The 114,732-nt window shown below is 44.3% G+C and overlaps 3 protein-coding genes across 3 annotated transcripts; 2 read left to right on the top strand and 1 right to left on the bottom strand.

Moving 5' to 3' along the window:
* The first annotated feature begins 1,125 nt into the window (after positions 1-1,125).
* On the top strand, positions 1,126-10,796 carry LOC308146386 (protein mono-ADP-ribosyltransferase PARP12). Its single transcript, XM_080518167.1, has 12 exons — positions 1,126-1,442; positions 3,024-3,156; positions 3,439-4,090; positions 4,194-4,244; positions 4,585-4,711; positions 4,948-5,113; positions 6,527-6,647; positions 6,840-6,936; positions 7,049-7,121; positions 8,128-8,255; positions 8,488-8,639; positions 8,857-10,796. Exons 1-12 carry the CDS (start codon positions 1,165-1,167, stop codon positions 9,489-9,491), a joined length of 2,613 nt encoding a protein of 870 aa, XP_080374293.1. The 5' UTR covers positions 1,126-1,164; the 3' UTR covers positions 9,492-10,796.
* A 15,735-nt stretch (positions 10,797-26,531) lies between these two features.
* syn3 (synapsin III) lies at positions 26,532-108,749 on the top strand (the record flags this gene model as incomplete). Its single annotated transcript, XM_080518165.1, has 13 exons — positions 26,532-26,998; positions 34,892-34,949; positions 44,859-44,950; positions 56,486-56,642; positions 57,544-57,633; positions 95,378-95,440; positions 99,374-99,516; positions 100,765-100,839; positions 100,926-101,028; positions 106,980-107,111; positions 107,791-107,809; positions 108,038-108,194; positions 108,626-108,749. 13 exons carry the CDS (start codon positions 26,532-26,534, stop codon positions 108,747-108,749), a joined length of 1,680 nt encoding a protein of 559 aa, XP_080374291.1.
* LOC308146385 (metalloproteinase inhibitor 3) lies at positions 57,757-75,732 on the bottom strand. Its single transcript, XM_080518166.1, has 5 exons — positions 75,429-75,732; positions 67,117-67,199; positions 64,715-64,826; positions 61,967-62,088; positions 57,757-59,917 (listed from the first exon to the last, which is right to left on the bottom strand). Exons 1-5 carry the CDS (start codon positions 75,556-75,558, stop codon positions 59,720-59,722), a joined length of 645 nt encoding a protein of 214 aa, XP_080374292.1. The 5' UTR covers positions 75,559-75,732; the 3' UTR covers positions 57,757-59,719.
* Positions 108,750-114,732: the final 5,983 nt, after the last annotated feature.

Raw genomic sequence — 114,732 nt, 5'->3', positions numbered from 1 at the left:
AGGAGTGTTAGCAGCTGTGTTGTAAAGCTTGGAGATGGCGGTCCACACTAAAAAACATGATGCAGAGTAACATCAACTTAAAGCAATTAATGGTAGCTGGTCTGAAGGGAATTTACAGTCTCACACATCTACCCTGAAAAGTACAAGTAATAGGGTTTGAGAATTGAATACAAGGCAAATATATGGATGATGTAATGTACAATCATGTGTGAAGTGTTATCCAATCGAAGTGAATGCGTTTCTTGTAAGTGTGAGTGACCTTCAAAGCATCACACTGAAATACTTCCTCCTTATTGGATGCAATAGAAAAATAAATCAGGAACTTCTTTCATTGAGACTTTTCAATACAAATTAAATATTAATAAAAAAATATTTAATTTCATACAAAATAGTAACTACTACGAGTTACCATGATGAATTTTTAAACTAATGAAATGACACAAATTGAAAAGATGTTGACAATATGAAAATAAACTTTATTATCTGTGCATCCATCCATCCATCCATCCATATTATTATTATTGTTATTATTATTGTATTTAGAGCAATAAATGAAAAAAACTGACACAATTTAGCTTTTTTATATTAAATGATAATGAGGATGATGATGATAATAATAATAATAATAATAAAGAAGCAGAAATAGAAATAAAATATTTAAAAAAAATTATAGTTCATAGTACAACAGCCAGCAAGTTTAATCAAATGCATATGCAACGAGCCAATTTTATAAATATTAAAAGACAAAAGAATGTAACTTAAAATATACTATTTATTTTGATTATTTGATTCGTTTGTGCATGTTTTTTTAATTGTTTTAGATTTGTGTTCATCTAATGATTTATTTTATTTATAGTCTTTGTTCATTGTTTATTGTTTGAGTTAATAGGTTATTCTCGTTTATTGTTTACAATCATAACAAACAAGGAACTTTTTTTTTTCTTCTTTCCTTGAAACGCCTGCATGAACGGCCCTCTGACGTCCCCTGGTGGCCATTCAAAGCATCGCAGCGTCCTCCGTCCAAGAAAAGTTAAGTTTCGGTTTCCAGTCGTCATTTAATCATCGTGGCAGTTTCCTTTTCCTCTGAAACGGGTCCTCGGGCGGACGTCTTGTTCCAGGAGCAGTTGGAAAGAAGGAGACGCAGGAAAAGAGCTCAGCGGGACGATGGAGGACGATATCTTGAAGATAGTCTGCGCTAATCAGGGGGCGGTGGGCTACGATGACCTGAGGTACAACCTGTGTCCGGGAGACCCCTCCAGGCTGCCCGAGCTGCTCGCTGACGGGGACAAGCTCGTCCTGTGCACCGTGAACCAGGAGAAGAGGGTGGTGGCGAGGTGCAGGCTGTTTCTGTGCAGGGTGAAGGACTGCCCGGGGGGCTGCCGGGGGCTCCACCTGTGCCGGGGCTTCCTCCTCAGCGCGTCGTGTCCATACACTCGGCAGAGGTAAATACCGAGGCAGCCACGGTGACCCTGAACGCACCACGGCACAGTGTCAGTTTTAGCAACGTTCATTAAAAAAAAGCAGCTTAAAAATACATTAGGAATTTTAAGCTCATGACACTGAACTAATATGTAGTTTGTTTATGAATGTGGTTCAAATTGAACTTGGTTTTCTTGAGATGAATCCGATTTAAAGGCCTCTTGTCCTGTGCTGCCTTCAGGGAGCATTTAGAAAGACGGAAATTTAATAAGCCCACTAATATAATCAACATAGACAATGTACACAAGTTTTCTATTTGTAGTTCATTAATTTTGTGTTAAAACGGAGCAAAATGCAAATCAACTGTGTAAATGATTAGTTTATTTTAGTGCTCGTAGAATCAAAAGTTGCTTGAGTCTGTCTGAAACAAATTATAAACCTCTGTAAAGATATCAACACTTACACACAAATACATTAATTTGTGTCTAAAAGCAAGTGTTCTAAACCAGCGTGGCTAGATTTTGATTTACAGAAAAATATAGTAGTTGAAGTTTACCCAAAATTCTATACAATTTAAATACATAGTAAGTATAGCTCCTACTTAAAGATTTAAATGTTATATACAAATAACATTCTATAGGCTATCCAGAGGTTAGTCAACATGGTTTATTGTGCCTGTAATAAACTTTCTCACACCACAAACAGCATACAAACAAATGGAATAAAATATTGGTCGAAGTAATGCCTCTGAAAAAAGGATACAGCTTTTCTTATCTGTATCTGTTTGTTATTGGAAAACTTGGAAATGCTGCAAAGACAGTTACCTGAAAATCTTGTATCTTTTCAGACCTGCTTTGTTGCATGAAAAGAAGCCATGGACGCTTGCTTTGGTTTCAGTCTTAATCTCATTTCATCATATGAGGCCAAGCTGACAACATTTAAGAACACAAGTCCGTGTCACATTTCGCCAAGTCCCAAGTTCATGAGCAACCACCAAAAGCCACTCAGCCACTTCTGTGAACCGGTTGAAGAACAATACCATGCTAAATTTGATCAGCTTGTCAATAACTATAGGATCAACGATACTGATCATCCTAAATATCTTGACCATATTTTCTTTTGTACTTTAATGCCCAGCATGTTTGAGTGTAACTTTAGATAAGTATGGTTGGTCAAATAAGCATTTCTTTCAGCTGATGTGTTTGCGCAACCATCTGAAGTTTGGAGAAGTTGAATTTCTCAACACTTTTCCCAACAGATTATTTTTAACCCTGGATTTTGTTCGGGCGCAGTGTGTGAACACAATAAAGAACAAGTGTTCATGTCGAAGTGCCTCCTGGGAAAAAAACATTGGAAACTTGACAATTTCATGGATTTCTGGGGTTTCTGGGGTTTCTTGGATGGGATGTGATAAGAGGAGTGTTGACCTTTGCTCAGCCAGATTATTTGTGGACACTGTTCAGTTTTTGCTCAAGGTCAGAAAAAGTTCTGACATTTCCTCTCAGTGCGGCAAACTGGTGCAAGAGGATGTTGTTTGCTTGTTATTTTATAAAAAAAAAAAAAATTATGGATCTAACCTGTGTGTATTGTTTTGTTAACATGAGACAGTGCAACTTCTCCCACGACCTGGACTCTGACCACAACCAGAAGATGCTGAAAGCGCATGGTCTGCAGGGTCTGAGCAGAGTGGAGCTGTGCACGCTGCTGCTGCAGAGCGACAACACGCTGCTGCCTCAAGTGAGTCGGACACACCGTGGCTCTAAAGGCCATGGTGGTGGTTATGATCTCACCGCGTGCATTTCTTCCAGAGAAGAAGTCACAGAATCAGGAAGTGGAGCATTTAGAACCTGATTTTTTTTTTTTACACTGGGGCTGTCTATTGGCAGTGATGTGATAATGTAACATGAGGTCTTGTGATATTGAAAAGGAAACACAAGCTCTGTATGAAATCTGTTTGGTTTTTTCCCTGAATCCAGATCATAACAATCTTCTCCCCCTGTGCTATACTCGCTCTGCCAGGTGTGTCATGATTACAACAACGGCACCGGCCCGTTCGGACGGTGTCAGGGTGGCGACGGTTGCCCGAGGCTGCATATCTGTGAGCGCTACCTCAGCAGTGAATGCGATTGCCCCAAAGTCCACGCCTTCACATACCCACAGCCGCTGAAACTCCTGCGTGAGAGAGGCATACCCGACGTCCTGTTTGGCTCCTTAAAGTCTACGTACGCAAATAAAGCAGTCTTGTGGCTCATGGACAAGCTCTCGGGCAGGATAGGCCAAAAAATCCAAAAGTCCGGGGATGGAGACAGAGGCAGAGGTGGCAACAGAGGCAATAGGGGCAACAGGGGAGGCAGAGGCGGCTTCCCTCTGAGCCGAACTGCATCCTTGAAGGACATCCTCACCAGTACCGACCTCTTGGATCTGAGCGGCGGATCAAACGACTTTCGAGGCATCGCCGTCGACAACAGCGACACGAGAAGCGAGAGCGGCGAGGCGTATCGTTCGTACAATGCTTCAGCAGGCGCCAGAGGACGAGGCGGCAACAGAGGCGGCAGCAGAGGCAACTTCCACCGCCCGCAGAGGTCCGAGTATGGCAACGATCCTTTTGGAGACGGCGGTGCCGCCGGTGGCGACGGAGCGAACAGAAGGCCGAGACAAAGACCTGCCAGAGGTCTGTTTCCACTGAAGCATTTGAAAATTTGTTGGTCCACAAAAAAAAAAAGCTAATTGTGCCTATCTTTTTTTTTTTTTGTTTCTTTCTTTCTTTCTTTTAGACAAAACTGAGATTTGCATGTACTTTATTAAAGGACACTGTCGACACGAAGGTGAGTGTTTTGCAACCATTCCTGAGTTGTGTCCCGTTTACACGGCAATGTTTCAAGTGAAAACACATCGTATTTTGTGTTTAACAGTGTAGTTTTTATGTTGTGCCACTAGTGGGTGCTGTTTTTCTCATGAAATTACAGACACGTGCACAGAGAACAATACGCTATAATCATTCACACACACTCGTATCGACAAACGACCAAGTTGGATCGTTATTCTGGGTGACTCAACGATAAAACCACCAAGTCCTGGGAGAATATCTCCCGGCAGTCATGACACTCTGGGTTAGGGTTCCAATCAAGTCGTCAAACAGTAATCAAAAGTTTTCACCTTTCACAGATCGGTGTTTTAAAGCTCACGACAAGATGCCGTACAGATGGGAAGTCAACGAGGGCGACAAGTGGGCACCGTTGCCCGACAATGAGACCATTGAGAAGGACTACTGCGACCCCAAGAACTTGTACAGGTACCAACTTTACCTGGGTTACTGTTTGTTGGAGATAATATGCTGCAAGAGTCTCCTCCAATTGGATAAAAAAAAAAAAAAAAGGGCAACTCGTCCCCTCAACCAGGCTTAAAAGTCATAACATGTCACTGATCTGACAGTACAGACAGTTTTTACATGTAAATTTGACCTGAAGCTTCTCACCGGAGCTGAATTGTGTGATTAGAAAATGTTCCCGCCTTCTTTGACTTCTGCAGCAGCAGCAGCCCTCCCGTGCACTTCGACACGATGACCTGCGGATGCAAGACAGTGCGACGCCTCTCCACCATCAACTCTTTGACCGAACCCGCCTTCATCCACACCACCGAGTGGCTCTGGTACTGGCAGGACGAGTCTGGGAAGTGGAACCTGTACGCTTCAGATGTGAGCGATCGCCGCCAAACTGCTGCTTCAAACTTAAAATTGCGGAGGGAATCTTGGCCGGATTTTGAGAACAAAGTCAGCCAATCCACTTCTAAAGGAGTTTAAAATGAAAACGCAGCAGAACGTTTCCAGTCAGTCATTTTTTCCCCCCGTTCACACCACAACAAAGTCAGAGCGTTTTCGAAAAGTTCCACCTTTGGGAGCCGTTTTTAAAAAGTTGCATTTTCGGTGACTCAGTTCACCGTTATCTCGTAACGAATCCCCAAAACGCAACGAAAGGTTTGTGTTTTCACGTGATAACGTGGCGTAAACAGGGCCTAAGTCTTGAATAGCACAGCCTCTAAGTGTCTTGAAGCTCAGTTGCAGCCAATCAGGGGGCTCAACCGCTCTCAGCAGCGCCACGTCACCAACCTGGATCCAAAGTACAAATGCTTTTAATGGGATCAATCAGGGAGGGGTGAGCGAGCCGTGAGATGTGCACTCTGACTCGGTTAGATAAGCTTGCGGAGCTGAGTTTAGCTCCAAAAAAGGCCACGCACCTCAGTTTCAGTGACATTTTGGAGGCGTACCGTGACTTTAAATCCGTTGTGTTTAAGATCATTGCTGAGGAGAGAAAGAAGGGCCATCCAACATGCAGGGAAATGACATCGTTGTGCTGGTCTGCGCTACGTTCTGCGGTCTATGTCGAACTTTAGTTTGGAAAGTTACATTCTGCCCACTCACGGTTTACCGAACCTCCCCTGAACTGTAAATACACGTGTTTACATAACGCCCCTATTTTCTCTTTTATCCATTTCTTGCCTGTTTATTGCGTAATCTGCTTAGCATACAGCTCATCACTACAGGTTTAATCTGATCTTTCATGGCTGCGCGCTCGTGCGTGCACACACACACACACACACACATACACACACACACACATACACACACACACACACACACACACACACACACACACACACACACACACACACACACACAGCCCGTTCAGCTCCGAGGAGAGATTAGCTGGTGTGCTGATTGTAGCTCGATTTCCCACCAAATTTGACTTTGTCACGCATGTGTTGGACTGTTTAATTTAGAAAAAGTTTGAAGGCTCGGATTTGATTTGGAACTTTTTGAACCCTCCTCCACAGTTTTTCTTTTCCCCCTCACATTTACACGACACGAAATCTCAAAGCAACGTGCGAGTACATAGTGCTGTTTTTTTTGTTTGTTTTTTTTCACTTTCTAGTCGGGAGTTATTTTCAAACTGTTACATTTTCACTGGCTTCGGTAACCGTTGTCATGTCAACAAACACCCGAAATACAGCAAAATGTTTCTGTTTTCATTTGAAAACATTGTTTAAATGGGCCTTAAAAAAAAGTGTTGAGATTGAAAGCAGACTCGTCTCCCCCCCCCCTGTGCTGCAGACTGCGGGACAGCGAAGCGCCGACGCAGACAGTGTAAAGCTGGAGCAGAAGTTTCTGGACAGCGACAAAGACGTGGTGGAGTTCACTGCTGGATCACAGTCGTACTCGCTCAGCTTCCAGGGTAAACCAAGACGCGTCCGACTTCGCTCCTCTACGTCCTTGGCGGGACAGGGGTGTCAAACGCATTTTAGTTCGGGGGAGACAATCAGTCCAGTTTAATCTAAACTTAAATTTGAACTTAAAAGTTTTTCTCTGTGGCGAAGAGTAAATTAGATTGCTTTTTTTTTTTCAATGGACTGACTTTTCCCCTCAGATATGATGCAAACAAACAAGCGCTACGGCACCAAGAAGGGTGTCTGCCGGCGGCCCCGGTTCGTCTCCGCCGAGGAAGTCAGAACAAAGAAATTCAGGTACGGAACCGAAAGTGACGTAAAGATTATCCTTTTAACTCACCGAACTTTAAATATCTCAAATATCCATCACAGTTAAAAACAAGTTCGCCTTGACTGTGTCTCTCTCCAGAAGGCCTCCATTAAGTTCTGCGGCGGTACCAGGCCACTGGGACAAGACGCAGCTCCCCGAGACCGGATTCACGGTATAGAAAAGACGACGTTCAGTCAAATTTCAGGATGAATTGATGAACTGTTTACTCTGGTTCCTAAAGGATACTTCATTATCAATCCATCGGAGGGAAAAGTATGAGTGCTCATCTTTAAATGCCGTTAAGCCTGATTCGTACTTTATACACAAACGACATGCAAAGACTATTATGCGTCGCATGTAGCATTGCGGGTGTGTGAGCCCTGAAACTCTTGGGGCGTGGCTTTTGGTCTCCTGTACCTGCAGGCAACGGTTCTGACGTATGGCGTCATGTTGTACTTGCCCAGTCGCATCATGGATGTTTTTGATAGGCTGTGCAGTATCGGCGCCGATATCCGATGCTAGTCTCGGTATCTGTACATTCCTAATCCAACGCCTTGTCATCTGAGATGGAATGAAATTGGTGCAATGAGCAACAAAAAAAAAAAAGGCAAGAATGTACCATGGCCTCTTGCCATATTCCTTCATGTTATACTGTATTATATTATAATCCATTGCTCATGGTTTACTCTTCTACACTGTTTATTTTCTCCATTTCTTTTCCACTTGTGCTTCTTGGGAGTCTTGAGTATGTTAGTTTTTCCATTAAGAAGAATTCTTCTATGACTTTCAGCCACTGATCCTTTGTTGTTGGTGTTTTCTTTCCCCAATTTCTCCCGATTGCTCCAGTGCTTGTGACATCTCACCAGATGTTTGCCAGATGGGGCTACTCCTTTGGGAATTTTGTTTGCTTTAATAAAGCCATATCCTACCTTTTGTGCATTTTGGAAACAGGATGTTCACGTTCAGCATGCACATATCTTCACAATACTTAAAAAAAAAAAAAAAAACTAATGCAAAGTTTTAATGTATATCTTTGAATAAATGATACAATAAATCACTTGGAAATCACTGTACTAAATGGCGATTCTCATGTTTCCTTCAAGGGGGGGGTGGGGGGGGGGGGTACACTCTCTAATGTAGTTGTGAGTCTGAAATGTTGACGTTTCTGCATGTTCCAGAGAGTCCGGCTGCAGAAAACCTCAGAGGAATTCAAGGAGGTCAAAGACCTTTTCAGTCAAACCTTGCCGGGTTTCGTTGTCAAAGTTGAACGGATTCAGAACAAAGCTCTCTGGGAAGCCTTTCACCTGTACGTATGATTTCCCTGCACTCGTCAACTTCGCCTCCACGTGAATTGTGATTCGCCCTGTTGGCCCGCTTCGCTTCTGGAAGTGTGAACTGGATGAAAGCAAAACCCCATTTAAACCAATTATTTTCACAAGTTTGCTTTGATACTAATAGTCAAACAAAATAATCAAGTCTTCTCAAACTGGCCTCATGAGTTGATCCGTGTCGTCTTGATTTGCTCGTGTGAATGGAAGGCAGAGGAATCAGATGAAGTTGAAGAACGGCGGGCGCAACGTGACGGAAAAGAAGCTCTTTCACGGCACCGACTCCAAATACGTGCCCGCCATCTGCCTCAACAACTTCGACTGGAGGATCTGCGGAACTCACGGAACGGCGTACGGCAAAGGTGAGCGTGAAAACGCATCGCTTCGGTTTCAGGAAGGTTTCGCGTCTCCACGGAAACATGTTTCTGATCTTGTAGCGATTTAAAGATATTGGGTGCGACATCTTCGATAGAGGGGAAAAACTAAAGTTGCCGTGAGCCGATGGGTCTCGATTGGTCGCGTCGCAGCTTCCTTCCAACGTTTTCTCAAGAGAGAATCTCTTTCTGTTCCCAAACGCAGGGAGCTACTTTGCCCGGGATGCTCGATACTCGCACAGCTACACCGACGGCGCCGACACCAGGAGCATGTTCCTCTCGCGAGTCCTGGTGGGCCACTACACCAGAGGGTCCTCCAGCGACGTGCGGCCTCCTTCCAAGGATGGCGGCGACGTCAACTTCTACGACAGCTGCGTGGACGACGTCATCAATCCGTCGATATTTGTCGTGTTTGAGAAGCACCAGATCTACCCAGAGTACCTGCTGCAATACAAGAAATCACAGTCGCATGATTTATTTGCGCCGGCGCCGGCTCCGGCACCGAAGCCAACCGTCACATCGATGCCAACTATCAAACCGAAACCAACTATCAAACCGAAAACACCTGTCACATCGAGGCCGACCGTGGCACAAAATTTCGCACAACCCACTACAACATCGGTGCGCTACAGCCCACCCTCATACCACCTCGGCACAACCTCTCCTTCATCTCCGCGCGTGCCGTCATCTTACCACTTGGCCACACCCTCTTGGTCGTCGTCTTCTTCTTCCGGTGCGTACCAGCCCTACACGTCTCCTAGCCCAGCCACAACATACAGGCCACAACGCTCAGCAAGCGCAAGTAAAGAAAAATCCAAAGATTCCTGTGTGATTGTTTGACAAATGACAAAAACGACGGCGCAGGTCCCTCTTCGAGTTGACGTTAATACCTCGATGGAGCTCTTGCAAAACAAAAAAGGGGAGAGATTAAACTGAGGGAGATCCGTGATGCGTATTCCGCTGATATACCTTAACAGAACACAGATAATATGCCTCTATGCACTAAGATTTTTATACACGGCTCCACTGGACATGTCATTTCTCTAACCTTCCTCTGACGTGACCTAAAGTCTCATTCAATTTCCTAAAATCAAAGCTTTTTGCTCAAATGCTGTCAGAAGGATTAAAGACTGAATTTCTATTATTTGTTTTCAAATATAAAGAATGTAAAAGCCAACATGGGTGAATATTTAGGGGGACTCGTTTCAGGTATCTTCTCATAAGCACACAACATTTTTTTTAATACGTATATCTTGAATCTGCTTCTGCAGACGTACTACTGGGCGGTTCTCAGTATCTCGCTCGGGATCATTTTATGTTTCACCCACAGTTAGTTGGTCAAACTGGGGACACGTAACACTGCATGAAGAAATACGTCAGAGTACAAATCTTAGGACTGACATGACATGACTGCATGTTGGGATCCAGGGGATCCCACTTCTGCAAACGTTAAACAAAAACGAGTACATTAGCGTGTGTCACCACCGGATGCCTTTTGTTTGGAAAATCGAGGTGAATTGTGGGTTCTTCTGATTGTTTGACTTCACATTTAAGTAGAGTAAAATAGTCTCTCTGATGTTTAACATTAAAACACACGGTTCATAAGAGATTCCAAGTCGTTAAATATTAACTATTAAGGGGATAAACTGATCATTTTATCCTCTACAAACCACTAGATGGCAACAAAGCCCCGCGTGGCGATCAGAAATACACAATACGTGCCTAACTATCGTTTCACTCAACACTGAATGTGCCGTAATGCTTTCATTTTCCCAATTTACATGATGCGGTTTGTTTTGTTCTGTGTTCGTCTCATAAGTGAATTGAAGCGTCTGCCTGCAGCAGTCTGCGCGGGCCTCTTAGTGAAATGAGGCGCGGCGTGAAAAATGATCAATATGGCTGCTTGTGCTTCCTGCTATGGAAGACATTAGCGCTTCCCACAGTGAGCGAACACACACACACACACACACACTAAGCTCCATCTCCTGTTGCATTTCCTGGCTGTGAATACCTTCTCGTTTGACGGTGGGATTTCACTGCATTGTATTTTTTCCCCCCAACTTTGCACTATTCTTTGTAATTTCCTGAAAAATCTGTTCAATGTAAAATGTTTTACAGAAATAAACGAGCTTTGTTTAACCCACATTTTGAGAATGAAGGCTGTTCATGCACCGGGGTCTGGTCTGTCAGTGTTACGTTCTTTAGATTTTATGAGAAAAACGAGCAAACTTTATCATTGATGTGCAGATCATTCATGGATCATGATCCAGACTTTAGCCAGTTCACTTCACATAAATGAGGGTGTGAACAGATTATTGTTTGTTATTGGAGAAGAAAGCCACATCTCAGTAAGATCAAAGACTTTTTTTTAAAAACTGATTTTAATTACATGGATTATGACAGGGTTCTGTGAAGAGGTTGCTTAAATAGAGATGTTTGTGTAACTGAGCTCTTATTCCTGACCAATGGCTTCATGTTTGCTGCCTAATAGTAATAGTAAAAAATAAAATAGTCTACATTGATGTTTAATTAATGAGCTCTGAATGTTTTATACCAAGCACAGAATAAAATTGAGAATAACTAATCTTGCCCTCATTTCAAACATTGTTCCTCTGGAATCCAGTTTTATAGTATGATTAATGGTGAATCACCACCATGTGATGTCAAAACACAACAGAGTGAGCCCGACGATCTATTTATAGACCAACCCGGCGGGTGACACACCAAAGAGTTTAAATACCTGCGCTGGGCAACATTAAATGAGACTAACCAGCCCAGTCGTCTCTTCCAACATGAGACCAAACACAGTTGATCGCGTTCGACCTGCTTTGAGATGCACTGACCGTACCAGCATTTAAAAAGAAATCCAGCTTTTCCCTGATTTTCAGCCCTTTGAATTTTTGGATCATTTCGGCTGCATTCAGAATCTGCTGCGTCTGTGTGAGCTGGACTGGCTCCGCCCAATTCAACTCAATTCAATTCACCTTTATTTACGCAGCACCAAATACATCACAGCCCACACGTGCGCAGGAGGAGGCACTTCCTGTCGCGGTGCCATGTGCCAGAGCAGAGCTGCCTGATTGTGGGAGGAGTCAAAGGGAGGACCTACCTTGATTGGGATTGGCTATGACACTAATTAGGGCTTGAATTGTGATTGGCTCATTGGAGCAGCACACTTTAAAAAAAATTTGAAACAAGCCAGGGAGAGAGACGACAGACTTTCTTCACTTCTAGGGCGTCATTCCAGGTACAGAGACACGTTTTACCGTTGGAAAAAACATGAGAGAGTGAATTTTGCAGAACACGACCCCTTTAAAAGCCATCAGAGGTCAGAGGTCACATCGAACTCACACCAACTGCACCTGACTCCAAACTCAGCAGAACCTCCTGCCCGCCGCTGGGCTTTTGTCGTCGGAGCTCAAACCGCTGTGACTCAGCAGAAGCACAAACATCTCTTGAGGAGGGGTGCACATAAACACAGGAGTGGATGGGGGGGTGTGTGTGTCATATTTAATTCATGAGCGTGTGCGACGCAGCGAAAACTAGATTTCCCGATACGCAGCGGCCCCGGATGCTGCAGGCAGACCTACCTACCGGGAAATGGCAGCCGCGTCAGACAGGAAGTGGCTGCTCGGGCTGGTTAATGTCAGTGGATATTTACTGTCACTGGGTGGGCTGTCGCTTCCTGCGGGGCGCAGCTGCAGCTCCCATAGGACCGCTCCGTCTTAATGGGCAGCGTGCGCATAATGAAGCGCGGGTGGCGGATAAACGGATGCCGGGTGGGAGTGACAGCCGAATCTATCTTCACCCTGGGAATTGTCTGGTTGTGATCTAATGCAGAGTCTGTGTCATTTGTTACGCTTTGTGCTTTTCCAGGTGAAACGAGCGTGAGCGCACATCGTAATGAACCAGTTTTTTTGTTGTTGTTCGCTTTTAACAAGTGGACATTTCTGGGGCGTCTTTAATTAATTTGATCTGGGATCTTGGCTGGATTTCACAAATCTCTTGTTTTTGATCTGGGTGGCTATTTGTATTTTGTTTGATGGTTTCTGACAGTGCTACATGAAAATGACCTTGTTTTTGTTGTTTTTTTTCCGCATTTCCAGCCATTTTCATTTTCGGAATGTTGCCATCTAAAAGCAAAACTTTTCTGAAATACAAACAAACATTGCACGTTTTCACCTGCTTTTTGTGTATCGGTTTAATTGTAGAGTGATCCTAAGGTCAGAATATTCTTTGTTTACCTCACTTTGGGAAATTCAATCATCACAGCAGCTCCATATTGCACACAGATTTGTTCTTATTGTGGACGCAGAAGAAGCCCAGGTCCTGGTCGCTGCTGCAGCCGCTCGCACTGCGACATGAATGGGCAACCATCCAGTTTTGCAACCCGGACCGTCGACTTCATAGGAACTCACTCGTGAGCACATTTAACCGACCGCAGATCCAGACCCGACAGATTTGCAGATTATTCACAGTCAGATCCACTGACGTCTGCAGCTGAGGATTTCTCTTTATGGGTCAATGGGCAGAAAAACACACGACGTGTTTGATTTTCATCCACTTTCACCTGATGCAAGTCGTCGGAGGCTGCAACCCTCCCGTGTCCAGCTGAGGGAGGACACACTCTCTGTTCTTTGTCTCTATTTTTTGATACAACAGCTGTGGCGAGATGGAGCCTGCGGGTGGAAGGGGGGGAACCCGCGGAGAGCTGCTGTCACTGACTGTTGAAGGCCCAAGTGAAATACGCAGAGGAGAGGATTCATAGATGTGCCTTCAGAAAAGATTTTTTTTTTTGGTGGGGGGGGTAAAGTTAATGAGACGCCGCTGCAGCGTCTGAGTGTGTCTCACATCCGGAGGCAGCTCCTCATCAAAGTGAACCAGCTCCATCACAATCTTCACTCAGAAAACATGCAAAAAAAATTTTTTTTTTTAATCCAGCTCTTCTCCAGTCAGAGCTGGAGAAGAGCTGCTCTGACTCCAGTCGTTGCATGCTGACACAGAAACGTCAGCATGCAACGAGGGTGTCAATTATAGCTTTTTTTTATTTTGCAATTGAATTGATATTTACATGATTTTATACAATACAAATACGGTGTAGTGGCAGAGACATGGCCGTAGACGTGACTATCTATACAACCATTGAGATGAAAGCAAACAATTGTGATGCATTGACAAAGGTCCTCACTTCAACCGATTAAAAATAATGTAAAGCTAAATGCTTATTTAAAGTTAAAAAAAAAAAGCCAGTGGTGCGACTGGAACCAAGCCAACTCTTGAAACCAAAATTATTTCTTGATAAATGTTCCCGCTCAGTCTCGGTGTAGATGGCAGTAACATTTATCATAACTAATGGCAGGATGGATTAAAAAAAAAAGAAAAAGAAAGAAACAACAGAATCAGTCTGGTTGGCAAGTAATAAAAGAAACGTTGAGGCCAAAATAATCCTTTTTTGTTGTATCTGACACATCAGACTGTCAGACTGAAGATTTTATCACCTTTGAAAGAAACAAACTCATTTTAAAGCTATAAATAATGAAATATATTTACATTTTTGACCAAGGTTGAAATATTCCAATTTCGAATCTATTTATTTTTAATTGTCAATGAAGTATGTGAGTGCCATTGCGTTTATCTATACACTGACATTTGAGAGGGGGAAAAAAATGAAAAAGTCAATTTAATTGAAAACACTTCTTTCATCCTGTGGATTTATAAATGCACACTGAGTAGCAACACAAAAACATCACATGTGTCACATGGAGAATAAACCTCAAGAGAAGGACGCGAGTGCAAATAACAAACTTCACACATTACGGCAATTTTTCATTTTTGAAATGAAGCAGAGAAAATGTCAATTTAAAGAAAACATTTCACTGGCAAATCTTATCATTTGACTTTTGCCACGTTTCAACTCTCTGATCTATAATACCTGAAAAATGTGCAATTGTGGTTCTTTACATATTGTTATCTGTGGCCTCTCCCCTCCACCCTGGGGCCCACTCCTGGGTCACGAGCCACCAGTTGAGACTCTCTCCTCTAAAGGGTTAATTTCACGTGCGCTCCTGTTTTCCTTGTATTGGCTGGAAGCTGCTTAATTACAAGATGAGCCAATGAGAGCCGGGAGGTGACTGCAGTGATGAAGACAACACACCCCTCACGTTCCCAGCATGCATTGTGAGAGAGAGAGAGAGAGAGAGAGAGAGAGAGAGAGAGAGAGGAGAGAGAGAGAGAGAGAGAGAGAGAGAGAGAGAGAGAGAGAGAGAGAGAGAAGGGGGGCTTGGCTGGTTGGCTAAGGAGGAAGAAGAAGAGGGAGCAGCAGCATCAATAAGGAGAAGAGGAAAGAGGAAGACCGCTCATCCTCCTCACGCACACACACGTCTGTGACAGCCGCTCAGGTAAAGTGCGCTCTTTATTCTGCGCGTTTTTGTTTTTTTCATTTTAAATTGTGCCCATTTATTCCTTCAGCAGCCTTTTTCTGTGTGTGAGAGTGAGTGTGTGTGGAGGGAGCAGCTGCTGCACGATGGAGCGCCTGCTTGTTATTACCCCTGATGAGGAGGAGGAGGAGGAGGAAGAGGGGGAAGAGGAAGAGGGGAAGGATGAGGAGATGCAGAAGATGCGGCGGAGTGCGGTGCGCGCGTTGTTTCGCTGTGTCACTGTGTGTGTGTGTGTGTGTGTGTGTGTGTGCGTGTGTGTGTGTGTGTGTTACATATACAGGAGGGATTCCCTCCTCCGTGTCTGCAGCCTCTCTCCTCCTCTCTTGCAGGAGGAAGAGGAGGTCCAGATCCATTTCATCACCCCTCCATCATAAAGTCACTTATGTCGCGTGGTGAGACACAATGCATTCTTCCAGTGTGTATGTGTGTGTGTGTGTGCGTGCGTGCGTGCGTGTGTGTGTGTGCGTGTGTGTGTGTGTGTCCCAACTAACTCTTAATCAGTGAAATGGCCACAGTTATTATTTATCGACACTCTACAATATTATTTATTTACTATAATAAACATCTCCTGCTCAGTCGGTGCTTAAACATCAGAAAACGACTGTATCTAAGTGTAGTGAGTCATTTTCAGTGTTTTTTCTATAACAAGTTGTTTATTAGGATATATATATATATTAGTTTTTGTTCCCACAGTGCTTTGTTTCAGGGTTGTGCACAGATCTTTCTGGGTCACGGTTGACAAATTGGTAGTACTTTCATCAGTTGGCTATATTAAAGGTCCCATATTCTGCAGTTTTTCAACAATTTCACTTAGTTTTCAGAGATCCAACGTCATTGTATTCAAACTGTATTTCCCCAAATCCAACCTTGGTCTTGAATACCAGCCAGTCTAAAAGTCCCTCGACTGAGCTCTACAGAGAACAGGCTGTTTCTGTGTCTTTAAATGCTAATGAGCCGTGTTTGTCTATACCTACTCCATGTCTGTTTGACTTCAGTTTCACCACTCTTTGGTTTTTAGTCTGGATTTGGTTTGGGTCATTGACCCCCAGTTGGAATGTTCAGTTTAGAATAATTTAGGCTATCATTGCGAGTCTATAAGATGTTTAGTGTGATGTTGTCTTTTTTTTTCTGTAATGGCTCTCTGAAGCTTTCTGAAAATTATACGTAGAACAATTTTCATTGTATGTCTTGGGTTGTGTTGTCTTATTTTAATTCTATGTGCATATCTGGCTCATTTTCAAAAAGACCCTCCTGGCTAAAATGATTAAAAAAGACTAAAAGTGCTAAAAACCAGAAAAAATATTCTTAAGAAGAGGATCGGTTTGATAAAAAAAAAAAGTAGATAAAATGCTAAGAATGAACAAAAGGTCAAATGTCAAAATGGCGAAAACAACCAAGCTTTGAGCTTCATTGGCTAAAAAGGTTAAAAATAAAATGGCACGTGGCTCCTGCGAAACTTGTGAATGGTAAGACCAAAGAGTTTAAACCGCGACGACAGATACCGTGGCGGTGAGTGTGTGGCCGCCCTCAATATCCAATCCTGTCCATCACCAATCAGAGCAGATTCGACCACATGAGCCATTGTTGCTGTTTGAGAACAGAGTGACATCCATCCTCTCAACAGTGTCTGACACCGACGCCACGCTTCAGAAAAAAAAATAAACCCCAATGAAATATTAATGGTGTAATCGGGGGGGCAGGCACAAACGCTCCGTCCACAACCAGTTATCTCCTCTCCACCCAGCAGGTGTTCCGCAGCAGGAAAGACTTTGCTGCAGCCGCTAATGATCCTTGATTTCGGGCTCCACCATGAATCTCAAAGTGCCGCTGACCTTTTTTTTTTTTTTTTTTTGTCCTTAACGAGCCAGTTTCCACTCGGCCGGTTGGTGACCGCAGTGTAGAAGCAAATGTGTAGTATAGTGACGGGCCGCTCTGCTCTGAGTGAATCAATAAGATGGAAATGATTCATCAACAGCCGGCGAGTCGTAGCTGAGATTTGAAAGGAGAGGATGGCGTGTCGTGAGTAGGGTCACGGGCCGGCTGCCGTAAGTTAAGAGAGCAGGAGACGCAAAGCAGATCAAACAGAAGGATGAATAGAAATTCTTTATTCATCTCAGAAAAAGGGTGGAGATGATGTTTTTTTTTGTTATTGTTAAAACACAAAATCATGGTGGTTAATTTTTCAGTTAAATTTCATGTGTGTTTGTCACAGAGGTATAATAGAGCTCCTACTTTCAAAGTAAAAGCCTCTGAAGTATTAATGCTTGGATCGAATTTGCTGCAAAAATCAAATTTCTTTTTTCTTTTTTCATTACCGTGAGGTTACACATATTTTATCCAGTGACTCGTGCCAGATTCTTGCGGTTACACTTGCATACTTTTTCCGGAAACAATGTGCATGCGCACTAACTGCAAAGCCACTGGTGATGACGTAAGTTGGACGCTAATGTCGCAGTGCCTGAGAGGTTTGCCAAAAATTGTCCAGATTTTTAGGCAGATGAGAAGGAAAAGTGCCATAAATGCATCTTACGCTGCAGTTTTTTTCCCTCCAGAAGTCATGGAACCTTTTCCTCCTGTCTAATTGTATTTATTTGTGTGTGTGTGCGCGTGTGTGAATGTTAAAACTACTAATTTGGTGTTAACTTTCTTGCACATCAGTCAAAAGAGCTCAGAGCATTTTTTTTTTTTGCCGTTAATGCTTTTAATACGTTGTTGCTGGAGGGAAAGCTGCGACTGAGCCTCGCTGACTGATTGTCTGCAGTGAAGTGGCCGTGCAGTGACTTGGCTTGTGACTCCTCGTCGCACCAGCCTGTCGCCGCCGCTTCTACTGCTGGAGACAGACTCAGTATAAAAAAATAAAAAAATAAATAAAATAAAAAGGAAAAGCCAGACTGCGGTCCGGCTTTGCGTTGGCCGAGCGACTTGCCCGCTACTGCAGGCTATTATGTCTGCAAGGTAGTTTCAGCTGTATTTCACAGTTGAAAAATGTCTGCATCTCTTAGGGGAGGTTTACACAATGGTCACGGCAGCCCCGTTGGCCCAAAACGTAGTGCGCCGTGGGATTTTGGGGCATTCTGAGGAAGGTCTTACATGTTTTTCACGTTCTATCAAGGCTTTCTGCGGATGAAATGTGGACGTTTAACTCGTTTATGCCACCAAAAAGTGAAGATAATCATTGTATCCTGAGACTTTTGCTGTGTGCGTACATACCTGTTGATTTCTGGCACAGCTTGTAGAAGGTGTCCTGTCGTTGATCGCTCAGACCCGAATTGACGCGACGCGTCGGGCCCACAAACCGTCACACGCCGGGACGAGCCGCGATTGAACGTGATGAAACGGCGACCATACACCGCAGCTTTGCTGTGAAAGCCGTGGCGAAGCGCGGCGCGGCGGGATAAACCGCGAAGCAACCGCGATGGAAAGCGCACTAAACGTCACTTCCCGTTTACCTTCCCGTCCCACTACGGAACCGCCTCCAAGTGGTCGCCGTGGCGACGTTTAAAAAATCCGGCACGGCGCCCACGGCAATCATCCCGTTTTTATCCACGGCCGTCGTGGCTGCCGGGAACATCGTGTAAACGTACCCTGAGCACGTTCGTGTCATTTTAAATCTCTTTGAGCTTCTTCCTTCACATCCTCAGCCACGTGTTGCAACACAAGGAAACTCAGAATATTTCCTTGCACTGACCCGTTTAATATTCCGCATTATGAATAGCGGTTGTCAAGACTTTAATGGAGCGTTTTGGCCGGAGCATTAATGTTGACGTTATCAATCTGCAGTGTCGATTTGGTTGGAGGAAGCTTCCCCGCATGATGTTTGCCCTCTCAGTGCACTCCCGGCAGCGATAGTGAGACGGTGGGAGAGTGCTCGGCACGCAGCGGTGAGTCATAATGTTAACATCACCGTGCCCTGAAAATGTGGGAGCGGAGTGTTACTTCACGGCGCTGCCGCCCCGCGTGTAGGACTCAAAGTAAAATGAGGCGTGGGACTGCAGCAACACTGTTTTGTTGTTGCGGTCTGAAAGTCCTACAACTGCAAAGTACAAATATATTTAGGAGTGTGTGTGCAGCAGTGTCTGCGAGGAGATGCTTTATGTCAAGAGTGAAAAAGAAATCGCTATGGTTCGAAGCTCAAGTCGATGTGGTCTCGGCCAAACCTGGGAAAGACTGAATAATAACTTGCAAGTAATGACAGTTCATCCTTTCTTCTTTGTTTTGGTGCTAATAGGAAAGAATACATCATAAAAAAAACTCTACATTTCATGGAACAGCACCCTTAAAATAACAAAATAAAGATAGCAAAATAAGCAAAGTAAAAGCATCGTGCACTTGCCTTTCTCAATTTAGTGGTAAATCAGCTGAAACGTGAAATCCTCTGTTTTTTTCACCAGTTCACGCTCGCAGTTTGTTGGAGAGCCTGTTGACGTGACGTTTGAACTATAAGTGCATCGTTTATGCATTTTCGTTTCAGAAAAGTTTCAAGGTTTTTGTTTGTTAAGCCAGAAAATAAAGAACTGGGATCCCAATTTCAACCAATTCGTCGATGCTTAGTCACAATTAGCCGTTTCATCACCCTTCTACAACATTAGTGTTGCAAAACTAGAGTGTTTTATTTTTCCTTTTTATACATTTCACAGTTTTTGTGCAATGTAAGCAACTTCTGCTTCGACAGCAAAAACGACAACAAAGTAAGAACATAATTACACCTTAAAAACCCTATTAAAATCTGAAAAAGTAACAATTGTAGAATTTGAGAAAAGGACTGATACATGCTTGGACACAGAAAGACTATAAATAAATATACACAGCACCAGCCACAGATGGTTTCTGTTTTATTTTAGTTTTAATTCTGCCATTAATTAAGATAAATGTTGGTTCATCGGCACAATAGTCTGGAAAGAGTAGCAGTTTCTATTTTTAACCAAAACAACAGATTTCGATGTGAAGATGTAAAAGCTCTGGACAATAACAAGACAGATTTTATTACAGGAGCCTGGAGGCAGGAGCGCTGTGGAGGAGATTTGTGGAAATTAAAAAGGATCAGACAAACTGAAACAGGCTGGGTATGTTATGCAGCCATATGCCCTTTTAGAGTTCCAAGTTTTTAGATATTTTTCTTGCTTCCTGCTGAAATCTTGCGGGAAGCCAATCGAAGGCGAAGTAGCAGGAGCCAGGGCAGAGATTTGGACCACAACAAACAGCCTCGATTCCCAGGAATCCTCCACCAACAGCCATCTTTCTTCAAGTCCCACACGGTTATTAATAATTCCCCCAGAATGCCTCAGGGCAGGTTAGAGCCACCCCCTCCCTCCGCTCCCACCTCTCCTCAGCTGGATTCCGCGTCGCTCTGACTGGAGTCGGGCCGGCGACTCTCTGCCCCGACGGGTTACAACACCGGCCTCTGAACTCAGACTGTCATGAATAATAAAAAAAAAAACGCGTCGGGCTGGCCGGCGTGACTCGCTTTACTCCGCCGAGATGTGAGGAGATTGCTTTAGGATCGCGCTACCCCGAGCACTGCAGGAGCGTTTGATAGTGAAGAGCGTAGGCAGGTATTGCTTCAGGTTAACTGGACTGGACTGGTTTTACATGCTAAATAGGGGCAGAGACATATAAAGTCTTCCAACGCGTTTCAAATGAAGACTAGAAAAGCTTCATGTTCATATGGTAATATTTTGGAAGCGATGTCTGTTTACATGCTTCAAGTGGCTCTGGGTTCACTTGCAAGTAATCTAAGGTCTGGACCACGGACTGTGAAAGCGTCAGGTACTGTCCAGCCGACCGAGAGAGAGGAGGTGACGTAGAGCACAGGGCATTTTGGGTCGTAAACAAACAAAGCTATCAGCGCAAATATGAAGAAGCAGACACTCGGGGCGCATTCACACCAGCCCTGCTTGTTCCAGACCAGAGTTCTTTTCAGGGACTTAATGGACAGTCCGCTTCGGCTGCATGGCACGCGTGATCGCTCCCCTGAACTCTGACCCGAAAGAAAAAAAACGTGAATCTGAAGAAGCATACACAGAAAGAAAAAGTTCGAAAATATCTGTTGGGCAGTGGAGTCGTGAGGAAGGAGCTCATTAATATCTGGTTTGAAGACGATACACTGCGGTTGCTTGCGGCTATCTTTTAGCCGCAAGCTAATTAGCCCCTGTAGTCTCCACTGGCTCAATCAAGCTGGGTTCCTACTTCATCATGCTTTACTTCCTCTCTGGTCAGAGTTCGATAACGCTCCCAAAACAAACAGCTGTTGTGATGGCGTGACTTTGTCCAGACGGTTTGTCTGCTGTCAAAATGCAGTGTGAAAGCAAACCATACAAACAAAAGCAATTTTCCCTGATGATGCAGAACAAACCTTGGACACACAAATAATACCTTTAGCAGGAACGCAAGTGGAAAGTATGAAGGGGGGGGGGATCATAGAGTAATAGTGCCACAATCACTATTAAACTTAAACATTATAGTTTTTATTTGTTGTGGCACACGTCATACATGCTGAAAGGATTTCCCCTCTTTTGCCATTTTATACATTTTATTTTCGCCTCTTTCACAATTCATAGAGAGATTTCACTTTGACGTGGTGAGGTTCAGATTTTCAAGTTAGGTAAACCTTAAAAACCTTAGAAATTCCAACCTCTTACTCCTGAGTAACGTTTGAGAATGCAAAGATCCGATAGCACTCAGTGTGGCGCCGTGCAGGGGTGTATCTGAAGAAGATTACATAGCACTACCGCATGTCCTTCACCCCTTCAGTCAGGATGTTAATCAGACTGTGTGATGTGTGAATTCACAGCACAGCCACCCAGAATATTTAATAGATTTGACAGATTCACACGCAGGAAGGAGCTGCTGTCTTTTTACACCCCGTCTTCATTAATTACAAGCATTCTTTTAAATATATATATGAAAAAATTAAATGGACTGTTTGCGTCAGCGGGGGTCGAAGAGTGCGGTGTGACATTATCCGGCTCTTCCCCATCATTATACAGCCTGTGATTACCGCTGAGCCAAAGTCTTGTTTGCTGTGGGAGTCTAAAGACTTCTCTAATATTTCCTTCACGCGCTGTTTGTGGTCCCACTCATTGGCTGCCAATCATCCGGAGTGTAGTCTGGAAAATCGTGTTGCATAACGAACGGTTTGATAGCGATCCCCCAGCAGCCTCTTTAAAACGAAACGCATTAATGAAAGCGTGTGATTGTACGCCGAGTCACTCGGCCCGTCTGGATCAAACCGCCGCCATCGACCTTCTCTTATTCCTTAGCAAACTCTAATCTGCATGGTTGTTCACCAGGTCGGCTCTAAAGCAGCAGGAGGTTTCTGTGAGGACACACCGAGGCGAAGCCTTTGAGGGTTTAATAGCTTGGAGCGCCGAAAGAAAGCAGCTTATGGGGTGTTGAGAAAGTGGAGGATGTGCCAAGTGTGTAAAGATAGTGATTTCCAGCAGACAGCAGTCCAACGGATGGAGGAGTTTCAAAGGGGAGGGAAGCCGGCGATTGTAATTGTCAGTGTTTGTTGTTTCCCCGACATTGCCGTAATTTGACGTGAGCCTCGCTGGCTTGCCCAGTAGGAGCTCCGTGGTGCGCCTCCCGGGAGGCCATCTTGCCTCTCCTGCGTTGCGTTATCCCTCGTGACAACAAGCATCTTTCTCGCTGGAACGCCTTCGGGTGAAAACACTGAGAACGAGTGGATGACTCAGATATTATTCTGCATGTTGTCAACACATCCCAGGCAAGGATAAATAATTAAGAAGTGAGTCAACTTGGACGGTATATTGAAGGCGAAATCGTACGCGTTATACCGTGTCTCCACTTGCGATGGATGACGACGGGAACAAAGTTAAAGATGGATGAAAGAACCTGAATCTGTTTGGAGAAGATTTCAATGATCCAATTCAAAGCTGGAAATAAAATCCAAGTTTGTGCTCCAGTTCCTGTTTACATGAGGATTTCTTGTCAAATCAGTTGACTTTTGTTGCATTTTTGCATTTTGACTCCCTAAAATCCGCCTCCAGAGTCCAGAACAGTTTGCACTCGTGTCTCCCGTGCGAGCCGCCGGAGCTGTTAATCCTTCTGTGCGAGTCGATCGACAACAATAAGGCCCCGTTTACACGTTTTCAAGTGAAAAGGTAAAACGTTCCTTGAATTTTTTGGTGTCTGTTTACACGACAACAGTGTTCGGAGCCACTGAAAATACAAGTTTGGCTCGCGAGATGGAACTTTTCTAAAACGCTATGTCTCCATGGAAACGGGGGGGGGGACGCAACTTTTCTGAAATACTGCTGTTGTGGATGTGCATCATGGGACTTGGAAGTTTTACAGTTGACAGTCATCTGTAAGAACAATCCAATGTCTTCGTCTATCTGTACATATATCCCTGTACTCGCCATTGTTAATGTTTATAGCATTTTGATCTCCATGTGGTTGTGTGTGGTTTCACTGGTTTCATCTTTTGCTTTTAAAGTGTTTTTGCGGCTCACTTTTCTTAAATTTACCTTTGTCTTTAACAAAGTGTACATTTACTAACACTGCGTCGTCATCACGACCCCAGATTTTTACCGGTATATCAAGAAGTGTGGACAAATATTGAAATCTATAGCTATAATGTGTACAAAGACTTGTGACATGTGTATTGACTGTTCCTGAGTCGTGTTTTGAGCAGCGGGGAGATCACAAAATCACCTACCAACATGACAAAACACATTATTACTCGGAACATGACGTAAATGAATGTTATTAACAAGCGTGAAAGAAGTTGAAGAGGCATTGGGATCGTCTGTAAAAGTTTGGACTTTGTGTGAGTCTGTGAGGAAACCTGTGAGGAACAGCTCGTAGATTCTAAACGGGCCACTGCAGGAATTAAATGTGATCATACTGATACTAACAGGTCGCTTTGGAACTCAAGTTATTCACACGAGAAGTGAAACATCCTGGTTTTTGTGTGGGGAGAGCTACGACACTGCTGTACGGCTGCAAAGAGGAATCAAACTTCTCAGATGTCCTCTGATCCGAGTGTTGCCTCCAGATGATCAGACGGACGCGTCAACGTTTCTCTCCGCGCAAAGACGCCTGGATAGCGACGCGAACTTGTCGAGATGAAACATTTACCCAGCATCCTCTGCCTCCTGCTGCGGGCTTGTTACACTCTCCTCCCCCTCCAACAAAAAGCGGCACACGAATTCAGCCGAGACAAGAGTTAGAAATGCACTTTTATCTCATCCGAGCTCCATTTACTATGAGAGCAGCCTAGTTTTAATCAGGTTTCGGGGTTTAACCCTCCACACACACACACACACACACACACACACACACACACTACCACCCCCAGCCCCATCCTGCTTGCGTGTTTACTTCACTGCAGTTTGATAGCTAATCTGTTTGAATGTCTCATCTCTGCCACACTGGGTTTCATGTGTTATATAACCGTTTTCTCTCTCCCAACGGGTGCTTTCTGTCGCTGCACAAAGAAATGAGCTGAATCTCATCCAACTTTGCATCACCACTGCTGTGTCACTGAATGTGTCGTGCTTTCTACCCCCCCTCACCCTGCGTAACTTCATCTTATGCAAATCAGGTGCGACAGATTCATTCAGAAGTCAGTGCAGAACGCCCTTTTCAGCGTCGGCTCGTGTTTGACAGTTTCGGAAATGTGTTTTTCCATCCGAGTCTTTTCACTTGACATTCAGTATTTATTTACCTTGAGCATGATTTAAAAAAAAAAAAAAAAAGTAAAAAAGGTCATATTTTTAAACCGCCGCCTCAAAATCCTGCGCCTACATACAGCAGGCTAATAACTGATGATTGGCAGAACTAAAACTCTCAAGAATAATCGTCATAATCCAGACTAAAAATAACATCCTGTTGACCCCAAGCAGGAGGACTGGAAGAATGAAGTCGATTAAGCTCTGAACAAACACAGCCTCCTCTATTTTGTATTTCATGATGTGCGGAAGAAATCATGACATTTGAAACAACAGGAAAACTTGCTCAAATCAGGGTTTATATATGTTTTCTCACCACATATTTGCTGAATGAGCAAAAAAAAAAAAAAAAGCCTTTAAATGTAAAATGTATTTTGTGGATTTATTGTGACATAATTTAAATATTCTGCTTCAAGATGCTTCAAGATAAGTTGTATTTTCATTATCTGGCAGATCTTTAGTATTTCTGTGTGTTACTGAGAAGCTTGTGTTAAAAACGTGTGACATACTGAGTCTTAGGCCCCATTTACATGACAAACCTACATTCAAGATTTGAGGTTATATTAATATCGATATATATAGAATATTATATTATTTTTTTATTGTTACTATTCTACAATCTTCTCATTTATGTGACGATTCCATCTGCTCTATCATTTCCCCTTACCGGGTTACAGAACTGTGGATTGTTTATTAATATAGTAAACGTTTAGTGTAAGTAGCGCGGTCAATATTACACGTTTGGCCAAGAATAAACTACAGACGACTGCGATGACAAGTGTATGAGCTATTTTTGGTAATTTTCTTGATGCTATAAAATCTCTAGGTCTTATAGCCATGAGATCAACAATTGTTTTAAAAGATATACCAACAAGTCCTAAAATGGTTTGTTAATAAATCAAAGCATAACATGAAGAATCAGCTTTAAAAATGAAATGCTTGTCTTGTGTTTTTAACTGAGTTGGACTAATGTCTGTCTGCACGGTGGAGTCTGGGGGTGCTTCCGAATACTTCCTCGTTTCTCCTTTCGTTTCTACTGATGAGACTCATTATTAGGTTCACCTGTTGCTTGTTAAGGCAAATGGATGATCAGCCAATCACATGTCAGCAACTCCGGAGCTTTAAGGCCCTCTGGTGAAGGAGTGCTGGAGTTCTGACACAGTATGAGAATGAAAAGTGGTTTGAGTGGCTTAGGTTCAGACATGTTGATTAGAAATGACACAAAAAAAACATGAAATGCTTACATTGTGAGTATATTTACCAAAAAGCACAAAACCCACATTCTGTTTCTGAGATTATGATTGTTTTGTATGAAGTTTAAAATGTGGTAATCCACAATGTCACTGAAGGTCTCTGACTTCTTTCCAAAACTTCAGTTTATTTTAACTGTTTCTGGTCCATTGGAAGTGAAGTTATTCATCTTTTGATAATCACTTCCTTTTCACATATTTTTGGAGGATTTTCCAGTAAAATGGAAAATATCTTCCAAAGACTTTGTTTTGTGGAGTATGAAGTTATGAATTAAGGCCCCTGCACTCTCCATAATCCTGTGTAGTAATGTCAATAACTGGACATTGAAACATTGTCGTTCCATATCGCTGTGCTCCTGTTTTGATTATCTTGTTGCTGTATGTTCGGTGTTTTTGAGGTTAGATGATGAGACTTTGTTTCCTCTGCAGGACTTCCGGCGTTCTCCCTCCCCCCCCCCCCCACCTCCTCTGGCCTGACCGACCCACCAGCCCGTCGCCATGAACTATCTCCGCCGGCGCCTGTCGGACAGCAGCTTTGTGGCCAACCTCCCCAACGGCTACATGATGGATCTGCAGAGGCCGACCCCTCCGGGCTCGTCCACTTCCTCGCCGGCCTCCCCGGCCACAGAGAGGCGGCAGCCGCCCAGCATCCCCATCCAGACCCAGACCCAAGGTCAGGGTTCGGGTTCGGGGTCGGGGTCGGGGTCGGGGTCGGGATCCGGCTCGGGCCTGGGCCTGGGCTCGGCCGCCGGCTCGGCACCTGGGAGCTTCCTCAGCTCGTTCTCCAGCGTGGTGAAGAGCGCGCAGATGGCCCAGAACGTCGCCGCCGCCGCACACGCCAAATCTGCTGCTGCGGCGGCGGCGGCCACCGCCGAAGGCGCCCCCGCTGGGGCCGGTCAACCCGCTAAGCCTCTGATCCGCAAGCCCAAGATCCTGCTGGTGGTTGATGATCTGCACACAGACTGGTGAGTGGAAGACGTCGGGCTTTCAGCCCCGCTGCTCCGAGTACAAGTCGTGAAAGTAACTAGTAGTAACTATGAATACAAGGGCTGAAATACAGAATCCTGATGCAGCAGGGGAGTATCCAGGGTTTTGAAATGTTCAAGGAGTTCACTCATATAGTGCATTTCCACTTATTTGATCAAACAGGAGGTGCAGCTGCTCAGGGTTCGGGTCTTGCTCAAGGACACTTTGACTTATGTACAGACGTGGAACCTGCAACCTCCCGAGTTCTATGAACTTGAGCCACAGCCACCGTCATGTCTTTTAATCACAGTGGGGTGTTTAGGTTCACAGTGCACTAAAATAGATTTAATTACATCGTCGGGCAGCCACGCAGCAGTTGTCAGGTTATAATTGAAACGGCTTTGCAGAACGGGTATCGTTGCGATGGTGAGACATTACGATGCCATTCAAAAGTTGGGAGAACTCCCGGGTAAACGATAGAAAGCAAACAAACTGCATACCGGTCCTTTCAGACGTTAAGCTGCTGAAGCAATGGATGATTAATGTACAGTGGCAAAGATGGTGGCTGGAACTCGTTTCTTATTGTTCAAGTGATGCCAGCATGAGGCTGTGGAAATGACACCAAACTCTGAAATAAAAACAAGAAAAACAATGCTTTTTCACTTGGAACATTGTCATGTGAGCACGGCCTGGCTGCTGCCACCGACACTTCTCATTGTTGGGCGTTAAATTTAGCTCCGATTTCACACTTCTTTTTTTTTTTCTCTCACTTCTGAAAAGACTTGAGACGTCGCACTGTCGATTTTCAAAGTCCTTGACTTTCGCAGGTTCGCAGCCTCACAGGCCAGAATCGTCATGGTAACGGGAGGAAAGCCCTTTTTGCTGTGGAGACGATTGAAAGATAAATGAGCTCTAATGAGAGGACGTGGGTTCGTCTCGCGGCGGCGTGCGCACGCGTGAATGCGAGGGGCCGCTCGCCGCCGAGGGATTGATTCCCAGCGCCGCTGCAGTCGGGACGCGCTGCAGCCAGTTTATCATGTTTGTCTCCCGGATCGATAAACCGCTCTTCCATTTCATGAATTGTTATTCTGTTGCCTGACATTTGCTGGTAGATCGACCTCGCCGAGGCCGTTATTAGCCTTTAGAAGCCCTTTGAATTTATCTACAGAATTAGAGGCGATCATTACCGGCGGAGGCCGCCGGCTCAAAATGATGGCTGAATTCAACCCCCCCCCCCCCCCCCCCCCCCACTGGCAGCCGAGTCAAAAGAGCCAAGATTGCTCGGTTCTCTGTAATCCGGCCGGCTGAAATCCCAAAGGGGCTCGTTCCTCTTCACACCCCGGTGTTTCTGAAATAAGTCGTCGGGGGATCATGAGTCCTCCGAGGGAACGTGCTCGCTCTCGACGGGACTGAAGGAGGTTTTATTTATTTACATCAGGGGGTCTGCGACCTCCAGGACCTAAAGAGCCGTTTCTCTCACTTTACACTAAACACTATACCTCTGGAGCGACAAAACATGTTTAACCATTAAAATGGAAATGATGAAAAGCTCAAATTTTGTCTATATGTCTGAAGTTACAAAGGTACATTTACAGCCATTTTAATGTATTTCTTTATTTAGTTTTAGCTTTGTTTTGACATTTATTTTTGAAGTATAGCAGATGTGTTATTAAAACTTTAAGTAATTTTATATATTTAGCTTAAAGTTTTACCTTTTTGTAGCCAATATTTTTTCTTTTTTGTGTTTAAAATAGTTGAAGCTACTTTTCTAAGTTGGCTATTTAACATTTGTCTTTAGCTGATTTTTCTGCTCACGCTCACTTTCAGTTTTGAGTTCAAATGTGTCATTTTTTTATGTGTTTTGGCTTTTTTAAAAGCATTTTTGAAGCCACTTTTGAATCACTTTTAGCATTTTATTAGACATTTTAGACGGCACAAAAATTAATTTGAGACCAACAATGCATGTATTATAAAATACATTTTAAAATAAAAATCCTATGCTTTTGTGAAGTCTTCAATGAATCACTGCAGAGGGGCTAAAGGGACACATGTGGCTGCAGGTTCCAGACACTTTCAAGTAAAAAGCATTTTTGCATTTTGATTTTCATCGTTCTTGTTCAAATACTTGCACATGAGCTGAACTATTTAAAATTTTTATGCTTTTAGTGTTTGACACATGTAGTATAATTGTACATTAATCATATCGAGTATTACTACTACTCGCATTCATATACCAAAGTATTGATATTTTGTTTTCCATTTTGTAACGATGAACATTTTAATATTTTTGTGTTTTCAGGTATAGTATTGAATTCACTTTAATGTGGAGGCATGCATAGCTGGTCTTTGTATACGAGTGCCATATAAGTTAAGGTTATGATTTTCTTGTGTTGTAATATTCACCTATAGTGTAATGAAAATGTAGAGAGTATACTGAGATTTTAAAACTTAGACATTTGGTTTTTTTGTTTGGTTTTTTTTCCCTTTCTACTTTTTCCCCTTCTCCTCTCTAACCGGTTATCCACAGGGTGTCACTGCAGCCTCAGTGAGCCCCTGCTCACAATCAATTCTCTGGATGTTTGACTGTTTCTGTGTGAGAGAAGCGAGAGCTTTGACCAGCAGATGGAGATCTCTGATCGGCTGTGGATTCCCTCTGCTGCGCCACACTTGTAGCTCTGACATTTAAAGGCTTGATATTTCATCTGTGAGCAGATCTGCTCACAGATATACAGATGCAGATATTTTGGTTGCTGCTTAGGAACAAAAATGGTATATCTATTTACTTTATATTATGATATGAGTGAAGTAATACTGCATGTGTTTAATGTAGAATATATAGTATGTTTGAATAATTCATGATCAACTCATGAATCATATGTCTATACAAATAAATGTGATAAATACTCATAATTAAAAATTCAATTTACCCTTCAGCCTCTGACTAAAAACAGATATGAGAAAAATATTTGTACAGGTTTAACCATACCCAAAGTGTTGACATTTACAAAATGCAGCATTGCAGCCAAAAAAGCTCAATAAAGAGAACGGCTCATAAATATTGTATGTTTTATTTAAAAGGAGCTGGAGAAAGTGGTGATTGTCAGTGTAACGTTGTGTATTCCCACCATGCCTCTGTGACTCAGGGTTCAGGTACAGCAGCAGCGGAACACGTAATGCTGACTCAGTCGCACATAAAACCTGTAAAAAAGGTAAATATTTGGCTGCTGCTTGGACAACGTGAGAGAGAGAGGGAGGGGGGGGGAGAGAGGGAGAATGTTTGTTCAAGACGCTACAAACCAAACTGGATATTCTAAATGTTGAATTCAAGTCTGTGTTTAGTCTTAAAACTTCATGTAATTTGTTTTTTCCGTTCATCAACATTGATTAAAGGAAACGGCAGCTGGACTTGTGACTGATGGATTAACTTTACTCTTCTAATAAGTCACAAAAAAGTGAAACTGTCAACAAAAGCTAAAACTCCCATTGCTAAAAAAAAATTATGTACAGGTTAAACAAAATAAAAGAGCCAAAATACCATGCTAAACCGACACTGGAACTGCTAACAAAGTCATAAGAAAAACTCGATAATAAAATGCTAAAATGGTGACGATATCTTGCACAGCGAGATTATCATGTTGTCAGGTTTCAGATGAATTTTATTTGAGAGGTGGTTAAAATGTCTTCCTCAGTTGTAGCTGGGGATTACAGACCTCAGACTGTGTGAAATATGACGACGGCCTCATTTCCACCTCTGTATTGAGCTCGACGACTACACGGTATATTGTTTGGACCATCGGTGTCACATTATGAGTTCAAATGCAGTCTTGTCTTTAAAATTCACTAAAATGCTGTTGCACACGAAGAAAACCAGTACATGAAACCACCGGCGTGGTTTTCTGGTGTGATTTTTGGTTGTCGACCGGCTTTTTCTTGAAGTTCGGCTGTGATGTCAGACGGGTTGCCCATCAGGTTGATCGGCCCTTCTGACTGGTAGCGTGTCCGTCCATCCCCCCCCTCCCCGGGCTGAATCTGCTCCCGGGGGGCATTCCAGCGGAGAGGCTGGGGTCTCTGGGGAAACCCTGCTCTGCCCTGACAGGCTTGGCCTCCAGCAATGACTGATGCACAATAGCGGTACACAGCACTGAGAGCATCACTGCAACCACCAACAATCCCTTCCCTTTCTGTCTCCATGTCTCTCCCTCTATTGGAGGGTGAGGCGCAACGCGGTTTGCCAAGTAGCCGTCAGTCTGTTTGCTCTGGGTTCAGAGTGATTTGAGCATCTGATTGCTCAATACGTCCCGGCTCTGGCGAAAGAATTCCCTCCTCCGTGTACGTCGGGACTCCGAGACCCACCGGTTTGCCCCGGGCCATATGAAGAAGGTTTTAATTTCATGTTTTGTCTGGAGAAGAAGCGGGGAGCCCACACACTGGCAAGAAGAGGCTTAACATCCTCTCGGCATTCGTTAATCCAGGCTGCGTCTCGCGCGGAGGGCAAAAGTTGAGAAACAGACTGCAAGAGGCAGCAGGCCAATTATAGAAGTTTGTATAGTTTTAAAAAGATTGTAAAAGGCAACAATGGTAAAGAACGTTAATGTTGAAGCCGAATAATATTTTTCTCAAACGTTGGCCTCCATAGCTACACAAACCGACGTCCCCCCTCGTCGTTTTCTGTCGAATTCCTTAATGTCTGTTTGCATTTTGAAATGTAAAGAAGCTGGAGCTCCGCTGCTGTGCTTCTGCCACGGGAAATGAGACTTGCATTGAGGTCCTGCTTCAAGAAACTCCCAACAAAAAGCCTTCTGCAAACACAGACTTTCAAAATCTTATTGTAGTCAGTCCTAAAACACCCAACAAAATGAGCACAATACAAGCTAATTTGCTTAATATTTAAAGTAATACTTTGCATTGTGTCTAGTTGGACTACCATTGCACCTAACCACACCTTACTGTGAGACCAACACACCCACTGTAGGGCATATTTGCTATTCAAGCACTGAATGGGTACATTGTCTGTCTGAAACCAGCAAAGATACTACAGGGAAAACAAGAGAAACTGGTATGATTCCAAAAACATTTGTGGTTATATCGTCCGCTCTTACAGAAACTTGATGCTTTGTGTCTCGGCTTGATGTAATGAGTGAGTTAGGTACAAGTGGAATTTGATAAGCAGCTTCATTGTCTCTGATTACATGGGAGGAGAACCGGAGCTCGACGTGGCCGACATGCTCGTTTTTTCATCTGTGATTGAGTGAGAGGATGTCTCTTTATTTCATTCAACATTGCTGTTCGCTCTGGTAGAGAACAGTTCAGCTTTGCACGTGAATAAAAAAAAAAAAAAAAAGCACCCATTAATATTACCTCAACCAATTAGCCAACGAAAAACTGATCACACTTGATTAATCCCCTTGTTGAAATTCTCTTTTTCCACATTTATCCATTCTCGTTCCAGGATGAGGCAAGCCACATTAAAGCTGGTTGGGGGTCACTTGCTCACTTGCCCAGGGACCCAGAATGGTGACCCGGCCACTGTGGGATTCAAACTAGCAAACTCTCAAGTTGACATTTGACCCATTCTATGATGAGGAGCGTTGGGCTGCCATTATGGCATCTGGGCAGCGGTACTCGAGACCTACCATGATAACCCACACGAGCCCAAATGATCTTTTTTTTTTCATTCTTAAAAAGTATCCCGTTCACACAGCGCCATGATAATTACTCAAAACAATGTAGTGTATATGCCTGGCCTTTAGGCGGCGCTGTAACTCTGCCACAGAAATGCACCAAAAATGGAGAAAACTTGCAAATATCCTCGTATCTGAAGACTCTTTGCCTTATTAAACCACATATATTTGGGTTAGTGTCCGTAGCTTGTGCAGCACAAACCCGGAGGACGTAGTCGGCCATTTTTGTTAAGCGACATCACGGAGAGGGTCACGAGGTCATCAGATTGTAGAAGTTGGGCGATGACGATCAGTTTTGAGTAAATGTGCATCTCGCCCATCCACAGGCCAAAGCCAAGGAGGAGTTTTCAAACTCCTCCACCCTGGAGACAGTTTTCTAAACAACCGTATATTCAGGCTCCACATGAAGTGGCGCCGTCGTGTGGGCAGGGCCAGAGTTCAGTTCACTTTCATAAAAATATGTGGCATTTATATAAGCAATCTATTCAAGGCTGTGGGTACCAAACTGAAGATGGTGGATTGCATACAAATAGAAGAGAGATTGGTTTTAAACACATACGTGACTCAGACGCCTCCTATTAATGGTACACAATGGAAGGAACATATTCTCATGGTAAAAAAAAAAAAAAGGGGGGGGAGAAGGAATTCAGACTCATGGTGTTTATGTAGTGGGTGTGTGTGCGATTGAGAGATGGAAAGCCCAGGCCTCTATTGCGGTGCCGAATGTTTACATTTGAACACATGTCAAACTCTTGTTCAAGCCGGAGAGCCCGGCGGATCGTAAATAAACCCATCGCCCAAACGTGACGACATGTTTTGCGATGCCTTGAAACGCACACCAGCCTGCAGGCTCCGGGCCTGACTGACGGCGGGGCATCGCCCCTTCAGTATGTAGGTCAGTCACGCTGAAGATTCATGGCTTCCAAAATTGCAGAGAATGAGACGGCGAGCGACCAACAGCTGGGAGACGTTAAGAGCAAGACCCTCCTCAGCGGCCATAATGAACGTTAATGAACGGACCGTAAAGGACAGATGTGGGCAGATGAAAAACAGAGGGGTACAAGCTGAGGAGGAGGAGGAACGAGGCTCCGTGATTATTAGTGTAAATGTGTTTTTCGAAAGTCCCGAACAGCCTGTCGCCGTACCCCGAGGCGTTGGGCACGTCGCCTTCCACGGATTACCAGCCTGCGAGGGGGGTTGAGGGTCCAACGCCGAGTTCTTGTCTCACAGACGATGAAACGGACAACATTTCACAGTTTCTCGGTTACGACTTTTTGTTCTCCATTCTCAGTGGCCCACAATCCGCCACCGCGGCAATGATCCGTTCGTGAAATTTTACGGTTAGCAGGCTCTTTTTCAATGGTTCCACATGCATTCGGGGGATGGGCAAAGATGAGCGCGTGAAACATTTGTCAACCAAACGGCATTCCTTTCCAGTTGCAATCATGTCACACCTGGATATTAGTTTTCCGGGCCATCGATCATGTCTATAAAGAGATCTCGTGTTTTCTGTAGTTTTTTTTTCTTCCCGTTTCCACACATTTTCAAAGTGTCCTGCCCGTCTCAAACATGTGACTTTTTTTCTTTATTCGCCACATTGTCGCAGCACAAACGAGACGATATGAGGGCAGAGTTGAGATATTATGACTTTGCATTTTGAGTCACAGGAAACAGCCTGGTTTCGACTGGAACAGCATGTTGGCGTCGCCGAACAGCCAATAAACGGGTTTTACTGCGTTGTGTGCACTTAAATTGGGCAAACAGCAAAATGCCATCATGTCAACCTTCCACTGAGGGTTTGCTGCATACGAACTGATGTTTTAAAAGACAATCTTTATCTTACTCTTGGGATTCTGTTGACTTGGAGCCCTACAAGGTCAGATTCTGTCATCATGGAAAATGTGAGTCATTATTATTACCCCCCCCCCCCCACTCCCAAGGTATTCTGGATGGTCAGTTGAAATTTAAGCTCCCCCTCATTCAAATAAGCGAAAGAAGATATTTTAAGGTTGTTCTGCTCGGGAAGAATCCACATGTCAAAGCACACACACGACCTGAAGAGTCAGTCGAGTCGGCCCCATGCAACGTGGTTATTTTTACCCGTTTAATCTCATTTCGTGGCCGATTTGTTATGACTACAACCTAAATAAAATGACGCTTTGGTGATTGAAAAGCATTCTTTTACCAAGTTTGTCTCTCATTTCTTCGCAGGGCCAAGTATTTCCGGGGAAAGAAGCTGAACGGGGAGTACGAGATCCGAGTGGAGCAGGTACGGTATTTTCTCCAAAGACTTTCTGTCCAGTTAAAATTAACGGGTTCAACTATTCAGAAACGGCCTGCAGTCTTGGGATTGCTTCAGTTGTGTGAGATTTATGAGAATCTTATCAAAAGGTAAACAATGAAGCGAGTGATTATCTATGCAATGCATTATAGTTGAAAGTATGTAAAACAATATGCAGAGCGATGTATTTATACGTCTAGACTGGAGTATTTCCAGTGTGTATAGTTAGTGATACATGTGCATGTCGTTGGGGCCGGGGTCTGCCTTTGAAATGAAGTGGTGGGTTTTATGGGAGAAGGAAAAAGGGAGAACAAGAAGCTTGAGCGGTGATTTTATAGCCCGTTTTCTCCGCTCTGCATCTTGTGGTCACCTACGGTTCTGGGACGAGGGAAGGAGCTGGACCAAGTGAAAGACGAGTGCTGTGGTTCCCGTTATGTGAACAGTTTTTCAGTAATGACAAATACTGAAAGTACACATTTCATCCGTGCATCTTCTATATTGGTTTATACAGGTCAGAGCGCCTTTCCCACTGAAACACATTGACACCGTGCAAACCTGAGTTTTATCCGACGGACTGGCTTCCACATGTACGACTCGTAGTTTGATTCCTCGATCTCACCCTGTCCATGTGTGGAAATATACTTGAGCAAATCATTAAAAAAACGCCCTTGACAAAAACACTGAACCCAAAATTGTCAGCCATTGGAGATTGAACAGGAGTGAGTAAATGGGTGAAAGTGAAAAAACAGAGTGCAGGTGGTGACAATGAGTGGAGCCCGTTTCCCATTTATACAGCGTATGACAAAAGATGTGGGTGTATATGCCGTTTTCAAAAGTTATTTTTTTCATTAAAATGGTCAGCATATAATGAAATTATACAGTGAACTTTGCAGAAATGATTTGCACTGAGAAGCAACAGACTTTTTCCAACATCAGCCTAAAGAGAAAAACGCAGTAAAAAATATATTTTAAACATTTTGTCATTCATTCTAAAAAACAAAAAAAAAAGAAACGTCATGGCAAAGCAACATTTTTGGTGTCTTATGGCGTCATGGTGGCTAAATCTTCCGTTAGCAACTCAAAGTTCAGCGACGGCTTCAACTGACCTACTTGGACGCTGCCCGGCTCCCCCGGTCTTTCCCAGAAAGCCCTCCGCATTGACGATAACAAATCAGCCGCTAATTGCCTTCAGCAGCCAGCCGGCTCTTCTTTGGCTGTTTTTCGCACTTCGCTGGGAGCCCGGGGTCGGAGGGAAACCCGATCTCTGTGTGAAAAGTTAGCGACGCGCCGCAATATACCCCTCTTTGGATGTGACGATAAAAGCCGGGAGGCCCATTGCACTTTCTCCTTAATTTCTGAAAATCCCGCCCTTGTTGGATTTAAACCTCTTGCCAACTCAATCATATTGACAATTTTCTATATTGACGCCAAATACTTAAGATTGTTTGAACTCAGAGCAAATGCACGTCCACCGTGCTCCCTGAAACTATCCAAAGTGGTGCCGTCAAGCCCCGAACCTTCATCACTCCGGTCTGCTTCCCTTTCTGCCATATAAGGTCCCGTCTTCAGAGCCACCACGTCACGTGATGCTGCGGAGAAGCGGCCTGGTGCCAGGCTGTATTAAAGAGAATGATGAAGGGTGAGCGGCTCGGATGTGCCATCTATCGCCGAGGCCCGCCCTGCCACCTCCACCTTCGCCAGCCGCCGCCCTCAAAGCGGATTGGAGCCCATTATCGTGGATTATTCCCTCTTATTTACATGGTCCACTTTGAAGTTACATTTGGAAGCCGCCCGAGGGCCCGTGTCCACCGGCGAACTCTTCAGATTTATTTTACCACTCAACAGATGCCGCCGCTGGTGGTTTCTTTGTGCTTTTAAGTGACTAATAAAAACAAGCTCGAAGCCCCCCTTTTTTCTTTTTTTTTTTTTTCCTTAACAAAATCACAGCACGTGTTCAGTAGCAGTCAACAGCGTTTTATGTGCTCGAAACCTCTGTGTGGTTTCATCAGTGTCACGGTACAATCTGCGGCTTGCCCATGAGATTTGTCATGTTGAATGTAACCGTCTTCAGGGCCAAATATGAAAAGGGCTGTAATGCAGCGGACATGCGTGCAGCTGGGAGTCGTCCAGACATTTCTCTCGCTCTGTGTCTGTTAATCCCGAGCGGGCCGAAAAGCAGAGCTAATGTGCCGTCGCACCAGGTCAGTGCTCGTATATCAGGCGCCTCGCACGCGCCGAAATGGTGAGATTGAGAAAAATGTTCAGGGAAAGTGAGTTATGTCAGTTTCTTCTCGTCGATCCTCCTGCCATTTTAACATGTTAACGGGAAGAAGCGCTGTGCATCAACTGTTTAAGGCTGTATTAGTGACTTTTGTAGTGAACCTCAGTTTGACGAGAAGCAAGGTATTGATTTTCACAAGGAAGCATGTATACAGTAAATACAAGCTCATGATCCCGGCTGGCAGTGGGTGAAGACACGGGTCAGGTCGCCAGTCCATCACGGAGCGAATATAAATGGGAGAGGGCTATTTCACAATAGTTGACAATTTGCTGCAAGCTCATTTTGATCAAACGTTGCGGCAGGACGAGTCGCTGCCACCTCAAGGATTCATTCAATAAATTTAAATTTCATACGGCAGAAGAAACAAAATTATAAACTGGTGCCTCGAATTGTAACCCTCGCCTCTTAAAGAGGCAGCAACACAGAATGATTTAATGATTTGATTATGATTTGATCATTTGATGACTTAAGATTTTGAAGGAAATGTGCATCACATCGTCTCCAAAGCGATACTGCCTGTTGCTCATTTTCATTCACTCTTTTTACCATCTTTAAACGGTTACGTCACTTTTGAAACGCACACCCAAAACGCAATGAAAGTTTTCAATTTTCACTTAAACTGTGAACTGGGCCTGAATCTGTTAAAAATGCTGTTAAAATAAGGTCAATGGCTAAACGAGGCCAAAACAAAAACAAGGTGACATTGCTAAATGGATAAAACTGTTAAAAAAAAAATCTATCAACAGTCATAATTGTATTTTTTCCTTTTCTTTCATAAATGCAACAGATTTTATAAATATGGCAAGGCTTTGTTAGGTTTTACAATTTGTTATATTCATTTTGAAAGTTCTCTCTCCCCATTCTGATTAATGGACTAAACACGCTGTGGGAATCCTCAGGCACTATAGAAGATCAGATTGAACAGAAAACTCATATTTTTGTATTCTTTTAAGGAATTCCTTTATTTAAAAAAAACAAAACTTTATCCAAACTCCTCATTTGTAACTGTAAAATTGTTTTTCATCGAGAACTTGCATAGTCTTATTTCTAACCTGCATGTGTTTATATCCCCTCTCTGGAGGTCGCTAATGCTAATGTGGCCCACTGACTCGACTGATTAGTTATCTGAGCACATATACCCGTGGGGAATCTGTGCACTCGCTCAGAGGAGCGCTGCTTTCTGCAGGTCTTGGGAGTTTAGGGGATTATGCTTCGAATACAATACCTTTTGTGTGCGTTTGAAGTACCCTGCAGCCCGCTGGCAGTGCCGAGCCGAAGGAAGGAGTCATCTGACTTCTTCCAGCCTCACTTGTCACCGTGTCCGTCGGCATTACTGAAAGGTACGACTTTTAAATGTCTGAATTCCAAAACCGTCCGACAGCCGCAGTGGGAGTTGATCAACAAAGCCAACCAGCAGCTGCCCGACAAACAGCCCCGTTTACTATCCACCAGTCATAAACACTGCAATTTACACAATTGGACAAATTAAACAGAACTGAAGAGGTCTGTTATTTGTGAAGGAACAAGGGGGCAGTCCTCTGGTGCTGCCGGCCCATGTGTGTTTGGGTTGTGCGGTGCAACATCTGCTCAGCAGGAGTATGGCTTCAGTGCCGTCGTCGCTCCTTCCTGCAGCAGTCATGACTTCCCAAGTCGCCCGTTTGTCACCCACACTCTTTGCCTCACCCGGAACGTGCTCAGCTTGCTGATGATCGTCCTCTCCGTTACTGGCTGCAGATGTTTCAGCAGTCCAGCTGCTCTCGTGACTCCTGTTGCTCCATGGATTCCTTCTCTTGTCGAAGGTGGAAGTGATTAGCAGCAAATACTTCTCCGTGGTGCATACGAAGAGTTGGCGCTCAATCGCATCAGTGTGGGATTCAAACGAGTTTGTCAAGAATAACAAAACGCTCGGTTGTGGTCAATGTGAGAGTGTCTGCCCTGCAACTGCCGAATCAAATCACTTCAATCTGTCTACTCTGGACCGTTCTATCGATAGAATTATGTCTAATTCAGGGTTGAACTGAATTCAACAATCTGCAGGCGATTTCTTAATCGGGCTCTGAGATTTTCAAAGTCAGATGTTCACACATCAAAGAAACCTGTAATAAGATACCTTCTGCTATGAAGAGCAAATCTGGAAAAGTGGATTTACTGGTTAATTAAGAGATCAGGTAGAGCGCTAGAACCTTTCTTAATGGTTATTCTCAATTAGCTCAAAGGTTAAAGGGTTATGGACGACTGCTTTTTCATTAATGTTTTTGTTTGCTTAACACAGAAAATCCCATGCAACCAGACAAAGTTGTTTGTTTGTTTTTTTACTACTAGACCAAAGAGTTTTCCCACTATTCTACTTATAACCCAAACAAAAGTCACCTTAACCTCTGTGATGTGTGTCTCAATCTAAAAATACTCGACAAGATTCCAGATGAGCCGCCGTCGACTGGGGAGTTTAGAGAGCTGCCCGCCCCTTCACATGACCTCACACTGAGGCGAGAGTTCATTTAATACAGCAGGAATTGATGACACCTGCCTGCAAATTGCTCCTCTGCACTCCTAATGTTGGGTTAGGGTTCACCCTCACCCTTCTGCCACAGTGCCGTTTGTCTAGAGATTCTCTTAAAGCAGAAAGTCCTGCTTGTTCACTTTTTCTATAAATATGAGTTTTTTTCCTATTTTTACTTAAGGTAGGTTCAGTTTCCCTGAACATGCACATAATCATAAGCCTCCTGTCACCCAAACCGCTGCTCCGGCTGGCGTTTTTGCTTCAAACCCTCTCTTTCTTCAGCCTGGCTGCAGGTTGGGAAGAATCAACCCTGGAGGCAGTGGCCTCATGTATCACTTCCTGTTTTCCTTTCCCAGGGCAAGAGCTGCACCGAGACAAGTGTCTGAATGTGTTACCCTGATGGTAACCATGGCGCCGTGAAAAGCCTCCTGTCCTGGCTTCTGGGCCTGTGCCCTGCAACCAGCCACTTCATCCATTACGGCCCAATGACAAGCGGCTGTTGAAACTCCTCTCACCCAGAACCGGCCAATCGGCGATTGCTCGGCCTTTTTTATGTAGCCAGAAAAGCGCTGCCCACTTGCTGGATTTATCAGGTCGTGGTAAAAAGTCATCGTAGCCCCCCCCCCCCCCCCATTGTGTTTGGGAAGGGATTTGTTTCGAATGGAGGAGCCAGTGGTTGTAAGCATTTCCGTGTATCGAGGAGTCTTTTTCTGTGCCGAGCGCACAGATGTTTCTTTCAGGTGGTTTGGTATCAGTAGAAGAGCAGCCAAGTGCGTGTCATTGAGTGGCGCCTCGCCGTCCTTTAAATACGATTATGGCATTTACTCGCCCCCCTGCTTCTTCCTCGAACAAAACAATAAAAAAAAAAGAGGTGGGTGAGGTTTTTTTTTTCCCCCTCATATCTTCCCAAACCCCCCCCCCCCCCTTTGCTTTTGTTACGTTGGTAGATTATTTTAAAAGCCAGCTCACTCCCCCATGCAGAGTTTACATGGACCACGGCACCGGATGAAAGCGAAATTATCTCCGAGGGAATATTGCTGATAATATTCCCTTCTTATGTTAGATGAAAGCCCATGTAAAGCAGGCTTACGGTCCTCAATGACGATCACGGCGTGAGAGCGTGTGGATAGCGATTGATTGGACTCGCTATGCAAATGTGCAGGAGCCGGGGTGAGCGGAGGGTCAGCCGTGGGATTTGCTTCAATTGTCATCCACGCTGGCGTTCATATAGGCTGATCTGTGGGCGACGAATCCAACAAGGGCGAGCAGTGGGAGGTGTGAGACCATCACAGTAGCGCCTATTTGGACGAATTATGAAAGTAACGCCACATGATGAAGTGGATTTTGCAAACACTGGTAATCTGAAGATAGACGATGCCTCTTTGTCGCCTCCAACTCAAACAAAACATCCTCGACGTTGGACGCTGCACAAAAAAAATTTATGTTTCTCGTGTCCACAATGATAATAATGGTAAGAAGTCTATCATACGCCTACCTGACCCAGTTGTGTGCGACTGCTCAGAGCAGCTGTCAGTCACGATGTTCTAAACTATTTTAGACCATTTGACAACTGATGCAAAACAAAACGAACAAAAAAAAAAAACTTGTCTCCAGGCAAATTTAGACTCAGTCACTGTGTGAGGAAACCGAGGGACGCCTAGAAAATTGGAATGTATTTTGGATCGACTTTCAGAGATCTGTAATTAAAATTTTAAAAAATAAAAAAATCTAGATTGTGGTTCTGACTTGTGCTGGCGTGACACACCCAACTCATGTGAAGTATTGACATTGCGAACAGACCATCATTACACGTTCATCAGATACGAGGCAGCATTCGGCCTTCCGGGGAGTTATTTTCACTTCTTCTGGTTGGAATAAAGGCTCAATTAAGCACTTTGCATGCATGAAAATACCATTATTGTCATTTAAACTTCCATGCCTTCAATTTGTTTTTTGTGTTTTCTGCTCTCTGGTTCTGTCCAGGTAACGTACATTGAGGTTATTAGAGGGTTTATGCGCGATTTCTGCTGTGCGGTGCTGATGATCATGGCTGATGGACGTAGTGATCCCGAACAGTCAAGAATGGCCTTGAAGACCAAAATTGATGATTTTGACAATATACTCCACTCATTCGACAGTACACGTTGTAGTACGACTCATTGCTGATGTGAAAATATGGACTTGAGAAACTTTGAATCCTCACAGCAAGTCGTGATTGAGCCAGAAAATGAATTCCGCCGCCGTCCTTGGACCACATTCAAATATGCAGACCCCCGATCATCATTTTAAGTTCCTAAACCCTCACTAAAGCGTCATGCACATGCTTCAAATGCAAATCGGCTTCAAAGGCTCTTGCATTCACCTATTTGTTTATCTATCCAGTCAAGGATTAAATCCTGCAACCCTCCAGTCGCAATCCTACTTTATGATTCACCGACTGCCGCATGCCGTCCGCCACATGCAGCCCATGTGTGCAGGGCTCCAATCCAAAAGACAACATATCCTTTTGAGTTTTTGTGACCCCGGATCCCCTTCGGCAAATGTCTCCCGAGCAAAATTTTGTGTTCGTTCCAACTGAGCTAAATACGTTATTAAGTTGGCGTGTAGAAAATTGCCTCCATAGGGTGAAAACGTTCTGGTAGATTGAACCAAAACAAAAAGCTCCTCAGATGTGTCCTGCTTTAGTGCGATACACTGTTGCTGCACTTCCAGTAATCCCGGTGGAGGATCTCCGGGCCAAAAGCGGCGCTGACACACACGGCTATTGTGTTTTCCTGCGCTCTCAGCGGCAGCATGCCTGTAGTCATGTGCCGTTAGCGGCAGGGCCGGTAAACAAACTCGGGCATTTGGCTTCAGTTTGATACTTGTGTGGATGGCATTTTCACTCTGTTTCGTTTTGAATCTTTTGACTAATGTTTCATCGTGGCACCCGGAGGCAGAAGAGCGGCGATGGAGCCGGGTTCACCGCTGACTCAGAATTGGACGGACAAATGTCGTGTTTGCCAGTTGACCACGTCACGTCAAAACCAAGAGTCGGCAGGCGGCTCGTTTCGGGGCCCATTAAACTCGCTGCGTCAGTGTCACGTCTCGTACGCGGGTCTGATGTGAGGACTGACAAACGGCAGCTTTTCCTGCTTGAGGTCAACCAGCTGCCGTTCGTCTCCTCTTGGGACGCTCCGAACCTGCAGCAGATTAAAGTTCAGGACTGCGTCGCCTGACCTCGATTCAGTCAGTCGGTGAACCTGGGATTTCCGTGCTCACACAGTGAGGCCTCCAGAGTGTCACGACTCCCAGTCCATATTCTCCGGGCACTTGGTCGTTTCACAGTTGGCAGTCACCGGAACAACAGTCCAACTTGGTCGTCGGTCCACGCGAATGTCTGCGTACTCGCCATTGTTGTTTCTATTGCATTGTTCTCTGTTTGCGCGTGTGTGGCGTTTGGTCACAAAAACAATCAACGTGGCCGACTTGTGACTCGGCATTCCGTGGACATCATTTTCAGAATTTCTGCCGCCATTTTCAAAACGTTGCCATGTAAATGTGAAACTTTTCTGAAATGAAAACGCAATGCAAAACAGCTGCAGAAATTCTGCTAACTGGTTCATTTTTTTGTTGTTGTTGTTTTTGGATAATCTACCATATCACGCAAAATTGTAAATAAAATGCAGTGACAAGGAGGGTCATCCATCCTCTCGTCTTGGTAAAACTTACAACTCAAAGTTTGAGGGGAAACAGGTTAATGTCACTCCAAGATTCACTTTGCTGTGAGTCTTGGTGCTGATTATTTCTCTATTGGGACCTTAATGACTCAGCATTCGGTTGTCCTTCATCTAGGGCAGCTTACCTAGTCATGCGGTCGTTGATGCAATTTCACTTTCGATTTCACCCGACATAAACAAGTTATTCATCTTTTATATAAGGTCACTCATTGTTTGTAGAGGAGGGGAATTTGGTCCTACGCCTTCAAGGTCAGCATATCATGACAAGCTCCTCAAGAAAAATCTGAATGTCCTCGTCTGATAGCTTTTATACAGAAAGTCAATTCCCAGAAGGCCCTTGCTGCCGGGGCAGTTTGACGGAGTCATTAGGTAGCCAGGCTACGCTCTTTCACAAGGCCTTCACTGTCCAGGAGGCCACAGGCTGGGGATAACTCAATTTGCCTTCTGTCACCCACTCACTCCGTCTCTTGAGACTTTTGTCTTTTACTCTTTTTCTGTGTAGATACAGAAATGTAAAATGAAGTCAAAGAGTCTGTTGTCAGTTTCTTTTTTTTCTTTTTTTTTTTTATTCACAGGAAATATGTGGAGTTAAAATCGTAGAAAGTGCATCTGGAGCTTTGTCGCAGGGTTTTTATGAGTCCAGTGCATTCAGTACCAATGCACTCGCTGGGAAAACATGCAAACTCTGCAGAGAAAAGTTTTTTTCTTTGAAATTTGTACCATTTCCCGGATTGGCTGGGTTGGAGACTCTTGTGGGCCGATTTTGGCCCACGGGTCTTATGTTTGACACCCCTGGTGTACATGAATACTATCTCTTAATAAATATCATACATATATTGCAATGAGCTTTAGTCCTACAATGGGGAGATTTAAACGAACTTATTTTTTTAAACTGGGTTTATGACTTCCAGGAGCTAAAGGTGTTCCTTTACAGCCTCTTTACTCCACCTGCAGCACGTTTCCTTTTATATTAATCCTTGTTTCTCTGTTCTTTAGCAGCCACTCGCACACTCTCATCCTCAAACTGATGAGTGTGAAACTGCAGCCAAAAGCCAATCAGTGAATCATTGCAGCTTCTTCATAGTTTTCTAATAACTGCACTGGTCAGCCATAACATTATGACCACCTGTCTAAAGGGTCATACGTTATGGGTTAAATGATCAAAAATGACTGCAACTTCAATTGCGGCGCTGCATTTGGTCTGTCGATAAGCTTGATAATACATTTGCTTTTAAATACATATTTGGACAAGGCTTGTTTCGTTTGGCAGTCCGACGAAATGAGAGCAGTGAGTCACCGAGTTCAGTCACTGTACATAAACATGAGTTCGTACGGTTTGCGGTCGCAGGAACGCAGCGTCGTCTAAACTCGTCTCTCGTGTTTGTCCTCCTCCTCAGGCGGAGTTCTCCGAGATCAACCTGGCCTCCTATGTCAACTCGGGGTGCATGGTGGACATGCAGGTCAACAAGAACGGCACCAAAGTGGTCAGGTGAGACGCTCGAGGAGAAGTTCTTGCCATCGAGGCAGACGCTCTGAGGTTTTTCTTACAAACACTTGTGACAGGAGAGACATCACAGCCATAAAGGGATTATGTCAGCGGAAAAGCACAAAACTGCTCACTTGGTGTTTCCGCTCTTCTGCACTAATAAATGCATATAACATTAAACTTTGCACATCTAAAACCGTCAGTTTCACTCATACATGCACTAACTTGTACAAAATTCTGCAATAACTTGTCTCAAAAGACTCAACATGATGTATACAATATCTGATAATTCTACAACTGAGCCTAGAGAACTGTAGATAAATTAAGTTATATTTTGCAGTGGTAGCGGTGGCCTCGGGCTGATGAGCTGCTGCAGCAGCACGACATGTGAATTTGAGTGTTAAATACACGGCTCTGTTCAGTGAAGTGAAGGAAGTAGATCAGCTGATCTGAACTGCAGAGATGTTTTCATATTCCTTTTGCAGCCACTGTTGTTTTTGGACATTTTAAGCAGCAAATGCACATAAAATGAGAACTAACCTGAGTTTAGACCATATTGCAGTTTGGATTCACAGATCAGGCTGGTTTTACCTCGGCTGTACACGGAGCATCATGAATAAAATGCACCATTAGTGCTGTCAAACGATTAAGATTTTTAATCAGATTAATCACAGGGTTGCTGCGGATTAATTTCTATTAATCACAATGAAATATCATTCATCTTTACAGTAATCTGGTTTAATTTTGCATGAACAAACAGACTCAAGAAGGAGAAAGTATTTGCCTTTAGCAGTTCAGGTTAAGAAAAAATGTCTCTTTTTCAAAAATTGTATCCACAATAATGTGGCCTCTGTTATTCCTTTTTTAGTCAGCTGCAAACTAACTTGTCGACAGTTCAGTGAAAAGTCTTTCTGCAAACATTCCAGGTGAGGAAATAAGCAAAGCAGCTGCAGAACCTGTCCTCTGTTTGGTTTCACGACACCTGATTTCGACCTTTGACAAAAGTATATTGACGTGTCTGACTTCCGCTGTGAGAAGCTCCGGGGCGATGCAACCCAGCTTGGGACGCGTTCTGGGCTGCAGATGGGTTAATTGCGTTAAGATAATTAATCAGATTAATCCTGTTGATGGAATAATCCATGTTAATTTTGATTGCCCGAATTAAAAATGGTTAAATTTGCATTGATTTTCATGAGATGGTTGTTATTCGACTAATTTAGGAATTGACTCAGGCTGTCTGAATCTAACATCGGTCAATAGAGCACTGTTTTAACTGTTCCACTTATAGAAACACTGAATAGTATTCAGGTGTCGATCTAACAAATGCATAACCTCATGTGATATTTTCTTCTGGTTCAGTGTGTGTGACTGTCAGCTGCCTTTTTTTTTTGGAACATGCAAGTGCTCCTTTGTCGTCGTTTTACTGCAGTTCCACCGCCAAAATTCAAGCAACTGTTGCTCTGAACAATACAAGTTATTGGTGAAACATGCATACTGAGCCACGTGTTGTGATGCGTCGGTTGTTCTCTCACACCAACATGTGTCTAATTTAATACTTGATTTAATCTTTTTGTTAAAAATGAGGAACTGCAATCAAAGGAAGCAACATTATTGCAACCGTGTCGGAATAATCAGCTAATCTACTGTTTTTGGCCTCCGTTCCACATCAGTTACGGGAAATGGCCCGAGCGCGGACTCCAAATCAAGTGAGATAATCGCCGAGCTCGGGCGCTATAACGCCACAATGCGACCTGTTGTGGGAGCTGACACTGAGGTTATTGTGCGCGTCGGGTATTTTTGGTGATATTGCCGTAATGATAGAGGAGCGAAATTGGATGCAGATGGTGCGACTGCTGCCTCGCCTCGCAAACAATGACATTTTCTGCTAAACTGTTGCAGCTTCTCGCTCTGAACTGGACTGCAGATTATAGAACGGTTGATTCACGCAGAAGCGTTGACACGGTTTCCCAAAGTTGCCGTCGGCCCTCGTGTCCCCTCAGACATTTATGTTCTTACAACTGCCTGAAAACTCTGCAAACTGATTAGGATCTGTTCTTTTTATAGATCGTGGCCAATGAAAGCCGATTTTTCTCTTTGATAGTGTGTTTCCGTCTCAGCCAGAGGGCTGCAGTAAAATGTGCGCTGCTCTCTTTGGTTACATCCTCCCTCGTGCAAGTCAGGCGAGGACTCCACACATGCACACGGGCACGTTCACGCCGAACTCCCAAAGTGCGGCTCTGGCCCTTGCATGGCGCCGCTGCGACCTCTGACCTCTGCTGCCGGCTTCGTGGAGCTTCACACGTCTCACACTGGTGCCGTACTGCAGTCGGGTTTCTCTCGCGCTTGACATATTTGCTTTAGGAAAAGAGGCTGAGCTGAGATGTTGTACAAAATGTGCTAAGTTGTCTGCTTGCACTTTCAGTGTACATGCCTCCTGCGGGTCATCAGCTAAGAATAAAATCATGGGTGAGAATGCATGTAATAATATTCAAATGAGTTTCTGAAATGCTGCTACTGCACATGCACAACTTCTGTTTGTACTCCTATTATATCTTTATAGCGTATTGTTCTGTGCGTATGCGTGTATGCTTTTATTACAAAAAAACAAACATGGCCCTATATTTTCAGCATTTCTGATGGTTTTGGGTAAACGGACATCGTTTATCAAACTGTTGCCGTGCAAACTCGAAACTTTTCTGAAACGAAAATGCAAAAAAAAGATGCGTTTTCACTTGATACGTCGTAACAATTGTGCCTTAAGCAGTGCAGCAAAGTCGCCTCGCAAAAGTTCTCGATGTTTTCCTTTGGTCGTACTACTTACTGGTTTATTGGACTCTCAGAAGATTATGATGAAATAAAATGAATATGCATCGCATCTCGTCCCCTGGACTTTGACCTCATAATTTCTGCTGCCAAAGCAAAAGTAAACACATAGAAATGCATCAGCCGCCTTTTTCCCTCACGACTTTCTGCTCGATTCTGCGGCTTGTTTGTCAACGGAGACGTGTCCTGAACAAAGTTGAAGCGCCAAAGAAATCTTGAGAACGAGAGCAAAAAATAAGAACCGTCCAAATACTTTTGGTCTGCACGCGTCGTCATCGTGCACAGCGCGCAACGTGGCATCTGCCGTTACTGAGCGGCGGGCACCGTGCGGCAAAACAACTGGCCACAAGGTACAGCCGTTGCGGCGCGTTGTTCCCCCGGCGGCGCTGCTGCCGTCAGCCCTTTAGCTCCTCCGCTCTCCGCTGCCAAAACCTCCAGCGAGCCGCTTCTCTCGGAGTGGGAACGCCGGTCTGGCTGGAGGAGGAATCGCGGCGGCCAGGCCATGATGAACCACAGAGCAGCAGTCCCTCCTCCTCCTCCTCCTCCGTCCTCCTCCTGCCAGTAATAAAACCCGATTATCAATCAGCCGTGATTAATGCCGGCCGGCGGCTGTGTTTACCGGCGGTGACGGGGGGGGGGGGATTTCATTGAGCCCGTTTCACTGTCACGCTGCCTGAAATGTGAAGCGAAATGTGAGGTGGAGGGTTTTTAGCATTGTTGGGAGGGATTTCTGTCGTCCTGCAAATGAACAGTGGGTATGGCAAAGGAGCGGAATTCAATAAAAACAGCCTTTACTGCTCCTTGAGGACCTAATTAGCACCGCCGCACACATTACGCGGACCTCCATCGACTCGGGGTCTGTGGGGGAAACTTCACACAAGCCACTCTGAGCTTGCTTTCTGTATCGTGGCCATTAACCCTTTCAGCCCCATGCTGTATGAATGGCTGTATGAAAGGTCATGTGTCCGGACAACATGAGGGTGAATTCGGGCCGTCATGCAAGTTCATGCGGACGGTCCTCAGCGACATGATATTCCAGTTGGCCCCCATTTAAACGACCTTTCAAGTGAAAAAGCATCGTTTTTGCATTGTTCCAGGTCCGTTTTGCGTTTACATGGCAGCATTTTGAAAACGACGTAGTTCGCGTGCCAGGCTACGACTTGGTGCCGTTGGTGGTTTTAGTAATGAAACCATACACGCATGCTCGCAGCGAATAATACGCTATAAACATCAACAATAGCGAGTACACAAACAACAGTTTTATAGTCGACAGTAACTGCAATAACAATCCAATTCCCAGGAGAATATGGACCGGGAGTCACGACACCCTGGAGGAAAACATTGTTTTCTACAGTTTCTCTGTTTTTACACATTCTCCTAATCAAAAACACAATGCGCACTGAAATGTACGCATTATTTATGATGTACTTTCTTGCAACGCCACCGCTGTTCACGCTACAAAAGTGCTTTGGGGCCTGTTCACACTTGCCTTTGGGACTCGCCGCTTGTGATGGAATCGACCAAAACGCTCGTTGGCACCAGGTCCGAAGATGCCAATGAGATTTGAGTTGGTTTCAACAAGTCTTTGAAATCATCTCGTTCACCGTCGATGCAAATGGTTCTCGAATTCCCCGTCCCACTCCTCGTCATCCTCGGCCCCACAGATGGACGGAAGGAACTTGGCAGCCAGATTACATTAGCAGATCATTGTCTGATTTCTTTCTTTTCTTTCTTTTGTATTTAATTTTCTGTGCTAACCCCCCCGCACCCCTCCCCCAATTTCCCTGCCAATTTTTGAGTACGCATAATAAGACTCTCCTCCTTTCCTCGGGTGACAATTTACTGCGACCACACAGAGGCTGTTCACATACAATCCTGAACGCCCCCCCCCCCCCTCCCTCTTCTCTGACCCCCCTCGCGAGCCCATTTTAATCACTGTCCGCCCGGAGCGGCCTCAACACCTAATACCTCAGACAGGTTCATCTTGTTACCGAGCAAATAAATCCCACTCACAGACACGCCGAGTTCAGACACGGCTTTAGGAGGCCTTACGGGTGGTTTCCTTCAGGAGGGCCGTGGCTGTAATGAAAGCATACAAGTGGCCGTGAGGCCCACTTCACCGTCTCTGCTTTTGTAATATAGCCATGAATACAAATGGCCTCGCTAATTCACTCAAACTCCTAACAACGCTCATTTCCCTTTCTGCCAGAGGTCGTTTGGCACTCGATTGCTCTTCCAGCTCCTTCCCTCGTTACATTGGCCTCCCATGGGACTCTCAAAATTCTCAACATTATCCTGGAACTAAATTGCGCTATTTAGTTTTCCTGGTGGGTGTGCTTAAGTCTCATCTCAGTCGTTTAAATTTCTAAGATATTGAAGGAAAATCTTCCTTATTAAATTCTTTTAGACTTTTTTGGGGGGGGGGGTTGTTGTCTACACGAACTTCCCTGTGTGAAGCGTCGGGGTGGAGAGGAACTGCGTTGTACCATCTCAAATGGAGAAAACCCAGAATTATTGCCGGACCGATGGAGCGTCGGCCCCATGCCTGCGATGCTGCCAGGTCAGTCTGGTGCCGCCAGGCCTGGAGCCCCAGTTCCAACCACCAGGAGTCACAGATCCAGGCCGCAGCATGACTTGTGGCTACAGGACCAAGGATGGCAGTCGTTTGGTTATGATCTTCTAGTTAATAGAACTGCTAACGATTCTTTCCCGATCAAGCTGTTATCAGCTTTTAAAGGAGTCATCACCTGGAAACCAATGTTTCCTTGTCAAAACATGATTATTGGTGTTTGGCCTCTGGAAAACTTTTTGAGTCTGAAATGTTTTTGCGTAAACGGGGCCTAAATTGCCTTGTAAGACTCTTAAATTAACGTTTACCATAAAAGTGAACCCTTCAGCAGATGCACCTGTATTACCTACCGCGTCCTCGGTAAGTTTGCCTCGTTGGTTCCTCCTGCTTCCCGTCGTCACGCTCGGCGCGTTGCCTCCTCGCTCCAAACAGCGAACATCAAAGACCTTTCAGTTTTCTCTTGCGGGATGTTTTCCATTGTTTTCTCACTTCCAACACTTCAAACGCGTCTGTTTGTCTGTGTACCCCATGAATCTGGTTCACCTTGGCCCCGGAGTCTATCCTCTCAGGCTTTCCTCGCCGAGGTGCACCCCCACCCTCCCGTGATGGAGAGCCAGTGTGTCACAATGCGCCATTGTGTGCCCGCTGATCCCCGGTATGTACCGTTTGACATTTGTGGCATTCCCGCTGAGTTCTACCCCGATTATCCTTATCAATGAGAGACAGGCAGATGGAGGGAGATAAGACCCTCAGCAGCTTTTGAGCCAGGCACAGCGCTGCTGGGAGGACAAACATTCCCCACAATTCAGACATCCCTACGGAACCTACTGGAAGGTCAGAGATTCTGTATGATAAATAGATCTGGAGACCAAATGGCAGCACATTGTCCCGAGTTTGAATAGTTGCCTGCTTGAGGAATGCTGATGAAAACATCCTGTTGGCACCGTTGCACAATATACTGTATAATAGACTTATGTAACCGTCGGGCCGGCTGTGTGTTCATAAACCAGAAATCTTGGGGTCTTTAAAATGTCACTTTGAGAAATACCTGCCTTTTCATTGTGGATTATCGTGGCCGTTTCATTTTTCCAACCGAGACGTCTGTAACCTTTATCACCAAAAGAGTCGATTTTGCACCATTTAAAAAAACAAAAAAAAAAAAACTTATTTGTTGAATTTACAATATTTAAGAACTTTAATGATATATGTAGAGTCTTTAGATGTTTTAGTTGGTTCAGTGTTTATTTAAATTTGTTTACCATTTCGCCTTTGCCCATTTATATCGTAAAATCTTTCTGGCTGGATTTAGCAATTCAGTGATTTTAGCAGGTGGAGCTTTTTCATCCATTTAAAAAAAAAAAAAAAGTTATCATCTGTGTTCAATGATTTAACATTTGAGCAACAGCAGCATTTTTGGTCTTTTGTTTTTAACCTTGTTTTTAAAAAAAAAAACCTGTTCAGCAATTTCCGTTATTTTAGATGATTTCACAGTTTTCAACCGTTTTAGCTTTGCCCTTTTAACAAAGCGCTGTTATTCACCTCCCCATATCAACCATGCTGGTGAACTTGCACTATCGGCATTTTAAATGAATAAATCCATCTGTGTGGTGGGGAAACTCCTCCACATGTAACTTTTTGAGACTTGGGTTGGAAAATCGACATTTAATCACCTGTTTTACTTGATGAACTAATTCACTGTCTAATTTCAGTGTCACACTTGTGTCCTTGAGCTGCAAGATTTCAAGACTGTTTTCTTAACAAAAAATAGAATAACAAAAAAAAACTTGATTGATGCACAAACGGGGCAGAAGATATTGAGTAATTGAATTGAAGGCAAATAATAGCTCTACTCATTGTGACCTTCCTACGTTACTGGGGATTTCTCAAGGATGCCATGATGAAGTTTCCTCACCGAAACTTGATGTGACATCCATTTTTTTTTCGTTCAAGAAACATCTCAGGAAGCCTATTAATTACATTTTTTTTGCTCTATTCTTCCAGCAGTCATTGCTACATGTACTGCAGGACTCTGATCAGAAGCTGGTGGTTGTTTGGACGCTTGTAACCACATGTGGGGGGAAAAAAAAAGAAAGAGCTCACTGAAATTAAATAATTCTGAGATGGATTATAATGATATTCCCATGTAACTGGTTTAATTCTGGCAGCTGTCAGAATTATGTGGTATAATGATGTGTTTTAATTATTTCTCCCTACGTCGATCTCTTTTCCTACTTGGTTTACTGTTCGCTGTCCTTTTGTCCGAATCTATAGCCCTGCAATACCCCATCAGCGCCTCTTATCAACCCTTTATTACACCACTGATAACTCTTTCAAAAGGGCACATTAGCATATTGTCCGTGAAGTGGCGCCTCCGGGGCCCTGGCGATTCAGATCGTAAAACACAAATGTGCTGCTTTAGTGTTAATCCCGGACTCGCGGGGAATCGTGCTCCGGCAGAATGAGTCCGAGCGCAGAGACGGGAAAAACAAAGTTAATGGGTGACAAACCACGGTAATGCTCCGCCGCTATAGGGCACTGCCTCCATTAACCGCGGCCCGGTGAAAGCCATCCCACCGCGCTGAATGTCTTCCTCATCTGGCCTTTCGGTGCTAATGAACTCCTCACAAAGGGTTCGTCTGACCAAGACACGCATGCACTTAACGACACGGGGAGAAATCCGCTGCCTTGTGACGCCCGACTGTTGTGATGCGTCATATGCAGGGAAAGCACCGGGAAACGCGCGTTTTGATTTTTGAAAAGATACATCATTGTTATCATTTGACAATGTGCAGATCCCCTTTATTTCACTGCAATGTTGATAATCCAATGAGGAATGGACTCTTGAGTTCTACAAAGGTGCCCTGAGGTATCAAGCACCAAGATGCTTACGACAAATCCTTTAAGTCCTGGGAGCTGAAAAGTGGGGCGTTAGTGGATCATGCTTACTTCACCAGTACATGCCACAAATGTTTTATTGGATTGCGACTGAGAGGAAAACTGGAGGCCTTTCATTAAAGTCTATCTGACAAGCCATACCGGGTTTTATTCCACAGCTCAGGTGGACGTTCCATTGTCGGGACATTCTTGGTCTAAAACCTTGTTGAGGGAGATGCTCGGTGTCAAAGTTGCCTCTTGCTGAGAAAACAGCGCTGCCATTATTCCAATAGTGCTTATCTTTCATCTTCCATTATTCCCTGGATTTTGAAACGCATGGACACATTTTAGTAGCTGTGACTGGTTAAGTACCTGTTCCACATGAAGCACAGTGTATCCTGACAACTGCAATTGCTTTTCCGCAAGACTGGACCACAAAAAACTAGCCTGACTTACTGCGTTTTATCAATACCAACATCTATAGACCAGAAAATCTCAATCGGTTGTCAAACAGATGCTTTTTTTGACACGTTTTTTAATTTTTTTAATTTTAACTTTCGGGTTCAAATGTTCTATTTTAGATCGTTTAGTGAAAAATGTGTCGTTTTTGCGTTTCAGAAAAGTTTCGTGTTCAAACGGCAACGTCTTGAAAACGACACTGGAAACTATGCAGTTAACATGCCGGGCCACGAGTTGGCGCTGTAGGTTGTTTTTGTAATGAACCCACACACGCATGTGCGCATAGAACAATGCGCTTCCAACATTAACAATGGCTGTACAGTGTTTTCATATCTTGTCACGTGTCGGTGTTCAAGTACTCGTCCATGGTTGTGAAGTCAATAATCGAGGTATTTTTATTTTTAGATTTCCTTTTGTATAATTAGCCGTTTACTTTTAAGAGGTAGCGATAATTCCCCGAAACATCTCCCGCACACAACAGTGACCCGGAATGTTTAGGAAACGTTACACGAATCGGGGACACGCCGTGGCGCCTCAATGAACGGCTCGGTTCAGTATAAATAGCCGAGCGTTTGGTCCGGTGCCACTGTGGCGGAGCGCCGCAGGAGCAGCAGGGAGGAGCAGCTGCAGCCTCTCTGTCGCCGAGGCCGGGTCACTCCTCTCACTTGAGAAGCCAGAGGTTGCTCCGGGGCCCGGCTGTAATTTCACCTTCACATTTCTCTTTATTTTCAGGTAACGTCGTGACCTTGAGTGTGTCCTTTTTTTTTTTTTTTTGTCTGAACAGATCAAGTCAATGAGTTAATGGGAACTTTTCACCCAACTTCAGGTCACGTTTGCACAACGTTTCAAGTGAAAACGCATCGTTTTTGCTTTTTTTTTTGGTTTGTTTCAGAAAAGCTTTGCCTTTACACAGCAACGTTTTCAAAACTGTACCAGATTTTGCAGGTGTATTGAGTCACATGGTGGTCAGATGTGAATAATAATCCACTGCAAAAAAAATAACATTTAATGCAGTCCAGTCTGTTCATGAGACTGTTTGCTGTCTAAATACATTTGTTGACTCAATTCAAGACTAGTTTTAATTTTTGGAGATCAATATCTTTAATCTAGAATCGTATTACTGTTGTCGAAATTGACGTAAATACACTTGAATTGATGACGGTCTGGAGAAATACGACCTATTATGGCAAGATGGTCATACTAATACTCGTCAGGAATGCTAACTTGAAGAGATGTCGTGTCAAAATGGACATTTATAGTCTTACTTCAAGGCGATGGTGCTCTGAAATCGAGAACAGAATTTATAAAACTGAAGATAACTTAAAACAAAGGAGATGGAGAAAAAGAAACCCGCTATATTTGAACACCATAAACTTGAGATGCAAAACTTCACAACTGGTGTAAATTATAGCCAAGAATTGGGTTTCCAAGCTAATTTCAAGAGCTCTTATCTTGTCAGGCTTCAATATAATGTCTTATTTGTTTCATTGGCTTTTTTTTTTTTTTTTAACTTATTACAAGCAAAAATACCTTATTTATTTTCAACTTACTTATGGACTGGCCTTTCTTCCAGTGTGGCTGTGAGGTTAATTAGACAATAAACAGTGTCCCATAGATATGCAGCTTTAGTTTTTACACGAAAGCTTAGTTAGTTTCCAAATGATCTCAAAAACTGAATCTATTGTAAAAAAGTGTTGTTTTTTTTGTAAAAATAATTATTTTTTGATGTATATTTTTTTTCACAGAATTCATTGTCCAAAGCCAAAACGAAAAAAAAAAATGAAATCATGACTGAGAAAAGGCATTTTCATTGGAGGAATATTTTCCTTTTTGGTCCTTTTCATGTCATATTGACCCGACAGTGACCAATTAGTTACCTTAACAGTGTTCAGGTTGGCAGCTCGGATTCGAGGAGGAGAAAAGCGCCAGTAGTTCTTGGAACGAGAAGCTTCTCGGTTCCTCTCGACAACACTTGAGCCGGGACTTGCCTTCTTCTCCCTCAGCTGCAGCGGGCAGCTGTTTCCTGTTGAAAAATCCCTGATAAAGTCATTACGCACCACCGTCCCCATGCCAGACAGTGGAGCAAATAAGTTCGGACACTGGCAATAAAAATGAATTAATGGGGGCGACAGTTGCTGCTGTATCGGTTTCCTCCATCAGGGGTGTCGAGCACTTTTCAGCTCGGGGGCCACATTTGACATTTTTGCATTTTTCTTATGTAATATCCGTTTTCCGCATCAACTTTTTGAGATGCTACACCTGCGAAAAGAAAGTTCAGTGCATTTCAACATCTGAGTACTGAAAACAACACATGATGTGCAAAAAAAAAAAAAAAATGAAAGCGGGATTCGAGTTGCGCAACACCGGAATCAAACTGGAAAATGTCAATAGGTTAGGAAAATAGCTGCGCCCCTTGTCCTGAGTTGATGTGGAATGTTTGCCTTGCAGGTGCTCGACGGGCCACTTGGCCGGCCTCCAAGAACACTTTGCAGAGGAAGGATTAGGTTGTGTTAATTGGATAGACGGTCCAAAAAGATTATGCGCGCTCACCCTTTAAACCCAACTCAGACGAGGAATAGTAAAAGTCTTGATACGGCGTGTTAATGCGACGACAAGAGCCGCCAGCGTGCCGGAGGCGTCTGACCCCGAGCGGTCAGCTGATTTCAGGGTTACTAAATCATCCACTTCACCTCCCATTATTATCAGGGCTAGTTTGCCGTTTCCCCCGAAACTTCTGCAGGTTGAAATCCAGAGAATTTCTCGCATCCATGTTTGAATGTTTTTTTTTTTTTTTTTCCCCCCTGTTGTCGCAGATCCTTCAAGCCCGACTTTGTTCTGATCCGCCAACACGCCTACAGCATGATCCCCGGCGAGGACTTCAGGAACCTCGTCATCGGCCTCCACTTCGGCGGCGTCCCGAGCATCAACTCCCTCTTCTCCATCTACAACTTCTGCAGCAAACCCTGGGTGGTAAGAGACCTTTTTAAACGGCGTTCTCTGCTCCAGCTTCCACCCGCACGGAGGCGGTCGCGGGTCCCTCCCCCGGCGGCTGATTTATTTGGGCCATTAAACGGAGCCGTAACACCTGTCTGGAGCCGGCGGAGCGGCCGGCCTCCACCAACACGCATTATTACTCACTGTGGCGATGGAGGATACCGGACCCGCGGAGAGAAGCGTGTGCATTCCTGGCTCCTGCCTGAGATCGTAATTGCAGTCTTGTCAGCGGCGTTGGTTTAAAGCAGCAGGTTCGCGCCGCGTGAAGACAACATGTAGTTGAGAAATTTGCTGGAAGACTCTTGTATATTTACAGCTAAAACGAGCGACTGTCCAGCATATCTTGCAAAAATATTTCACATGCAGGATATTGGACTGCAGCCTGATGTTGTGGTTCACGTGCGGATTATAGGTCAACGCCACATTTTCGCAGACGGCCCCTAAATGCTTCAGCTTTTCAACCCCAGTTAACAGATGTTCCCCGCATGCAAATTATAGGTGGTCGCTGCGATTTACAGGCAGGTTATTTGATTATTGCTAAATGTTTTAGTTCACCAGTGCTTCAAACACGGGTTATAAATCAACACTATATTTTAAACCCCATCAATACAATTTAGATATATTTTTGTTAATCTTGCCAAAATCCACTACTGATGCACAAAAAAAAAACACATGTTGGTCGCATAAGATGAAGGAAGTGCAATGATTGAAGCAACAGTTGCTATATTTTATATCTCAAAAGGAGAGTCTATTGGTCGTGGGCAACTTTCAATACACAACAGAACAGCTGGTCAGGTTGTTGTAAAAGCTTTTCTTTCACCTCTCCGGCCTGACAGACATGTTTTTCTTTTTTTTTTTTTTTAATCCCTGCCCGCAGTTCTCTCAGATGATCAAGCTGTATCACTCCCTCGGCCCGGAGAAGTTCCCGCTGAACGAACAAACCTTCTATCCCAACCACACGCAGATGGTGAGTGCCTCGCAGATATTATTGTTCCTTTGAATACAGCAGGGGGACAAAAAAAAAAAAAAAATGCAAAGAAGACACACTCTCACGCACGCAAGACAAAGAAGCACCGGAGACCTTCCCTGGTCCGTTTTTCATTAAATCTTTATTATAAAAATAAAAAACACAGAAATTAAGTCAAACATTTCTATAACCCCTACAAGGAAACGACCCCCACCCACACAATTCAGGAATCGGTGTTTACACACAGACTGTACACAGCTTCCTCAATAGGATTTTTTTTTTTCTCTTCTTCTTTAAGGATCAGACTTGACTGAGTGTTTCTGTGTTAAGCAGACAGTATATTTACACAAACGTGAACCACAGAAATAACGACACAGAAGAGCCACGGCAGGAGAGAGAGCCCCATGAAGACGGAAAAGACATTTCTCGACTGTCGAAACGTGCTTATCAATGTCTTAGAGGCAGTTTGAAGAATGTTCATCCAAGATTTATCTAAAAAAAAAAAAAAAAAAGTATGATTTAAGGATGTTAATTTGGCTTTTTAAGTCCGGTGATCAGTGTTTCCCCTTCTAATTTAATTCTGTAGCTTGGAAATAGTTCCCAAAGTTTTTGTTAAATTAATTGTTGTTTTCCCCAATATATTATACATTTGAGAAAATTCACTTATTCAAGTGATTTCTTGAGGATTTATGACTTCCGAAACCTCGTTTTTTCAATTAAATGTACTTTTTAACCTTTGTCTACAAAATATTTCAATTTTTATGGTTGTACCAATGAGTCAAACATCAAGAAGCTAATTTAGTGGCACAGATATTTTATAAAGTCAGACAACCATGAAAACTGAGCCAAATGATCAAGCTTCATGTAGATTTAGAAGAAAAGTATCCTCCGTTTTGGCTTCTTTTCGTGACGTTCCATTAGTGTAAATGAGAAAGAGTTCCGCTCCCCCATCCGCGGCCGCTCTGTGTCGGTTAATGGAATGGACTGAAGGAAAAACAAAAATAATAACATACCATAGCGTGGGAACGGGTGAGAATAGAATGAATTTAGTGACGATAACGTTACGAGCATTTTATAATTTCCATTTCAAACAGTTAAATACAAAAGATTGAATATACACTTAGAAAATATGTCATTCTCTGAAACCTCTGCTGCGGTTTTAGCGGGTTGGTGAAGAGTACCAGTCTGAGGGAATATGACGAAGCAGAAAAATAAAAAAGTACCATAATATTTAACGTGCAGATGCTGGTCCTTCATTCTGGACGGTTGAACATGCGGTGCTGGATTTTACAATGCAGTTTAGTCCTTTTATACATGTTTTTTTTTGTTGTTGTTGTTTTCTGCACATATAATCACATGGCGACCGTGTAATCCAATAGATGTATAAATAAATGCATGACAGAGGTTTCAGCTGAGTTGATTTCTGTAGCTTATGTTATGTACAGCAAAAAATAAAATATCACTATCTCTGCGCAAAAAAACAAAACAGTACCCCCCCCCCACATTGGCGCTGCCATTTTCTTTTTCTCTTATTCTACAGTGCTCAATAGAAACGGTTGCTGTTTTGGGGGGGGAACGAGTTGAACAGCAAACATTCAGGGATGCGGAGATACTACCATTGGTAAAGACCAATGTTACAGTCAAAACTGAACACAATCGATGTGTACTTTACTGGGAAACTACCATTTTCTGATTTTTTATTTTTTTTTCCCCCCCAAGAGTTTTCCCCACAGATCACGCCTCATGTCAATGAAGCTTTGATAAACTTAATATTGGCCCCTTTCTATCACCCCTTTGTAGCTCTGAGACGCGGGGCTGTTTGATATTAGTGTGGGGACGTTGTCTCAGAGGGCGAGACAACAGACGACAAAAAAGGTATTGTTTTCTCTCAGAAGTGCTACGGACAGGCACTGTAATGGATTTGCTCTTTTCTCTCGCTCTCTCTCTCTCTCTGTCTTTTTTTTCTCGGTCACCCAGGCAAGTGAGTTTCAAGAGTCCTGGACTGGTGATCATGGATGGGACGGAGTCGGGAGGGGGAGGGGAGGGGGGTGGCGGCAGTGGGTGAGGTGGCGGGGCGCGCCGGGATTCAGGGGTCGGTGGTGTTGATGGTGGTCTTGTCGCGGGACGTCAGGCCCCGGTACCAGCTGCAGTAGCCCTCCTTCTGCTGGATGCAGGCGTAGTGCCGGGACTGGTAGCCGGGGTAGCCGAAGTGGGACAGCATGTCCGTCCATAGACACTCGTTCTTGGAGGTGACGAAGCAGGGCAGGTAGTGGCACGGCTTGATCTGGAGGAGGGGGGGGGGGGAGAGACACGAGCCGAGATGAAGCCGCAGACTGGGTCGTAAACAAGTTTTAAACAGTTTGTATTTGTCGGCCGTCTGTTGGCGGTGAAGGCTGAACACAGGATTTTAAAGACCATTTAGGGTAAACCTGCTTGACGCTCCATTTCAATGAAACAGGAAATGGAAGATTAACTTGATGATTAGATCTAAATGATCCTGATGTGACACCAATGAAATCCACTGGATTTAGACAAAGCTGCTACTTTCTATTCTGATTTCCTTCTTGTTCATCTAATGCGATAAAACAAATAGTTTGGGGGATTACCGACTTTGGAGAGGAGGGTCAAATAAAAACATGATCAAATTTGGAGGGAAAATATTCACTGGAGTTCAGAGACTTTGCACATGTAGAACTTCTAATCCACTCTCTTGTATGTTTTGTTGGACTGGTTACCAAAAAACTGTTCTCCAATATGGCAAAGGGAACACGATAATTCATTGCTGCAAAAGCACGATTCCTAAATGAATGCATGATTTCATATAAAGTATTGTGATAAATCAAGTAGAGGATATTATTGTGATTTGACATTTGTTTTCCAACTTTCTTTCTCTTGCATTTAAGTTCAGTTTGTCTTTTGAGCTGTGGCGAAATTTGCTTTTCTGTTCTTAAAGACTTCCCTTAAAGTCGGCGAGAGCCATATTCCTTTGACTTCAATGACACTCCTGTGTAAAACTTTGGACAAAGACCAAAGCATGTTTAACTCAATGAGCAGCGATTATCAAGAAAGTACAAGAGATAAGAGCCTGGATCTTTAAAGTAGACTCTTCAACTATCTAAAATAGAAATGAGGAACATGGTGTAACGTCTATATAATCGTCTAGTAATTGTCTTCAATTAAAACTTCTTCAGTGAATGACTGAAAGCACAAACTGATCAGGTGTAAAAAAAAAAAAAAAAGACAGCTTTTTAAATCATTAACAAAAACACCCAGGCGTTCCGTTTTGTGCTTTAGATGGCCTCTCTAAAGCGCCGCACTTTCCCCCCCCCCCCAGTTTCTTTAAGGGTTCAATTAGGTTGCTCTCAGCCTCCGCCGTGCGTCACTCCTCCAGGTGCTCGCACACACACAAAAAAAAAACGCATCTTCAAAAACCCGTCATGATGAACGTCGACAGGAAGGTTCACAAAACCACTCAGAGGTGGCGAACGAAAAAAAAAAAAACCTCTCGCGTTCGGCGACGGCAAAACTGAGTCATCCTCCATGAAGAGCTGCACTTATCTGGATGTGAATGCGGCGGATTCAATGAGCACGTTAAAGGGGCTCACTTCGCGTTTCGGCTGTTTTTGTCCGTCCGGGCCCGCAGATCCAGTCCTCCGCGGTTCGGAGGCTTGTTGGAGTGCTCCGATCGACCCGCGGGGAATAATTCTCCCAACTCCCTGCTATTCACTGGAGTAAATCATCGTCCGCGAAGGAACGCGAGTGTGTTGAGGATCGCGTCGTTTATGCCCTTCACGCTTACGCGCTCAAGATTTTGGCGCCTCGGTTGATCGATGGCTTTTCCTCTGGGCCGTTCGCCATTGGCGCCGTTTACAGGTTCTGGTTCTCTCTGCTAATCCACTTATGCTGATAGCGGCCGATGGCGTTAGCAGATGTCCCGAACGCTGCCGTACAGTAGGACGTTTTACGAGGCGGGGACAGCAGCTGCACTGCGGCGAACTCCATATTCAAGTCGTACGAAATGAGGAATGACGACTTGAACGTCGTCCAAACCTGTTACTTAATAGCGCCCAGTGATGGTAGTAAAAGTTGTTTAGTCGCTGCTAAATATCCCCGATGTATGAGAGTGGGGAAAAATCACCTCGTAATTCAATCTTTATTTTAAAAAACCCCACAAACTATCGACTCCTTGGCTTGCAGTCATGGAAGAGGAGCCTTATTTGACCCTTTGCACCGTGAATAAGTAGTTCCATTCTGGGCTTGGTGTATGTTTTTGGTGTGGTTTTTTTTGTTGTTGTGAAAAAAGAGGAGCAGCTTTCTGCAGGTTTCCACTCACCCTGCAGTTGCAGCCCAGTTGGTACCGGTGGTTGATGCCTTTCTTCTGGGCCAGCGACAGGCGCTCCCACCGCTCGTTGAAGTTGCAGAGTCCGGTGTAAACCTTGCCGTCGTACACGCGCCCTGTGAGACGCAAGGAATGAAGGGGATCAGTCACAATATGCATCTATAAGCTGTTATTTGTTGTTTTGAGTGCCATTTGAACACTACAGGTAATGGAATTCTATTAATGGCCAACAGATTAGAGCTGCTCTGTCAGTTAGACAGATGATGTGCAATAATGTTACGATAAACACTTACGCAGATGATGTTGATGTCTATGTTGGGGTTTTTACTCTGAGCAAACAATGCTCTTTCTCTTGCTCCAAATTTACATTCAGCTGTGTGGGCTGTTGTTTGAGGGTTTATCTTGTTGTTTTTTTTACACCTGCAGTGATTTAGAAGTGGTTTGTTGAATTGCTTTATTTTAGTTATGCGGAGGTGAGCGCATAGCTTTCACGTAGAGTTTGCGTTTGGAGTATAAATTAGAGTTCACGCAGGAGTGAAGCGGAGCGCGTTCAAAAGGCCGTAGCAGCGGGTGGATTCTACAACTCCCATTTCAACATTGACACCCATTCTATCAAATGAAATGGACAAGTCCTGTTTTTGTTTTCTTTTTAAATTGTCGGAACGTGAGACACAAACTTGCTCCAACCCCTAAAGAATGTAAAGTTTTAGTTGCACCTGCAAGCACGAAAACTTGAAAATAGCCATTTTAATTAACATCTCATGAGTTCGGCAGGATGACGCCTACTAAAATAAAACACAGTGGCACACAACATTCCATGTAGTTTTTTGTTGTTGTTGTTGTTGTTGTTTTTAGACCACACACTGTAGATGAGAGCATCCTCTAAAATGCAAACCCTTAAGAAAGCCACTGGGCCACTAATCAAGACGTCACGGGGAGTCACTTGATCAGTGCTGCGCCGAAAGTAATACGGCGCGACACGCTCATGCCACGAATGCGCGCATGCTCTTTCATTATTCATCTAATTTCATAATCCTCCCCATGTAACACGGGACGCTGCCAACGCGCCGTTCCGGCAGGCCGCCGTGTTTATGTATGGTAAGACAATCCCTTACCTTGAGCCCATTTTAAACCGACGCCCCCATTTCTGAATACCCCGAAGGTCAAGCAGACGTCTATTTTAGGCCCAGAGTCATTTGCGGCTCGCCGACCCCCCCCCCCCTGGGACAGGTGCACGTCTACGGCCCTCAAGAACATCCCGGTTTGTGACTCCTCTATAGTGTTGTCACCACGTGGGAATTTGGCAGCTCACTAGTATGTCCGAGACCTCCCTCCGGACCTCCCCCTCTGCCGGCATCCGCTCGTTGAGATTACTGGAGTCACTCACAGGCTTATTACATGGTGTTGAGTGTGTGACATGCGCCTAGAATACTAATCGTGGGGGGGGGTGAGGCACTCCGGGCTTGATCAAAGCGGGTTCGGGCGGCTCATCTCGCCGTCCAAATTGCCCCTAATGCGTTCCCGATCATATTCAGGACTTATTATAGACGCCCTGACAGCAGCGAAACACACTGGTGATGTCACTCGCGCCCCGAAACGAGGGTAAACATAGCCCGCCGGTGCCTGGCAACGCCAGCGCCTCGTTGGCATGCGCCGCCCGGTGGGAGTTACAGTATTTACAGATCGGGACTTAGCGACAGCTATATACACCAAACGCCGCGGGGTCCAAGGTAAACTGCGCCTCCGTTGGAAATGGCAACTCGTAAAATGCCCGTGGTGGAAAACGCCGGTCGCTTCCTGTTGGCTAATTGCAAGTTGTTGTGCGAGAGACGAGAAACGTCGGTTTTCTGCTCAGAGAAGTCGACGGGGAGCGAGTGCAGAGGCTCCTGCCTCGACTGCACAGTGGCAAACGGCATGTTATAAATAGTGGGAAAGTTCGTGTCACAGGACAAATGAAGACGTCTCTCGGGGGAAGGAGGAGGAGGAGGAGGAGGGGGGGGGGGGGGGGGGGGTCATTTCCACCAAACAAACTTGGACTCGGAGAGGCCTCCGACAGGGAACAAGGGCAGAATCCTGACAACATCTCTATGGTGGAAATGGATTTGATTTTCTAAGTCATTTTAACAGATTGCTGTGGAATAAGAAATGATTTTCGGGGATGAACCGACATCACTTTTAGTTTCTTACCCATACCGAGTACTCGAGCCTAATTTATACTCCATACGTAAATGATATGCAAAGGCTATGTTACCACCTCCACTCTGTGTAGCAGTCATAATCATGTGTAGCATCAGTGGTGGAACTGCAATCCATCCCGGTCATCTGGAATGTCCGCGTACTCGGCATTGTTTTTTTTTACAAAAATAAACAGCACCCACCAGTGGGCCAACATGAAAACTAGATAATTTTCAGTGTTTGCGTGTAAATATTTTCAAAACGTCACTCAAACGCAAAGCCTTTCTTCAACGGAAATATGTTTTCATTATTTAACTCATTTAAACAATTCTCAACTATGTTCAAATTTGTCAGACGTGTTAGCTTTCAATGGCGCCTGCAAACGTTTACAGGTTTTACCTGTAAAGTCAAACGGGGGCAGATTACTAATTAATTTAAATTATGCGATTGTACGTCAAGGATTCAGCATAAGTAGTTTCTTTCTTTCTTTTTTTTTTTTTTATATATTTTGCGTAAAGCTCCTAAATGGGCACGGAGGAAGAGTCATAAATCAGTGAGGCTGCTCACCTGTGATCAGGTACTGGTACTTGTTGATGTCGAACTTGACGCCGCACAGACTCTCCGAGGCGTCCGTGTAAATGTGCTGCACATGCTGGATTTTGTCGAATCCTTTGTACATCTGTGGGACACAAGAGAAAGAAGTTTAGTGAACAAAAAAAAACAAAAAACGTATTAAAAAAATCTCAGCGTGGAAGCACTCGCTGCAACCTCTTCTCAGAAATAACCGTGGATAAAAAGAACGCGCTGGCTTTATCAGATGGCACTTCCTCAGAAATGCCTCGAGGGAGAAGTATCGGGCTCCGCTCTTAACTAAATCACAGATAACATGGTTACGTTGCGTAATAGGTTTTGAGGCTGTTGTGGCGCTGGACATTAGCTCAATTCACTCATAGCAGGTATGTGGAGCTTGGAGCCGATGTTTTCTTCTTCTCAGAACTGTGTTTGGGTTTTCTTTTTTTACCCCCACCACCCCCCCCCCCCCCCCCCCCCCAAGTGTAATTTATTTGTCTGGGAACAACAGGAAATCCCTGTTTAGACGTGTCGCTCCCAGAACAAACCATTACTTAAGCCAGAAACACTGAAGCTTTGGGAAAGCCAAAGGCATGCGTCTCACAGGACTTGTTGAAATTTTGGAGGGAATTCTTTCGGAAAAGGAAAAGCACAAACTGTAATACAAATAAAATAACTCGAGGAAAGTGCAAAGGCCACATCTAATTCCAGAGGATAATCCTTTCGGCGCTTCAACGAGAGGCCACTTAAAGCTTTTGTTCCAAACTGTGGATGCGGTTGTGCGACTCTGATGAAATGTTTACACTCGGAGCGAGGAGGAGTTTGGTGCAACGCTTGTAAGCTCGCTAATCCTCCGGCCTGGCTCCTGTCTGAGCAGCGGGCCCATGTCCGCATCTGTCGGAAATATGCAGCATTATGTAAGAATATAGAGGAAGTGAAGAGCAGGCTTTCGGGATAAATATCTCCGAACTGCTTTTCAGATATTGCAGAGCAGCTGAGGGGGCGGAGAGACGTCGGCGTGACCGAACAGCCTCTTTAGTGTCAGTTAGATTTATAACGGTCCAAAGAAAAAAACGGAACAATAATGAAGGGGCAGGTTAAAAAAAATAAAAAAATTGTGAGTTTGCATGATAGCTCTGTGTACTAGTTTATTCCCAAAATCATGTGTAAGAGCTCATTTTAGTTTAGGGGTCACATAGTCAAATTTCATCGAAATGGTGCCTTAATATCCTTTAGATTTAAATATTAAAATTATTCTTCATTGTGGTTCAGAGTATACATGATGTATACATGATGTATAGTATGCAAAACAATTACACAAGTATACAAAACAATCCGGCAAAGAAAAGACTATAATCTCAACATTTGGCTCATTCTAATGATTTTATGCTTTAAAATAGTCAAATGTCCAACTAAAACCAAAAGGGATTGCATCATGCACGTTTTTACAAAATCATGGCTTTGAGGCTAATGCTAGTTTACAGGCGTCTCATGACTGAAACATAAGGCTCCAATCCGGCCAAACCACCAAGCAAATTGTACAAATTTCGAAGAAAATTATTTATTTATTAACAGATTTCTTGAGATATCAGTGACTTTGGTTTCACAGGTCTTATGTTTGACACCCCGGCGTTAGCGGTATAATCGGTGCCTCTAAATTGTTCACGGCCATGAATGAATGAATGAGTGTCTCTTTCTCTCTGTCTGAAGTTGATTTAAGCCGTCAAGAAGATAAATGGTTGATTGGATGGATAAAGAAGTTGCAAAGTGAGCAAAACATTGCGATCAATAACTGATTTATTACACCTCGTGTGGTTGAAGTCGACCTCGTTGTGGATTAACGGATTAAGTAATTGAATTGAGAATGCCAAGGCTTTCTTAATGATTTGTCTCTTTTCACTTTTCCTTCATTTAAATTCTTTATATCCAACAACCTATCATGTTTACTAATTCAGGTGTAAACTGGTCACATATGCACACATTTTCATATGTATACGGTTTCCATTTTTGGGCAGCATTTTGTTACATTAGCAGTACTATACAAATATAGATTCATTATTTAAATGATTATGTATCATCCGCTCATATTAGTCTGCAATAATATCAGAGTTTAGCTTCGCTGAAATCCTGACGTCTGAGTAGATAAGAGTGGTGGACCGGACCAGTAAAATAGAGCCCGAATAACCTTAAAAATTTAACTTTTGTAAGTTTTTTTTGTTGTGCTGCAGAGTATACATAATGCAAATGTCTATATTTTCACAAAAAACAAACTGTTACGACTGAAAATTACTCCAATCTCAACAAAAAGCCAATTTCAATGAAACGGTCTGCTGCTAAATACAATGAAATGTCAAAAGCACTATAGCTGTTTTTACAGTTTCGGATTCGGCTTCTCTCACCTTCATTTGCTTGACCGTGTAGCGCATTGTTCCAAAAGGTCCGTCCCTCAGAAGCTTCTTGCCCACCACTTTAGCGCGAATCACTGCGGAGGAGAGAAAAAAGAAAAAGAGAGATGGTCACATTCCTCTTGAGCCTTCATTTCCGATCCATCAAACAACGCTCTCCCTCAGCCAGTAGGACGCATTAGTAAACACCATTTCAGAACCAGGTTGGCACCGCACTTAATCCGTTTATCCGATTTTCTGCATTTTCACCGTTTGGCAAGGAGGCCACAGGAGAGAAAAAAACCACCAGAGACTTTTGAGTTTGATACCGAAATTGGAGTTTAAATAAAAGAATAATAAAAAAAAAAGCCTAAATCTGCTTGTGACGACCAGAAACGTGATCGCATATGCATTTTTTTAAGCCTCCGTTTGTGTCGATGTAGCGCTCAGATAATCGCAGTAGGAATGCGACTCCCCCCCCGAGCTGATTCATGGCGATTAAAGCCAACACCATAACACAGTCACGTGTGTGTCTGTTTAAACAGGCGTCTCTCTGTACGGTGGACCAGGGCTCCAGGAGATCTTATCGGGAGCCTCGCGTAAACGTCGGCGAGGCGAGAAAACTCGCGATTTATTTGCTTTCACTCCTCCCGTCGGGAGCGAGGGGGCTCATTGTGAGCGCGGAGCGCAGTCGTAACCCGGGCCTGCGGGCCCTGCATAACCTCCGGAGAGGTTCACCTGCTGCCCAGAGCCCGGCGGGCCGCCAGACACAACCAACACTGGCCGTGTTTGTTATCTTCTCCCCGTGGAATTTCCTCGCCACATTCTTCAGGGGCTCACCCACCCAGAGCTTTTTATCCCTTTTTACTGGTGAAAAATGAGTCATGTGGCATCTTCAGTCAGGTCTGTAGCCGTCCCACAAAAAAGGACAGTGGGGCTAAAAATACAGGTCAAACAGGAAGCAGATGCGGCGCGGCCACCCAAAAAGCGGCGGCCGCACATTTATTTTGGACACGGCGTCCCCCGATTTGAACTGGGAGTTTTATATAAATGCCTCGGAACATTTTATTTCAGTCCAGGAGAGCGATGAGGGGAAAATATTTCAAGCTTATTTGGGATGTACGGGACTTTTAGGCCTCGTTTACACAACATTTCAAGTGAAGACGCAGTGTTCTTGCATTTTCATTTGCGTCTGTTTACGCTGAAAACGATGTCGTTTTCATGTTCAGCCACGAGTGGGAGCCATTTTTTTTGTAATGACACTCGTACGCAGAGAACAATATGCTATAAACATCAACAATAGCAAGTACACAGACGTTGATATGGGCAGACGACTAAGTTGGATTGTTACGGAGACTCAACTATAAAACTACAAAGTCCCAGGAGAATATGGACTGGAGGCAAACGTAGTTGTTACTGTCCAGTTACTCGAACATGTGCCGATCTATTTACTACAAGCGCAGCAGCAGCTTTTCAGCAAAGGTGCATTTTCCACCCGTTTTCAAGAACTTGCGTCTTCAAGTCGCATCCAGTCAGGATTAAGCGTAACATTTTCAGTGGAAACTAAGTCCTCCAAAAGCAAATGTTGGGATTTCAGTTTTCCAAACAGTATCTATTTATAGGGTAGATTTTCTCAGATAACGGGTAAGCTTGCATTTTTTTCACAATTTACAGAAATTTGAAAGATGTATAATCACATTTACTCCAATGACAATGGTGCTTTTAATATTGTCAGTTTGTTTTTTCTTGAACACTTAGATATAAAATCGACCCCACCTGGGAACATTTCTCTCACGCTGGAATCATTCGTTTAAGAATCGTTTTCCCGCTTTTAAAGGCATCTGCAGCCTTTTATACGTCGAAACCTCAGATGTCGCTTTAGATCTCGGCTCCAGGCGGTTGGAGCTCGTATCAGAGTGGAGATGAAGTATGCGTTTGAATAATCCGGGTTCTACCTGTCATTCATAACATTTTCACGTCAAAGAGCCTCTTGGTCAATTTTCCTTTGCAACTTCAAACAAATTGCGTGGAAGCTTTTAAAGTGCATTCCAAATGGCGTCGTGCCTCCTCTGCAGAGCTCCGAGGGGCTTTTGTCCCGAACCTCCAGCGCTGTGCCGTCACTCACTAAACGTACCGAAGAAAGAACAAAACCCGCCACGGCGAGCTCGGGTCATCTCAGTCCTTTCAGCCTGAATAAATAGGTTCCCCCGCCTGCCCTCCGCTTTTCAACCCCTCACAAGGAGCGTGTCGCAGAACATTTGATCCATTAATCTGTCAACCCTTCTGATACGAACCCGGGAGAGCAATTACGACCGCTGCTAAACGCACCCAAATGCCGTTTGACAGACCCTCGCCGCTGCAATTACAGCAGGAGGGCGGCTCCATTACGCAGGAATGTGCGGATACAAGGAAATACACTGCCGCCGTTCTTTTCAAGCCTCACCCCGAGGAGCCCACTTTCAACCCCCCCGGTGGCGTTCGAAGGGCCAAGGGGGGAGTCGGTTCAACACCCAGATAGGAGCCTCCTTGTTGGCCCACTAATTGGCCAGTGATGGTGGCATCACCCGGAGGACTGTGTGAAAAGCCTCAGCTGCTTCTTAGATGGGAGGATCCGCGTCACCCCACCCACCCCGGCAGTGACCTCCCGACCTCCGCTGCACTCGGCAGTTATATTTACGTACAACCGCACTCCCGCCCGCTGGCGTCCAAGAAGTCTTCCTCACAAAGTGTTTGTTTAACCCACTTTCAAGGTGTGAGCTCGCGTCGATTTGGCTTAACTGGAAACCGTGTCGTTGACGGCCTGAAGTTGAACCGCATAGAAACGTCTGTAGATGCTTAATATAGCTGAACAACTCCATTCAACATGCCAGATTTGGTTAATATGTCAACAGTTTTGAGTTTTCTGTGAATTTGTGTTTCGTAGCAAGTAAGCAGGGTCTTCTACTTCTCTTCAAACAATCGGCAGCGGAACCTCCAGGTCAGGAATAAAATCACAAATGAATCCATGAGAGGGCGTCTTCAACCTCAAAAAAGCCAATTTTCTGTGAAGGTTAAGGGTACCGGAGGGGTGACCTGAAGCAGGTTATGGCTCAGCGGTGAAACATAGTTGAGCTCGAAGTATCTGTCAGCCTCTCTAAACTGAAATCTATGTCTCCTTCTTACTCTGCTAAACATGTGGAATTACAGCCCAGCACTGTGACGCACAAGGATTCATCTTCTGCAGAGGATCTGACACACATTTTCAAGAGTGGGAGGCTTTTTTTTTTTTCTCGTGATAAGAGAGGTAACTAGGGTTTGACAGAAAAGGAAGAGGAAGAATCCATTTCTCACTCTGTATCTCTCACCCCGAAGCAGGAGATTACACAAGCGTCAATGCAAATGCTCGATCTTAAGGTGAGCATGTAATTTATTTCAGCCTACGTACAATGTGGCAAACTGCAGGCATGGGGAGAGCGGGGTTGCTTGTGAGTGTGTGTGTGTGTGTGAGAGAGAGAGCGAGAGAAATAGAAAGCAAAGCAGCAGACCGGTGACTGTGATTTTAGTATGCAGAATGTTGTCCAGGCTTGAGGAGGCGAGTGGGAGGACGAGGAATTCTCAGGATGACACACTACCACGCTCAAAAATAAACACTGAAACTGGATCTGTGCTGCAGGACCCGGGCGTCGGATGGAAAACACCGGAGTAGAAAGCTCGCAACGTCCACCACGGGGCAACACTGTGAATAACGGCAGGCGGTGTCGTGCGTGCAGCTAATCACCATCACGTAATCCCTATTATGCAACTTTCCCGAAAGGCTACTACTGCGCATGCACGACACGGCAGTAGTAAGTAGTTGTTTTGCACATGCACGAGTCGAAGGACAATAACAATGGCGTCCATATTCTCCTGGGATTTTGTCGTCTATTTAAACTAAACAAGCAAAACTTTTCTGAAACAAAAATGCAAAAACAAAAGTGTAAATGGGGCCCAAGGTGGTGTTCCAACAGTTACTGTTTCAATGAACTCCTGTTTCTTCAGTAAAAGGGCCTCTATTCACAGTATCTGTGATGCGTTGGCATCAGAATTTTGTGGCTTTTAGTTCCTAAAACGTCCAGATTATAAAGCATCTTCCTCTAACTGATGTTGGGCCGGATTGTGCCGGCAGCTCAGCTGATGCGTCCCAGTAAAACTCCCAGGCTCCTCTGGGATCACGCCATGGGAAACGTTCAACCCAACCGGCTGTTTTTAAATGCTACTGTCAGGCTAGCAGACCTCAAAAATGCTACTTGTCTCCACGGAAATTGGTGCCTTTTCGTGGGCTTTGGCCTCGGTATTTAAAGCTTCACAGAGGAGCCGTCGCTGCCTCTTTTCTCTAAATGAGGGCGTATCCCAGAGAACTCTGGCGAACACCTGAAGCAGCTCACCTGACCTGACATTATCCCAGCGTACCTGCTTTGCATTGGCCTCTTTTACATGTTTATAGCTCCGACTCATGCGCTACAGTGGGTCACTGCCCTTTAGATTTTCTGGGTAGGCTTGTTGGACAAACCGTTCTGAATCAGGAAAATAAATGAAAATCCACCTGCAAGGTTAATGAAGGTCACCGAGTCAAAGTGTCTAAACGTCACCAATGCAGAGTTATTGGTAATGGCCCTTTCATGAGTGTTGAGCTGTGTGAAACTGAACCTCGTAGAAGCAGTACGTCATCAAACCAGAGGCGGTGCTGGGCCGGACATTTGATACGCGTGTCTCAGAGGACGGATGTCCCAAACTGGTACGGAATTCAGACCTTATCATCTCCTCATAATTTAAACTCACTCTCAGGAAAACTGTGGCTATCTGATCACATAAAGCATCTCCTATCAGGAGTCCGGGCTTCGGTTATCGCCTCTCGCCTGCTGACCTCTGGAATGAGGAGGACAGGGGGACAAGATCAGCCCTTGGAAGGAGGAGTGATGTAACCAAACGCTACATAACTCCGAGCAGGGAACGTGCTGGTACATAGGATCACGCCGCCACACGGCCCCGGGCCACTCATCGCCCTAAACCTTACTCCGCTGCGCTTATTGACAAATCTCCCACAGCGGGGTCGAGTCAGTGGCTTTCTGTGGCCTGATTCCCAAACTCGGCATAAACAACATATCACGCTAATCCTCGGCAGCTAACCTGGTTCTCAGCGCGAGTGTGTAAAGGTCCGTTCCCCTCACCTCGGAGCGCTCTGGAGCGAGCGGCGTCACCAAGTGATATTAAATTTCAGGGTCAAAGCCGGGCCTCTAATCTCGCTTTGGAAAAACAAGCGCCGCTCGCTCCGGCGGCGGGGGTCGGTGCTCAGGTAGCAGGTTTCACTGACCAACGTGATGAGATCGGAGCCAGAAACCAAAAGCATCGGTTCTCAGAACGCCTTCATGCTCTTAAAAACATTTCAATGTAGATCTTGTCAAGTGAAGAAAGGCACACTGCAATAACCCAATTTCCAACTCTTTAGCCTAATTGTGATTCATCCAGTGGAGTGCCTGCGGGTGATTATGGGTCAGGGCCAAGAAAACAAGAGCAAAATGCTTTGAACTCCACCGCGGGTCTTAAATTGGGAAGATTCGTGCCTTTGATGTAGACGGTGAGAGTTACAGGGCTTTCTCCCTTGTTGCATTAGCATTTCAACACCGTGTGCCATTGTTTTCCACAATTCCCCGGTTCCCCGATTGAAAGCACAAGCGTGGCTTTTAGGCTCAGCTGAGAGAAAATAATTCAGTCTTTGGGTGAAACTCGACATGATTGACTGTCTGTTTTGCAGAAAACTCGACCAAAGTCACTCAATGATACTCAACCTCTCTGTGCATCAAACCAGCGCTTCACAAGGAGCGGGACCTGAGAGAGACCGCAAGCATTCAAAGAACACTTCAAACTTAGCCAGGACCTTGAAAAAGGGATTTGCAAGCGCCCACAACTGATCACTACCCCCCCCCCCATTGAAATCAGTCCCAGATTCTCCGTTGGAAAGCCGGAGAACTCGGCCAAAATCATGAATGATCTGAGGATCTGAGGAACTGTGAGGTATTGCATGTTTTTGTAGAGGAGACATTTTTAGCCGCTCCAACCAGGTCACTTGGCCCAAGATGCCTCAACAGGCGTAATGACCAGGGGTTACCAAAGTGCAACAGTTGTGTGTGTGTGTGTGTGTGTGTGTGTGTGTGTGTGTGTGTGTGTGTGTGTGTGTGTGTGTGTGTGTGTGTGTGTGTGTGTGTGTGTGTGTGTGTGTGTGTGTGTGTGTGTGTGTGTGTGTGTGTGTGTGTGTGTGTGTGTGCGCACTGGCCATTTTGGGCCTGCAATCCCAAAGTAACTGTATCCTATTTCATCAACCTTCTCTATTAAAAAACTCAGGTCCTCAAAAGCTTAAAATTAACCTACACTGCATTGGATTTACCAAAGCAAAGAGACTAAAACCTTCGAGGACACGCTGGCCGTGTCCAAATTTGGGCAAAGATTCCTCCTTTTGGTTTTTGGTTTTTTTGACAACCGCAAAAAGCTGCAGAGTGGTTATGACACACATGAGTCTTGAAAAGAGAAAATGCAAATGAGGCAACATCTCAGAAGCAACATCGTGTCAACACTGTTGTTCGACAGAGAAGAGTGGAAAGATTGTCCATGTTTAGATAATTTAACGGTCCTACTATTAAAATCTCAGTATTTGATACTCTTATTTGTCTGTAGTAAACATCAAGCCACCAACAGTAGTTAGCATAGCATACAGATTAAAAATTGAACAAACAAAAGTCATGCATGAGCTATGCTAAAGCTCTCCAAATAAGCATGCTAAATCTCGTTTTATTCACAACAAAGGTCAAAGCAGGACGAGCTTAACATCAGTCAACAACCTATTTTTTTTTTTTTTTTTTTAAATGGAATCCAAATCCTGAAAAGTGAAGCTGGATATGAGGTAGAATCTGTTCACGATTAACTGGTAACCCGCCAACAAAAGACGTGCAGGGCATCTCATAAGGCCTCCAATCCAACATGTTGCATCTCGTTTAACCTCTAAAGGTCAAACGTAGCCAGGCTGTGCACAAGTCAAGCCCGGCGTAATTCAACAAAGAATTATGGTTCTCCACAGTATTTCTCAAGAATACAATGAAACTTCTCAGGATAGATATCTTTTTTTGGGCCATGTGCCCAAAACAAAGCATCAAATCTGAACAGATTTGATTGTGATTTTGCAACAACACATGTTACGTCATCACTATCGGCCTCTCGCGGTGAGCAGTGGTAAGGCAGTGTCATTAAATGTGACGTCAGGTTTGTGTGTACAGTGTCTTGGGGGGGGGGGGGGGCGCTTCCCTCCACAGGAGGAGTGAGAGTCCATGCATGCACGCATGGCAGGAGGGCGTTTCAGTGTGTGTGTGCTCAGCTTCGACTGAGAGATTGTTTGATTGTGTGTGTTGACGTTTTGCGGTCAAATGATACACAAAAGAAATCTCTGCTTAAAAATAATACCACACCACCTGCAAACCCCTAAATAAAACACACGCTCCCCTCCACAGGTCCCAGAAGCCTCAGGTTTTAGCCAGTGTTTTCCAAAAACGGTCTCATAAAGACCCCGAGTTAATATTATTATGGGGAGTTGGAGAAGCAGGCGCAGCAGCAACATGCTGCATAAACTCAGCGGAGGCCAGGCTGTTGGAACACTGAAATACCAGAGCATGCACACAAATAAGCGGGATTTTGAAATATGCACGCTGGCTGTGGGTCTCATTATCAACTGGTGCCGGTTCGCAGGCCTCAAACGGAGTTCGTGGAAGCACAGAACTGCATATTTGAAACTGGAAGTCGATCCTAAAATGGACACACAAAAAAAAAACCCAAACTGCATCCATTGATATTCTATCCTGCTGATACCAGGTCGAAGCACACAAAATCCAGAATTCCCCCAGGGATCTTCTGCTGTGAGGCGAAACAGTAGCCACCAACGCACAAAAACTAACAATTTGCTCGATATTACGCGCAACAATTTCCATACAATCTATCTCCAGCAATCTGAGACACTGAGTCAGGAGGATAATGATGAGTTTGAAGCAGATCACTTTCCTCGTGTATTAATTGCGCATGATGCACCGTGTTGATGTCCTCGGGTGACCCAAAACAAAATAGACCCACGTCTTCTACGTTACAGGACGTATAGCTTATAAATAAGTAGTGATCGCTTGCCGGAGGGAGACGCGGTATGTAGTTGAGAAGCCGCGTCCTTGCGGGTTTAAAATCCTGCTCAATACGCTCATAAAGAAATAAAAATTAATTAATGAATTAAACGATTGCCTTTATAATGAGTGATCGTCTCTGTGGGAGCGTTGGCTCACCTATGTCGGAGTTGCAGAATGCGTCCTGCGGGTGCGTCAGGGCGCATGAGCAGCCCTCCGTCAGCTGGTGAACCTGCAGGCTGCTGAAGACGAACAGCAGGCTGATCAGGTGCTGGTACCACGGCTGCATTTCTCCCAAAACTTTCCCACCACACGGCTCTGGAATAAAGTGATCTGGGTTTCCGCTGCGTCTTGCAGTTCAGTGCCGAAAGACTCTGTGCGTAAAAGAAGAACAAAAAAAAAAACCCCTCCAAGTGTCGCTGCTGCTGCCGATCGCTGTTGCTTCTCTCCTCCGTTTGAGCGTGTCTGTCTCTCGTGTCCCGGACAGGCGCACAGCCGTACATATAGCGCGCCCGGGACCACGTTCACGCCCCCCCCTCCCCTCCCACCCCCTCCCACCCTCCACCTCTGCAGCTCGCGGCAGCAGCGGCCAATCAGGCGTCGTCAGCAAACGGAGACGCGATGACACACTGGAACTTTCAGTGCGCTTCATCTTAATTTTCCCCAGAAGGACCAAATAAAACAGCGCAGACACGAGTTGTAGGATATGAGCTGCCTGGATGAGAGAGGGGGGAAAAAAGAGAGCATGAAAAAAAAAAAAAGTTCTTATTCACAAGAATACACGAGGAAAAGGACATGATTTCCCCAAGTTGGAAAAATAACACGGGAGTCAGTTTGTCTGGAGCTATAGTCAAAATAATGTGTTCAAACTACGACTCACAGGCTGCAGATTGTACTAATATTATGTAAATACCTTGTTGTTACCTGCAAAAAACAAAAAAGATCGGTACCCCCATTATAAGATAAAAACAGTTTGAGAAGACTTATTTTCAGCAAATCTTGATATAAGATTTTTAATCTAGATTGAACATTGTACTGTAAAATCAAGGATTGAAAATAAGTAAACCAAAAAAAATAAACAACTTTTAAAACAAACCAAATAATCAAATAATGCAAGTCAAATAATGTACCAGATAACTCGCAGTGTACCACTAGGTGGAGCTTGAATTGGACGGCTTAGGTCAAAATGTGGATGCTAGAAATGTTTGGGATTTCAATTCTTTATAATAGAAGATGAATTAAATGATTTGCTAACCTAAGATCAGGGATGTCAAAGAAATATGTAGCCACATACAGTCCAAAGTCACCTTGAGTGGGCCGCATAGCGAAGTAGTGCCATAATAACCTTAAAATTTGAACTCTAAAAGTCCCATATTGAATTCTCTTTTTAATGGTTTTCTGACAGTCATATGTCACAAGCAATGGTAATTTTCTATATTATTTTGAATATTTAATGGCATGAAATCATTGTTATATGTTGTCATATAAACAGAATCTGAGAAAGTTTCAGGTTTGAAATCATCCAAAGATGATTTAAGTAGTTTGATTCTTGATTTTGATTATTTTCTACTAATGTAATCAGTTCTGATTTGTAAAACACGACACCCAGTAAATCCACAACATGGGACAAAATTAGGAATTGATGATGAGTGAATTGTTTTGTGCCGAGTTCTGGATAAAAACGAGTCACTTTCCTTCCTCCGTCCTCTTTAGTACTTTTTTTTATAAAGACATCTCCCATTTTGTTCATTTATCACCGAGTGTGTCACTGAGTCATCTCCTGACGCCCCCTTTAATACTTTCGTCATACCAAATACAATCTGCAGCAAACGCCTGGCAACCGCGTGAAAGTTTACCCTGCAAAAAAAAAAAAAAAAAAGGTGAAATCATTAGATGTGAAGTGACACAAGCTTGAAAGCAGGTTTTGTGTTTCGTCTCCTCTAATGATGAATCACTGAGCATAACGGCTCCGGGTACCTGTGGCTGCCCCGGTCACTCTGAACAGGTTTGACTGGAGCTCCTGGCACAATCGGCCAGATTAGCCAATTCAACCTTCTTTTCTCTCTTCCGTGTTGCGTTATCGCTGCGGGAGCTTATCTGCCGAGAGAGCGAGGGAGCTTTGTTAGGAGTCGACGGCACCCGCCGTTATATAAGCAAGCCAGAAATAATCAAGTTGGGGAACTCTGACCCTAAACGCACCTTCATTAGCACTTATCTGAGTCTGAAGAGGCCGCCGGCCAGATTGCAGATATTATGTTATGCTTAGCACGGCGTTGATAAGCTTGTGTATGAAATTTAGGTTCAAAAAGTGACTTTCGTTTCGTAACAACCAGATGACGTGACTGCTTTGCTTGAACACATTTCAAGCAAAGCAACTGAATAGGACGACTTTGTCAGAGCTTAGTAGGTCGAAAGAGAGTCAATTTAAAGTTATCAGCTATCTGGGTTCTCTAAAATAACTTAAAAAATTTGAAAGAAAACAAGTTTTACCTCTTTTTTTAAGTTGTTCCGACAAATACAGTTTCTAATCGAGTGTATATTTGTATTTAAATACTTTGCGGAAGCTTTTGAGAACGACAAATAAAAAGTAACTGGTTAAATTAATTTGCCGTTTCAATGACGCTTTCAAATGAAAACAAATCTTTCGCAGCGTTTTGGGCGTCCGTTTACATGACAACGGTGCTCGTAGCCACTTGAAAACACAACTTTTTGAAAACTGCTCTTAATGTGGATGTTTCTGGAAAAACGCCAAACCAGTTTCCATGGAAAGCAGGGAAAGTGCAACTTTTTGAAAACGGCTCCCAAGGTGGAGATTTATGTAAATACTTATACCTTCCCCATGCAGACGGGAGAAAAACAAATGTTTTCCAAAGCTACTCACCATTGTTGATGTCTACAGCACATCGTTCTCTGTGCGCATGTTTGTTTGTGTTACAAAAACAACCAAAAGACTTGTCGCCTGGCATTTCTTGTGTTTTACGAAAACGCTAAAATGATCCATTTTCACTTGAAACGTTGTGTAAGCGAGGCCTTAGGAACGCAACTTTTGCTGTACTATTAATGCATTCAAGCCTAATAAATATATAATTGGGTTCGTTGTGATAACATGCAGTTTGTTGTATCATTGTTCATGTGACATTAAATGTTTTTGGGCTGTAGTTGTTGTGACGTAGTTGAGGTTCTCTAAGTGTGTGCCGGGCCTCCTCTGGGCTCTTTGAACTTATTTATCTTTATATATTTATCCAATTCCTCGGTCCCACTGCACACGATGTGAAGCCAAAGTGAAATAAAGTGCAAGGACTACCCAAAGTTTCCATTTTACCCCGAACGGCTGACTCACTCTCTCATTAACCGTCTCATCGCTGCTCATCTGTTTTTCCTTTTTTGTGCTGCTTCCTTGATAATAAGCCTGGTGTTGGTTCAGGTCCAGTGCTTCAACACATTTTTGTTTAGGTACTGGCAGATAAGAAGAGCAGCACATTAACCATGTCATCATCATCATCATCATCATCATCTTCATCGTCCAGAGCAAACATTAGGGGACACGCGTCAGCTGTCGTTAACCATTAACGACACCCGGTCAGGTATTATTTTAGATCCCAGCCACAGATCTTGTGACATTCCTCCGCTGGGCACTGGAATGCGCGATTTTAATGAATTTACATTTCGTCCGCCCAACAGAGGCGACGAAAACAGGATAGTCCGGGCTCGCAGGAAACCACAGGGAGTGATTCACGGGGGCCATCTTTTACGTACGACTTCACTCGTACATCATGAGGTGAAACATTCCTAACATATATCCCAAAGATAACAACCTGGATCAGGCCCAGCCGAGGAACAAACCCAATAAGGCCGTTATTAGACGGGCCGCTGAGGGAAGGGGGAATCCAAAAACAACAAACGCGGTTTCAGCGGAGGTGTCTTGTCATTGCGTTTGACTTTGCTGCTTGGTGATTGGCTGGATTGAGGCCCGAGTGATGAAACTCTGAAAACATGGAAAATACCAAGTTAATAGTTCCCACTGTGGTTGCTCGCAGTGCTATCTGTAATTTTGAGGTTGCTTTTGGTCGTTTCACTGGTTTTTACGCACAGCTCGGGGCTGCAGTGTCGTTTTTGAGTGTGAAGTCGTGGCGCTTTCGTCAATGACATACTGTCGCCACCGAGCCCGACGACACGCTAATGTCTCAGGTGAGAAATTCATCGCTTTTTGTTTCAGAAAACTTTTGTTTACACGGCAAAATGTGGCTGCGGTCGGCTGTGTTTGTAATGAAACCACACAGAGAACAACATGCTGTAATGTAAACATTAACAATGGCAAGTCCGCGGTAATTTGTACGGACGGATGATTAAGTTGGATTACTACTACGGTCACTGCCGACTATAAAGTTTTATAGACTCCCAACGACTCGGGAGTCCTGACACTGGAGGCAAGCGTCTACTGAGCATGTGCAGAAGAACTATTTACTTGAGTCGTGGTGTGCAACCAAAGTTTCCCGTTGTCGTGGAAACGGGGCCCAGTAAGGACCCCCGTTGTTGTAAGCAGGTGTTTTGTAGCAACAAGAAAACTAAGGTCTTACGTGAAGTAATGTTGTGTAAGTGAGCTGGAAGAGTCCCGGATACAAGCGGCTGAAATGAGCTTCCTCCGTAGGGTGGCTGGGCGTACCCTTAGAGATAGGGTGAGGAGCTCAGTCACCAGGGAGGAGCTCGGAGTAGAGCCGCTGCTCCTCCACATCGAGAGGAGCCAGCTGAGGTGGCTCGGGCATCTATTTCGGATGCCCCCCGGACGCCTCCCGAGGGAGGTGTTTCGGGCATGTCCCTCCGGTAGGAGGCCTCGGGGCAGACCCAGGACACGCTGGAGGGACTATGTCTCTCGGCTGGCCTGGGAACGCCTTGGGGTGCCACCGGAGGAGCTGGAGGAAGTGTCTGGGGCGAGGGAAGTCTGGGCTACTCTGCTCAGACTGCTGCCTCCGCGACCCGGCCCCGGATAAAGCGGTAGCCAATGGATGGATGGATGGATGGAAGTGAGCTGGAAGAGTGTCTTCGTTTGTTGAGCTTTACTTAATTCTTTGAAGAACATGGATGAAGTCCAATGTGTCCAATTTGAAATAAATAGTTCGAAATCACATGTTGGGACTCCGTGTTCCAATTTACCGCCACAAGTGGGACGAGATGACGCCAAAAGGCTCCGGAGCTCTTGTGTGTGTGTCTCGCCGCCGAGTTGAAGAATTACAAATAACAAGAGGATGTCACCGAAGTAGGCCGGTTTACTGCATTTCCTCCGTCGGGGAAAAAAGAAAACTCCAATTATGGAGAAAACTCAGTTCTCAGACAACAGCATTGTGTACTGGAGGTCTTTGAGATCTGTGTGGTTCGGCTCCACAAAAGCAAACAAGAGCGGCGACTCAGAGGAAATACCTCTGATCCGACGGACAAACCGCCAAAGAGACACAGGAAGAGTCGAGGCCTGTAGAGATAGCACCGCCGGGAGCGAGGGACGGCGTCCAGCACTGACTCACTCGGCCCCGTTACGCAGCCCACATGCTGTTTGAGTTAAGTGGGACAGACGGGCGACAGTCGGATTGGAGTCATTAATGGACGCTTCCCCGCTGAACACGCCGTCGATTGTCGTCGTCAGGATGTGGCTGCGGATCGCTCTCCAGCCCGGTGGAGAGAAAACACCTGGAGACTCCAGTTGTTTTTGAGTGGAGAATGGTTGAAGGTTCAAACATTACGTGACCAGATCCAGTTCTGCTCGTTTGTTATTTTCAGAGGAGCGACGGAGCGAATTGCTCACTTTCTAAATCCACTTCAGTGACTTTGGTTTTCATTTGAACCCCGTTTTGTTTAGAAACACGTCACTTTTTCGTTTTCCTGTCAGAAAAGATTTGTGTTTCTACAGCAGCGTTTTGAAAACTGTGCCCGTTTGGACGGAAACGGCAGAAACGTTGTAGTTTTCATGTTGGGCCACTAGTGGGTACTGTTTTGTCTTTTTGTAATGAACTTGCCTTTAAAAGTTCATTAGTTTTACTCAGAACAACTCTACACTGGTGTCCACATAAAAATCCATTCATTCGTTCATTCATTTCAAGAGTTTTTTTGAAAAGCTACCCTGTGGATAACATTTGCTTAATTTTTGGTGTAAACGGACAAAAAAAATGCATTTTTGTTTGAAATGTCATGTTGTCGGGCCCCATAGGACAATACAACTGTAACAATAAGCTGGAAAGAATATAGTAGTGTGGCGTATTGTGTGTCTTAAAGTTACTCTACCAGAATTTTTTTTTTAAATGTACTTTCTATAAAAAGTCTCACTTCTGCACAGAGAATAAACCGATTCATGAAAACGAGACCATTACCACTCGTTTCCATACATCTCCAACCTGTAGTTCCCCAGATCAGTCACACCAAAGTCGATATGTATAGAAACAAACCGGAATTTGCATCCGTCAAACTGTTAGTTTTGCTAGCTGATGCCATCTTTGGGAAACCTGCCGCAAGGGTTTCTGGGATATGAAACATGGCGTCTTGGCAGCTCGAGTAAAAACATCATTCGACTGATTCCTGACATGGGTCCTTCCTAAGTTTTCATTTTTCCCGCGTGGATTCCGGCAGAGCAATTTTAAGTATAAAACTCCACTTTTGTTACCTGGATTTATTTATTTTAATGGCGATAAATGTGTATTTTGCCACCGTTTGCCATTGTGCGGTGAGACGCCGGAGAAGCAAAGGTGGCTCCTTCAGCCCGTCCACTGCGCTGAACTCTTCCGCAGATGCCCGCTCGGTTTTTCCCGCACGTCTGTCATCCGACAGGCAGTTAAGACATCAGAGGAGGAAACGCAAACACGGCCTTGACCCGTGGTCCCATCTCACAACGGGTCCCCCCCCCCCCCCCCCCCCCCCTCCTCCCTCCTCCTCCCCCTGCAATAAAATATGATCAACGGTCAGTAACTTCCTACTCAGGCGGACCAGAAGCGACCGCAGCGCTGCCTTCGCTCAGACACAGGGTCCCCCGCTGAACGCCACCCAACATATTTGGTGCGTGTGCGGTCAGGAAACCCCACAAAATGACTACGTTGTATTACGGCATGAGACAATGAGACACCAGGCCCGACCATAAACACGGGAATATGACAGCATGGAAACGGCGCTGAAGGATTCCTGTAGGTTGAGCGAATGCCTAAATTGGGCTTAATGCTGAGCGCAGTGAAAAAAGAAAAAAAGAAAAAAAAAGAAAAGGTCTGTTTAGTTTAGATTTATGGTGCTTTTCTCCTCAAAAGTGCTGTAAAACTAGGTCATCCATGTTGTATTTCAATCTTAGAGCCGTTTATTTTAATAAACTTCAGAATGATGACATTTAATTTTGACTTTGACAGTCGGAAAACATAAAAAAAAAATAGTTCTTGCTGCTTTTGAGTAACAATTGGTCGCACAGTTCAACTGAAACACACACATTCATTTAAGGTGTAGTCAGATGGAGTTAATGACATAACTAGTAGTTCCTGAGTATAAATACTTTAATGCATTTATTGAGAGTATAAGATTTTAAAAAAAAGAAGCAAGAACTTATGTAATGTAAAATTAATAGAACGAAATAATGCAGTCATAATAGTCACAATGGATATGTCTTCCAGATCTTACAAAGCATTTCTCTTGTTTACTATTTAATTTTTTAAATGTAATCAATTTTTATTTTTTTACAAGTTTAAGGCCCCATTTTTATATTTAGTTTTCAAGTGAAAATGAAAAACTTTTGTTACAATTTGAGCCTCAGTTCACACAACGCTGAAAAGTTTTTGAAAACGTCTTCCAAAGTGGAACTTTTTGAAAATGCAACAATCAAAAAAACCAAAACAAAAAATAAATGGATAAAATGGTGACGTAAATTCACTAGACACAGTCCAAACGGTAGAGATTCCTAATATAGTGGTTCTAATCTGTCCACAGCGGCTATAAATAGCTATTTTAGCTATTTATAGCTAAAATATAAATAGCTAAAATATATTATATATATATAATATATAAATAGCTAAAATAGCTCAAATGAGGAAAATTGGTCAAACTTGGCTAGAAAAGCAAAAACAATTTATACATTGTCTAAATTGTCGCTATGAAATGTCTTAAATTCAACATCAGTTTTTAGTTTTGTAATGAAAAAAGAAATTGAGAAAATAAACTTGTTTTGTGGCTCTAGACCAATTTTATTTGGTGAAAAAAAATCATGAAAGCGGCTCGTTTGGTCATAGAAGTTGCAGAGATGAATGTCCGTTAATGTGTATAGTGTAAACATGTAAATGGATAACGACTGCTGTTTTGAGATTATTCAGCATTGAGCTAAATCCACAACTTTGTGTGAGAAAAGTCGTGTGCGCGCGAGTGCATTTTCTGTAAACGTGAGCGTTTCTTCTGAAGGCAGCACATTGTGTTTGTTGGCTGTAAACATCTGTTCAGAAAACTGTCTAAACAAAAAAGAAAAGATTTCCCAGAAACCTGAGCAGCAAGTGGGAAGGTGTGTGTGGGAGGAGGTTAAAAAGAGAAATTAAATTGACAGTGGAGGGTTGAGTGAGTCACCAGGAGGTCAGAGGTCGGCGGGGCTCACAGGATGCTGACGTGGCGCCCGGAGAGGGCGGAGAGACTCCGGCACGGGTAAATTTAGAAACCACGTCACGTTATCAGGACGCCCCTGCGGGCCTTTTGTCCCCCGACTCGTCTAAGTTTACTCTATGCTTCATTCCGAAACCATTTGGAAGTCTCCGGGCTCTTCCCCCGTAACGTTTCGACAGGAAGCCGAGGCGGCGGATGAGTTACTGCTTCAGGAATGAGACTTCTGAACTTCAAGCATGCATGTTCGGAACGGCGTCGCTTCACAGACTCCGGGGAAGGTACAAGATAATGAAAAAACTGATTGTTAATCGTTAAACATCTTGCATAAACCAGAGGAGTCCTCAGAGGCTGGTAAATTAACCGCTCAGTCGATGCGATACGTGTGAGCCACGTTCAAGCTCTGTGACGCATCTATTATCACAACCTCAACCAGCTTTTACGCACAACCAAAAGAAAAATGCATTTATATATTCATTAATATATAAAACGCAGGGTCTGACTCCAGTGCAGCAGCATGAGGACGTCAAGATGAAGACGTTTCTCACATCTCGCACTTTCTATTTGGCGGCACAGGTTTGGCTGATTTTTGGAATATTTACCAACAAAGTTGGCAGAGAAGGTTATGTTTTTGCCTTTTGTCCGTATTTATTCATGTATTGGTTTGTATGTATGTATTTTACCAACTTTTCGCAAAAAACCCCCAAAAAACTACTCACCCGAATCGCATTAACATTTTCAAGGATGATTTATCATCATCCAAGAACCGTTTTTGGAAAAAAAATCCCACTAGACTGCATTAAAGAAAATTCCCATACAAGGTGAATCGGAGAGGCACCTCATGGATCAAAGGAGATCAGCATTGCTATGGAGACAGCTCGGCGTTGGCGAAGGTCTGCGCCTCTTCTCGTTTGTTTCGTACTCAAAGATTTGATAGAATACTGCGGCTCGTTTGCAAGGCTCTGCAACTTTTTTCAGTAATTTTGAGCCTTTTTGAAAGTTTGACTTTGATATTGTGGAAACTTGCTGAATCCATCAAGCTGAAGCACCAGTGTGAGGGTGCAGGAAGCTGGAGGCGGTCACGCTCACGGGACAAAGGGCAAGACGACCTGGACAGGCCGTCAGTCCGTCGCAGGACAAACACCCACTCAAATAGTCTCTTTCAGAGTCACAGATTAACCTCTTTGGATTGTGGGAGGAAACCGGAGTGCTGACTTTCTGTCCCTTAAAATCCAATAAATCCATGTTGGGAGAATAAGATTTACAAAGATCCTGCATAAAATGTAGTGACCAAAATAACAAACGCTAAAAGCGAGGTTGTTTTTTTCCTGTCGGGCCACTAGTGGGTGCTGTTTGCTTTAAGCCTTAACGTATAATCAGGTGACGTATTGAATCCTTGCCTGCATATTTTTGCATTCATGAAGCGATTGAACCGAGCGCCACATCTGTCGAGGAAGTTATCAAACACATCAGGGTGTCACAGCAAGCACATTTGAAAAATTAAAAGAATAAATAAATAAACAAAGCACCACGGTGATGATCTGTCACAAACATTTTGGCAAAACTTGAGGGCTGCTCATATAGAAAATGTTTAATACATTTCCCAAATGACATTGGTGGAGGAAATGTGGCTTCACAATAACAGTTAAAAACTGCATCCAAAGGTTTTCAGACATTGTAGCTCACTTATTTCACAACCTGGGCCCTCGGGGACCAAACTGTCCACCCGTGCAACATTTTCTTGTAAATGAATGTCCATTACGTGATGCACTATCTGCACACGAGAAGTAGAGATTTTCCACACGTTTCCCCTGTTTGTTGTGAGACATGATAAGCGGCTGTCGGGAGTTTTTTCCCCCCTATTAAAGCTCGTCACTCGTACTGCGGCCGGTGATGAAGCGTCCCCCGGTGCGACCGCGGGCTGTGTGGGCGCTGCCGTCCGGCGCTCGCCGTCATTCGCTGTACAAACCACAGCAGGAGGCAAGTCAGCCCACACTTACTTTTTATGGCTGGAATCCCCCCCCCCCCCCCCCCCTTTTACAACCAGGCGAGAGACTCTACACATACATTTGTGCACAGCATGGGAACATGGCCGCGTTACCGGATTGTTTATTTAGCCGTTAAGATATTCTTGATGGCGTTTCGATGGCTTACAATAACAGTGCCTGTGTGGAAGTTGCAGCACATCTCTGGCCTTTATCGAAGAGCCAACATGTGTTGCAAACACTTTCCCCTCTGCTGTGTTTGTTCCTTTTGGCTCTCCAGGAATTTAAAATAATCCGGACCAGACCCCCCCCGAATCAGAGGAAAAAAATAAAAACACCCAGACTCTCTGAATGGGAGGCCATGCTGATAAAAAAGCAACTCTTTAATTGTTTTGACATGCCCATATATGGGCAGTAAATCGATGAGAGTGAGGTCCAGTGAATGAGGAGTTGATCTCTTTCAGCTATATTAAAAAAAAAAAATTTTTGTTTCCCCCAACAATATTCAGTCTGAAAACCTTTTTGAGCCGTGTTAAAGGGGAGATCCATCTTGTGTTAAGTTCAGGATGTTACGGTAAGTGCTGTAGAATGAAGAAGCCATGAAGATAAATCTGCTTCAGGCAAATTTCCCCTCACATTTATGTTTGAGTTATTGTTAATTGGTGAAGATTACTGCCGTGTTTGAGAGTCCAAACCTTTCCCGCAGCTGGTGTATGAATGGAGACCAGCTTTGCTCCATCCAGCTGTTCCCAGACATCTGCCCCCCCCCCCCCCCCCATCCCTGGGCACCATGTTTTAATTGGAACCAGTAGCGGTGCTGACATTGGAGGCCCGGCCCTGGTATGTGCTCTGCAGACGCCTGCAGCCTTTCCTTCCTCTGCTGTCAGAAAATATTGTTGACTCCTGCTACCTGATGCATCGTCTCATTTACGGCACTTTGGTCAGAATCACACACCAGGAAAGAAAAAAAAAAAAAAGAAGTTTTAAATGTCTCTCCTTGTTCCGTCCGAGTGAACTTTGTGGATGTAGAAATCCAGCTGTTGTGCCCGCTTTTGTTCATCGACTTGATTTCTGCGGTAATTGAAGCGAGTTCTTATTCAGTCCAATAATCCTGTTACACGAAGCTCGAGTGGGTTTTATACATCTTTATCCGAGTCCTGGGTTCCAATGAAACGGAGTCGTAAAGCTGGCAGAGTGATTACAGTTTATTGAGAGAAGAAACCGAAGTGCTCTGATCGTACCAAAGACGAACCACTTCACGCTGAGAGGTTGCACATTAGAGATCACAGGAGTTCCAGTTTGAGAGGTGGCGCTGTAAAGAAATGTACTGAACTTGGAGAAGACGACATGCAGCATGCAGAGAGCCCATATTGGAGGAATCCAACATTTCGCCAAATATCATCAGCAGCTTTTAATGCAGCGCGTTCTGGAGCTGGTTGTTGTTCCGCCATTGTTGTTGTTAAGTGGCCTTGGTCGAGAGGCGTCTTGTACGTCTTGCTCCACTTTATCGGTCCAAACGAAACGACCCGAGCTCATTTGTGCCGTTCGTCACTGTTGGATTCTGATTCTGCATATGTAGTGCGTCCAGCTTCCTTCGTTTGATGTGTTTTCAGTGGAAACAGGATAGCGGGGAAGGACAGAGTGTGGAAAGGAATTAGCTTGGAGGTTTTTTTTCGAGGGGGGGGGGATTAATGTGGGTGGGGGAAAGACAGAAGCAGCCGAGCGACTTTAACCGGCGGCAACAACTGCCAGCGGCGTGTCGAGGTGACCTTTGACCTCTGTGAGTGTGTACAGATGCAGGTAGGGGGAAATCCGTCGTCTGAAGAAATCCATTTGACGTCACCGTCGGTGTTTTTGCCCGGTCGCGCACGTGTTCATCGGCTCGCAGGTGCGGCTTCGGATCGGATTGTTTTTGCCAAACGCTGCCGAGCCGAGAGGATCGACTGAATGATTCCATTCACGCCGTGCATCACGGGACGACGACTCCCAAAGCTCCGCGAACAGCCACCTCATTTCTGCTCAGTCTTTTCCGAGATCTAATAGTGCAGGAACCTCTGGAAAATGGCAAAGCAGCATCACTTTCCCTCTGAGACGGGCTGGAATGTGGCACGGCATTGATGGCTTTTGCAGGATTGGCTCGCCGAGGCCCGTCTGTCCTTTTTCTTCCGAAGCGGGAATGTGGGTTAGTGAATTGATTATCGCTAATAGAGCCTGTCCGGGTCCCCATTACAGAGTGACCGCAGAGGAGCTGGACTTCCAGCAGCTCTACTTGGGTGCAGTCTGGACATGTACTTAGTGTAACGTTTCAAACAAATCTGTGTTTATTTGAAATGAATAGACCGGACTGGAGCAGCTCCTGTGCTCACCGTCTGTAATTCTAACGGCCTGCAGGATCAATTATCTGAACCCTCAATATTCCCGTCCTGTGAAGTCAACCAGCTCGCGTGTCAGTGTGAGACATAACCCAAAATCACAAGTGCTTCAATAGTTGCAAAGTTAATATAGTTTACTGAAAAGCAGATATATTACGTAATAACTTCACAACACAAGTGTCTTGGGGGGGGTAAAGCCGTTCTATTTCCTCCTCTCCCGAACACAAAACGAAATGTGATGACAAAGCAGGTGGTTTGACCACCAGGAGACGCCACCAAACATCTCTGTCACTTTTCCATCAGCACCTCGGTGTTGTTAACGGGAGCGTCCGCCCTGGAAACGTCTGTGTTTTCCAGACAGCTGCCTGCCTCGTGGAAACGCACCAGGACAGACTCCTAATCGGAGCCATATGAGCTTAAATTCCGCAACAACAATTACCGCGCCTCAATAGACGGCGTTTAATGTACACGCTGCAACACAATGGACATCTGCTGTCGTATCTGGCGGATGTTGACCCGGGTGGGTCGCCATGACAACAGTTTTTAGGGTCTGTTAATAGGGGGTTTGTCCAGGAACTACTGTGTGTGTCATGCTGATGTCACTTTTCGTTTGGGTACGCGTGTAAAACTTGTGTTTGAAGGTTTACAGCCGGATAAACTCAGCCTGCCGGGGGTTTGTCCATCTTAGATACAAGTTAAGACGACGACGTCTTCAGAGGACGTTTCCATGTGAGAACTTTATAAAAGCGCAAAGGACAGCGAGTTCTAATCTGAGCCAGATAAGAGTCTCACTGTGAATGATGGTGGACTGTTTATTCCAGCTCAAAGGGATACTTTAATATTTTGGAAAATATGCTGATCAGACGAGGAGATTGAGTTGCTTTGGCTCGTCCAGTCGATATGAAGCAGGAGCCAAGGAAAACAACGATTGAGAATCTGACTTCTGTCCAATAAAATACTTTCGATTTGCTTTTCAACTTGGTAGATGACAATTCTGATGAGACTTCATGTGAATGCATAATATGGGATCTCGCTTGTGGCAGCAGGAAGTGAGTTTGAATCCTGCAAAAATGATGTATTTTCGTTCCAAACGTTGTCGCGTTAACGGGGCCTGGAATGGAAAGAAGTGTGAAGCCTGCAGACCTGTCCCGTTTTACACCTTCACACCTCCTCACGATAAAGCTCCACGCTTGTGTCGTCATCACACTTTATAAGGCGTCTTGCTATGTATTTATTTTTCCAGTGTCATAAATGTGCTTTTGAAATGGCCACCTTTCCGTTTATTACAGCTCCGGAGTGAAAGGTTGCGTTCCAGCCTTCATTTGACATTTCACATTCACCGACAACGTCAGGTGTTGGAGTTCAGTCAGTATCTTTGTTTGCGACTGGCGTGTTTCACATCACTGGTCTCTGGAGGCTTGCTTTAATCCGCCGGCGGGGTTTGATGTGGGCAGGCCGTCTTTGGTCCGACTGCGGTCTGACTCTTAAAGGATTCAGGGTCGGGGGTCCCGCTCTCGCCGTCTGCCTAAACCATCACGCTTCATGTCTTCTCCTTGATGTGGCAGGTTTTGAGTGGCCATAATAAGAATTAAGAGATCATAAATGTAGGATGGATGCACCATGTGCTTCGCTTCATAACGCGCGAACCCCCAGAGAGTTTAACTCCTGCTGCTCCCGACCGACGCTGGGCTGCATAGGTGTGTGTGTGCGTGTGTGTGTGCATGTGCGTGTGTGAAGTCGAAAGTAATCTTTAATAAAACCCATTATGATACTGAAGTGGCAATTGGAAAAGTAGAGAAGGATTTGTCGTCTCCAATTCCAGACAGTAGATTCTCTCGAGTGTTTGGATTTATTTTCATGCTCTTTCTCTGGTGAACTGATTTATGTAGAAAGATTTTAAAGGTCACGATCCCCGTGACACAGCAAATTCTTCAAGATCTCAGAAACAACAAAAGAGCTTGGCTTCTATTTGATTCACATATTTTTGTGACCTCATGTTTGATTTATTTTTTTTTATATGTGATGTATATCATGCAACAGGAGACTTGATCCATAGTGTTACAACTTCACAAAATCACAATTGAATGAATGAATGATTTAAAAAAGTTTCTAATGTATTCTAATGAAGTCTTAACCTTCCAGACTGGATTCATCAAAAATGCCAGATGACCATGACTGTCAACCACAAATTCACTGCTTGCTTGAGAACTGTATCAACAAAGTCGAAACTCTGGTCGTCTGTTGTTTCGGATGGATGCTTTGGATTGTGAGTGTCTGTTGTTTAAAGAGCTTCGGCATGTTGCAACCCTTTAAAGTGCTTCCAGTGGGCGCTGCTCTCCAGGCACAGTTGGCCATCCTGACAGACTCGGAATGTCACGTTGAGGTGTTTTGTCGTTCGGGAAGCGTGATTCACCTCATCCGTTGAGGAGCGGACGCACGTGCAGCCGGCCGGAGGAGTGGTTTTTGTTTTTTGGTGTTCGGGTTTCCCTGAAGCATTTCCGTCATGTGCCAGGTCTGATCGTCTGGTGCATTTTACTGTAAACGCAGGGAGCCACTGTGTTTCGAAAGAGAAACCGAAGGCCGGTGAAGTCGCCCACTATGTAATTAGCTTTTTTAGCATGTGAGTTTTTAACGTCTTTACCACACTGGATGCCTTTTACAGATTTCTGCTGGGAACAAAAGGCGGAGTGCAGCGCATGCAACCGAGATGAAACAGAAAACTGAAGTTTCAAACCAGAATTTCCACATCTAAGAGCTGACAGTCGCTAATGGCATTTTTTTTTTTTTTTTTTTTTAAGACACGGAAACTTGTTCTGTAAAACAATCTTGTGAAGAATATAAATCACTACAGGATAGAAAATATTTCCATAAAATAGTCTCCTGTATGTCTGATGGAAAAGTTACAGCCACATTGTACACCACTGACGTTAATCTGCTCTATTTTCAGGCTACGATGTGTATTTTTCACATTATTCTTTGTCTGAATAGACCCACTGTAGTTCTGGTGTGTTTACATGGTCGCTGGATTAGCTAGAAAATAGGGTGGCTGGCTCGCCCTCCATCAGGGGGGAAAGCAGGGGACCAGATGTGGTCGTCTCATCCCCACCAGTGTGCCGTCATTGCCACGCCGATGAGAATGACGGGAAGGGACGCGTCCAGACGGAGTGGGTGGCGGCAGCCCCTTTCCGCCCAAAACACTTTGTGTGCAGCAGACAAACACGCACGCAGGCCGGCCACTTCTCAGATATGTGTTGAACCTCTGACCGTCCCGTCGTGTGACGCACAACGCCGAGCGGTCTCACGCAGCCTGTAGCATTGTAATACAGATAGAAATGCATTGAAATGAACAGAAATTTAGCAACTGAGTAGAGTTACAAGAATTGATCTAGAAGTTACTGTGGATAAAATTAAAGTTTTCCTTATTGCCGTTCTGTCAGCTTACAGAAAGTTTCATGAGAAAACATTGTTTTTGCATCTTTGTTACAGGAATGGCAATGTTCTGAAGATGATTTCTGTCTACATGGAAGTTGCAGAAATGCTGAAAATGATGTAGCGAGCATGCCAGGCCACAAGTTGGCACTCTTTGTTTTTTTTGTAGCAGCGTTTTCAACAAAATTTGCGTTTGCCTCCATTTCCATGGAGACTGAATCTGAGAGTTTGAGGAAGTTCCACCTTGGAGACAAGCTTGAAAAAGTTGAGTTTTCAGTTGCTCAACTTTGACGTGTTTTTTTTTCCTCACTGCAACGTGAAAACTCGACCGACTTTATGCGTTAAACAAGAAGTGAGCTTCAGCATCTAAGATTTAACTTCTAAGCTTCAACTTCTGCAGTTGACAATGCGACACTCACGTCGCAATGTCTGTGTCGTCTGCATGTTCTCACTGTGCGTGCATTGTTTCACAGTTTTTTTAAATAGAGATTGAATTGATGAGTATTAATTTTAAAGGTGAAGACGTGCAGTTGAGGTGGTTTGATCTCTTGTGTCGGAGGTGTTTCAGCCACGCTTGGCCATTGGCCCAGGAGCCACTGGAGAGAGATTCTATCTCTTGTTTGGTCTGAGAGAATCTCAAGGTCTCAATAAATTGGAGTTAATTGGGTATTGGGATGTTTGGGTTTCTTTTCACATCGTATTGCTGCTGCAGTCAATGTGGACGAACCGGGGACAGATGATGGATGGATTGACGGTGATCACAATGAACTGCCGTGTCTGGAGACGAGGCCCTAAATGCTGAAGTTTTATTCAAAATAAATCAAAACCATATGCTCATTGCTGTATGTCAGTCGATGTTCTCCAAGAGTTAAGTTGCTATGCTATCGTTTGGACGTTGCTCCCTGCACGTAATCGCCTGTAATGTGAAGCAAGTCTGAAATGTGTTCCAAAGAGAGCCTCTTGGACTCGCCCTCACCTCCCTCTTCATGTATTCTGGCGTTCGTAAAAGTGATAATGGACACAATTAGAGTACACTTTATCTTGGCAGCGTGTCGGCCAGCCCTGAGCTGTCGGGACCCGTCAGCGAAGGCGGCGCTCACGCCCTCGAGCGGCTCCGCGTCGGTCTGACTCAGAACGAGGAGGACGTTGTCGTCCCGTAGAGGAGGGTTCGGGTGAAATGATGGTAGCTGCTCGCTGATCGCGTCTCCCCATGCGTGATTTGGCCCCCAGCCTCCGGCCTTGCAACATATTGGACTACACTGTCTATTTTATTATCAGCCTCCCCTGGCAGCGCCCACAGGCGAGCGATTGAGACAATCTCACATGCATGAACTAAAACGGTCTATTTGGTCCGATATCTTTACCAAGTTGTTAATTTCAAGGTGTCACTACTACTTGTTTTTTTTACAATTTTTGCTGTAGATTTTTGGTTGAATTCCTGATCCAGAAAAGACATTTGATCATCTGGTGCCCAAAAGCCGGTCATAAATATCTGTCACCGTGTTAACTTGTCGGAATTTTCAGCACTTTGACTTGTTTCTTTGGCAGAGAGAAATGAGCCAAACAGTTTCCTCGTATTTCTCTTTCAGACTTTTTCATTATTTCGGGGGGAAAACCTACAGGTGTGAGGATCAGCAGGAGATGACATAGAGCGCAAGAAGCAGTAGGACTGCGTAGCATTTAATGCTCAGAAATACCGGCACTCTATTTAGGAAGAACACTTTTATCTAATTGTAATTGAATTACTTGCTTGGAGAAGTAATTACTATTTCCATAGAACACTATTGATCGGGGTAAACATGTTTATTTATAAAGTCTGTTAGAGCCTTTTAGCTCCATTCTGATCTCATTTTGTTTGAACAGCTTGTTCTGGAAATGCAGCAGAAGCTTGTATTAAGTGTCAACAAGATTTCAAAAGATGGCGAAGACGCCTCCGAGAGGTCACGTTAGCAGTTTGTGAAGTCACAGTGACTTTTCACTTTTTCGTGTCGCAATATAATCAACTCATCTTTGGGCTACACTTTGGAGTGTTTGCTTGAATTTAATCAAAGTAACTTGAGGCAAATGGACCTGAAAACATAAAGCACCTGGTTTCGAGCCGTTTCCAGGTTGGTTTCCTTGAAAGAATAGCTTCCTGGTCAAATATAGACTGAAACCTCATTTGGACATTTGGGGAGAGTTTCTCTTTGTCGTATCAGTAATTCACAATCGATTGGGAAACGTCTGCCGTTGTTCTTCGTGCCCGTTGATGCAGAAGCTGACCTAAACGGCGGTTACCTAACCTGGCAGTGCTTGCCTGCGCGCTTTTTTTTCCACACAGGAGTGAGGAAAGAGCTTTTGAAAGTGGGAAAAGTCCCTCTTGAGCACAAACGACCGTATCGGTGGTTTTATCAGAAGACGCGTTAAAACCACGTGGAGTTTCATCCACTTGACTCCCACAGGCGATGGGAAATGGCTCGTCTGCGGTCCGTCTGCTTGGTCCAGACCCGTTCCTATAAGCCGCTCTGTTCCACCCAGCTTCCCAGAACCTCTCTCTTTTGTGTAATAAACACAAGTCTTCCGACTCCTCCTCAAACTGGGCGGCTGTGAGTTTGCTTGGGAGTCGGTTCTTTACAAGGCTACGGTTCTGGACACTTGGTGTACACATCCAAATGGGCTGCGGAGGAAATGCTTGTCTGATTTTGGTTGTGTCTGAGTGTGGCCTTCACCGCATGTCTGTACTGTATATTTAGAGTGGCGAGCAGATTTCTGAAGGTCCCTGTGTGAGCGAGTCTTTCCAGGCCTGTTCAATCTCTTAACTTATTCAAACTTTTTTTTTTTTATCCTTTTTTTTTTTTTTTACATTTCATCACAGATATTTGGTAAGCAGCTGGAAGAAATGTCAATGTCGTCTTTTGTAATGACAAACGTGCCCTGATAAACCTCCGGCCCTTTTAAAACACACAGGAAGCCTCCAGTGTGAGCTGATAGAGCTGCTTCCCTCGGGGGGAGGGGGGGTTTAACGTTTGACTTAAATTTAGCAGAAAGCCCAGAGCCGTAAAGGTTTTCATTATGTCACCAGTGTTTACAGCTTGTGTTTGGTGTCGCTCCATCTTATGTAATACACAAGGGCAGGATACACCCTGGACAGGTCGGCTGTCCTTCAGCGTAAACAGAGACCGAAAACCAAACACACTTGATTCTGTGGTTTAATTTAAAGCCACCAGTTGCACCTAAATCCATGGGTTGTTTTTTTTGGTCACTCTGACCACCGTTGTCGTGTAAACAGAAAACTGTTTATTTGACTGTTTACATCTGGAAACGCACTCAGGGAGAACATACTTGGACCACTTGGATAATTTAAAGCTGAAAACTGTGGAAATGAAGCAAGTCCACGTCTTTTGGCCGTAACATTTGATACACTTTACCAGTACCAGGTTGAATCACCTTCCAAGGAACTCATTGCTCTATTCAGGAGATAGTTTTGAGTTTGAATCATCATGTGTCATGTTACTGTGGAAGTCCATGAGGAATTGTAGCCTCAGGTTGTAAAAGGTGCATTTGAGTTGTTCCCTGCTTACCGCCACTCATGCTAAAGCTTCACTCGTCACCAACGAGACGTTTAAACCATTGAGTCGAAGTAGATTTACCGAGCGGGTCTTTTTTTGTTGTGGCTCAACAGTCGAATCTCTTTTTGTTGCATCATATTACCTTTTTAATGGTTTGATTTTGTCTCTGTCCGCAGGTGAACACGCCTTCCTACCCGGTGGTGGTCAAAATGGGACACGCTCACGCTGGCATGGGAAAGGTGAGATACCCAAAACATACAAACATGGACATAGTGATCCATTTCATCCCTACAAGGACTGTTCATTTTAAATGATCTGATCCATATTTCACCTCCCAACTCAAGAGAAACCACAAGTGAAGATAGGAGTTTTGACAGAACACAGTGTATCAGGACTTCAGTCCCTCCTGTACAGGCTGAGATCACAGCCTCGCTCATAATTGTGTCTCGAATCCGCTCATGCGATTCAAACATGACGTTATCTCAACGGCTCTGTCTGATCTCGGCTTCTGACGAGCGGCAGGAAACCAAAACCTCTTCAGTTGTCGTTTGCACAGACGGGTGTCATCGCTACTTGGAGAAATATCAGTCGGTGATTTAAAAAAAGAAAAAGAAAAAGCAGATCTGTGATCAGCTGCAGTCTTTGGGTTTACTCTGCGTGTGCATATCTGATTGGAGCAGAGGCTGGATAAAATCCCCTCCACCGGCATCTCGCTGAGGATGTTTTCTTTCACAACAGTCTGCGTGACGAGTTCAAAGCATCTCTCAGTGACTTGTAGTCTAACTTACGCCTCTGCTGTTACATAATGCGCGACTGGACCACAATGTGAATCACTGTATTTCATGTATTTATTCAAAGACGTAGATGTAGACATCAGATAAAGCCGAGGCGAAAGTTCACACAGTCTTCATCTTCTTCTTTTTTTAAATATTTCTCAGGCTGTGTGTACGTCTTTCGCCCTCGTCTGTCTGGATGGGTTTGGTTTCCTGTCCGGGAGCCAGACATGCTATAGAGTTTCCCATAAGGCTCAAGGGGAACTTGGAAAAGCCCATGTAGGGTAGGACCTTGTTTAACCCTCAACAGAGCTTTGAGATCGAACACAAATTGTGGATTTTAAGGTCAGCGCTGAATGCTTTAACTGTCCAAAAGTAAAGTGTAAACTATACCTGGATATAAATCGGTTTCCGGTTCTGATACACAGTGATAGCATAGCAGTCCAATGTTTATACTGGTCCTGGTAGTGGCTGACTGCTACCAAATAACCGCTCAATTCAACAGAGTTTCTGATATTGGCCTCCCGTGTTAATGACAATCAAATTCTCACATTTTGGGGTGCGCCCCCTTGTGGGGGATTCTAGTTTGACCAAAGAGCTCAAGCAATAAAACTCAAACTTCAGATCTTCAGGCACCAATATTCATGTTTTAAAAAGGAAAATCCATACTAAATATCTGAGGTTCTTTGGTCCATTAGTCAAATATGAATCTCGTTATTGAGCCTGTACTTCTTTGGCTTGACTCTAGTGAGAACAAGTACAATGAACTCTTGAAAATCCCTTTGTTTTCTGCTCGAATTAGTCATAAAAGGCTTCAAACTCTGAATCGAATCTTCAAAACTGCTGATCAGCAGCTCCTTTGTGACAAACCAGAAAGTTCCAAAGTTTTTGACTCAGATGAGCTCCTTTTACCTTCATTAGCAGAAGGTTCATTTGTTATTCCGACAGCACCGTGAACGTTTAATGGTTTTGTGTAATCAATATGTAAAATAGGAGAATGTTTTTATGTCGGATTAACTTGCATGCAAATTGTGTATGTTAACGCCTGTGGCTGAGATTCAGAATCAGCTCGCGTCCAATTTTATTGAGAAAAACTCATTTGCTTTTGTTCCACTTGCCTGTTCGGCTTATTTGAAGGAACTCATTTAGCTTCATTTGTGGGTTTTGACGAGCAAATACGCTGTCGCTCCCCGTCAAAGTGACAGCGCCGTTAACGTCACCACATTAACCATCAAAGTCGCCCATCCTTCTTTTGAAAATTTAAAGTGTCGCTTTTATTGTTTCTCTCAGATTTTCCCTCGTTGTTTCCCTTGTCGCTGGTGATCGCGCTCGTTTTCACGGGGTTGCATCACTTTTAAAAGCTCCTCGGGGTTTCTCTGTTCCACCCAAACCACTTGTCGTTCTTTTTCTGCTGTAGTTAAGGGTGTGAGTCTTTTGTGTGAAAGTGCACAAAACATTTAAACCCTTGTAAACACACTGTTAAACTGGTTTTCCCGAGACCTCACAAACGGTCACGTGTCGAAGCATCTCGTGTGTTTCCATCCCATCTTTGGATGGAAACCACCTCTGAAGCTTTTTTTTTTTTTTTTTTTAAACACAAAAAAACTCACTCCAATATGTTGTTTACTTAATCCTCCAAAATAAAAAAGGGCAGCAACAAACACAACCCTTCCAATGGTGTAGGAAACTGAGATCATGTTTTAAAATGATCCAAACAGGAAGTCGTCCATAAATAACCAACAACAAAAGTTTATCTTTGGTTTCGCTTCGGGCTGCGTTCGGTTATTTTCACAAAGGCTCAATAGAATTTCGGCACAGTTTACGCGACAACGTTCCAAGTTACAACGCCTTGTTCTTTTCGGAACGCTTTAGCGTTACCACGGCAACTACAGAACTCTAAAAATTATGTAGTGGGCATGCCAGGCCATGGGGTGGCACTGTAGGTTGTGTTTGTATTGCACACACATGCAAGCGGAGGGAAATACACTGTAAATGTGAACGCAATGGAGACGAGCCGACATTCGTATGGACAGACGACGATGTGGACGCTATTAGCGATGAATCTCCACTATAAAACTAGAATACGGACTGGGGGTCATGCCGCGACAGCGGGTGCTGCGTATAAGAACTATTTATTTATTTATTTTCCTTGTCGTGTAAACAAAGCTTTCATCCATAAAACCTGTGATTCTCAACTGGTGGCTCGTGAATCAATTGAAATCGATACGATTTTTTATGATTCCGATTCCATTTTTTTGATTCTACTTAATGATTTAGTTCTTTATCGATTCTGATTTGGAAATGAAACCTGCAGTAATAACGCAGAGGACACTATAACATTGTCGCTGCTGCTCGGTTGAGATTTACTCCGGAGCAGATTGAAAACGCCAAATTCATTCAAAGCTACCGCTGCTGCGTCGGCAAATGTTTCTGGATATTGGTCATATTTCCTGCCTTTGATGAAATATCCACTTTGCAAGTATTTGCACATTGCCCTGGTGTCATAGTCTCTCATGAATTGGAACCAAACTTTCAAGCATTATGTACCCGCACCGTCCCGGGGTTAGAGTAAATACTAAGAGCAAATTTCACTGTACACTTGCTGAATATGTGACGAGTAAAGGTTGTTTCTTTTAAAATGAAAGAACCCTCTCAGTTGAAACTCTTTTCCCCTAGAAATTGGCTTGTTTCATTTTAAAATCCCCGTCGTCCACTAAAAACAAAGTGGAGACCTACAATTCCAGAGGAAGAACACAGAAGCTCCTGTTTTTCCCTTTCTGGTTTGTCTTTACTTGTGATGGCACACCGATTAGTTGGTGGAAGGCCTGGACTTCATCATTTTGTTTTTTTTGTCATTAAAGACTTTAAAACCTACTGATTATTCGGATTGTCTGTTTTCCCGGGACCTGGCGGGACACGCCTCACAAATCACCGACAGATTCACTAAATGTCTTTATTGATCAAACAAAAATAAACATCAGAGTTAAGTTTTATAACTTCAAGGTGATTCCTGAGAAATGAATCTGGTCTGTCTCCCATCAAACTCCCACTGACAGGCAAATATTTGTTACCCTGCTATGTGAGAGCGTCACCTAATTGCTCCCTAATTATCGAAAGTTTATAGAGGAAGATACCTTTAATGCAACGGACATGTTTCGTCAATGAGTGTGTGTGTGTGTCAACAGTGGAATAACATGACGGGGGGGGGGGGGGGGCGCCGGAGTTCAAAGCCACCGCTCACGGTGTTTCCATCCAGGGACCCTTAAATTATCCCGCCTGTATACAAGTGTGAGATTCCTGTGGGGACTCTGAAGCAGCCGCCGCCATCTTTGATGGCGTCCTCTGTAATTAGCCGCTCGCTAACGAGCTATGCCACCCCCCCCCCCCCTCTCCCTACAGATTAAAGTGGAGAACCAGCAGGACTTCCAGGACATCACCAGCGTGGTGGCGCTGGCGGGGACGTACGCCACCACCGAGCCCTTCGTCCAGTCCAAGTACGACATCCGCATCCAGAAGATCGGCAACAACTACAAGGCCTACATGTGAGAGTTCACAGCAGTTCTGTCGTCACTCGTGAAAGTCTATTTTGTTTTTTTCCCAGCTGACGGATGGAAACAACGTTGACCCGTCACATGACCACGGCTCAAAGATTTGATGATCTTGATGTTTTCATACAAAAATGGTGGATCAATTGTGGCCTTCATGTGAAAAATGCATCTTTTTTTTTTTTTGAAAAGTTTTGCGTTTACCTGGCAACTACGTCCATTTTCATATAAAAGGCAGAAATGCTCAAAACGACTGATAAAGTCAGGGAATTGGACCCTTCAGCAAGAAATCAGAATTTGGAGTAGAGCAACGGTTGATATAGGACAAAAATATAGACATATCTTTGTCTAAAATCCAGTTTTTTACCTCTATCAGGTCATTTTTATGTTTTACGATTTAATTCTCTACTAGTTCTAGTGAAAATCAGAGCCCTGAAACATATTTTCTGTATCTGCACATTTTTTTTCCCCCTTTGGGAATATCTTATATTATTCCTATTTGACTCGCACTCAAAGTTGTTATGATTTTGGCAACCAAACGTGAAAAATGTATGCTTCGAAAAACTCATAAATTAGCCTTCAGTGAGCTTTCTGGGTCGACTCCCTGTTGTTACACAATATCTCCCACAAGCTTGGTCAGATTCACACACAAATCTCAGTCTTTGATGACCAAAATGACCTTTCACATGCAACATCACATAGAAACAAGGTAATCGCAACAGCTGTTTTTTGTTTTTTTTTAGTCAAGCGTTTCGAGAAGGTATCAACACAGACACTTGGGAGATGGCCTGTGCCTCTGTTGATAATTTGAAACCGTATTAAAGGCCCACTCTAATCACACTTGAATACAGCATGTACAGTATTTGCACTCTGTATTCTTCAACATCTGTGTTTTGATGGTCGCATTCCTCCAGCAAGACTCCATCTGGAATGCGCCGGCGCTCTTTAATCCACCCGAGCTCACGGCAACAGCGAAGCGTGATTTAGCGTCCTCTTAATGTTTACGACTCTTTGTTTTAAACGAATGTGAGGCGGGGCGCATCCACGCCTTTATCTCATCCCCATCTCCTCCCCCGGCCTCACCACTGGACTGTTTTAAATCCCCCCCCTGACACAAACGGGATGGGTGAAAGTCCTGATGAATGCACAATATCTTGTTTTTTTGTTTCAGCTACACAAATAGTGAGTGACCACCTCGAAACGCAGGTTGATTAATTTCCTATTCACTTCCCCCCTCATCTTCAGGAGAACATCAATTTCTGGGAACTGGAAGGCGAACACCGGCTCGGCCATGTTGGAACAGATCGCCATGACCGACAGGTGAAGCCTCTCTTTATTCCACGCGGTGGAGTCGTGGGGGTTTGTCAATGATTGCCTCGTCAGTAAAAGTCGTCCCTCCGTTGCAGATACCGGATGTGGGTGGACTCCTGTGCCGAGATGTTTGGTGGCCTGGACGTCTGCGCCGTGAAGGCCGTGCACGGAAAAGATGGCAACGACTACATCATCGAGGTCTGTGTGTTTTCAGGACGACCCCCCCCCCTCAGCTTCAGTCTCGATGTTGATTAAGTTGTCTTTGCTGTGAAGCAGTTCACTGCCGTAGCACTAGGGGGCGTATGGCGATCTGTCATGAAACCTGTTGGTAGTGTTTACTTTCTGGGCGGTGTTTGTTGTTTGTGCTTGAATTTAACAGCAATTGTCCAATAAAGTGCACCGCCTTTTCGCGCCCTTTTGCACATGGAGTATAAATAAGGATTTACGCTGCAGCTGAAAGTGATGTGAGGAAAATATGCAAAATGACACGTGCAGTGAATTTTGCACTTTTGCACCCTGGAAGTGGAGCAATAACTGTCACTTCTAATGTTTGTTTGTGGTCACCAGCAGCTCCGCAGTCACATGTGGCGAATATAAGGCGTAAATAAACACTTTTTGACTTTCTTTTCTCCGTGAGCAAAACACAAATACATCCAAATTCATAAATGTCTCGGAGGAAAATACGAAATGTGGATTGACCCGCTGGCTTTCGCTGCAGACGATGATGGTTTAACCTTTAATATGTGGAGAAAAACCACCAAAAGGTTATGCTTGAGATTCTAAAACAAAAACAACAAAAAAGACAAATTGTCAAAAAAAACAGCTTTAAAAGGTTAAACAGCCACAATTCATCCAAAAGCAGCTAAAAAGGTAAAACAGTTATTTTTTTTAAATGGTTGAAAATGGGTCCAAAAAAAATAAGACTACAAAGGGTCAAACTGCTAAAATCTTCATTATTCCAAACGGGAGAAATTGTGGAAAAACATAATATAAATGCAACCCAGTAGACTGTTATTTTCCCCGATATGGCAAAGCTATAAATACGATTTTAAGACCTTTGATTTCCTCCTTTTCAAAGGTTAAACCTGTTTTGCTTCTCCGGACAAATTGTGTTTGATGGAAAGAATTGAAACGTCTCTTGTGCTGGTAAAGGTTGCAGAGCCGGGCCCGAGTTCTGGACGTTTTGTCGGATAGAACAGTCACGATCGTGGCGAAAGTCCCCCGGCTTGACGGCATCAGAAGGCCTTGGGGGAGGGGAGGGGGGGTCCCACTGCAAGTTGGCGCCTGCAGAGATGAGCCGCATCGCGTCGAGCATTACGATCCGTCACAACGTTGCTCGCGACCCAAAGAAACCCTCCTCTTCTAGTTCCCGACCACGTTTGTTCCCACATTTCCAGCCCGTTCTAATCACACTTTGTGTCCTAAATGGACTAAAATGTGAAAAACCGCAGGGCAGCTGCAATAATACCGGATGTTGGACCGTCTACACACGATTCTGCTCCATTCTTCGGCTTCCTGGAAGCCGCAGAGCGCTGGCGGCAGGAAAAATCAAATAATTGACGACAGAGCAAAACCATTAATCACAATCAGGAATGGATCAAATATTAGAATTTACAAAAGCGTGCCCGCGTCTCAGGTCTTAGGCCAAAACCCTGCTCCTATCGAATCTGGTCGCCTTATCTCTTCTTTTAAGTATCGTCTTTTCTTCTCTTCAGGCAATTTCGGCTGTTTGCAACTTCATTTTCAAAAGGAAAGTGATCCTCCACTGCCTGACGAGAAGAAAAGACGATACTTGACTTCCTTCCAAAGGTCGTTAAAGATGGCAGAACGCTGTAGATCAGAAGTGTCAAACTCATTTTACTTCACAATTACATCTCAAATGAGCCAGTAAATGGTGTTGTTCTAATCTTCATTTGAATTATATCTATGCTATCGCTACACTATCACCATGATTCACAGTTCCTGCGGCCAATCGGCGCCGGGCAAAATCTCGTTTTTCCAAATAAATTTTAAGAATTGGTTTAAAAACCATTTGAGGGAGACTGGATGCATCCCAATACCTGGTTTACTTTTAATGAACTATTCTTTCAAAACAGGTGAAATACAGTAACATGCCTCAATTCACCATACAGATCACTGTGGATTTTTATTACACGAGTTATATCCTCAAAGGCACAACATAAAAACTAGTATTATAAGAATAACTTGTCAAATTCTAGAAATGATCCTCAATCTCAACACATTTCTATGTGTGTGTAGTAATCCTCATCACCTGAGCTGGTTCACCGCGGAATACAGACTAAAGTTCCAGTTCTATATTTGAGTCTTGAAGGTGAAAAAAGAAAAAAAAGATTCATATTATGATGGAAAACCTTTGGCTCTGTGGTATTTCCCCAAAGTAAAGCAGCAATTCCAACACCTGCAGAAGCTGCTAATCGAGCGGTTTCAGGCAAGACGCCTCGGTGTCGGGATCATTTTCACTTCTCCAGCTTTATAAACGCTCAAAGCTCCCGTCGGCCTGGTCCTTTGCTTTAAGGACAGAAACGGTTCAGACGAACCGTGGAGGGGCAGATTTGTTGTTTCGTCCGTAATCAGCAGAGTTTGCGCACACCAGCTTCCTCCGCGTTCAAATCGGAGGAAACAGGCCGGGACGTCTGACGTGTCCATATTTAGGCGTGACATCACTCCTCTCTATCTATAACGCTGGGTGAGGTCAGCACTGGGAGAAAGTGAGTCTCTGTTTTTAAACTCCAGGAAATCTCCCCCAGCTCCCCCGGGGGGGAGGCGGACTGTTTGTGAGGCGGTGGAGCAGCAGCGCTCCCTCCTCCTCCTCCTCCTCCTCCTCCTCCTCCTCCTCGTCCTCCTCCTAATGGAATTTAATTAAGTGCAACAGCAAAGAGCTGCAGATCTGTGTTGTTGGTTGTTTTTTTTGTTGTTTCTTTTGGTTCCGGACAAAGACAACAGCCCCTGACGTCTCGTCCTAATCAGCAGAAACGAGACACTCGTCGTCACATCCAGACAGGACCACGATGTGGCGTTGCGTAACGCGGCGTCCCACAACGCGACACGGCACATCGCGGCCCGGCGGTGACTGACGCGGCGGCGTCGAACACCCCCGCCTGTTCCAACGCGACGGCGTGCGATCGGCCTTGACAACCTCATGATGATAATTGATTAACACCGACTGGATGTGACGTCACGGTAGTTAAACGCGGAAACGCGACAACAAGCGTCTTCTCCCAACACGCACGAGCGACCTTTCTGATTCACTTCCACAGAATCAACCCAGATCCAGTAGATCCAGATCCTTTATGACCTCCAACCAAATCAAATTCAACTGGAGCCGTAAACCTTTATCCTTTAACATGACATGAACACAACCTTGTAAAGTTTCAGATCTTATGTTGGATATATGAATTTCCAATTGAAGTTCAGGAAGGGAAAAGTTATTATATTTTCAGCTTTTTTTCTACCTGATTTTAGCAGTTTCACCTTTTTTTTTTTTTTACATTTAACTGTTTTAACCTTTAGGGCTCTTTTTAAAAGTTTTACTACCCCTCTATTTTTAAGTTGTATTAAGCTTTTTTTATTTTATAACGTTGAGTCATTTTCTCTCCCCCCCCCCCCCCCATTTCTCATGGTTTTAGTTCTTTTTGCCCCCCACTTGCGCCATTAAGTCGCTTCCTTCTGTGTTGTAAAAAAAAAAAAAAGAATAAAAGCTTATTTAAATGTAAAAGTGAAAAAAATATTCCAATAGAACAATTACCTTGAATGTTGAGATCCTAAAATTAGCAGACAAAACTTATTGGAAGCTATATTTTACCAGTATTTTTCAAACTTGGTGTCAGATCAAGATAATCTTATATGAATTGCACCTCAGTTTAAGTAAACGTGTGCGGAATAAACCGTGTTTCTTCTAAAATACAAAACAAGATCATTTCAGGATTGTCTGCTTTGATGCATTGTGTTAAAAGAAGTCCCTCTATGTTGCTGAAAAATGTTTGAATTTCTGCTTAATAATCTCAAATTGCTTTAAATCGGAATGTTTAAAGGGTTTTAACCATGAGGGCGTTGATGATAACGAGATATTTTAAGAATCGCAGCCTCCCGATGAGTGTTTCTCCTAAAAGTAGCGGCGAGCTCACGGCGGGCCGGGACACAGTGACATTTTGCAGGAAGCAAAACATCGTCTCCCTCGTGAGTTGGCGCAGGAACTTTGCACATATTTGCCACGTGAGAAAACATCCTCCTCAGAATGTCCCGTCCTGCGACCGCGCCGCAAACCCTCCGCCAGCACGTTCCCCACGTTGTAGCTCTGTAAGCGTTCCCATGCGGCGGTGGCACACTGTGCAGACGGGAGGGTTTTTGAAAATACGTGCGAGGACAACACCTCTCGGGCTCCCCCCCCCACCCCCTAAAAAAAACCCAAAAAACTTCTGGATCCTAATAAATCAGCAGGGTGGATCCCGGCTCCGCTCGCCACCGCCGTTTGAAGCGAGGCCCGGCCCCGCCGGTTTGCCAGCACTCCGCTCGGTTCCCCTGTGGGAATGACTCAACTGACCAGAACACCGTGCCGCACCCCTCCTCGCCGCCGAAAACCCTCGCCAAGAAGCTGGGGACAGAAAAAAAAGAAGGGCTTTCAAGAGTGAATCAAACGGCCCGAAAAACAAAAGAACCCAGCAAATAACAAAGTCTTGTTATTGTCTGGGTTTTGAGATGTGAGATAAAAAACAAAAAAAAAAACAAATGGGGGATTTCTTCAAACACTGACGCAATGAAGGAGAAGCTAAATCTCTAAATGTGTGTATTCCCATCTGCTATGTCAGATTTGTCTCCATGAAATGAAGTCCTATTTATGTCATATTGCATAACCGGCTGCAGTTATTATAGTTCCAAAGGATTTTTCAAATGCAACAATTATATAATGACCTTTTTGGCTTTATTACTGTTAGAATTGTCACAAGTCATCTTCTTTGGTAATATATGATATGACAATATTAAATATCCTATTAGATTTCTTTTTAAAATCTTTAAATCTCACCAACAAGCAAAACTGTTCAGAAAAAAATACAGAATTGTCCTATTGGGCATCAATAAGCTTTGTACATATTAAATTCAGTCTCGTCTGATATTCAACTGTCTGTTAAAAAAGGTTGAGTATTTCTATTCATTTCTATCCTGAGATGTCAAAACTGACTGAAGAATGCTGGAAAAGACGGATGAGGCCACTTCCAATCAGGCACAACAACTGCAAATGGAATTGAAGCTTCATAAATGCAACATGAGATGCAGGTTTTATTTAAACTGGAGAGCGCACACACACACACACACACACACACACACACACACACACACACACACACACACACACACAGCTCGGTGCACCACACAGGACGTCTGAGTGGAAACCAGCAGCCACACTTCTCCTCCTCCTCCGCCGCCGTTTGTTTGGTTCTTGGTGAAAGACGACGGTGTGTGTTCGAGTCCCACGTGCTCTGAGGCTCTGTCTCTCACACACACACACACACACACACGTGTGTATACATGTGAGCTCCACTGATGGGAAAAGTTTTTGGGTTTTTTGGGTCATTTCTTTTGTTTTCTCCTCTCCGAAGGTTATTATTTGTGTGGCGGGAGTTTTGTCCAGACGAATTTTGATCTTCCTGGAAAGTCTCATGTCACTTGTTGTCCACGTGAGGGTGGCGCGGAACCACGTTCATCTGACCGCTCAGCCATGTGGCCTCCGGTCAAGAGTCTGCGTTGACGTGCAGCGTGGACCACTTGTTGGATTGTTTGCAGGAAGTGGCGGTACAGATACAGGATGGAGGGGCTCTTTATTTTAATTTTTTTTCCTGATGGGAACAGAGTCCCGCTCTGGACATCCGGCGGTTCACGAGATTTAAAGCCGGCGCCGAGCGGAAGAGCTTATATCCTCTGACCCCGACGCAGACAAATCTCATCGCCGTTCTCAAAGTGACTCGTGGGTTTTTTGGCGCGGAACCAGTGAATCCATTACCCCCCCCCCACCTCTATGCTTCAGAGGCCTTCCTCCGCCATTCCCTCTGCAACATCCCCATCTGGTGGAGGGCGGCCGGCCTCGGCCTCAGCATCAGTCTCAGCCTCAGCAGCTCCTCTGGTGTGTCTCGCAGGTGATGGACAGCTCCATGCCGCTGATCGGGGAGCACGTGGAGGAGGACAGGCAGCTCATCACTGAGCTGGTCCTCAGCAAGATGGCCCAGGTGCTGCTGGGAGTCTGCACGCCTCAGACGTCCTCTGTCAAGGTACGACTCCTGGTTCAGGTCGGCAGTTTAAGACCATCGTTAAAATGGTGTCGACGTCTCTACAAACTCTGCTGAGACACCCAAAGGATCTGAGTTTTAGTTCGCTCATGAAAATGTGGGTTTCAGTTGAATTAGTAGGTTTCATCCGCAATCAATTACCTTTATAATGAAGATTCCGCCTCACAAATGTACAAATTAATAAAGGGAAGTCTCCCAAAAAAAATGTAATTTGAATCCCAATAGATCATCAATAGATTGAAAGTGGGACATTTGACCATTTACTGGGAAATATTTGCTTGTTTTGAGTTTATCAGCGGCACATCTCATAAAAGTTTAGACGGGGCTTGTGAGGTGAAGAGAGTTAATCGAAAACTACATTCTGATATCTGTTCACATTGTTACAACTTGAAACGCAAAAATAATGCTAGTACTATTAATATGAATAATAAAAATATTAATCATAACAATCGTGACAATAATGATGAATAATCAAATATCTAAAACAATAGGAATAATCAAATGATTAAATTACAAAGTTGAAATTTGCTTAAACTTAATAGTGCAAGTATAGTACAATGAAGACTGTCCCATTCTTGTCTGATGAGGATAGAATATTCAATTTCAGTTGTGATATCTAGACGATAAAATAATCTCTTCTTGTCTCTCCCTCTTTAAACAGACCACACAGCCCCGGCGAGGTAAGAATACACTTTATTACTACGAATGTTCCACCTTGAAATGTGTGATCAAGTAAGAATGGACAATTCTAGAGAAGTGTCTTGGTTTTTAAATGTTTTATTTTGGACTAAACTGGAGAGTGAGTGGACACATTTGAAGGAAAATGGGTTAAAAAAAAAAAAAAAAGGTTGTGTGGAGGTTTATTGATCAGACACAACAGATGTGTGATGTCTGCCCGCGTGTCGCAGGGGGTCACCGCTCCGCCTCGGCCTCGCCGTCCCAGTCGGCCCAGGGCTCGCCTCAGAGAGCCCGCTCCGCCACCACCTCCCCCAGCCAGGCCTTCCAGCCCGGGCCCATCCCCGCCTCCTCCGGCCCCGGGGCCCAGAAGCAGTCGCCACAGCTGAAGTAAGTCTGTCGGTTGATTCTCTTTCTGACTGGCGGGAATCCAGCAAGCAGAACAGAAATCTTTCTTTCCAACCCCACAGTGCCACATATGTTAGAAACCTACACGAGGAAAATCAGAAGAAAAAAAAAAACCTTTTAGCCACCAGGTGGCAGTGTTGTAATCCATCCCAGGTCATTTTAACAGTTTCATGCTCCACAATCAGCTGGGCTGAATTACAAAAAAAGGCTATATACTTTTTTTAAATACTATAAAAGTAATGAAGGTTTTACTTTATTTATTCTTTTTATGAATTAAGTTATCAATTCCTTTGTTTTAATGCACCTCGTTCTTCGTCAGGCACCTTGTCTGAATGCCAGGAAAAAAACAAAACAAGACCAAATTGCCATGGCTCCGACCTCCGGCTGAAGTAGCTTTTGTGTTGTTTGCGCAGTAAATCCCAGTCGCTGACCAACACCTTCACGGAGACGTTACGAGGCAGCCTGACCGACGACGAGGCCAAAGCCGAGACCATCCGCTCGCTGCGGCAGTCCTTCGCCAGCCTCTTCTCCGACTAGCGACCGGCCCCGCTCATCAGGTTAAGAAAGAAAAAAAACAACAACAACAACAACAACAGGATAACTGCTGAATCTCTGGCGGAGCCGCCGCTCTTTCCTCCACTTCCTCCACTTGCTGTCGGCTCTCCTTCCTCCTCCATGTCTGTGACTTCCGGCTGTCGAAGGCGATCAGAGTTGTCAGGTTCACGAAAAAGGTCGACGCGTTTACTTTCTTCCAGGTTTTCAAGTGTTGTGGGAACGTCGAATGAACAAACCGAACTCCTTTCAGTTTTCTATGACTTCTGTCCACCCTGACTGTCTTGTCTCGTTTCTTGTCTTCCCGCCCCTGAATCCTTTGTGTTTTATTGAATCCGATCATTATTCGTCAACCGGGAGGTTCCAGTAAATAATCTCACTCTCACTCGTACTGCTTGGTATATAACCGTTTTACTTGTCCGACCGGTGAGTCTATTTCCGCGTACGTTCATTTGATTATCGGTTGACGCAAAGCTTCCAGGCGGTTTTTGCGAGACGTCCATATCGGCAATATCCCGAATCCGACCCCCACCGTGAGAAGTGTCTCGGTTCACCAGCGATCCCTTCAGGCGCCTCAGCCAGCAGCCGCATTTCTCACGCGTCCGTGTGCCGTACGAAGGGACTCGTCCACCTTGACCCCAACGTTACCAAAGTGCTTTCGGGAATAACCCCGGAAATCGAACCCGCCGCTCCTCAGATAACAGTCGCGACTCTAACGAGTAAGGGAAATGCTTGTCTTGGCTTCCAGCCGTCGTCTTCCATCACTGCAGTTCTTTCCCTCTTGTCCTCGGTGGACAGTCTCCGCCAGGCGGAAGGATTTGGACCATCAAGGCAAGCCGAGACGATGTAATATTCTGAGACTTAAACTTCCACTGGGAAGTGTTTTGCTTGTTTAACGTCGTCTTCTTTGACCAGTTACCGATAATTCATGATCGTCTTTTTTTCTTTTTCTTTTTTTTTAAAAGTGTGGTAGCCTATGTCTCTTCCTGTTGTGGACATGCATGTACGTGAATGTTGTGCTGGGAGTCGGGTTGGTTTCCCTCTAAATCAGTCCAAGGCGCGGCGCTTTTCGTCTTAATCATTTCCTACAACAACAACAAAAAAAGAGATGTTTGTGCAAGTTATAGTGAACATTATAGAGAAGGTGCTCTTTGGCTTATTATATGTATAAATAAGCCGTATATAAACAGTGTAGGGTCTTTTTTTTTTCCTGTTTGTTTCCGCCAATGATAGAATGTGTATTTTAGTTAAAAAAAAAAAAAACATGAAGTTCTCCTTTGATTTACTATTAAGTTAATTCAAAGTGGTCTTAGAAGTCCTTAGTATTCAGAAAATCACATCATTTACCAGAAATATTGACCAAACTGTCTCTCGAAAGCCCTTGTAAGCTTTTTTTTTTTTTTTGAAATGCAAATTAACTCTGGGGTGCAAAACATCAGTGCAACCGTTGCATCCAGCTCACAGGAGCAGATTAATTACATAATTTAGCTTCCGATGCGAAGCACAATCACAATCTGATGGTCTTTAAATTGAGCGTGAAAATCACTGAGACTCCAGCTAATTGGATCCGTCCTCATTTGTGTTTCTGCAGGATGATGCAAGTAGAATCTTTGAATATGTGAACAGTGTTGAAGACCTGATGATGATGATAGTGGCCCCGTTTTACGAGTAATCGTATTCAAATGCATGAAGGTGTTTTGTGGTGGTGTGTGTGGGAGAGTGTGTGTCGAATTGTTCGTCTATCGGCGATTGCGCTCCAAAACCAGAACGAGTCCTTTTTGCAATAACTACGTTGGTGTTTTGACGCCCTTTTGTTGGTTTGAACTGTAAAACTCGACACTTTATGAGAAACATATTTTCGGCCCCGTTTACACGACAAAGTTTCAAGTGAAAACGCCTCGTTTTTGTGTTTTCGCTTCAGAACAGCTGCGCGTTTTCACTCCAGAGTTTTGAAAACATTTCCATGGAGACAGAGTCGGACGGTTTTCAAAAAGTTCCACCTTGAACGCTTTCAAAGAGCTGCATTTTCAGCGACTCCGAGCACCGTTGTCGTGGAAACAGGCACCCAAAATGCAACCAAAGTTTTGTGTTTTCACTTTAAAAAGTTGTCGTGTCGACGGTGCGTTAATCAAAGTTTTTTCGTTTTTGTTTTCTTAAGTTATTGGTCAGAATGGAAAAAAACAAACATTATATATGGTATGAATGATCTGCCTGGTTGTCTGTATATGTAGTGGGAGGAGCTATAGAATGGCATTAGGCCCCGCCCACTTAGCTATTCTACACAACCATCAAGCTCTGTGCTTTTTTTTTTTTTATATATATATAAGTGATTATCCAGTTTACAGTGATATTGGTGTCAGATTTCAAACATTCTGAAGAATACGCGTCAGACGGAAGTAATGATACTTCAAATCGAGCTTCGCGGTCATTGCTAGTTAGCTTGTCAAGCTAATGTCGGATTGGAACGGAAACGCTTCTCGTTTCCATTCAAGCTTGAAAGCAATCAAAGACTCTTAAATATGCAAATAACTGAGAAGATATAACATCTGAAGTACCAAGTATCATCAGAATGATCGTTTTATGTGAAGTCGTAAAGAAAATGTGTCTGAATGCTGTGGAGCTTCTTTGTGTCCGTGCCAAGCCAATAATAAAAAAAACAAAACCTGCTTATTTTAAAAAAACAAACAAAAAAAACAATCTTTCTTTTAATTTTGGAAAAGCAATGATTTAACACTGTAATTCAGTTAAACTGAAACAAACCCCACTTAAAAGATTGAAAGGAGAAAATAAAGTCGATTATATTCGCAAGTCTCAACGCAGCCATGAAAATAACATTTTCCTCTGAGGGCTCGTGCCTTTTGCTCTCTTGTAACTTTTTCTTTTTTTAACTGTTACTTTTCTTTCTATTCACGTTCGCCCCCACTGTGATTCTTTGGCTTCCTCCGGTAATAACTCTTGTTTATAGAGGTTTAAAAAAAAAAAAAAATTGAATACAATAAAAGCGCTGCAATTAATGCTCTTGATATAACGCAACGTCTTTCCGTTGAGCGCTTTTGCGAGCGTTTTCTAAGCTGCGGCACTGTGTCGGAGTGGACCAACTTAGCATTTCAATGCCGGGACCCAAGTTTGAAGGGTTCAGTCGCATCGCTTCGTCTCTCCGGTGAAACTCGACCCGGTTTAGGATGTGATGCAGCAGTGTGATAAGCCATAAATGACAAAAAAAAGAAACTTTTCCCCTCACGTGCTGTGACATCACGGAGAAACCGACATATCAGCACTGATCACTGTGTCCGAACCGTAGCACCAGGTTTAACCATGTGCTCCATCTGGCAGGATATATATATATATATATATAAACAACTTGATGTCACTTTTCTCACGTTTTGGATTAAAATGCAGTTTGGTCAGATGATTCTTGACGACCAGATAAGTAACGGTCGTCGCCTCGTCTCGACCGACTCGTCTCGTCTCGTCGCCCTCACGTGGAGACGATCCGCTCGCTTTGCTTCCCAGTAAACTACCTCAGGTTGGGTGGCGCTCTGTGGACCGCAGAGCGGCGGCGCTGGTGGACAGTTTTGGTGAAGTGGGCGGCGACCGCGGACGCTTGACCTCGGGAAAAAAAAAAATGGACGCGGCGACTCAACGTGTCTCCAAACACACTCCTTTAAGTCTCGCGATGGAATTACTTATCTGCATCAGCGTTAAATCGGCGTGTTTTATAACACGGATGCTGCTCATTTCATATCTTTTGCTCCATTCTTCATATTTTATCGAGAGAAGGCAATACTGAGTTGTTGTTTTTTTTTGGGGGGGGGGTGTTTTCCTAATCGCATGATGTGTTGAGGTGAAAAACTGAATCCGAACGCCGCCATCGGACACAGCTGATACCGCAAGCGAACTCGCATCCACTTTTAATGTCGCTGCACAGGTTTATTTCAGTCCCCCCCCCCCCCCCCCCCCCCCCCCCATCCCCCCGCTGAATGGCGGGTGGTGTCGTTTGGTACTTTTAAAGCGTATTAACGTTCTGTATATTGGTGTAAATGTGGCATGAACTCCGACCCCCATTCCCGTGTGCCTCAGGTGTGTAAAATCTGGTCGTCAACGTGATCTCGGTGTCTGGCTGCTTATTCGTGAGAAGTGTGATGCATCTCATGTGTTTCTGTAATTTATTAGTATTACTCTCGTTTCTGTATCCCTCCCCCTACTTTTTGTCTGGAAGGAAAAAAAAAAAAAAAAAAAAAAAATTCTGTTATTAAAAGTAACGACTTTTATTACAACCGGCGGCTTGTGTGTGTGTGCATTCCACTTTCTCCCCGGCAGCCACAGCCTCTCTCTCCATGTATGGACACGGCGAGACGTCCTGGCTCTCGCTCCGCTTTGACAGAATTCACCGTTTGAGAGCTGTTCGGGATACGTCGTGATAATCCTGAAATCCCTTCATCTTGGATTAGTGGCCTTTTCTTCTTCTTTCTTTTTTTTCTTCCCCTCTCCCTCTTGGCACAACACTCTGGGTGTTAAAAGTTGACCGGCTGCTCAGGACCACAGAGAGGGGAAACCTGCTGGAGGCCATCGCCGCCGCCGCCGCCTTTCATCCGCTGCCCGCCGCACCTCCGTTTGAAATTAATTGCGCTAAAGCGGTAATTTGAAACACATTCGGTCGTTAACGTGTCACTGCACACGTTCGGGGTCTTTCAAACAGCGCCGTCGGAGATTTATCCCCGGAGCTGACGCCCGGCGTCACACAGGGCCGCAGTTTACGGAGCGTTTCAAGTGGAAGTGCCTCGTTTTTTTTGTTTTGAGGAAAGTTTCGTTCACGCGGAAAGAAACGCTGAAAAGGATGTGGTTTTCATGGTCGGCCACTCGCGGGCGCGGTTGTTTGTTTTTGTATTGACCACTCATGCTAGCCGGCCTGTCACGAAACGGGCATTTCCGCCCGTTTCCATGGAGACGGAGTCGGAGCATTTTTTTTGTAAAGTTCCACCTTGAGGGCTATTTTTCAGTTTTCAGTGGCTCCAAGCACCATTGTCGTGCCAACAGTGCCTAACCCTAATGTAGTTCAGGATATATGATAAACAGGAGTTTAGTGAAATAGCAACATTAAACAGGCAGCAGCTCTTGAACAGATTTTCTCATCGACAAAAGTGAAAAGTTACTGCAGATTGTTTCAAAGAAAGAAAAAAAATAAATAACTACACGAAACCCTGCTGGGTTAAAAACAAGCTGCAGGGTAAAGTATGTCATTTGAGTGATTTTCAGATAAACTGCGGGTAAGTTTATTTTTAATGTCACATCGCGTTGCTCCTAAAAACGTCCATATCCTAAACTCCCGTCTCCTGCGAGGACGATTCACTCACACATGTTTATTGGACATCCTAAAAAGAAACCCCCCCCCCCCCGCCTGCCGCCCTCTGACCCCCTCGCTGCTCCTCGTTGGTTTCCTCCGGCCGCAGACACGTGTTGCATACCAGCCTGATGGTAATCTGCTGCCAGCGTGATTTCTTGCATTCTTCGGGAGGAATGTTCGATCTTTTATCTGCCGCAGGCCGCTGCCTGCAGCGGCAGCGGCGACTCCAGACGGCGTCTCCACAACACGGCGGAGTTTTAATGTTCCAGCGCGTTCCAATAACAAGAGCGGGAAGACGAACGAGAAACGGGCGCAAGATCGTCCAGCAGATTTGCTAAAATAGAAAGTTGAGTCATTACTTTGGAGGGGGAAAAAAAGGGAAAGTAAAACAGTTTTTTCTCCAGTTTAAAAGCCACAATGTAGAAATTTGCAATTTCTGTTCTTTAAAGATTTAATGTTCAGGTTCAGATTTTGGTAAAAGCACTAAATTATTTTTTTTTTAAGTAGTTTATTGTTTGGTAAAAGAAACAATTCAAGTGAGTTATTTTTGTGATATAATTCTATTTTATTGCCGAGAAAATAGCTCTGAAACTCTAATGAGTCGACACCCCTGCTCCAAAACAT

Source organism: Blennius ocellaris (genome assembly GCF_963422515.1).
Source record: "Blennius ocellaris genome assembly, chromosome: 22".
In the NCBI taxonomy this organism is placed as follows: domain Eukaryota; kingdom Metazoa; phylum Chordata; class Actinopteri; order Blenniiformes; family Blenniidae; genus Blennius; species Blennius ocellaris.
Note: the sequence above shows the minus strand (reverse complement) of the source record. Positions and strands in the feature narration are given on the sequence as shown.

Coding starts and splice junctions, on each gene's coding strand:
- LOC308146386 (XM_080518167.1), top strand. CDS start 1,165: ATGGAGGACGATATCTTGAAGATAGTCTGCGCTAATCAGGGGGCGGTG. Junction 1,443..3,023: donor TGTCCATACACTCGGCAGAG/GTAAATACCGAG, acceptor TGTTAACATGAG/ACAGTGCAACTTCTCCCACG. Junction 5,114..6,526: donor GGAACCTGTACGCTTCAGAT/GTGAGCGATCGC, acceptor CCTGTGCTGCAG/ACTGCGGGACAGCGAAGCGC.
- LOC308146385 (XM_080518166.1), bottom strand. CDS start 75,558: ATGCAGCCGTGGTACCAGCACCTGATCAGCCTGCTGTTCGTCTTCAGC. Junction 67,200..75,428: donor ATTCTGCAACTCCGACATAG/GTGAGCCAACGC, acceptor TCTCCTCCGCAG/TGATTCGCGCTAAAGTGGTG. Junction 64,827..67,116: donor ACACGGTCAAGCAAATGAAG/GTGAGAGAAGCC, acceptor TGTGTCCCACAG/ATGTACAAAGGATTCGACAA.